This window comes from Lissotriton helveticus, chromosome 2_2, assembly GCF_964261635.1.
Source record: "Lissotriton helveticus chromosome 2_2, aLisHel1.1, whole genome shotgun sequence".
In the NCBI taxonomy this organism is placed as follows: domain Eukaryota; kingdom Metazoa; phylum Chordata; class Amphibia; order Caudata; family Salamandridae; genus Lissotriton; species Lissotriton helveticus.
Window position 1 is genome coordinate 174,854,748 of NC_136060.1, and position 144,179 is coordinate 174,998,926.

Below are 144,179 nucleotides of genomic sequence, written 5' to 3' on the forward strand. Positions count from 1 at the left end.
CAATTTTTGTTATTTAAGTGTGTGAGGAAATGGGAGCCCTTCCTCGATCTGATAACTAAACCCCTGGATCGTGCGTTATATCTAAAACTGCGATATGGGACGCTTCCAGTGCATGAGTTCACGGCGAGGTGGTTAAACCCTGGTGCCCCCCAGCGTGTATGCCCAGGTTGTGTGGCACCAAAGGAGTCTGTGGCCCATTTGTTTTTTGCTTGCCCAGCTTATAAAGGAGCACGGAATCTTTGGCTGAAACCAGTCTGCAGGGAACTCGGGTTGAGGTGCCACAATCAGGCACTTCGTGTTCTCTCTACGGACAGTTCATCTTCCATCATGATTTGTGGGGTTGCAAAATTCTTGGGTAGTGTGTGGTTGACGCGCTCCAGATTATTGAAACTGCGTCCGGGGGTTTTAACGGTCTAATGCTGAATGCGTTGGTAGTAAATTGAGTCTGCTGTGCATCCTCTTTTAGTGTTTTAATAATTTTATGGAGATTTGATAAATGTAATATGTACTGTATTTCTTTTATGGTGATTAATTTGCCGAATAAAGAGTATGATAATGTAATAAACTTTAATGTTGCTCATGTATAATAGAAACTCAGGCCACCAAAAGAGTGCACATTACCACTGGTTTTTCTCTTACTTCACTATTGACATTGTTGTCAGATTGGGAAGAAGAATGAATGTTTCTGATTTTGTGTCTGAAAACTATCACTTAAAAAATACTTCTCAATTCACTGATATAATCTGATGTACTAAAATGAAACAGTTCTGGATGTTAATGAAATACACTTTGGAATTTTGAACAGACTTTATCATACTTTTACACTTTTACTACAATATGTCTTTAAAAATGAAGGTATTTCTAAAGTTAAGCAGGGCGGTACACCCTAGTTACTGCCTTTCTTTAGTTGCAGGTAACCTTTAAATAAATGCTTGCCTGTTCATTTAATTTTTTTTATATTAGTGCTGACTCGAGTAAACAGCAGCCCAGTGCTGCTGTTTACAAGGGGGGACACATTAAGATCAGGAGGGCCGCAAGTGGCCCCCAGGCCGTACTTTGAGTATCTCTGGCCCAACAGGACACAGTGATGATGCTGCACCCAACCACCAGGCCCCTCCTATGGATGCCCCCTCCCCCTCCTCGTTCAACAAACTAGCAGGCTTTTTAAAGAAATTCTCTAGTGAAAGGTATTGTGTTGCAGAATGAACAACTTTTTGTGCAATGACTGGAGAAAAGGAGGGTAAAGGGCACCTTGTTCCTACATTACACATGAGAGGAGATTTACACGCCTTCAGAATCTACTCTTCATGAGAAATGATTACGAGAACAACAAACTGCTGGCCGCCCACTTCAACCTGCAAAACCACCCGGATTATGAAGGGTTTATTAGGAAACACGGTGAACAAAAAGACAGTGAACCTTTAGGGAACCTCCATGCACGGCTGCACAATCTTGCAAGTACCTGCATGGAGGACCAAAACAAAGAAGTCCATCTGGGTCCACAGTGCCAGACTGTCCTTCCGTCATTTTCCCGGGGGACTAGACCCACTGGAGGCCGGTTTTGAAAGACCAGGGTTGTTGTTGGTGCCTCTGTGACTTTCCCCAACTTACGGAGGTTAATTACATCAGCTACAGTGGGGCTTTGGGAGAGAGAAGGGGCGAGAAAGAGACAATAGAGAATGGAGAGAAGGCTAGAGGAAAGCAGGCCTGGTTTGAGTATTTTTGCCATGGCTGCTTTTGGTTCTCCAGTCCGGCCCTGGCCCAAATCATGTTGAGGTCCAGACCGTCAATAGTGAGACAGCTCATTCTAATGGAACCATGATTGAGTCTTGAAACATTGTAATCCTAGTACACGTTCACAGTTTGTTGCATGTTAAAGCCTCCAGGATTTAATCATCTCTAGAACACATTACTCCCTCAAAGGTTTTCACCATGATTAATTGTATAATGCGCCTCACAGACACATACCCACAAAGTGAAACTGACCAAAAGCCCTTCTCATCCCCACCACCTCCTGTTTTAGTTATGTCTTGTGGACACATTCTATGGGTCACAGCCGAGTAGAGACTCCAGCGGGTTTTATTTAATAATATTTACTATGCATGATTGTTTTCAGTTGTTGGCTCCATGTGGGCACCGTGGAGCACGCAGACCCAAGCGTAATCCGGTGAGCTTCCCGACACAGTCTAAGAGGGTGCAGCTCACGGCAACAAAGTAGGAATACCCGCAGGCGTAGGCTAGCGGCAAGCATCACCAGAGCTACAGAGAACCTGCGGGGGACGCTGAAATAAACAAGATTCCATCAAGGCCAGATGGGCCATAGCTGGCACCAGGCGTTTCCCCAATGGGCTAAAGTGGTGGGGGCCGTTTTTGTTACTGGGGGCCGATTTTGCAGCAGTCCTGCAATATTGGCCCCCTGTAACAAAAAAACAGCTGGTCCGTTAGAAATGCCAGGGCTTGTTTGTGTTCCAAGTCCGGCCCTGGATTCCAGTGGAAGCTGCAATACTTCCGTCATGTTGGCTGTATGGAGCGCCAGAGAACAAGGCCGTCGGTAAGGGTCCCCGAAGTTGCAAAGTGCCTGTGGGGGATTCCAAGAGCACCAGCAAAACAATTGAGAGCCACGGGGTGGCCCGTTGTACATTGGCCATTAGGAGAGTTGATCGGCATGGTGCTTAAGACCATAGACTCTCATTTAATAAATTAAGGGCTGAATAGTAGCGTCTGTTTATTTCTGGCCAATTTAAAGACTAATGGGCAACATCTGTGCTTGAAGTCTTAAGGTCTTAGACTCATACTCTGAAGATTAAGGGGCTGATTTTAGGCGCCTATGTTGATTCTAGCTATGTTGAAGAATTATGAAAACCATTCCTAACTAGTCTTCAGGTCTTACTGGGGCGTATCCAGTTAAAGGAAGGGTGCTGGATTTTTTTGATTGTTTGGGAGCAAACCATCTGGATCAATGGGTACTCAGTTTAGTCAAGAGAGGATATGTGATTGAGTGGGTCAAGAGGCCTCCAAACTTAGGTACCATCTCTACATCCATCCCTAAAGAGCTGGTAAAAAGAAATTCTTTGTAGTATGGGGTTCAGGCTCTTCTGGAAACAAGGGCAATTGTGGAAGTTCCACAGGCAAAAAAGGGCAAGGGACTCTACTCCATTCTTTTTCTGGTGCAGTAGGCCAATAGAGCATATTGGCCAGTACTCAGCCTAAGCAGAGCGAATATCTAGGTAAAACACATCCCTTTCAAGATGCTCTCCTTGCAATGGGTTATTCCTTTGGTATCAAAAAACTTCCTTGCCACAATAGACCCACAGGATATCTATTTTCACTTCCCTATTTACAGTCAAAGGTTACTGAACTTCACAGTAGGTTCTCTACGTTTCTAGTTTTACCTACTGCCTTTTGGCCTAATGTCGGCACCCAAGGTTTTTACCAAAGTCCTGGCATCACTGGTGGGCATGCTGTGTCAGGAGGGTACTGCCATTCTACTCTACCTGGAAAACTGTCTGGTATTCTTGTCATTCCGAGAGACCCCAGAGGTTCAGGTCACAAGGGTGTGTCAGTACTGGAACATTATGGGTTTCTGGTGAACGTTTCTGGTGAAGCTGAATAAATCTCATCTGATGCCACCTCAGGACCAGACTTTAATTGGCACAAGATTTGTAACAAACATTTGATTCAGCTGAGCTGAGTGTGAGCGATGCAGGGTGTGTCCGGCGGACTTCCTACACGTAGCTTGGACTTGCCTGTTAATTGCTAAGTTCTGGGAAAAGGTGTTTCAGACACTGAGCGACATTGTAGAGGCGCCGCTGCACCCTGACTCTATTGTCGCACTGCTGGGGTATGCTAAGAGAATTAAGAAGGGACTTAGGCGATTAGTGGAAATGAGTAGGCTTATTGCTAAGCCCGGGATAGCTATGCGTTGGGCGAGAGGTCCTCCCTCTACAATGCAGGAGTGGTCGCGCGACATGTTGTATTGCAATACGCAGTCAGAACTGGATAGTAAATTGCTTCCCCCTCGCAGCTGACCTAAGAACTTCTGGGGTTGTGCCAAAGGTACCTTGTTCGCCATAAGTTGGCAGGGTATGCTCAGACGTGAGTCCCTTGCTCACTTTGCCACTGAATTCAAGCAAGCCGGGTTGAAGACGACTGAAATGCCAGAAACCGGTCCTCGCAAGCTTGTTTCCGGTCCAGGGAAGGCATGGCTTGGCAGTTCGGGCTGGACTGTTCCCATGAGGCACAGGGTCAGACTGATTTGCATATGGCCATGTCTGAACTGGGGTGGCAGAGTGGGCTAAAGAACGGTGATGGATTAAACCCAGATCTGTTGACTGGGTGTGAGTGTTTGATTGGTTCAGATGCTCCTTCCATCACCACCCCCTTTTGTACCAAACGTACCATGTTGGGCAGGTGTTTCAGAGCGCAAGTCCGCTTTCCTCTGCAGTGGTAGATCCAGGGCAATGCTAGCTATTCTAATTAAAGTGATGTGGATATTAGTGAAAGTTCTATTTGACCTACCTAGAAAATGAACTGTATTGAAGGTGATCGGAGCTGTTTTTGTAATAAGCACTGTCAATTCCTGCTGTGACCACTGGTTGTTATAACAAGGTTTGCATTTTTTATTTTTACAAGTGCACTTTAGTATGTGGATGCTTAGAGACATTGGCTTTGTAAGTGTTGGAAATTAATACTTATTTGCAAGGCAAGACATGTTTTTTCTTACTGTGCAACTTAGGAAATAAAATTTAAAAAAAGATATGCTCCCTTCTAATTAACTCTTTTTCCAATCTATGAATACTCCCTCATGACCTATATTTCTTTTATCTGATTCAACACAAATTCAACATGGGCTGAACATAGAGTTAGACAATAACAAAAAACATAAACATATTCATGAACCTTAACATTATTTATTTATTTTCTTTGTTTTATCAACATTATTGTTATACTCTCTTTTGCTAATTCTTCATAAAACATTAATATTGTAGACATATACACATAACTTTACAATATTATATCATTTTCATGTGTCAACATCATAAACCCCTAGGTAAAGAGACAACAAGAATCATTCCAACAAACTCTCATACATACATACCTCTCCTACTACACTCATACCATATTCATAGCTACATATATCTGGGAAGTGGGAGACGTAGGGTTGTTTTTAGTCTCCGCGACCATTTAAAGCAACTGCATATATCAGGATCTGAAAAGCATTGGTCGACGCGTTTCGGTGGCTTGTAGAATGGATGAACACCACCTTCCTCAGGACCTGCCAGATATCAGACCGATATCGCTACACCCAGGGGAACTACCAATATTTCTCCATCAATAGATATTTTAAATTGAAATAACTACCCTTATTGTGCGGTCCTCATGTGATCATTTAAATAGAATCTCTGTATCCTATGTCCGGAAAAAAGGGTACGCAATGTATGAAATGAGCTCATTTGATACTTGAGTACCAGTTTTTCAGTTTCGAGACTCTAAGGATTTTGTGTTGGCGAAGGAAGCTTTGTTGGAATCAGTTTAAGGCATTCGGACGCACATTTTAACCAAAGATGTTGCCTTTATGGAGTGGCGAAAATATAAGCACATAGGATACAGAGATTCTATTTAAATGATCACATGAGGACCGCATTTTTGCGACAACACACTTGCATTTATATCTTTCACGATATGCAGCGTAGATTTTTTTTTTAGAGAGTGGTAATATTATTGTAAAATTAGCAAAAGAGAGTATAAAAATAATTTTGATAAAACAAAGAAAATGAATAAATAAAGTTAAGATTCATAAATATGTTTCTATTTTTTGTTATTGTCTAACTCTATGTTTAGCCCATGTTGAGTTTGTGTTGAATCAGATAAAAGAAATATAGGTCATGAGGGAGTATTCTTAGATTGTATTGTTGTCCCTCCCCTCTTATTCCTGACCTTCAAAGTCTTTTCCTAGAGGGGGTCCCCTTATCTTGCATAGCATCAACTCCTTTTCCTCCTCCCCTCCACAAGTGGATGTGCCCTTGTCACCCCTTCCCAAAGGAGACGCGGTGCAAGTCAAAAGACACACAACTTGAACACTACCTGACCCCTTGCATCACTGGGGACATTGCACTGAGACTTGAATTGCGCCTTGAGCTAATATGTTTACTTTTGTCTAGATTGTAAATCTCTCGCAGGCCGCCTGTTGTGAAGCGCTCTGATACCTTCGGGTCTGGCTAGCGCTATAGAAAACTCCTAAAATAAAACATAAATAAATGTTTGCATCAGCTAAAGACTGTCCTGTCTAACAGTACTATTGGCTTTAAATTACTGTAACCTGTAGACAGAGTGTAAAGACACACAAGAATCACTGGCAAGTTACGAAAAGGATCAACAGTGAAAGAAAACAACATTTGCAAAGTACAGTATTGGTACACCAGTGTTGGCACTGAGATATCCTTAGCGTATGAATCTGGATTAACAGTAGCAGGATTGTTTGGAAGCCCTATAGGCGGATCTTTCAGTAGATTCAATTACATTGAAATAAATCATACAGAACAGTTTTACACAGTGAGTTCTGGTTCTTGCTGTAACAAAAGGATCTTAGCAGGATCCCAGACATTTTTTGGGCAAGCAGTAGGGTGAATGACAGCAGTGTAATTCTCCATCAGTTCATTGCAATAGGTCAAGTTTTTAAGCCTTGATGTTTAATCTGGTGGTCTGGTGCTCATCCAGTGTATCATCACACACCTCTTGGCCAGCAGACTACCAGGGACACAAATTCACAATTTTTTTTAATGTGTGGCTTCTATATGTCCCATGAGAGCCAGGGGTGGACTAGCTGTACCGGGCCCCGGGCGTATCCCCGGTGGGCTTCCAGGGTGGAGGTTGGTTTTGGGGGCCTGATGGGGCTGTTTTTGTTACCGGGGGTCGCAACAGTCGTGTCCGCCACAGTCATGTCCGGTTAACCGGACACGACTGTGGCGGTTAATGGCTGACTAACGCGCCAACACCCCCGCAGACGGATTTACTCCTCCAGTATCAAATTTCTGAACCGGCACCCCGGTGGTCAATGACCTAGAGGCTCCAGACTTGCCGGACCTCGGTACCCTCCACGCCGCCTCTTACTCACGGCGCCCTCTCGTTTATATTGCCCATCCTGGCGTGCTCCTTCACCCGAACCGTAGTCTCACCCACCCGGACTTCTTTTCCCAGCCTCCTACGCCGGATTTACTCGTGCTTGCAATTGCGGACACAGGATCGTGTCCTATTAAGCCTCCAGCCCACCCACCCCCAGATGTTACACGCCGCGCCTTCCCTGAACCAGCCCACGCCCTCCACTGACCCTTAGCACCTCCTTAACAGCAGCCCCGTCCTGAAGATGATCCTGATTCAATAGGATCGAAACGTCGTCATCTCCTCAGCGCTACTGACGGCGCCATAACTCTGTGTCGTTCATACTAAATTACTCAATCGTTCCTCATGCCATCATTGTAAATTATTTCACCATGAACCACACAGTTTCTTGTATATATTTTCATTGAAAATTTTTGTCACCTTGCGCCTGCCGCTGTTTTCACAATATCACTTGCGTCGCCACGTAAATGTAAATGTGTGTATACTTGTAAAGCGCACTGCCGCCCCATCTCGGGGCATCCTGGCGCTGTATACCACTGTGGAACCCATCCTGGCTTTCCCTGTGAGATGCCCCCCCGCCCCCAGGGCACCCCCAAGGTGAAGCCAGGCATTCCAGCGCTGTTGGGGCCGTTGTGGCGATTAAGCCAGCTATTGCCCAGAGTTTTAGAGTGGGACCCATGATTAGAGTAGGCACCGAGGCGAGAATTATCGAGTCCGCGGACATTGAGCCCAAGACCCTGCCGCGTCAGGAATTGAACCCTGGTCCCGGCCTGACCTCTGCTTCAGGGTCTGCCGCTTCTAACCAGTGAGCCACACTTCTCCATGTATATGTGTCACAAGCACATTTGTGCACCAGTAAAATTTGGGCTGCCATATGCATTCTATGCCTACAGTGCTGTTACAACTGTATCGTTTTTATCCTTGAGCCTAAATATATGATGCCATATGCACATTTGAAAAAATTGTTGCGAGTCTCCCTCCTTCCTTCCTCATATTGTAGTTTACATACTGGTTGATGTATGCTCGCAGCTGTCTTTGTCTGCCGTGACTCTGCTCTTCTCATTGCCCGCATCTCCGTGAGGAAAGGAGATAAGCTGCATAGTTTTTGACCGCGTTGGAGGCAGTTAGACAGGGGCCGGGACTGCGAGACCCAGGGTTCTGCGCGTGAAGACCGGAGCGCACCTGGAGTCTCTTCCCGCCCCTGCTCCGCCCTGCTAGTTTGGCTGCCTGCTCTCTGCTGATTCGCTGCCTCCACTATTTACAGCTCGCGGCCCCCGCTCCGCGGGTGCCGCTCGCAGCTGTCTTTGTCTGCCGTGACTCTGCTCTTCTCATTGCCCGCATCTCCGTGAGGAAAGGAGATAAGCTGCATAGTTTTTGACCGCGTTGGAGGCAGTTAGACAGGGGCCGGGACTGCGAGACCCAGGGTTCTGCGCGTGAAGACCGGAGCGCACCTGGAGTCTCTTCCCGCCCCTGCTCCGCCCTGCTAGTTTGGCTGCCTGCTCTCTGCTGATTCGCTGCCTCCACTATTTACAGCTCGCGGCCCCCGCTCCGCGGGAGCCGCTCGCAGCTGTCTTTGTCTGCCGTGACTCTGCTCTTCTCATTGCCCGCATCTCCGTGAGGAAAGGAGATAAGCTGCATAGTTTTTGACCGCGTTGGAGGCAGTTAGACAGGGGCCGGGACTGCGAGACCCAGGGTTCTGCGCGTGAAGACCGGAGCGCACCTGGAGTCTCTTCCCGCCCCTTGCTCCTCCTATTAAGTATACTCACTCCACGCTAAGCGGGACGCGTGCGGGACGCCGGGCTAAGCCCGGGCAAAGGGCGGGCCCTCTGTGGCCCTCAGTGGCCGAGGTAGGCTGGGCTGGGCCCGGTTATTTTCATCGCTTGATTGCTGTTATTTGATTCAAGTGTTATTTTACATCCTCTATTGGACAGTACGCCTGACTGTCGGCGGAAGGAATCATTCATCTAAATTGACTGGCTGCTTCCTCGGTCTTTATTCTCGGGCAGCCTTTGTTGCATCTCCAGGACTGGTTTTTATGATTGGTTTTATTATTGTGGTATATTGTATTATTCTTGTGTTCTCTCACCCGGAGGAAAATATTCGTTAAAATATCAATTTGTGGACAAATCTTGTGTATAAAGATGTTTAAGAAATTGCGTTCGAGAAGGGAAGTGGGCGGTTTGCCTAGTACAAATAATGAAATTAAGCGCTTGAGAAATAAATCGGTAAACAATCCCCCCCTTAAGGGTCAATGCCATTTGTATGAGCTGTGGGATTTGCCCTCCCCGAAGAACGCTAATTTATCCTCTAAAAAAGCCCCATGCGCTCTGGCCCATGAGGTCCATATGCAACCTTTCACACACCTACCGCTCTCCGGTTTTCAGCTCGCACCACAACAACCGGTGCCAGTGGTGTTCTCTTTCCCTGTTCTCCCTGAAGGGAATGGGGAAAACAAAAACACTACTTTAACACAGGAGAGGGAATCTTCAAATCTTCCATCTATACCTCGAACCCCGCTGAAGGATAGGTTGGAGGGGGATTTGTCTGCCCTATGTATTGATCATGAACTTTGTGGCCGGTATGTAGATATAGCGAAAATGCAGCCACCGGCCCCTACTAAATCCCCAGGGGGAGCTACCCCATCTGGGTTAATGTTGTATAGTAGTACCCCCTCTTTGAATGATCAGGATATGTCCGATTTGTTAGTTGCTTCGGGGACCCCGGGCCTTAATCTATCTGGCATCTGTCGTCCGTCTGAGGCATGTGAAAAACCAATTTCTGAATCCATGATTGCCTTGGAACAACTATTAGCCTCTATTTTATCTCTTTTGGGGAAATTTGTTGGCAATTCGGACTGCATTTTGGAATCCGTTACCCAAATACTGAAGTCATTGTTACAAAAGCCATTGGATTTGAGGAGTGTACCCCCCACGTCTGATTGTAGTCGGCCAAGGGGGGGAACTAATGTGACTTCAGTGGATTCTGACACGAAAGCTGGGACATCGGTTTTGATACCACATACTGCAGTTCTTCCCTTAACTGCAGTGCCAAACTGTATAAATAACTCAGTTCTTGAGATAATGGAGGAAGATAAATCCATATCTGACCCTAAAGTGGTTCAGGACCTTTTTCCCATCTTCGTGTCTGAAAATAAAAAAGAATTTATCGATGATAAAGATGAGGTAAAGGCAAAAAATGGGAAATCTAGAAAAAATGGGAAATCTAGAACCAATAAGGGGAATAAAAGGAAACCAACTCGTAAATATAGGAAGAAAAGGCAGCGTCGGATAATTTTTCAAAATTCTGTGTCTGCACTGGAGAATGAAGTGATTGATCTGGAGCCTTCTTCTATATCTGGAAAGGTAGTTATGGATATTGAACGGAACCTACCCATTAGTACTTTTTTTAGGGTAGAAAGTGAACTGTGTCCCCCAACGATTTTGGAATCTATTCCACAAAGGGTGGGCTCTCCTACCGGTCTTTCTCTTCCATTAGCGACTGGAGTTTCAATTCAAAATCCATCTGGGTCCCTTAACCCCTTGGCTCCCCCTTTCCGTGTAGTACCTGAGAATGGAGATCGCTATCTTCCGGATCATCATTTAACTACTTTAAATGCCCCAGTAGAAACGTTAGTGTTGGACTTTTTACCTTTATTCGACGTTGACTTGCCCTTAAACAGAGCTTGGCTACTTAAGCGTTTTAGTGAGATTGATAGTCTCCAGCACATCCAAACTAGGGATATTGAGTTAGTCTCCCTGTTTGGTGAAGTCAAGGTAACGAGTATAAGGGTGAAATTTTATTCCCCTATTATTGTGAATTTGATACTACAGCAAGCTGAGAACTTCCAGCGTATAGGAATTGATATTCTCCCGATCTTTAACCGTGGTAATACAAATCCGTCTCTTAGGGAGGTGTCCAGAAGGGAGGACCAAAATGGGGTAGCCTCTCCTCTTAGAGACCTGAAGATTTGGGTATCCAAGGGAAAACGCTCGGTTTCACAAGTGAAGCCACTCCCGCTGACTTTGAACTCCTCTCTGGTAGAGGACAATAATCGGTGGAACTGGCTGCATAGTGCCTTATCTACTAAATCTAAAGATGATCCAAGATTGTTTCAGCATCTTTAACACCCCTTTAAATATTATTTCCTGGAACGCCGCAGGGATTCACAGTAGCCCAGAGAAGTTTGAGTTTTTATCTTCTCTAGGAGCGAATGTGATTTGTTTACAGGAAACGTGGTGCATTGATACGCTGAAGGTTTCGAAGGATTATTATGTCCTGGAAGTTCCTGCCGTACCCTCTAAGAAAGGTCACGCTAGGGGAGGAATCGCTTGCCTACTATCTAATAAATTGCAATGGAAATTCTCCCATTACATGGATTCAAGTAAACTTTTCCACGCTATCACCATCGACAATTTGTTTAATAACGGGATAAAGTCCCCTATTGTAATTGTGAATATCTATATTCCTCCGGAAGAGTGTTTTAATGTGATTTTAAACCAGGTATTTCGATATATTGATTTAATTAAAAATGTTCCGTCCCCTCCAGACATCTTGTTGGTTGGAGACTTGAATTGCAAAATCTCCAATGTTAGCCTGGATCTTTTTAGGAATAAACTTAAAGAAGAGGCGTACTTTATCCCGCAAGCACTCTTCCCGGATAAGTCAGTGACAAACAAAAGAGGGAAGATTTTGTTAAATGAATTAGCGGCCGTCGATGGACTTATATTAAATGGGAGATTTCCATCTGATGTGCCTGCAAAATTTACTCACAAGTCTCCGTTTGGGTCCTCTATCTTAGATTATGCTATCGCAGACTATGGTTTGTATCCTTTTATTCAGGATCTTAAAATAATATGTACTCCTCTGAGCGATCATAGTATACTGTTTGTTACTATTTCCTTAAAGCCTCAGACAATCGCACCTTGGTCTTTTAATGGCAGTGATGCCGCTTTTCACGCCTCTTCGGGAAGGTGCTATTGGAATCCCACAGCCATTAATGGGGTACAGGATTTTTTAGCCGATACCCTATTAGTCTTAAATGAGTGGCATGGGAATGAAATAGCATATTTTGAAGAATTTGTGCGTAATATTATTTTATATGCTAAAAAAACTTTTCGACCTAGAAATAGAGTTGCGGTGTCGAGCACACTGCGTAGTCTAAATAAGGAAATAAACAAACTGGTTCGCGAACAATATCTTGATAGAGTCACGGAACGTGGAAAAGAAATATCAAGGTTAAAGAGAAAGAGAAGTAGACTTCAGTTAAAATTAAAAAAAGTAAGGGAGGACAATGTATGGATTAATTTGAGGGAATCTGTTGTCCATGGCAGGATCAGAGATTTTTGGACGATAATTGGTAAGGGGTGTGGTTCTAGACTAGCCCCCGCCCCTATCCCCATAGCGGAAGAGGTATGGATTTCCTATATTCGGGACCTTTACGCAGGGAATGGGATTTTAAGTGATGATATTGCCACCGGTGTTAACTCAGGCAATGAGATCGCCATTAATTTTACTTGCGTGGGCCTTACTATCTACCCCGCGGAGAAAGAAATTGAGTTAGCTATAAAAAGTATGCGGGTTTCCGGGGCAATGGGACCCGATGAACTTCCTATGACGGTCCTGAAGTCGGATCCTGTAAGGTGGAGTAAAATCCTGTTTCCCCTGTTTAAAGTATGTTTTATGACAAAAAAGGTACCTGCCTCTTGGAGGGGAAGTATCTTGGTCCCTATCTTTAAGAAGGGAGCTAGGGATAGCCCCAGTAATTATCGTTTGATTGCTCTCCTCGACTCCATCGGAAAGGTGTTTGCGAAATGTCTTCTAAAATCCCTTTCCGGTTGGGTAGAGGAGAATAATATTTTGCCATTAGAACAGACTGGTTTCCGTAGGGACCACGGTACGTTAGACAACCTTACTGTTCTTCATGTGGTTACAGATAAGTATGTTCAGGTGAGAGGTGGGGTGGTATATGCTGCCTTTATTGATTTCTCCACAGCGTTCGACAAAGTGGATCGTGGAACGCTGTGGAGAAAATTGGCAGCGCTTGGTCTTCCATCCCATCTGTTGGAGTTGGTGCAGGCTCTACACACAGAGACCTGGTGTAGGGTGTTGATGGGGGGCGAAAGGGGGTTATCGGATTTAATTCCATCTTTGAATGGCCTTAAACAAGGCTGTCTGCTGGCCCCCCTCTTGTTCTCCCTGTATACGGCTGACTTACCCGCTGCCGTGTCCTCTAGAGAGGGCATCGCCCCGGTGGTTGGGGGGACCCCTATATCTTGCCTGATGTACGCCGATGATGTCCTTGTCTTTGATCTAACCCCCAAAGGACTCGCAAATCGGCTCACTGCCCTTCATACTTTTGCTGTGGCTCATCATATGAAGATTAATATTACTAAAAGTAAAGTTATGTGTATAGCTGGTATGAAGAGGTGCCGTTCTGTTGATTTTGGTTGGTTTATTGGGGGCCAAAAACTTGAGGTTGTAAAGTCCTATACTTTTTTGGGGAAAATTATTACAGCTAACTTGAGTGAGAAGCTCCACATAGAGCATTGTACACGTAAAGCTATTGCCCATGGCAAAGGTTTAAATTCCTTATACCACGCAACGGGGAAACGGCACTTTCCGATTTTATTGGAAGTGTACAGATCTAAAATCCCCGCTACAATTTTGTATGGTATTGAACTTATAGAAGTGAAAAAGTGGGACTTTTGCCATAAGATTGAGGGGAAACTTTTAAGATCTCTCTCTTCCCTAAACACTGCGTGCTCTACGGCCGCCTGTAGGCTTGAATTTGGCCTCAGGAGCAGTTGGGTACAGGGACTATTGGCCCTTGTTAGATGGGTGTCCTGCCTTGCAAGAGCAGAGGTAGGGACAATGAGAGCACTCCTCAAAAGTGAATTATTGGGTAATTTCAATGAGTTTTCTCAACTTGTCCGTAATTTTAGAAAAGCTGTATCCCTTTTAAAATGAGATGAAACTGCTTTGTTTTTGTATTCTCCTTTACAGTTAAAACTTGTTTTAAAAGCAGCTTCATGGGACTTATGTTTCCAGACGGATAAAAAAACAATTAGTGAAAAAAGGAAGGTTGATCCTTTTCTGGACCCTCTCCTTGATTCCTATCTGTGTAAACTTCCACAACCCTATGTAATATGGAACCTACCGCATGGTATCCGCAGATTCTGGTTTCTTTTACGCTACGATTTATTACCCTTAAACCGATTGTTATCTTAATGGTATGGCTCCTCTCCCTTGTGTAATTTTTGTAAAGTAAATATCCAGGACTGTATGCATGTGTTGCTGATCTGCCCTGCGCTTCGTAAATTGCGCTGTAGATGGTTAAAAATTATCTGTCTGTATCTTGGCATTGTCACTTTGAACGATTTTCTGTCTGCACTTTATTGCCCTCCCAATGAAATGTTCTGCTTCCATATTTTTAACTTTTTTAAAGGGTTCTTAGCTATTTATTAATATGTTTCTGGAGATGCATTTTGACTGTCCGACTCTTGTAGTTTTGTCTTATATGTCAGTGTCGTATTAACCTGAGGATGTTTAAAGGATATAATTTTTATTGCTTTTTTGTGTAATGTAATTGTAGTGTGTTAAATTTTGTATATTTTATGTGGCCCTCTTTGGAGAGCCAAAATCATAATAAAATAATTGAAATTACTGGTTGAACTGACTCCCCTTATGATACCAATTGAGATATTGTTGTTTCTTATTATGGGGGGGGGTGAAAAGGCAGCTAAATCCCCATATTGAGCTTGGCGTTGCTAAGATTACGGGTGCGCGCTGAGACGGAGACTTCCATCGGCTAGGGCAGCGGGAGATCTGCGCTCTGTTTATGAGTGGCTGCACGGTGCACCGGAGGATAGCCCACGGCGGGATACTGCAGTGGCGACAGCCAAAGGGGGAGCGAGCTGGAGTGGCGGGATCACCCGAATCTCCCAGTGCTGTCATACGCTCCCTAGTTGGCAGCTGTATAACACGAAGGGAAGACATGGGGCCGGAGGAGGCCGAGAGCAGGCCCAGGCGGAGCAGCGGGAAGGTGCTGCTTGCGGAAGAGACTACTGGCCACTGGGACGCGCACCTCACGCCCAGAACCACAACATTGGGCAGTGAGATAGCGGCGACCGTTGTGAAGTGGCACTGAGGACAGAGGCTGATGGATGACTGAGCGGCTGGGATGTGATCCGAAGCGCAGAGCCGCAGCGAAACTCTGCAGGGGCGGCGATCCTGAGGGAGAAGACTGGGGAGGCGAGGAAATCGCCGGAGCCTTCCTGCGTTGCTTTGCCCTCCCAAGATGGTGGCTGAGTGCCACGGAGCGGAGACCTGACGCCGGCGGAGGTAAGAAGCAAGCAGAGGTGGTGCAGTGAGGAGGTTGCTGGTCGCTGGAGTGACTGTTGGCTGGCTGTTGAGACATGTGCTTCATGCTTGGACTCACAACATTGCGAGGTGAGGTAGTAACTGGACCGGTCCCGCTGCGCAGCGACAGATGTGAGGTGGCACTGAGGACAGAGGCTAGCTGGCGGCTGGAGGAAGAGGGACTGCTGAATTGCACTGAGTGCTGGATGGGGAATGCGCGGACGGCGTGGGACTGATTAGTGCACACCGGCGACTTCTCTGAGGCTCATTACTACTGTACAAAAATTATGTAAAATTATGTAAAAAACAGGAGGCTGGATTTGTGTAACAGAGAGGGAGTAACCACAAAAGCTATGCTAAGGTACTGCATCATCTGCTAGTTGACGGAGTTGGGCACGGCGGGGTGAAGAGGCAACAGACCCTTAACACAGCTCCTGGGCCTCCATAATTACCTGTGGGCTTGACGAGCTACGCGTCCCGCAGACAGTCTGGAGAACCAATAATTCCTTCATTCCCACCTACATCCATGGGGCGGCTCCAGGTCACCCCTGATCCTATCGCAGCGGAACTGCGCATTTTGTTGAAATTGTTCACGTGCAAGCCACTCACGATGGGGATAGTATCCAGAAAGAAGGGGTTTGCAGTCCTGCGCGTAGAGGGAGCGGAGCAACATACCGATGATGTCGAAGATGTGCCAGTGAGGCGGACGGAAAGTGCTCCTGGGGACCCTACCCTAGCCGACATTATGCAGGCCATCACCTCATCAAGAGAAGCACTGGAGACAAAGATAGACTCAATAGGAGCAGATCTTACCCTGCTAAAAGATGACCATCGTAAACTTGAAGAGAGAGTGACCCTCAATGAGAAAGCAATTGAGGAAGTCCCGGAGGCGGTTTCTACATTACAGCACACTCTGAAAACTGTGGAAACCACGATCTGTTGGAACTGAGGGCAGAGGACAGTGAGGGGCGCTCCCGTAGGAATACCCTGTGTATATTGGGGGTTCCGGAATGAGAAAAGGGGGCTGAGCTTACGATTCCTGGAGGCTTTGCTTAAGGCGGAGGTGGCCCCGGAGGGTCTTTCCCCCTTCTATGCGCTTGAAAGCGCCCACAGAGTCCCAACTCTGCCGCCCAAGTCTGGAGCCCCTCCCTGCCTTTTGGTGGTGAGGCTGCTTCACTATCGTGATCGAGACCATATACTGCAACGAGCACAGGAGAAACAGGATTTGCAGATCGGAAATAGTAAAGTGATGATCTTCCCGGATTTCACTAGGGAGGTGCAACACCAGCGAGCTTCCTTCCTGGCCATCAAGCAGAAACTACGCCATCTGCAACTCCCCTATGCCACGTTATTCCCGGCACACCTCCGAGTGATTGATATCTCAGAGATGCATTTCTTTACTACCCCACATGACGCATGGGAATGTCTAGAGGCCCAACGGAATGCTGGAACTCGTACCTCATCACCAGGCTCGTCTCCTCTGCCTCTTCGGAGAGCTCTTTCACCGAAGGGGTGGAGACTGGAGCAGGACAGAGCTGTGAAAGCGGTGGCAGAGATTAGCCATGGATACACTAGCCCGAACAGGAATATCAGTGAACATGCAATGGACGGATCTGAGGGCTCACGGTCGAGCAGCGTGCATGGGGAATCGGATGCTGAACTCCCGGACATTACCCCTCAAACTGCGGACGGTATAACCTAAAGCTCGCACATCAGGTAGTATGAAAAAGGAATTCCTGCTGCTGGGAGATGACTTTTGCTAAGACCTGCGCCTAATGATGGCATCCTGGGGGTACTGCCGTAGAAGCTGGGGCAACCACCTGAAGTAAGAGAGTGGCGGAGGCCTGGGGGAGATCTGGGTCCCACAGTGGCAGTGTACACCCGGCAACCTTTTGTGTATAACTGTTCATGTAAATTAGTTTGGATTGGAACTTGTTTGTTTGTACCTGTCCTGGGGAGGGGGAGTTGGGGAGTTTTTATTTTTGAGGGGATTTGGTTTGGGTCTAGGCATGTCGCTATGGGGGGACTACTTCAAGATAGGACAAAGCTGGCACAATGGGACCCGCCATAGATTTTAAATGTATCTCTTGGAATGTTAGGGGGATGCACACCATGATCCGGTGACATAAAATACATACATACCTGATTAGGAGAGGGGTACAGATTGCCCTATTGCAGGAAACCCATTTATCGCAGAAAGAAGGGGTTGCATTGCAGCAACATTGGAGGGGGCAGGTATTTTATACTACATACTCGGCCATTGCCAGGGGGACTTTATTTATTTATTTATTTAGTGTGTTTTGTTATAGCGCGCAGATACCCCAACAGGGTGTCCCGGCGCTCCTGTGCGATGTTATGCTGAAATAGAAGTATATTTAAAGAGGGGGTGGTTAACAGAAAAGGTAAGTTTTTAAAGCCTTCCGAAAGGTCTTTGGTCTGGGTGCAAGCAGGAGTCCCTTTTCAGTGTGTTAGACAAATAATAGACCCAGAGGGCAGATTCGTGGTGGTGTCAGGGAGATTGGACGGACTGGATATAGCGATAGGGAGTATCTATGCCCCTAAAGTAGATCAACCTGCATTTTTAGGGCAACTCTCACAGACACTAGCATCTGTATTAAAGGGATCAGTGCTGTTGGGGGGGACTTTAACAGTATTACTCATGTCAGTTTAGACTGATCCCAGCCGCTGCTTCCTGACGCTCCAACACACAGAATTGCTGAGGCTAGACGAGACTGGCAGTGCCACTGGGGGTTGATGGAGACCTGGAGAGCCCAACACTTGGGGGAGAGGGATTATTCCTACTCTTGCCTTACACGAGATACACGTTTGCTTAGACTCAATCCTGTGCTTCCCGGGGTCAGTCTGAGTGAATACTTGGCTAGGACGATTTCTGATCACAATCCCCTGCTGGTGTCCTTGGACTGGGTACAGATTAGACCTACAATCCCTAGCTGGCGTTTAAGACTGGAAGCATTGGAGGATCAGGTGTTTCGGGCCACGAGAAGCACTGCTATTGAGGATTATCTCCTCGCTAATGCCAATACAGCGACAAGCCCACTCATTGAATGGGATGCTTTTAAAACCGTTATTAGGGACCATTGCATTGGAGAAGTGGTGGGGGTGAGGAAGGTTCTCCTGCATGAAGTACAAAGCGCGGCACAGCGACTTAGGGAGGTAGAGAAAGATAGACCGGAGAGGGTGGATAGACAAGCTGATCACCTTGCAGCCAGAGAAATACTGGAGACACAAGTAGAAAAGTTGCGTTGTTTCCATTATAGGCCATATATGGCTCGGGCCCATGCTGAGGTAGATAAGTCTGGAGCGTTGCTGGCTTGGCTGTCCAACCCAGCACGCAAAGGGACGATGATACTGGAAATGCGGGGGCGAGACGACGAGGTCTATTATAGCGGGCAGGATATTAATCTCCAGTTTTTGGAATATTATACCACCCTGTACCAGAGTAGGCTCGACCCAGCAGTGCTAGAGGAGGTGGGATTTCTAGAGGATGTAGAACTTCCTCAGATTGATGCTGAAGCTGCAGAGGTCCTAGGTGGAGAAGTCGAAATTGGGGAGGTACGGGGCTCTATCAAACACATGGCCAGGAATAAGACACCAGGGACTGATGGGCTCCCAATTGAGTTTTATTCAACATACGGAGACATATTGGCTCCCCAATTGGTGGCCCTGTATAATAGTGTGAAACGGCTATCTACCCGCTTCAATGAGGGAAGCGGTAATCCTTCCGCTTTTAAAGCCTCACAAACCAGCTTGGGACCACACTGCGTATCGGCCCCTCACCATGCTCAACTTGGACTATAAGATCTGAAGTCACATATTAGCAAACCGACTGCTGGTCCTCATGTCGACGCTCGTACATGTGGACAGGCGGGCTTTATTCGGTCCAGGAATACAGCAATGACTATACGTAGACTTCTACGAATATTGGACGCGAACACGTACAACAAAGAGGAGGCATGCATTTTATCAGTCGATATTGAGAAAACTTTTGATAGCCTCGAGTGGCCGTATCTTTTTAGAGTCCTGAGAGCGTCTGGTTGGGAGAAGGTTTCGTAGCTTGGGCGGCAATCCTATATAAGAATTCTCCTGCTAGAGTTAGAATGGGAGGGCTGATTTTGGATGCCTGCTCGGTGGGAAGGGGAACGAGACAAGCTTGCCCGTTATCTCCCCTCTTGTTCGCGCTGGCTGTGGAACCTTTGGCCGTGCACAATAGATCAGGCCGCCACTATCAGGGATTAGAAGTGATGGAAAGCTCCAATTTATAGCGCTATATGCAGACGATCTCTTGATGTTTCTAGCTAACTCTGGGGATGCTTTACGAAAGCCAAAGATCTGCTGGGTATACTGGGGAGAGTTGCAGGACTTAAGGTAAACTGGAATAAGACGTGCCTTTTCCCTGCTCTCGCGGAGAGGGTTGTTCCACTAGAAACAGAAGACATGTTGTGGGAAAACAGATGCCTGAGTTATCTAGGGTGTTAAAATATATCACAACCCTGCAGATTTACTAGAAGGCAACCTAGGGCGAGCGATACGAAGCACCAAAAGTAATTTTGAGTTCTGGGGGACCCTCTCGCTGTCAGTGGCAGGCAGGGTGGCACTATTAAAGATGGTCACGCTGCCTAGATTGCTCTATTATTTCGGATCGCTACCACTCTGGAGCCCGCACAGACTTTTTGCCCAACTCAACACACTGATCACAGGGTTTCTGTGGGGCACTGGAAGGCGGAGAGTAGCGCTTACCACCATGAAGAGGCCCAGGGCAGAGGAGGGATTTGTGGTGCCAGATTCTGAAGCCTATTACCATGCAGCTCAATTGCAGTGGTTCACGAAGTGGATGGCGGGACGCATCCGGAACGCAGAGGACCCTGGAGGCTCGGATCCGGGTTTGCAGTTCCTATCCCGTGTGTTGTTGCGCCTCCCCTTGAGGGATGGGGCAGCTCCTTCGGATCTACGGGCAGTGCGCCGGTGTTGGAATCAGTCCTTTGGTCGGTCGCAGATAAGATCCCCTTATGTGCCAGAGATTCCGTTGTTGATCTGCGAGGCACTGCCCCATGGTGCACATCGAGGTAGCGCTCTAGCGCGGTGAGGGGCGGAACACTTAAAAAGACTGGGAGGTTGTGGGCCCGGGCGATTTCCTGAGGTGGTGGCAGTTCCTTGGGGGTTGCTTTGGAGTTAGGCAGACTGCGAGGATTTCCTCCTCTGCCTCTACCAATCCCAGCAAGCCAATTTGGATAATTTTAAATAGCTGCATTTATTTCACTTGTATTTTTAAAATCATTTATACCTTTTGCAGTGCCTTGCTTCGCTCACTGTATTTTTCCTGTGTGCTCTACTGACATCGCTCCCCAGTCCCGATCCACCGCGGCTGTGTGCCGTTTGCAGTGGCGGGCAGGGGTAGGCGCCATATTGGATGAGGCCCGGATCCCTGGTGCACATCGAGGTAGCGCTCTAGCGCGGGGAGGGGCGGAACACTTAAAAAGACTGGGAGGTTGTGGGCCCGGGCAATTTCCTGAGGTGGTGGCAGCTCCTTGGGGGTTGCTTTGGAGATAGGCAGACTGCGAGTATTTCCTCCTCTGCCGCTACCGATCCCAGCAAGCCAATTTAGATAATTTTAAATACCTGCATTTATTTCACTTGTATTTTTAAAATCATTTATACCTTTTGCAGTGCCTTGCTTCGCTCACTGTATTTTTCCTGTGTGCTCTACTGACATCGCTCCCCAGTCCCGATCCACCTGCGGCTGTGTGCCGTTTGCAGTGGCGGGCAGGGGTAGGCGCCATATTGGGTAAGGCCCGGATCCCTGGTGCACATCGAGGTAGCGCTCTAGCGCGGGAGGGGCGGAACACTTAAAAAGACTGGGAGGTTGTGGGCCCGGGCGATTTCCTGAGGTGGTGGCAGCTCCTTGGGGGTTGCTTTGGAGTTAGGCAGACTGCGAGGATTTCCTCCTCTGCCTCTACCGATCCCAGCAAGCCAATTTGGATAATTTTAAATAGCTGCATTTATTTCACTTGTATTTTTAAAATTATTTATACCTTTTGCAGTGCCTTGCTTCACTCACTGTATTTTTCCTGTGTGCTCTACTGACATCGCTCCCCAGTCCCGATCCACCGCGGCTGTGTGCCGTTTGCAGTGGCGGGCAGGGGTAGGCGCCATATTGGGTGAGGCCCGGATCCCTGGTGCACATCGAGGTAGCGCTCTAGCGCGGGGAGCGGCGGAACACTTAAAAAGCTATTGTCACCCGGAAGCGCAGCAGACGTGCGCAGCGGGCGCGCCGTCTGCGCGCCGAAGGAGCGCAAAAGGAGGGCCCGTCTGTGCCCGTCCGTGCCTCGGACGGGCCCAGGGCCAGCCATTCTGCCCGGTATCTCCCCCGTAGGAGGGTGGCTGGTAGGGTCAGATATTCTCGCAGTGACCTACTGAAGCTCAATCTGGTAGCTGGAGGGGGTCTCTGGACTCGGGCGGGGCGGGACTGTACTGCCGGGAAGTGTACAAACTGTGGTTTTCTGCCCCAGCCTAATCTACCCACACGAACATGCAGTGGATCAGGTTCTACTGTGATTAAGGCAGGGTTAATTAATGCTAGATCCATGGTAAAACATGCGGCTGATATTTTTGAAACACTCACTGACGGACAGCTTGAGCTCCTCTTCATCACTGAGACATGGCTTACTAACACCTGTGCTCCAATCATGGAACTCGCTGTCCCTAGAGGTTTTAAGATTGCTAGAGTTGACCGCATCACCGGCAGAGGGTGCGGGCTAGCAGTAATCTATAGGGAGAGGTGGCACTTCTCCACTGAGCAGTCCGATGAAGTGGCTGATGGAGAAGTACTCCATTTCTCTCTTACTATTAATCCCCATTTTACCCTGGGAGGATCACTGATTTACAGGCCTCCAGGCTATGCTAGGCACTTTATTGATGTGTTGGAGGAGTGTATAGTGCCACGGGCCCTGAGCTTTCCGAAATTCCTTCTGGTAGGCGACCTCAATATTCATGTTGATGTCTCCGACTCTACTGAAGCCCGCCGCTTGGGGGAAATTTTCGATCTGGCTCAACTCAAACAGTGGGTGTATTTTCCGACCCATGATGGTGGTCACCTTTTGGACCTAGTCTGCTCTAACTTTCCCATCAAGGCATTAAGTTCAGAAAGAGTGACATGGTCCGATCACGAGCTTATCAGGTTTTCATGGGAGGTGGAGGACGCAGGCAGAACGGCTTGCGCCTTGCCCCTGAGCCACCCCCAGAAGATCAATTTGGTTTCGTTCGGCCAGGCCCTATCTAGAGCCCACCCGACGCTTGCCCTTGAGGTAGGCGAGGCAGTTTGTGGCTTTAATGGGTGGGTGCAGCAGGCGGCTGATGCTTCTACAAAACATAACACCATGGCAAGGCTCCGTCGCACCCCCTCTCAACCCTGGTTCTCCCCCGAATTGAGGGTGCTGAAACTGGGGTGTAAAAAGTTGGAGCGAGCGCGGAGACACAAGTATAGTCCGGAGACAAAGGCCGCCCTGCGTACAGCCCAAAAGGACTAATATACCGCTATTAGGACAGCAAAAGGCAGCTACTATGCAGGGAGAATTGCCAGAGCGAATAATAATAGTAGTGAGATTTTCTTTATTGTAAAGAGCTTTCTATCCCCTGTTGCTGACACAGCCACAATCCCTTCCTCCATTCAATGGTGCGAGGAATTGTCTGTTTTTTTCATTAATAAAATAGCAAAGATTCAGAAGGACCTACTCTCTGCTTTGCCAGAAGCCAGCACAGCGGCAGGTTCCCCCCCTATGCTATGTCACTGTGGCACCCAGCAGTTCACGGACTTTTCTGTGGCTGCTGAATGCGATATATTGACACTTCTTCAGTCCTTAAAATCTGGCTCAACCTCAGACCCCTGCCCTGCTCGGGTACTTTCAGAAGTAGCCAGTACTGTATGCAGTGAGGTCACCCAGATTGTGAATCTTTCTTTATCCTCAGCAACTGTTCCTGCAGGCTGGAAGCAGGCAAAGCTTCTGCCGCTCTTAAAAAAACCAGGGCTGGATGTTGCTGTTCCAGGGAATTATCGTCCTATATCCCTTCTGCCGGCATTGGCAAAAATCTGTGAGAAAGTGGCTTTTCGCCAACTCGAGAACTTCGTGGAGACCTCCAACGCCCTGCATCCAGCTCAATCGGGATTCAGGGCGGCCTACAGTACTGCGACAGCTCTGGTTGAAATGACGGAGGCAATCCGGGAGTGTTTGACGGTGGCGGCAGAGCGGTCTTGATTCTTCTGGACCTCTCTGCCGCGTTTGACACCGTTCCGTATGAGCTCCTTCTCGCCAGGCTGTCTGAGATCGGCATTGGTGGCTGTGCCCTGGCCTGGCTAACATCATTCCTATTGGATAGGACGCAACAGGTCTGGATGCCGCCCCATGCCTCAGAGCCTAAGCCACTTCTCAATGGGGTCCCTCAGGGCTCCACTCTTAGTCACTTACTGTTCAATGTTTACATCACTCCCCTGGTTTACCTGGCGGAACAGTACGGGGCTAAGATAATTGATTATGCCGATGACACACAATTGCTGTTTACCTGGCCGGACGATCATCTGGATACCACGGCAGTCCAGCTCTGTTTGTCCTCAGTCTTTCGCTGGTTGACTATGGCCCAGCTGAAATGCAATGAGGACAAATCCGAGGTCCTCTTCTACGGCTCTTTTTCCTCCAGCTTTAAAGACACGCTGTGGCCCCCGAACATTTCCAGCCCTAAGGTGATGGGTGGTCCTGCTAAAAATCTTGGTATATGGTTTGGGGAAGATTTAAGATTTGAGACCACATAAGGAAACTCTCAGGGACCTGCTTTGCTACCCTGAGAGCGCTGCGAAGATTCTTCCCACTGTTCCCCAGAGAAGCAAAAGAGACTGTTGCCCGAGCTCTCATTTTATCGAGACTGGATTACACGAACGCTTTGTTCAGCGGTATCCCTGCTTATCTGGTCAAACGCTTACAGGTCATCCAGAACGCCGCTGTCCGTCTCTTGTTTAATGTTCCGAGATTTAAGAGCGTCCGCTCCCACATGTGCAGCCTTCACTGGCTGCCAGTGGCACAGCGCATTCTATTCAAATCCTTAGTGCCCTCTTTTAGAGCAACTCACGATCAAGGGCCAGCCTACTTGAAGAAACGGTTTACCTTTTATGCCCCTCCACGTTGCCTTAGATCGTCCTCCCTGTACAAGATGACTCTTCCTCGCTTTAAGCGGACTAGATTAGGGGGTCAGTCGATAGCCGTGGTGGTTGCCAGGGCATGGAATGCCCTTCCCCTTCACCTGCGCTCCATTCAGTGCGTGGGTCAGTTTAAGAAGAGTATCAAAACTCATCTGTTTGTCGGTGTGGCATAAGCTGGTCCCCTCGCTGTCTTTTTCTGACTTTCTCCATCGCGCCAGGATACTCCCAAGTAATAGAGCGCGCTATAAAATGGTTTATACATACATACATACATACATTAGCTACGAACATGGGGGGAGGCGGGGATCTCTACTATCGGAGATTTATATGAGGACAATACCTTGCTCCCTTTTTAATGATCTATTAGAGCGGTACGACCTCCCAAGAGGGGATTTCCTTCTACATGCTACCCTGACAGCAGCTATCCGGAAACATTGGCGGGAGGGGCTGGCGGAACCTCAGACCTCCCTAGTTTGTCAGTATATAGTGATAGCTGCTGGAACGATTAAGGCGGTCACTTGCCTCTACCGACACCTCATGCAGGAAACACGACGAACCCAGACAGCCTTACGTCTCAAATGGGAATTGGACTTAGGTGAGACCATCGACGAGAAATCATGGGGAGAACTGGTGGAAAGGGCTTGGAAAAGTTCTAGAAATGCGCGCTTGCAGTTGATTCACTTCTTTGTCCTCCACAGAGCGTACCTTACCCCGCGTAAGATTAATGAATATTTTGGGGCCCGATCCACCTGCCCGAGGTGTAACCTGGAAGCTGCAGTGTTTTTACACATGTTTTGGGACTGCCCACTTCTGGGAGAGTTCTGGAGAGGGGTGACGACTAGTTTAGTGGACATGACGGAGCGTGACATAGCGCTGATGCCAGGGTGTTGCCTCCTACACTGGTTCCCTCACACTGCCAGGAAAAAGGTCACTAGCAAATTTATAGACCTGGGGTTGGTGTTGGCCAAAAGGGAACTTACTAGACACTGGAAGGCGGAAAATGCCCCTAGCGTGCTGAGATGGACGAGGGAGCTTATAAGGTGGACCGACTGCGAAGGGATCTTGCGACTGCAAATGGCACAAAAACTGAGAGCGAAAAGACATTGGAGGCGGCGAGGACATGGGTGGCATTAGAGGAGGTATTGAAACAGCACAATGACGACAACGTTATATCCCCTGATGGTGCAGACCCTGTTGTGGGGGATTGAGCGCTTGATTTACTGGCCGACCCGGACTGATGCCCGAGGGCTCTGGCTGCCCAGTGGAGCTCCTGTTCAGTGTGGCCCCACGGTGGAAATACATTACCTGGAATAGCATGCCCGGTGCGCTACTGGACTGATTAGCATTGGCATGCAGGGAATCTGGTGAATAAGCGACATGCCTGGGAGGCGGGGAGGGTGGATATTTGGAGGGAGGAGGGTTTTTTTTCTTTTTTGGTTTGTTAGGGGGTAATTGTGGAGAAGAATACTGAGATGATACATACCTAATAAGTGCAGTACCGAGCACTACAGGACTGCATAACTTAGGCTGCATTAGGTGAATCACCATTTCCTTGCACTGGATCAGGACTAATGCCTCCTTGCGGAAAGACAGCCTGAGATTAGTACGTGTAACTATAGTAGGATGTACACTGGAATTAGACTGTAATTACAGTATTACCTCTGCGATGCTATTGACTGTTTTATCACAAATTAATAAAAATCTGTTTACAAAAAAATAGTTGTCATAGCCACTGGTAGTCTATAATACAGCATGACTGTCAATGGAGTGTTGCCAGGGCCATCTTTAGCCATGGTGGCGCCCGGTGCGACAATCACTATTGGCGCCCCCACGTCCCTTGAACGCCTCCTCGGATTCTCTCACTACCACCGGACAAAAGTGTCCCTCATCTCTCCTATCATAAGATATTGCTAAGCACAGCGCCCCCCTGAGGTCACAGTGACCCCCTCCACAGGACAGCGCCCAGTGGGTCCGCACCAGTCGCACTGCCCTAAAGCCTGAGTGTTGCCATGCTTAGCCTTACAATATTGCAGTTTCATGCAGACCCAGTTTGGAAAAAAATCACCCAGAACTTCAATACTTAACTGCTTTTAAAATATGGCTATGCGTTTTTTAAAATGTAGGCGGGAGGAGTGGGTTATACACTATATTCACTAGAGGAAAGTGCGTAAATCCAGCCCCAATCCTTCTTGCTCTTTCCCTCAAAACTCAGCTAGTTATTCCTAGCACATGGTCCCTCAGTGAGGTTGGTTCTTTACATAGAGAACGACTTAGGTAGTGTTTGTTTCATCATCACTTGCTTAAGGAAGGGGTGTGAGGACTGAACCAGTACTACGCTTGATGTGCTTGCATAGAAATGGGTCTGGTACTGACAAGCCCCCCTTTGCCTTTGGTTGTATCCGGACTTCTCATTTAATGCATGGCTGTTTAACACCCCATATTAACCCCATTAACACCCGTCTAAGTCGATAAAAACATTTGTTAGGTTTGCAGATTGAAACATTATTAAATAGGTATAAACATTCAGCAGGACTGACCCAGCAACGGTATGGCGAGCACTATCCAATGTTCATCTTGCACTCTGAGGCTCTTCGGAGGTACCCCAGTGTGTCATCTCAGTAGCTCTGTTGTATCCTTGTTTACGTGTACCCCCAGGTATTTAACCCCTTCTACCCTCCATATAAGTGGCTATTCCCCTTTAAATTACTTAGGCATAGATTCATCAAGGTAAAATCCGCTCGCAAAGGGGCAGATTCTCAGAATCTGCCCCTTTGCGACCGGTATCATCCCAAATGCAAAAATCACAAATTAAGAAATCACAAAATTGCGATTACTTGCATTTAAGGAATCTCAAATTGAGATTCCTTAAATGCAATGCATTAAAGTTTAAAAAATAGCGATTTCGCTAATAGGGCTCGCAAATTACCATGAAGTTGAACTTCATGGTAATTTGCAAAAACTTTGAAAATGCACTAAAGTGCATTTTTCAAAGTTTCATGTTGCGCACACACATGCCCTAAGGGCATGTGTGTGTGTAACATATGTGCACAGAGCAATTTCAGGGGTGCAACAGGGTGTCCTTTGGACACCCCTGCACCCTTGAAATCGCATTCTCAATTTGCGATTCGCTAATTGCGCTTCACAAATTGAGAATGTCTTCCCATTCATTCCTATGGGCCTCTAGGCCCATAGGAATGAAGGAATTAAGGAATTTTAAGAAATCGCTATTTTTTTTAGTGATTTCTTCATGCATTGCATTTTGCTATTCCTTAATAGCAAATCGTTATTTTTCGCTATTAAGGAATAGCAAAATGGGTTCTTGATGCATCTGGGGGATAGTGTTCCCCATAACCGGGAATCATTCTGATTTATCCCAGCTAATCTGTAAACTAGAATATCCACACAAAAAAATTATATATTGGATGATTGGGGAGATGTTAACTTCCGGTTTTTGGTCGTACAGTATAATGTCATCAGCAAGGAATCATATCAAAAGAGGTTCCCACGGACACAGACTGGTTTAAGAGTGAAATTCTCGAATCAGGCAAGTCAGGGGCTCGATAGCCAAGGCAAAAATTAGGTGTGGCAAAGGACAACCATAGTGAGCGCCCTTGTTAATGGGCACCAAAGGCCTCGTTTAGATCTCGGCGGATGGCTTACTCCATCACAGCGGTGACGGATATCCCGTCCGCTGAAAAAAAAATCCCATAGAATAAAATGGGATTTATATTTCGTGGATGGGATATCCGTCACCGTTGAGAAGGAGTAACCCTTCTGCAGAGATCTAAACTAGGCCCTGAATCTGAGTAAAGATTGCTAACTGCCACCCACCCGGGCTGTGGGACCTGCATACAAGACATTTACCAATTCAAAGAAATACTTGCCAAGACCCATACGCCTTAGCACTTCCTGCATGAGCAGTCATTTCAGCACATAAAAATCCTTTTCAGCATCAATATGGAAAAGCTGCTGCCAGTAAATGTTGTTTTACCTGGTACAGGATGGCCATTAATGCATTAAGAGATCTTGACCCATGAATTATAAACCCAGATTGTTAGACTGTCAATAGCTGTTTTAACATCTTCATTCCTAAGGGGAAAATTAAGAAGTACACGCATCCCTCCCTCCCTGAACGCAGGGAAGTGTAACATTATTTAAGTATTCTTCTATTTCACAGGAGGCATAACTAGATCGGGAAGAGGATATACGCTCATAGTTTTGCCTGAAGTAGTGTTGACTATCCGTTGGGGATATTGCAATTTAATTCATCGCCTGTGGTGATACCCAACACTTCTGTATCACAATTCCGAGCTCTTGGAGCCCATGCTAATACTTTACCTGGTCATTGCCCTTCACCAAATGCGGTGGCGCGAACATGTCTGCCTAGGTATACTACAGCCCAATCGGTGGCCTCCCTAAATTCTCTCAGGATAGCTAGTATTTGAATTAATATAGTATTATCTCCATTCAAATCGTATTTATTTTCAAGATGTCTAGGCTCCTCCTCTGACATTCCTAGCTGTGTACCCAACAATCTAAGGATTCCTGCCCCTTTGGAAATGCATATACCTCAGGTGCACACTTTAAGCGCTTCCCATACTGTTTCTCTTTCAGATAGTGAATACTCATTTAAGTTAAAATATTCTAAAGTACAGGACTTGATCTCATACCAGATGACCAGATCTAGCATTTCAATCCCTTTTAATTTCCTGTATTTAGGGCCATATGTATCAAGCCTTTTCACTGTTTGCAAACGGGCCGATTCTCAGAATCTGCCCTTTTGCGAATGAGAAAAACCCTTTGGGGATGTATCATCCCAAAAGGCCATAGCAAAATAGAGAATCGCAAAATTTGCAATTCTCTATTTTGCGAATGCAATTAAGGAATTGCAAATTGCTATTCCTTAAATTAAATTCTGGAAGCACCATGAATGTGCTATTCAGCCTTAAGGAATCGCAAATTACCACCAACTTCAAGTTGGTGGTAAGTTGCCATTTTCTAGAAAAAAAACTTTTTTGCTTTTCTCAAAGTGCCATATGGCACACGTACATGCCCTGAGGGCATGTAGGTGCGCAACATGTGCATACTAGCATATTTCAGGGGTGCAACAGGGTGTCCTTTTGGCACCCTTGAAATTGGATTTGCAAATTGCGATTACCTATTACCTCTAGGCCCAAAGGAATGAACGGGAAGCTATTCCTTAATTGCGATTCGCAATTTGCGAGTCACAATGCAGGAATATGTAGGACTCGCACATTTTGTTGCAAATCCTACATACGTTGCATTTTGTGATTCTCAAATTGCGAATCACTAAAAATCACAATTTGAGAATCGCAAAACTCTTTTTTGATACATATGCCCCTTAATCCTCTGTGGAGGGGAAGGAAGGGGAAATAGCTAACAAAAGCATCACTGCTGAATAGTATGATAAAGTTCTAGGCTATTAGAAGTTGTGAAGCCAGCCATAAATCAATACAGGAAATTAGGTAATGTACTGACCAGTAATAGTATTCATTCGCCTCAGGTTGTAGTGTTCTTCGTGCATCTACTAGATGGTACAATTGCATAATGTGGGATGCAGTTTCACTTGGTTTGTGGGTGGTCTACTGAGTTCAAATGACCTGTCCTATCATACTTCGCAGTTAGCAATTGTTTGATGTTTCCACACCAAAGCATTGCTACGCCCACAAACCTTTAACATTTGAGCATGACATCATCAAAAAATGTTGCTGTGTCAATATTGGGGGTCATATAAATGTATCCAAATAATCGGCATTGAGACAATCTGCCAACAATTATCACTAATCACCCCAATGAGTCCCACACCCATTCCTGTAAAATGAAGTTTGTAGTTTTCGATGTAAGAGTTGCCACCCCTCTGGAATACATACAATACAAGGGAAACTATTTGTGCGGGCCCCATGTGGATGCAAAAGTGGATTGTGCTCTTGGTGATATGTTCATCTCCTGAAGTAGGGCCACATCAATTTATTATCAATCTATATAAGCAAGAACTTGACGGGCTTTGCAGGTATTGTCAATCCCACGCATATTCCAACTAATTTTTTCCAGTGTTAAATACATTAACCGCATGCGCGCTAGCGGTTTTCCCGCTGCGCGCTGCGATTTAAAAAAACCTGCGTTACGTGACGAGCTCAGCTCGTCATCCGCGTAGCGCAGGTTACGCCCATGACGAGCTCAGCTCGTCATTAGCGTAGAAGGGGTTAGGAGATCTGCTATTTACGACCCTTTAAGCCAAAAAGCATGTAGTGTTGTGTGTGTATACACATACTATACAATTTGCAAAATGCTTTCTTAGGGCCAGATGTATGCCCGTTTTTACGGTCCAAATATGAAATTGGCCCGTTTGCGACTGCAAAAAAGGGTCCTGGCATGTATAAATTAACCCTGGGCGTAGTGTGCGTAGTGGGGCTCCGCGGAGCTACGCGAAGTGGGCACGGAACTAGGCCCACCCGCGCACTCCGCGTAGCCCCACTACGCGCCGCCCGCCTCCCTCCCGCCCTCCCTAAATACTTAAATAAAAGGATAGAAAGCTTTTAAAAACACTTACCTTGTCTGCCGCGTCCCCGGGGCTCCCTCTCGCCGTCCCGCGATTCGCGCCGCCACCGATTCAGATACTAATGCGCATGCGCGGCCGCCCGGGCATGCGCATTAGTATCTGAAATGGCGGCGTGAATCGCGGGACGGCGAGAGGGAGCCCCGGGGACGCGGCAGACAAGGTAAGTGTTTTTAAAAGCTTACTATCCTTTTATTTAAGTATTTAGGGAGGGCGGGAGGGAGGCGGGTGGCGGCCGGCTACGCACCATCTGCGGAGCGCGCGTAGTGCCGCCTGGCTACGCCCGCTACGCAAAATGCGTAGGAGACGGCACTACGTGCACTCCGTGCACGGAGCGTAGCTGGCCGCCCACCCTTAGTACAAATGCAAATTGGAGATTTGACCCTCGCTATTAGGAAGGGGTTAGGGTCCCCTTTGTGACCCTCGCCCAAAGGGGCCCCCGTTTGTGAATGGATGCAAAAATATGTTTTAAGAGAAGCCAGTGGTCCATTGGACCACTGCCTAGCCTTAAAATAACGAAACAGAAACATTTAATGTTTCTTTTTTTAAATGCATCCTGTTTTTCTGTAAGGAAAATGGGCTGCATTAACAACAAAAATTGCTTTGCTTTAGAAGGAGTCACCGATATGGTGGTCTACCCCAGCAGGCCATCATCCCTGGGAGTGCTAGCCATTCCTAATGGGGTCTCAAATTGCACATGCATCATGAATATTAATGAGACTTGCAATTTGTAACCCCATTAGGAATTGCAAACAGTGTCTGAGACACTGTTGTACATTCTAATTTGCGAGTCGCAAATTGCAAGTCGCAAAACGACGCAATTTGTGATTCGCAAATTGGTAGGTTCATACATGTGGCCCTTGGTGTCATACCAATACAAAGGCGAACAGAATTCAGAAACCCAAAACAACCCAATACCCACCCCTTTTCCAAGCCAACCACAATTGGAAGCAAATATAACCCTCCCAAACCTAAAAGAAAAAGATAACTATACAGTGACCCACATCATCTCCGCAATTGCGCTTCACACTTGGTGTTACCTAAGAGCACGCATCTGACCCTGGGCAATTTATATAACCCATCACCTTAATGAAGATTTACCCATTTACCAAAACATCAAACAAATAACAATTGCACACAGTAGCATATCAGAATGCATCTAGAGAGCGTAACTATCAGATGTAGTTTCTCAATTTTAATCCAGTATTGTTGACATGACAAGCAGCTAATACAACCACATTGCCTTATTAGCACTTAGAAAACTTAGAAATTGTGCGCTCATTCTGAAGACCAAATATATCTCATTAAACTGATCTGGGTGCAGAAAACTATATGGCAGGAAAGATGTGGAATACATCCAACCGTGTCACTCCGGCCAGCAGCTGCATTTCTCTGCAGCTGGATGGATCCTGGACTACTAGAGCCAGACTTCATTCCTCCTCTGGGTTTCAGACACATTTCGATACATTCCAGCGCTAGCTCCAGTTGAAGGTAAAATGTACTTTTCTGTTGGGCTCATTTCTCAATTTGGCCAGATACAACATCGAATACTTGATGGGTTTCTTCCTTAGCAACTTCTTGAGCTCTAGAAATGACTCTGGCCTCTTGCACAGCAGGGGTAGAGTTAGGATAGAGATTTGGACCAGCTCTGTTCAGATAAAGAACCGCGTCCCATGCCATGTAATTGAACAGGTGCCCCAGGTGCGTGTCAGTGGCCCAATAGTGAGCAGAACTCTGGATGCTGTGGGCGAGGAGGCAAACACAAGGAGATGATGGACGGAGCGCTGAAACTTTTTAGACACTCACCCACTGGAGGAAGGCATCAACGATACTCCTGCGATCATGGGGTAAGTCTTCCTGATTCCAACGGCGGTCTTGGGTGCCCCTAGGTTCGCGTGGTCTTCTCCCGCTGGTCACAACTCGCTACACTGCTCGGGTGTGTGCTGCTCCAGCATACACTGCTCCAGAGTGACAGCCCGTATCTTCACCACAGCTTCATCCTGGCATACGATGGTCGCAAATAGTGCACTCCGGGAAAAGGCCAGTTCAGGTTGCAACACTGCATGGGGGCAATGATCCTCTTCCTTGTCACAGCGCTGCACCAAGGATCTGGCCCTTATCTTCACTGTGGTTCCACCTGGCATACTGGGATTAGGAACAGCAAACTTAAGACAGCCCCTTTATGGCACAACACGGCACAAGTGAAGGCCTATTTCTTGTTACAGAGCTTATCTTCTCTGCAGTCCCCACCTGGTATATATATGAAGTTTATGACAGCAGCACTCATGCTGCTGATCGGTGCCATGGTCCTCAAACTTCACTGCAGCCCGCACCTAGCATATGGGGGACCAAAACAAGAGCACTCAGTCTGACAGCCCAATCAGTGCAATGGTTCTTAACACGGACCCATAATCTCACACTCAAGGATCTTCTCGACTGGATTCCTACTGGACCTCACTCCCTCCAGGTGTTCTCTTCCTCCTCACAGAGTCCTCTGGTCTCAGCAGGCATTTAGATGCTGGTGCTCCTGGCTCCAGGGCAAGTGGTCTTGAGTTTCCTCGGTAATGTCCCCTCATTCACTAGGGAGACTAGCAGGCAATAGTCTCCAGCCCAGTCACAAGAGGCAGAAATCATGCTGAGCTTCTACACGCTGATGTACAGCTCCAGTTCGACATATTATGAGAGGTTGAAGCTCCCCTTTTTATAATCCATTTCCAGAAACAGATGTGGTTTCGTTTTTGAGTCTCTAAACTTCTTGATGTAGAGGTTGCCCCCTTTGAAGTGCCCACTCCTCTTTCCTCTCCTTTATTTAGGAAGGAGTCTGTCACAGCCGGGGCAACTCCAAACTTGATGCTCCGCATACAGGCGACAGGAGTGACTAGAGGATTCCACCTGGCTGTCACCCTCACTGATATTTGTCTATCAAGGTCCACAGATCTATTCTTTATGATTCTCATGTCAGCCCTAACTGCTTCCTGAAATGTCTTAAATGCAATAGTCCAGCACACTTAAATCAAATCGTAGTTTGACAGAAAATAACTTAATAAAGTTGTAAACATTTATCATTCATATATCAGAATCAAATAATGGCAATTCCAGCAGAAGTTGTATCTCCAAATCCTTTATTAATTATCTTGGCTACGGTCTTTTAACATGTTGGAAGAGAAAAAAAGAAAAAAGTCATTAATAAAGGATTTGGAGATACAACTTCTGCTGGAAATGCCATTATTTGATTCTGATATATGAATGATAAATGTTTACATCTTTATTAAGTTATTTTCTGTCAAACTACGATTTGATTTAAGTGTGCTGGACTATTACATTTAAGGAATTTTGGTATACTTTGTATTTTAGGAGATTTAGCGGTTTTGAATCTCCAGTCCCTAGCACCTTGTGTACCTAGATTACGGTTACTCCACTAAGGATAGGTGCAGTCTATTGTTGCCTCAATTCCGTTTCCATTTCTATTGTTGCTTCCTGAAATGTACCCAATCCCCACTGACCAGTGGCCTTTTCAGAGTTAAAGAACCATTTTGAAGTATGGAAGATTGTCTGGCTCTCTCTTCCTCCAGCGTATGTATCCCAACCAGCTCTACAAAATGCAGGCAATCCACAGCTCTGCCTGGGATGGTTCTTCCACAAGCCTCTACAAGGCCCTGGGGTTCCAAAATGCCCTCCATATGCTTTGCCATGCACAGGCACAGGCATACATACACTACAGCACACACACACACACACAATCACACATGCACTGCACAGCAATAAATATTAATGTGATGTGGGCCAAAGATAAGGTAAGTTACACAGCAGCAGAACTTTACATGAGTGGGCCAGTAGGCTTCAGTCAAGTGACACAGGTAAAAAGGTCTGCTCACTTTACTGATGATTGTCAGAAAAACGGTATGCTGCCACCACTGCACATGAACTACTTAACTCTGGGTAAGGGCAGTAGTCCTTTACCACTACCAGGGTAATGCTTTGCACATACTCCCGGTCTAAGTAGATGCACAATCAGTGAAACAGGCCTAAGTCGTGGCACACATGCATGATCTGTGTTCGCCCATGAAGAAACATCGGTACCAAGGCTACAGATAGTGCAGCAGAGGCTGAGGTGCACGTCTGTTACCATGCAGGAATTTTCCATCCCAACAGAGGGCAAGCGGAGCAGCACTGGAAAAACGCTCCACCAAGGGTAGCCACACTTAGGTCGGTTCCAATAGAGAGTCCGGTACAGCGATGGGTGTTAGATGGCCGGCTATGGGTTTCGTCCAGCATAGGCCATTATTTTATTTATTTATTTATTTATAACACTTATAAAGCGCGCTAATACCAACCGGTGTCTTGGCGCTGAAGTGGTAACTCATTAAGATTGAGATTCCCGGGCTAGAGGGTAAAGAGCCATGTTTTTAGGTTTTTTCTGAATGCTAATAGATTGGTGTTTAGTTTGAGGGTCATGGGGAGGGAGTTCCATGCCTTTGCTGCTCCCCTAACAAAGCTCCTGCCCCCCCCAGCGTGCCTTCCTGGTCCGAGCTGTTTTAATCAGTCCCATACTGGCAGACCTCAGTTGTCTCCCAGGTCTGTACCATTGGAAATGATCCTGAAGAAACACCGGGCCGAGACCATGCAGTGCCTTGAAGACAATGCAGAGGGCTTTAAACAAAATCTCTTCCGCATCGGGAGCCAATGCAACTTCTCCAGTTCCTTAGTAACTGATGAAAACTTGCGCAAGCCCCCAATAAGGCGGGCTGCCGCGTTTTGTAGGACCTGAAGTTTGTTCAACAACCCCTGTTGGGCCTTCAAGAAAAAGGCTGTTACAATAGTCGAGGCGCGAAAGAACGAGTGCCGTCACCACCGTCTTTCTGCTTCCCTCCGCTAAGAAGGGGAGAACCTTCCTAATAGTTTTCAAAATCCAATGTATGGAGTAAGTCAATGCCTTGACTTGGGGTTTGAAGGAGAGTTGGTTGTCTATAATGACTCCAAGATTCTTCACCTTTGGAGCCGGAGATGGCGGAGATCTCATGTATATAGGCCACCACTTGGAGCTCCAAAGGTTTGTGTTTGACCCAAAGATAAGCACCTCGGTCTTGGAGGAATTCAGTTTTAAACAGCTTTTTGCCATCCAGGAACTGACTGCCACCCCCAGCTCTTTCCCCGGAAGCACCGAGACCACAATCTGGGTGTCGTCTGCGTAAGATGTTAACTCGAACCCAAAGGATCGGATCACCGGGGCAAGAGAGGATACGTAGATGTTAAATAAAGTGGGGCTAAGGGAGGATCCCTGAGGGACCCCCCCGGGGAGTTCGAAAGGTCTTGATTCAAAGTCACCCATAGCCACCACTTGTACCCGGTCTTTCAGGAAGGCCTTCAGAATGTTGAGTGCTTGCCCCTGGATCCTGCAGCCCTCCAATCGGTCCACCAGCATAGCGTGGTGAACCGTATCGAAGGCCGCTGACAGATCCAGAAGTATCAGCACTGCTTGGCCCCCATCGTCGAGCACCTCCCGGACCTCCTCTGTGGACTTGATCAGAGCGGTCTCAGGTCTCATTATGATGCACAGCTCTATAGCACCCTCAATGTGAATGATAGATAAACAGACCAATGGATGAAGTGGGGTGACCCAAAGCCCATATGTATTTATATATAAATGTATTTTTATTTATGATTTTTTTTATATACAAAAGACTGGTGAGAGAGCTGTGTATATGCCAGACCTAAAAAAATATCTGTGAGCTACATTCACACATGGCAAGAGGATTTCAGAATGTATGCAAACATGTACACTGTGGTACACACGTGTGCAACAACTGCTCACTGAACACAGAGGTTCATGTTGCCATCATTGGTGAGCTGAAAGAACATGTTGGGGGTCAAAAGAGTATCAGGTATCAGGTTCAGCCGTGATCAGCACGCCAATTTAAAATGGATGAGAAAACATAGACTCATGTGCATGTTAAAGTCTGCTAATGAATTAAATGCCACATTTTCTGTATCAAACCCAGCATTCCTATACAGTACCGCTCTACACACTGCAAGAAATGTTGTTTGTTATCATATTTCACATGGACTGAGGCGGGCGGAGCCGGGAGCCGAGCGGACGCTGATCGTCTCGGCTCCCGGTCCACGAGATGCTCTGACCCGGCCCTGGGCAGATGCAGCCCTTCATTTTGCCCGCTCTTTTTTCCAGCACGAAGCGGAGAGAGTGGGGCAGGTGCGGAGCAGAAGCGATCGCTCCGAGGTTGGCAGACAGGCTCGATCTCCTGAGGTGAAGGAGGAGAGGGTGGAGGTGCTCAAGATGGCGGGCGGCACTGCGCCGTGGACTCCGCTGACTGCGGCCGCCGCTGGGAGGTAGGATTGCGTCCTGCGCTACCCCGGCTGGTCGAGACTCTCGCCGCAGCAGCTGGCATAATTTCCTCTACCTTCACTTCGGTGGAGACCCCCACCGAGGGAATCCTTCCAGCGCCTGCCTGACTCTAAGATGGCGGCCGGAGGCGACTTTTGGATGGCGATCGCCGCTTCCACTGGCTCGCCCCAACTTCTCCCCGGCCTCCTGCTAATCCGGCCCTCTCTTGGATTTTTGGCCTGCCTCCCGACCTGCTGCCAGTTTGGGGCCACTGCCAGTGCCGTAATGCCCTGGGGCCCTGCAACACGGGCCGGATCTCCAGACCACTCACCCTCCCCCTCGCCCCCACAGGGCACCAGTGTTCTGAATGGACTCCACACTGCTTGCGGGTGAATCCACACACAACCCACCGGCAGCCGTGCAGCGCCCCATGGCCAACGCGTGACCGTACCAACAGCGTCAACATGGCCTTCACCACCTGGCGCACTCTCTCCCCCACCGAGACGGCTGACTGCAAGCTCTCCAAGATGGTGTCGCGCCTGCGGCTGGCCTCCAGCTTCATCTCCCACCTTCACTCCTGGACTTCTTGACTTTTTGCTTTGTCCTGACCATCACTTTGCTGCTGTTTTCGGTCAGTTTCGATGGACTCTAGCCCTCCTCCCATTCCCTCGTCCATCAACCCTTTTCCCCGTGGATGATCCTCAAATGTTCCCTCCCTTTTCCGCTTCCCCTTCTCTCCATACCCTTGCATCCCTCCCACCCTCCCTTTGTTCTGTGACTGCATCCACACTTATGGAACTCTGCTCTTTGACTTATTGTAATAACTCTAATCAATGGTATTTGCTTTAGACCTTGCACCATATACCTTGCCTATGTGACTCTTTAGTATATCCAGTCTTATCCCCTCCCTATGTATATAGAGATAACTCTAATCACTAGTGTATGCAGTAGACCTTTGTACTCTCTACCATTCCTATGTGTCCATTAGAGTATATCCGGTCTTATCCCTTCCTATGTATATAGAGATAACTCTAATGACTAGTCTCCTATGTGACTTTTAGAGTATTTCCATGTGTATCCCTTCCCTATGTATATAGAGATAACTCTAATCACCAGGACATGCAGTAGTCCGCTTTGCTCTCTTCCATTCCTATGTGACTTTTAGAGTATATCCAGTCTTACCCCTTCCCTATGTATATAGAGATAACTCTAATCACTAGTTTATGCAGGAGTCCGCTGTGCTCTCTACCATTCCTCTGTGACTCTTAGAGTATATCCATGTGTATCCCCTCCCTAAGTAGATAGAGATATCTCTAGTATATGCCTAGAGTTTATCCATTTGTATCTCCTCCTTGTGTGACTCTATCTCTTGTACATTTGCAATTTTTTCTGTTTGTACCTTTTTTTGTAACACATGTAATCCTAAATCCGTATGTTTTCAACTGGTTCTTATGTAAGTCAAAAATTTGCAAATCTGTTTTTCCGAATGTAACCATCAGTCCTTATGGTTGAAACTGGGTCCTATGTAAAGCGCTCTGACACCTTCGGGTAAAGTTCGCGCTATATAAAATCGCATAAATAAATAAATGGACATTGCAAGGGTCGCTCTGAGTCAGTTATTTCTCGAGTGTCCCAGCAGAACTGTCTGCAGGTTGCCTGGTTTCCTGCTGCAGAATTAAGACCTGCACTCCTGAGGACAGCAGAGACCCCCAGAGCAGTGGAGCACCTGCCCGCCAATCAATCACCCTTTCAGCAATGCGATGACAGCGAGGATGAGAAACGGCAACAACCTGGAAAACATTAGACAAATCGCTCATCTTTTTTTCCACCGTTGGCAGTTGCCGCAAAAAGTTCGTTAAACACAATTGGAGCCTGTTTCTAATCTCTGCTGACAGCTGAAATAGCCGGCAGAAGAGATGTAGGGCAGGTGTCGGGGGTCCTGCGAGTGTCAGACCGACTACGCAGCAGTAAAACTGATGTTAAGCTGCAGATTTAGCTGTGCTTAGGCACGCCTTAAAACACGACGAACGGCCTTGGAGAATCACGGCTCGGGTTTACCCAGTATTTTCTATGAACGGATGATTATTTTTTCAGGCACAGGCAGCATCATGGGTCAAATTTATTGAGGTGTTTTCAGTTGTAAATATAATTTTACGGACCAAAATACCTCTGTTTTACGTCTGCCAGGAATTAACTAATGGTTTCCTGGCAGGCGCAAACGCTTTTATTACTGCAGATTTCTCTGTCACTAGTACAGAGAAATCCACAGTAGTAAATCACACAATAAGGGGTGGGTAATGGGAGGGACAAGGCATGGTTAGCCATGTAAATTTGAGAAATCTCACAAACTACCTACCACCTTCGTGAGAATTCCCAAGCTTCAATCCAAAAAATCAATCAAACATTTATAGAGCGCTGCAAATCACCCGTGAGGGTCTCGAGGCGCTGGAGCTGTTTGCTGCTGTGTGGAGGTTTAACCATTCAAACATCCAGGACTTTAGTTCTCTTCTGAATTATTGGAGCGACTGTGCGGTCCTGAGGTGCAGGGGGAGGTTGTTCGAGCCTTGGCTGCCAGGTGCAAGAAGGAGCATCCTTCGCTGTTGGCTTGACGGATCCGTGGGGTGTCTGCGAAGGAGAGGGAAGCTGATCGAAGACGTCTTCGGTTGGTGGGGGGTCAGGCATTTGTTGATGTGAATGTGGGATACTTGTAAAGCGCACTGTTACTCTACCCGAGTGTCCTGGCGCTGTAGACCGCTGGGGAACCCGTCCTGGTTTTCCCTGTGAGATGGTCCCTTTCTGGGTATCTCCAGGGTGAAACCAGGCATCCCCGGCGTCTGTGGGGGGCCGTTGTAGAGATGAGGCAAGCTTAATGCCCAGAGTTACCGAGTGTGTTCCCTGGTTAGAGTAGGCACTGAGGCGAGAATTATCGAGTCCGTTGACCCTGGTCCAAGACCCTGCCGCGTCGGGAATTGAACCCTGGTCCCGGGCCGTCCTCTGCTTACAGGTCTGCTGCCTCTAACCAGTGAGCCACACCTCTCCTGTTGATGTATGCTGGTCTTTCATTGTACAGGGCCTTGTAGGCTCAGGTCAGCATCTTAAACTGGCATCTCTTCTGAATTGGGAGCCACTGTAGTTTCTTGAGATGTGGTGTGGGTCCTTCTGCGGAGGTCGAGTATGAGTCTTGCTGCTGAGTTCTGTATTGTCTGGAGTTTCTTCAAGAAGCATGTAGTGATTCCTACGTACAGCGTGTTTACGCAGTCCAGTCTGCTGCTGAAGAGGGCCTGCGTAACAGTCCTACGGGTGTTTGCTGGGAGCCACCTGAAGATCTTGTGAAGCATCCAAAGGGTGAGGAAGCAGGCGAATGAGACCGCGTTGACTTGCTTCTCCATGGATAGCTTGCTTTCCAAGATGATCCTGAGGTTGCAGACGTGGTCTGTTGGGGCAGGGGGGTGCCAAGCTCACAGGCCACCATGCGTCAGCCCATGGTGAGGTGTTGTTCCCAAAGACTAGGACATCCTTTTTTTCAGTTTTGTGTTTGAGACAGTTATCCTTCATGTAGTCTGCGACGTTCATCATGTATTTGTGGAAATTAGCTTTAGTGGTGGAGGGATCTTCGATCGGACTATTTGCCACCTTGGAAATGGAGACTTACTTCAGCCAAGGACTGAATTAACTCCCCTTCAAGAATGTTGAGGGGTACAGATCACCTTCAGATTTGGGGAGGGCATAAGGGAATAGATTTCTCCACATGAATAAATGTTATTCCCCAGTAAAACAAAAAGAAGAAATAAAACAGCGTGTGTTTGCACTGTTGGTTGCATTCCATTGGTGCGTAATTCAACTCTTTGTAGAATTTTGGACAGTGTGAATTGGAGCGTGGGTAAGAAATCACATGATATTTCCAGTTTTATTGTTGAAAAACTGCACCTCTTCAAGCTTTCCAAGCACAATACTGAGACTGTATGTGCATTACAATTAGTAGCAAAAACGCGCCCATATATTAGCAAACTTTTACGGGTGCAGATTTACTACATTCTTTGTGAATTGGCCCCTATGTCTTTATTGTATTCAAAGTTGGCCATGTCTCAAAGTAAAGCTCTGACTTTCTTATTCTTATTCTAAGCATCATGCTAACTGAGGTGTTGTGTGCAGCAGTGGGAAATTTGTAAAAAATCCAAGTGCTAGTGCTCTCGTCAGGAGGCAGCTTGCACCAGCACATTTCTCCTGTAATGCAGCATCAAACAGAGGCAACTACTAACTTAGAAGTGGGGGGAGTATGTGGCCTAATAGCCAGAGCTGCCATCTTCGGAGTTGTGGAACCAGGTTTGAGTCTTGGAATCGGCTCATCATACTGTGAATCAGGGCAAATCACTTAATGTCAATTCGTACCAAAAATGAGCATAGCACTGGTGTTGATGATTAAGTGCCGGTGCTGAGCACCAGAAATCACTGGCTCAAATTAAGCACTGGTGTGCAGGCCATGTTTGCACCCAGTTTGGTACCCATGGGAACATGCTGTGCTGAGTCTTCAATGTTTGCATGCACAGGTTGTACATGGAGGAAATTGCACAGGTAGAACAGTGCACAAACGGAAATACTGTGCGGTTAAACCAGTCGCAAAGAATGTTTTCCCAAATTATCACCACTGTACAAGGCAAAACTTGTAAATGGGCCCAAAAACGGCCAAAATCTATACCAATAAAATAAGCGAGGGCTAGACAGAGGAGGAAACGGATTCTACCCTCACGTCATGGTCAAACTGGAAGCAAATGTACAAAAGGAAGAATATCCTTTTGACAATTTGGGGGAAATTTGAGGCATCTGGTGCATTATAAAATACACTGGGGCAGTAACTTTGGTCAAAAGAGGGCAGGATTTATATGCATGTGGTTGCAGGGTAGAAAAATCTCCGCTAGTGGCCAATTGTATTTTAATTGCATTTATATAGCACTTACTACCCCTGACGAGGCGTCAAAGTACTTTTTCGGCGAGTAGCACACTAAAATGTGCTTTCTAAATCCCATTGGGCTAAGAGCATTGGTCAAAATTGAAAGAATAATCCACATTCACCTCAAGCATCAGCATCATCATCATTCTAAGGCCTTTTTGCTTTTCCAGTTTCCACACTGCTATCCAGGATGTAAAGCAATATTTTTAAGTCACCATTCACAATGCGCCTCGGAATGTAAAGGACTAGTACCATGCCAGTAATTAGCAATGCTTCCTGCTAAGCCTCAGCAAATAAAGTCCAACTGCCTCTACAGTATCCTCAGCTGTCCACACATGTAAAGCATCAGTCCATATTGTCTGCGTGCATTAACATGTAAAGTTGCATCGACAAGCCAGTATTATACATTGACGTCCCAAGCACTAGTATAAAAAGTACCAATGCAAATCCAATGTACACAGTAACCAATAGGTGCAACCCTTGTTGGCAAATACGTTTCCAAATTATCCCCTGACATTTAAAATTCAGTAGCCATACCAGTATCCAGAGACACTTATACCAAGAATGTAAAGGAACACTATCAAGCGGTTATTTACGTTGGCTTCCAGGGTTTAATGTGTTAGAACTGGGGGTCTCTTATTGGCAGAAGTAAGTACCTTTGACCAAATAGGGACCCTTGCTTCTAGTCAGGGTAAGGGGGTACAATTCTAAAATAACCCCTGCGCACCCCCTTTGTAGTTTGGCACGAGCAGACAGGCTTATCTCAGAGGCAGTGTGTAAAGCATTTGTGAACACATACAGTAATACACTGAAAACACTACAAATGGACACCACACCAGTTTAGAAAAAGAAGTAATCTTCACTAGACTTAACACAAGACCAAATGACAAAAATCCACAATACTGTAATCAAAAATAGACTTTCAATTGGTAGCAATAGCTCAGTTCAATGTAGATTCCTGACAGAGACCTGGTTTAATGACTCCTCCGCACCGACATCGCCATAGCCATCCCAGACGGCTACAAGATCACCCGCAGAGACCGCACCAACGGAGTCGGGGGAGGAATCGCCATCGTCCACAAGAACAGCATCAGGGTCTCCACTAGCACCGACAACGCTCTCAGCACCGCCGAACACATGCATTTCCAGATCCACACAGACCCTAACTCGACCCTCAGAGGCACCCTCGTCAACCGCCCCCCAGACCCTGCCCCCAGTTCAGCGACTCCATCGCCGATTTGATCCGCACGCACGCTCTGACCTCCACCGCCTACATCCTCCTCGGAGACATGAATTTTCACCTTGAGAACAACAACGACAACAACTCCACAACCCTGATCGATAACCTGGCCAACCTCGGACTGAAACAACTCATCACAACGCCCACCCACTCCGCCGGCCACACGCTCGACCCCGTCTTCTCAAGCCTGCACATCTCCGTCAGCCACACCACTGAACTCCTCTGGACGGACCACCGCTGCATCCACTTCGCCTTCCAGAAACTCACCACACACCACCGCACCCAACAGATCCCCCGCCGCTGCTGGAGCAAAATCACCGAAGATCAACTACACGCAAACCTTGCTCTCAGCCCACCCACCGAACCCTCCAACACCGACGACGCTGCCCACAGCCTCAGACGCTGGATTTAGGACTGCGCCAACACCCTCGCCCCGCTGAAGAAACCCCCTCGCAGAGACACCAACAAGAGGGCCTGCTGGTTCACCCAGAACTCCTAGCCTCCAAGCAAGCCTGCCGGAAACTAGAGAAGAAATGACACAGTGAACAAACTCTGGACAGCCACGCAGCACACAAGGACGCCATCCGCAACCACCACCACCTCATCAGGGTGGCCAAGAGGACCTCCTTCAAAGACCACCTTGACAACAACACACACAATAGCAATTAGCTCTTCAACATCGTGAAGGAACTCTCCAACCCCACCTCCAACACCAACAACATCCCGCCGTCGCAAGCCCTGTGTGACTCCCTCGCCACCTTCTTCCACCACAAGATAGCTGACATCCACAACAGCTTCAAGACCCAGACAGCCCCAACAGACAGCAACACAACAGACCCTCCGCACACCATCAACCACAACCCCCTGCTAGCCTGGGCCAGCATGAGCATCGATGGCACCATCAAGACCATGCGCACAATCCACTCCGGCTCTCCGTCAGACCCATCTCCGCACCACGTCTTCAACAGAGCAAGCAGCTCCATTGCACCCCACCTGTGCAACGTCATCAATCTCTCCCTCGAGACCGCGACCTTCCCAGAGATCTGGAGACACGCCAAGATCAACGCCCTAATCAAAAAACCTAAGGCAGACCCAAGAGACCTCAAGAACTTCCGGACCATCTCTCTGCTCCCCTTCCCGGCCAAGGTCATCGCGAAAACTGTCAACAGACAGCTAACCCAATACCTCAAAGAAAACAGAATCCTGGACCCTTCCCAGTCAGGCTTCCACAGCAACAACAGCACAGAGACTGCCCTAATCGCCGCCACCGACATCAGGACCCTGCTGGACAACGGCAAGACCGCAGCACTCATCCTCCTAGACCTCTCTGCTGCCTCCGGCACCATCTGCCACCGCACACTACGCGCACGCCTCCACGCCACAGGGATCCGAGACAAGGCTCTGGTTTGGACCACCTCCTACCTCTCTGGCAGAAACCAGAGCGTCCGCCTCCCTAATTTCTTTCCAAAGCCTCCGAGATTATCTGCGGCGTACCCCAGGGATTCTCCCTCAGCCCGACGCTGTTCAACATTTACATGGCCCCGCTCGCACACGTAGCCCGACAGCACGACCTCAATATAATCTCCTATGCCGACGACACTCAGCTGATCCTCTCCCTCACCAAGGACCCCATCACCGCCACAGCCAACCTCCACGAAGGAATGAAGGCCGTCGCCGACTGGATGAAGACCAGCCATCTGAAGCTGAACTCGGACAAGACGGAGGTCCTCATCTTCGGCTCCAACCCTTCAGCCTGGGATGACTCCTGGTGGCCGACGGCACTGGGGGCAGCCCCGACACCAACCAACCATGCACGCAACCTGGGAATCATCCTCAACTCAACGCTCTCAATGACCAAGCACGTCAACGCCGTCTCCTCCTTCTGCTTCAACACCCTCTGCATGCTCCGCAAGATCTACAGATGGATCCCGACAGATATAAGAAAGACAGTCACCCAGGTCCTCGTCAGCAGCAGACTCGACTACGGAAACGCCCTCTATGCGGAAGCCCCAACCAAGCTCATCAAACGACTACAACGCATTCAAAACGCCTCGGCACGACTGATCCTCGACGTACCACGCCACAGCCACATCACCCCCACTTGAGAAACCTACACTGGCTCCACGTCAACAAGTGGATATCCTTCAAGCTCCTCACCCGCGCACACAAGGCACTCCACAAGACCAGCTCAGCCTACCTCAACAGACGGCTCTCCTTCTACATCCCCAACTGCCAGCTACGCTCCGCCGACCTCTCACTCGCCACCATCCCGCGCATCCAAAGAACAACCACCGGTGGGAGATCCTTCTTCCACCTCACCGCCAAGACATGGAACACCCTCCCACTGAGCCTTCGACAGACCCAAGACCTGCTGACCTTCAGGAGGATACTCAAGACCTGGCTGTTCGATCAGTAGTGCCCCCCCCCCAGCGCCTTGAGACCCTCGCGGGTATGTAGTGCGCTTTACAAATGATTGAAATGAAAAAATGAAATGATAGATGGTAAATGCGACACTTTAATCTCAAAGTACCTTGGATGCGTCACACAATACAAACAAAAGGGTCGCAGGGAAGGTGATGCGTTGGTTCCTTGCTTCGGGGGAGGTGATGCGTTGGTTCCTTACCGGAGAGGAGGTGATGCGTCGGTTTCTTACTGTGATCCACTGCGATGCGACAAGATGGCGCCTCGATGCGATGATCCGGTGCGATGCGAGAAAATGGCATCTAGATGCGATGTGACAACGTTGGATGCGATGCGTGCATGCCTGACAGCCGTGCGGCGAACTCGGTAACTTCTGAGCTGCGACAGGCCCTGCGACACTCTTCTCCGGTGAGGCGACGGCGACATCTGCGGCAGCGGCCCGCTTCTCCGGTGATGCAACTCGCTTCATCAATGATGCCATGGCGAACAGCTGCAGCGGTGGCACGCTTCTTCAGCGATGCGACAGCAACTGCTGCGGCGGCGACACGTTTCTCATAATTGCGTCACGCTTCCAGCTCTCAGCGACTCGCAGTCTTCTCAGGGGGCCCAAACAACAGCAGGCACCTCTCTGCAGGCAGAATTCCACAGCAATGGAATTCAGGGGAGCTGGTGGCGAAGTCTTGTATCCCTGAGACTTCAGGCAGGAGGCAAATTCGGTTCAAGCCCTTGGAGATTCTTCTTCAAGATTGCAAAAGTACACACAAAGTTCCTTTTCTCCTTTCCTTGGCAAATAAAGTAACCACTGCAGGCCAACCCCAACAGCACAGCACAGGGGCAGTCTCCTCCTTGCAGCTTCCTTGGTTCTTCTCCTTGGCAAAGGGTTGTCTTGATTCCGAGAAATGATCTAAAGTTCTGGGGTCTGGGTCCCCTTTTTTATACACCAAAATCCTTTGTCTCTGAAGGCAGAGAGTGTCTGTACCTAGTCCAAACCAGTTCTGTCAGTCCTGGAGCACTTTGTTTACAGGACACACCACAGGAGGTGGAGCCAGCATTGTGGAAGGCAGGCACAGCCCTATTCAGGTCCAGGTGCTACTCCTCCCACCATTCTACATGCAGACAGGTCGATTCAGCCACGTGCTGACTTACCCTGTCTCCTAGAGCCACCCCAGCCCCTGTCACTCACAAACCAGACAAGGAATACACAACCTAGCAGAGGCAAGCTTGGATGGATAGGCAAGAAAATACCTACCTTCTAAAAGTGGTATTTTCAAACACAGAATGTTAAAACCAACTTCACTAAAAGATGTATTTTATCATGTTGAGTCCAGGCATACTAAACTCGAATTTCTACCTAGTCTCCTGAGTCAGTTAGGATTATAAGATGTTATAATCAAACTGCCCATTCTGGCATATGGTAACAGGTAACCTTGCAATAGTGAAAAACGAAATTGGCTGTAATTCACTATCAGGACATGCTACACACATCATGGCATGTCCTACCTTTTATATACAATGCTCCCTGCCCTTGGGCCTACCTTAGGGGTTACTAATATGTAGAAAAGGAAAGGTTTAGGGACTTGCAAGTGGGTGCACTTGCCAAGTCGACATGGCAGCCCCAGGCTGCACACAGGCTCTGCAATCGCAGGCCTGAGTCACATTTTACAAGCTGCTTCTGTGGGTGGCACAACCAGTGCTGCAAGCTCACTAGTGATACAAAAGGGGATGATGGACGGAGCGTTTGTACAAATCAAACACTCACCCCCAGTCAACTGATCTGGGTTTAATCTATCACCATTCTTTAGTTCACTCAGCCACCCCAGTTCAGACATGGCTATATGCAAATCAGTCTGACCCTGTGCCTTCTGGGAACAGTCCAGCCCGAACTGCCAAGCCATGTCTTCCCTGGACCAGAAACAAGCATCCTGGGACCGGTTTCGGATTCATAATCCTCATCAGCCAGGCTATCTTGAATCCAGTGGCCAAGTGAACAAGGGACTCACGTCTGAGCATACCCTGCCACACTTAGGGCGAACAAAGCGATACAAAAGGGGATGATGGACGGAGCGTTTGTACAAATCAAACACTCATCCCCAGTCAACTGATCTGGGTTTAATCCATCACCATTCTTTAGTTCACTCAGCCACCCCAGTTCAGACATGGCTATATGCAAATCAGTCTGACCCTGTGCCTTCTGGGAACAGTCCAGCCCGAACTGCCAAGCCATGTCTTCCCTGGACCGGAAACAAGCATCCTGGGACCGGTTTCGGATTCATAATCCTCATCAGCCAGGCTATCTTGAATCCAGTGGCCAAGTAAACAAGGGACACTAGCAGCATTTTATTTACAGGCCCTAGGCACACATGGTGCACTGTACTAGGGTCTGACAAGTAAATCAAATAGCCAATCATGGAGTCACTAATCCATTACAAATATTTACAATAGAAAGCATATGCACTTTAGCACTGATCAGCAGTGGTAAAGTGCCCAGAGTCATAAAATCACCAACACAACCCCCTTCCAGCCAAACATCACGGTAGACCAATCCCTTCTTTGGACGATAGAACATGGACCCTGGCCCACAACAGCAGGGGCATATTCCAGTTCTACGCCAATCTAAACCAATTTGGATACCTCTGTCCATACTCTCGGGGCCCACCAAGCTAACCCACGGGGAACCCTTCTCCTCACCTGTGGACACCATCTGTGCAGCACCTAACCTTCGCTTGCTCACTGGTGTGTCCCAACAGACAGACAGTACCCACATGGCCAACACAGTGGGGTGGCCCAGTCCACCCCCAGGGTGCAAATCCTGCCGCCCTCCCAGGGGCAACTCTGCCCACGAGGAGAGCAAGCCACAGTGGCCACCGACAGCTGTCAGTGATGAGAACAAGGCCCCAGGCCTTTCATGGTTCTCCAACCTCTGTGGTGTCAGAGAATGGGGAGCAGTAGCCCCAGGTGCCTGGCACCCTTGGTCCACTCTCCTGACACTGACCCACCAGCCTCTGGCCTGTACCCGGTGGCTGGACAGGAGACTGGGGTGGGCTTTTCCCACACCTGCTCCTCCTCCTCCTCCTAGGGGCTCTGTACCCTCCCACCTGGAATGGTACCCCCTTCCAGAATTGTCAGGGCCCTGTGGCAGGTTTTCTGCACAATTTGCTCACCAGTTCAGGGGTAATATCCTGCAACTGGGATCCCAGCCTAGGGTCTGTACCCTTAGACTGGGCAGAGGTCAGGAGTAAGGCTGCCCTCTTCCCGCCCCCCTTACTGAGGCCCTGCACCCTCCCATCTGGAGTGGTGCCCCCAGAAGACAATCCGTTAGGAACGCTGATTACAGTTGTCCTTCCCTCCAGGTCAGGCAACACCTAAACCTGGCTTCCCAATCCAGGGACCAACCCCTGTGGTTGAACGATTGCCCGGCGAACCAGTACTTCCTGGGGAGCACATATGCCCTCCCCAGGGGTGACACATAACTCATGTGTCGTGTGACAGTCTGCCTGGTGCAGATCTCCCGACTCCTGTCCATCTTACAGTGCGTGAAATTCCCCCAGGACAGATTTGGTGTCACCATGGTCACTCTTTGGTGACTCAGCCATTCTGGCTGGCCCCTGACCCACTGGTTCTTCCACTGGGGACTCTTTCCCCCTCTCACCCCCCACTCTGGACTTCTGCACCCTCACCTTAGGAGTGGCACTGCCAGACACTAGAACTGATAGAGATCCACTCCCAGCTCACCTAACACGGGGAGATCCCCCTCAACGGACAGTCCATCAGGACATACTAGGCCCTCTACCTGGTGTTCCCTTAAGGAACCATCCAGGTCCTGAGACTGAGGTTGGGGCACTTCGGGACACATCCAAGTCTCACTCCTTCTCCTTGGAGACAGGACGTGAGGCCCTACAACCCTCCCACTACACAGGGACCTCCTGGGCTACTCTTAACCTCTCCCACCACTCTGGGCTGGAAGATACCTGAGCCACTCCTCTTAGGGTCACTCCCCAATGCCTCTTCAGACCCTCTGGAATCTACCAAAAGGTCTGCCTCCCAGGTGAGCTCCCTGGGGTCAGAGAACTCACACTCCAACAGGTGTTGGCATAGCTCTGGAAAACAGGGACTTACAATATGCTCTCCCACAATTGAATCACTTAGCCCCCCACAGCTGTTAACCAAACTATCCTTCCCCTCACCATCCTGTGCCTTACACACATTCTCCACACCCCTCTCCTGAGATTGGCAAGACAGCATCTGACTGTCTCTATCACTCAACCAACAGTCTTCTGGGTGATCTCCACACTCACACATCAGGATTTCAACCATGGGGGAACCCCTCTCCCTGTACCTCTGATCTAAAGTCAGAAGAGTGTCCCGCCCACCACTAGGACCATGAACCCCTGCATCAGTTTCCCAATTTACCTCAAGGACACTGCACACCACTGGAGCTACCTCATATCCTTGAACCCTTTGGTGTATGTTAACCCCCTCCTTCAAGTCAGGCGCCACATCTCTGGGTGTATGTACTGCTCCCTCAGCACTAGATAACTCAATTTTGCTGCCACCATCTGAGCTGGACTCCACCTCCAACCCAGCCAAGCTCACTTCCCGAGCTACACAAATCTCTACTTCTTGGGTTAAGGCCCTCTTGGCCTCAGCCCTCTCGAGCTCCTCATCAAGCTCTCTCAGCCTCTGCTCAGAAGCCAGCCATCTTTTTCTGTTTGTTCCTCACTTTCAGAAATGTTCTCCTCCTCAGACTCAACTGGTAGTGTTGACCCCCAGCGGGGTAACTCATAATGAAATAGGGTGCCTCTAGATCCTCCCTAGACCTTATCCTCACAGGCAGCCTCCGTTCCTGGCAGAACACACGTAGCTCCTCCATTGTGTAGATGAACATGTGCCAGAAGTTAAGTTCCATTTTGCAACAACTAACCAGAGTCCTAGTATAAAAAATACTTCCTGCTCTATAGAGACATAGCGAAATTCAACAGATCCATGCACCTCCGAGAAGCCCACTACAAGATACTGTACAACTGGTACCTATACCAAATACACTCTATATATCAGAATGATAATATACTTCATGACCACCTTTGAGAAACACACTGTGATAAACAATTCACATTGTTACACGAAAAACAGTTTGGAAATATCAGACATGTTTATATAAGCAACCTAAAATAAAATAAGATTGTTTAGTTGCATGTGTATTGAGCATGAGTATAGCCTGTTCTTGCCCATTGACTAATCTTTCACGGAATAACCTCGAAATGTTTTTCCCACTGGGTGCACTGTCAGTCACATGGGGATGACAAGATACACTGTAGCACGAGTGCACATATATTTGTCGGCCATCTTGAAGGAAGAAGAATACTTAGGCTGAGAGCACCAGTTAGTGACCTGACTTCTTCCTTGCTGATCAGCAAGCATGCATGGGTACCAATAAATACATTTCATTCAGTTTCTGAGCACAATGTTGTGTCTGGTGAGTTTATTTAATTTGCTCCTGGGAGGGTGCAAATTATTTCCCTAACAGACAGCGTCCACCCTGGGTACTGTCGTTTGGGGGCTCCCAATCTGGGTATAGGCTAATGAGGTGCCTACCTCATGGCTGCTTCCAGGTCTGGCTAGGTCCATAATACAAGCAACTCCAATGACCATTCTCCTGGGGAAAAACTCTGTAGCTCTCCAGGCTAATTCAGCCATGTCTCCATCAGATACAGGGGGTAGCCAGACAGTAGCCCTACTCTCCATGCAAAGCCCTTGCTTTCATGCTATGGCAGTGTCTGGCAATGCCACCAATTGGGTCTGAAGGCCTGCCCTTGCTGAGCCCTCTCATTCCATGTCTGCCTGTGTGGTGCTTCTAATTTTTCTGGGCAGACATCATGCTATGTAATTTGAATGACATATAAGGTCCACTCACCGATGTAAAGAACCCAACCTCTCCTCTGCGTGGAACAAATTCAACTAATGGTGGTACCTTCTAGTCTGCCGCCTTACTTTCCATGGACAGACCTGTAGAGTGGCGGTTTTACCGTTTGGGCGGTGGGGCGTTGCCCCACTAATAATTTGTGGGCAATTTAATTTACAAGAGTTAGTTGTAGTTGAGTCAGTTGTCGATCACACGCACCTTCGATCAATTATATTATAAAGCGACAAGCGCTCCGTCGCGCTGCAGCGTCACGTCATAACATCACGTGACCAGGCCTGCACTCTCACTGTGTCAACTACTACGGTTGGGCCTGGCCTGGCACAGTGCGCACTGCGCATGTTGGGTTTGACCAGCTGCCCTTTCTGCATCTAGCAACCCTGTGTGATTTTAAAAGCAAGCATGGGTGAGTACGGGGTTTGCGCACCTCCACGGACCCCAATAGTTCGGAAATGAGCGGCGTTTTTTTCGTGCTCAATCCAATCCTGACGCTGCTCTCTTCAGAGAGCAGCTCTCCTTTGAAGAGAGCAGCGTCATGATTGGCTCTGCAGCATGTATTGCGGTTGGCAGTCTAGTTTGTCTTGACTTGCACCGCGGGGGTGGGAGCATCCAAAGTGGGGCAATGCCCAATCACTGTAATGGCTTAGTGTTAAGCCATTACATGATTGGACATTGCTGCCTGCTGGGCAAATCGGGCCAGCCAGTCACCTCCTCCTCTCTGCACGAGACTAGAGCACGTGCAGACAATCGACTAGAGTGAGTGACAGAGATTGTTCGAGATTCGAGAAGACTGTCTACTACTACTGTCACTGAGTGACTGTCGACCACACACGTAACGACAACGACTAACGACTCGTAGAGAAGAGTGACTGTTAGCACAAGGTCGGTGTGTAAACTTAACTATTCCTTCAATCCCCCGTTGTGTTTTGTGCACTGACTAGCCTAGGGCAGTATTTAGGGCAGTATTGGGTCCGTCCAGACTCCAGAGGCGGGCGGGGGGAGGTTTACAAGCAGAGGACACTCAGGTGTCTGAAGATTATTGGGAGCGTGAGATATTCAGATCGGTAATACTTATGTGGTGGTTCATGACTTTCTATATGTCAGGAGCGTGCATTGTGATTTGTCTGAGCTCCACGGTAGTCGAGTACATTGGTGACTCTGTCAATAGATGGATGTGCTCAGGAAAAAGGATTATTGGTGTGACTACGAGCTTGTAAAAATGTGTATTTGCTCCCTCCTGTCTGAAGTTCGACAAGGAGTAATTAGGCAGAGCTCAGAGCCTCATTGTCTTGCTCACTGTAGTTCATCTAGAAGTCTTGTTTTTCTGTTCTCATTGTTGCCCACTGACAGTGGGCAACAATGAGAACAGAAAAACACACTGATAGCATTAGCAGGGGGAAGACTGGCCTTTAACCCAATCTGGTTATTTTCTTGTCCCACCCCCTGCCTGATAGGCTTTTCCGCTCGGTCATTTTCCTGGTTTATGGTTGGTCCTCCGCTAGTTTTGAGCTGCTTCATCGCATCTCTTCCCAGTCACCCTTATTGGCATATCTAAAGGTAAAGGCCCAGACGAAGTTTAAATTACATTTTGGGGAATTTAGTGTCATGCTTTTGACCACAAGCTAGTCATGTAAGAAGAGGTTGGCTTATTATCAGTTTGAGATGTCGTAGGAAGTCTGACATTTATAGAGACTGCTGCATGGCCAGGCCACATTAAGCTTGACTTCGTGATTAGGCTTCTTTTATTAGCTGCAGAAAACCTAATGTGGACATGGATTTTAAAAGATTGTGAGCTACTTGATTGGTGGAATCATCAAGATGGAAATTAAGACTTCCTGGAAGTAAAAAAATGTTCTTTTTGTAGAAGGAAAAGTTATTACTAAATTCTGTTTTTGGACCCAGACGACAATATATGAATGCAGCAGAGAAGGAGATGGTTGGATTGATTTTAAGACTAAATAACATTCCCTCAAAGCATGAGAATTTATCTTGTAAAATGGGGCAGGAGAAAATTGACATTTAAACGATTGTGACCGCCTCCTGTTGTCTTAATAGCAGTCACATCTAGCAATATAAAAATCAGTAGTAATGACAGCTGCTTTGTCATGGCCTGAAAACTCACACAGCCATGTCTCTGGACGAAAGAGTATGTTTGACGTATGAGAGTTAATGAATTCAAATATTTCAAATGTATGTTTAAGTAAATAAATACCTTACGTTGATGATATAGAGGCTTGCATATAACAGGCGTGATATGCAATAAAAATGCTTTGCAAAAGGTAAAGCTTGGGTCTATTAATTGTTGAATTAGAAAAAGGCGGAGCTTGAAAGTTACAGCAGCATTTCATATAAGCTAGAGACTAGTTTCTTGTAAGTACCCATGTGTCGATGTGTGACACATGGGGTACTTACAAGAAACTAATCTGAGGCTTTTATCAAACGCTCATGAACAGCCTATACTCAAACATAGCATATTTTTGGGCATCTGTTGTCTGGATCGATTCCGAAGCAGATATCTTACATTCCAATTCCAAGATTCACTAAGATCTTGCATTCATTCGACTCATACCTTAACAAATAAGACAATGATTGTGCAATGGTGGTGGGTAGAAATGTCTGCACATCTTGACTCTGAAGTCACAGGATGAATCTATTTTATGTATGATCCGAGGCCTGGGGTTCTTTCTTTATATGACACCACTTTATTAATGTAATAACTGCACTTTCACAATTGCTTTATTAACCTTCCTGCTTTCTCAAATTTGCTTAAAAATGCACCATTTGTCCACTCTTTTTTCAAAATTTTCTTGGGGGGAAATCCCCCCGAACCCTCCTTAGGGGGTTTGGGCTCGCTTGCTCCGCTCGCTCGCTACAGTGCAGAACGATTATCATTTTACGCCTCACCACTTTCAAATGTCACCAGCCGCCACTGAGACCTGATAAGAAGCAAAGCTGCCTCACCTTCCAGCACTTTTACCATTTGAGAGCAGGGGGCCTCCCCAATTACTGGGTGTGCAAATATTTTACTCTGGGAGCTCAGGAATAAGAAGCTGCTGAGGTGGGCAGGTCTACAAATTTTCAGGAATTTATCATGCTCCCACTATTGAAGAAGATCTGCTCACATTCCAATTCAGAGTCTCAATGGGAGTATTTACAATAGAAAAATGTAAAAATCTGTGAAACACTGCTTAAACCAGCCATAGTTTTCCCTAGCTACTCCTAGAGAAGCAAGCTCATAATCGGAAGGTGAGAAGCAAATTTATCCCCCAAAGTACATACGTTTCAAGTTTGGTCACATGTCTGTAAGCACTAACAGTTGCCTAGTCTGAGTTAATTAAAATAAGAGAGAACTACCTTCAAATAATTGCAGATATGTAAGCAGTTATGGCTATTCAAGCTCTTCATAGCATCATGCTTTGGGAGGAAAGATGCATAGGCGACTCAACTTCAGATAAGAACGCTTCCTGGACACAATGTTAGGATGCACAAGCAAACGTAGCTGAACCAGGTTCTGGTTACCCTAATGCCTCATATGAGAAAATACAATTCTATGTTTTTACACTATCCTATTAGTATTCATACTGCACACTAGGCCTCCTGTACTTCTCTTCAATTGTAACTCCACTTCTGAGCAGAACTGCTACATCTTCAATGTGAAGAGGCTACCGCTTATTGGCACCGCTGCCATACTTTTATGGATAGTACTGACAGTTCTTTCCAGGCTGCCACACTTTAGATGGGACAGGAACATCACTACTCAGAAGGGTTGTTATATGTTTAATAGATCTGTATCAATTCTATCATGCTTATGAAAAAGTGCTAACTCTCTTTTCTCAGCAGTGCTGTCATACTGTACTGTGACACTGCAGTTGTCAATCATCAAGGATACTAAACTTTTATTGGACATTATCAACATTTCTTAGCAGGGATACTATTCTTTTGTTGGACATTGTCAACATTTCTTAGCAGGGATACTGTACTTTTATTGGACATTGTCAACATTTCTCAGCAGGGATACTATACTTTTATTGGACATTACCATCATTTCTCGGCAAGGCTGCTATACTTTTATTGGACATTGTCAACATTTCTCAGCAGGGCTGCTATACTTTTATTGGACATTGTCAACATTTCTCAGCAGGGCTGCTATACTTTTATTGGACATTGTCAACATTTCTCAGCATGGTTCTTTAGTTCTATTGGACATTGTCAACATTTCTCAGCAGGGCTGCTATACTTTTATTGGACATTGTCAACATTTCTCAGCAGGGATACTATACTTTTGTTGGACATTATCAACATTTCTCAGCAGGGCTGCTATACTTGTATTGGTCAAAGTCAACATTTCTCAGCAAGCCTGCTATTCCTTTATTGGACATAGTCAACATTTCTCAGCAGGCTGCTATACGTGTATTGAACATTGCTAACATTTCTTAGCAGGGATACTATACTTTTATTGGACATTATCAACATTTCTCAGCAGGGCTTTTATACTTTTATTGGACATAGTCAACATTTCTTAGCAGGGATACTATACTTTCATTGGACATTATCAACATTTCTCAGCAGGGCTGCTATACTTTTATTGGACATAGTCAACATTTCTCAGCAAGGCTGCTATACCTTTATTGGACATTGTCAACATTTCCTGGGAATGCACTAATGCTTCCGAGAAGCATTGTTATAATTGTTCTGGCTAGTAGTGACATTTCTAAGGAAGGCTGCTACACTCTGAATGAGATAGGAACAGTCCCATAAGGACTGCTAACATACTATTAGATCGTCCCAACACTTCTCAGCATGGCAGTTACTCCTTTAACTAGCCAATAATAATCCTATCAACAAGATTGCCATACTTTTATTGGACAGTGCCAATTTTCTTCTCAGCAGAGTTGTTATACTTCAAATATGACAATGCATAGGGGCTACCCCAAAAAACATGAAAATATGGGGGAAGTGGGCAAAATATCGGGCATTATCATCACACCAGGGACCACCAGGTACGCAACACTGAAGACAGAAATACACGCCACTGCTATAAATGTCAAGGCTATACTGAGAATTCTAAACGGGCTGTTAAATTCTCAAAGGAACACAAACTGCACTTCTTAGAAGTTCCATTGGATTGGATAGCACCAGCACTTCTGAGTACATCTATTACCTTTAGTGGACCAGAAGTAAAACTTCTTAGCAAGGCTGCCACACTTTTATTGCACACTGAAACTCTCTTTCCTCAGCAAAGATGTTGTACTACAATGTGACTTTACAAGCACTTCTCAGCAGGGGTGCCATAATGTTATTTGACACTTCTCAGCAAGCCTGGCCAATATTTAATGGAGCAATCCCAAATGTCTGTGTAAGGGTGCCTCTTTTACTGGGAAGTACCAACTCCTATCAACATGGCTGCCATTCTTTTAGTGAAATAGTGGCAGCAGTTCTCAGTGAAATAGTGGCAGCAGTTCTCAGCAGCGTTCTCCTAGCTGCACTTCTAACTCCAACAGTTCTCATCCGGGCTGCTATACATGTATATGAAAGAATGCACATCCTGTGCAAGTAGTGAACGCTGGAGGCTCTTTGATAACCCTTGGATGCTGGAGGTTCCTAGGCTTACTCCTGTAAGGCTCGTAGAGAGCTCAGTGATTACACAGCCCTTGTGCCAGATCAGCTCGTCCTTTCAAGTAAGCTTGGTAAGATGTTTGAATGGGTCACCATAACTTTATGTACAAATTCACCATGCTGAGTTCTGTGACAAAACGCTATACAAACGGATGACTCTTGTCATTATTGTTACTCCAAATTTGATAAGGTTCAAAGAGACGAGAAAACTCCTTGGTCTTAATTTAGTCCTCACCCCACAAATGTAAAAGATAAAAAAGCTCCATGGAAAGGAACTTCACAAGCAGTAATTAAAACAACTTCAGTACTGCTGCACAGTTTGGTGTGAGTTAGACACCGAAGCATGATGGCCTAGAAATTGGTAACTTTAATAACATTTAAAAACTTTAAAACTCGAGCTATTACAATACTATTCATATCACAGGAAATGGTGTGGTTTATGTTTTCGTTACAAGATAAACAGCCTCTGTCCTGCAAATGCTGCGGAGGAGTTAAAGACTTGGCACCTGCATTGAGTGTTTCTGGCTTCAAGCCATCCACCACTGAGGAGGTGCAATCAGTTTGGTAAGATAAACACAAATAACTCTCGGAGTCTATGTGTTTTTTTGTTCGTCAAAGTTATAGGAATGCATGAGGCTGATGCTAAATCATGAATCAGTGAATAAATTAATCACATCTTGCCTTCCTTTTATAGCGATGGTTCAGATTGTCCAGAGGCTCTTGCATTCAAAAGAGCTGATGGCTGCCTCAAAGGTTGCCAATAGAGGGGATTTTCCAGGTTGGTTTGTACAAGGCATTTCTAGATTCTCTACAAATTCGTGCAAATACAACGATTATCTCCATGCCTGAACTCCCCTTACTAGTTTCCATGTTCCTAATCATCAGCGATAACAGCTGCTTTTTTATTTGTTGGGTGAAAGTATTTCTTCTATCATGCTTTATCAATGGTTGGTCACAAAACCAGGAGGAAAATGAGGAATAACTAAAGTGTGTGGACTGGAAATACTGATCTCTGCACTGACGCCCCATTTCTATGTGGACTCAGGGTCACCAATGCCAATTAACTGGTAAGCTGCCCCGTACATCTGGTATAGGTAACTCTGGTGGGGTGGTGATACTGGCTGATTTTCTAGGGTAGGCCAGAGGAGGCCTTAAGCATGCTGAGTGCTCTTATGGAGATGACTTTCACCCAGGGGTGTAAGTCATGCCGTGGTAGCCCCCGCGCTACATGGGAACCGCCACACTTTAGAGGGTCTATTCAATTCATGAGATAGGGGAGTGTCAGTGGTCCCTCACAACCTTCTGAAAAGAGGGCCCATCAGTTTGTACTACACCACTGTGTACACAAGGTTGCATTAAGCAGAGCAGCTGATGACATCTCTGTGGTGTGGAGAGGGAGTGACCAGGGTCCTATTAGAAATAGGGCACAAATGTCCTGGTTTGCGTTACATCTTTAACTGGGTGCACAGAGCACAGACCGGGTCAGTGCGCGCTATGACAACAAATGCACTATTCACAGTGCAGGTGCGAACCTTGGCCTGCTATGGGAATAGCACTTTAGTGAAAAGAAAACTAGCACGTTGCAGCCACCGGTCCACCGGTCCACCTCTCAACCGGATCCTTTTCAAAGGGTGTAGAGATCCCCTTGCAGGTAGGTGCAGTGAACAACAGCACCCACCTCCAGGTCGATACCCCTTACTACACTCACAAGGGGTGCTCTCCAGGGTGCACACAGGCTGTGCCATCTCAATCTGCGTCCTGACAGACTTTTGACATCGCGGGGCAGATTTACAAGCCCCTTGCGCCACTGTCGCGTCACTTTTAACATGGGAAAAGTGACGCAAAAGTGGCGCACGGGGCTTGTAAATCCGCCCCTGCATCTGTAATACAGCGCAAGAACAATGGATTCCCTCATTTACATGAGGCCACAACTCCATGCAGATGAGGGCACGTGCCATTGAGACCACAGCATAATTCATGTTACAGGAGGGGTTGTGCAAGCAGCTACTTCTGTAATATCATAATGCCCTGGTGCATCAAAAACTGAGCACAAATGCTTGTTGGGACCCTGGGCCACTATGTGTAACACTGCCCTTGGAGTCTTAAAGTGCCATATTTTAGTGCAGGGCCACCAACCTTTTGGAAACTGTTCTGGCACTGTGAACAAGGGCCTCGGATCCCACTTTTTAAATGTTTTAGTGAGAGATGATTTACTTTTACACAGCAAACTGGTCAGGAGGATAAAGCCATATTCTTAATATTTAAATCATCGCCTTGAAAGCTTTTAAATCCTCTAGCAGATTCATTAAGTGTTTTTGTGGTCTTTCTTAAAGCTTCCAGAAAAAAATTAACAAGCATTGAAAATGCAAAATTCTTGCCTTTGATTAAGTTAAAGCCATTTGCTTTGCTAATGGCATTGTATAACTGTTTATGGCTGGGCCGTTGTGCTGTAAAGCATGCCACGCCCGGCATTCACGGGCCGGGCATTCTCCACTAGTTTAGCCTCGATGTTTGGGAATCTGACCCTCCTGTTCGTAGTTTGAGGCAATGGCCCAGTGGGGTCTCTGGGGTGTGAGGAGGCTGTATGGTTTTTAGCCCAGGGAGTTACACTAATTTGCACGGTTTCGGCGATATCATGAAAGTGGGCGCAGAGAACTGCATTTCTTCTGAAGGGGACATAGGTCTACGAATCAGCCTCTATCTGTACCCGGATGGGATCCGAGCTGGCGCAGCTATTGATGCTCGTGTTGACTGAGCGGGGGATGGGGTGTGGGGGGAGGGGGATAATTTTGCCGGCGCAGTATGCATTAAACTGCTATGCGCAAAATCCATAACAAGCATATATTCAATGGATAGGTCTGAACCCCTCAGTTAAACTCAAATTCTCCTACACATATCTGGCAGCAGAAGCACAACATAGGCACTTCTGCTCACAGCGGCATTGGTAGTGGTTTCGTAGCACTACGAAAACTTGGGGGGTGTCACAGTGAGGGGACTTGCCAGAACTCAACCACGTGACATGTAGGCTGTGTCCCAGTTTTGGTATAACCAGATGTCTCGATAAATGATGGTAGAAGTGTTATTTGTGTCGTGATGTCCCCAGCAGGCGGTGACTGACCTGCCCGTAGTGCAGCCTCCTAGGTCGGGGCACTGGGGCACTTTATTTCACAAACCAGCAAGATTTCATGGCAGCCGCTAGTTTTCCCTAAAAATGCTGCAATTTACTTAAGTGTTACTTTTGAAAATGTATCTGGTGACTGAATGAATGGATATGGAAAACCCTGCCGTAAGTGAATATGAAATGCTGAAGACGTGGGTTTACACAAATTGGTGGTACCGACGGCTTGAATCTAAAACTAGGCAGTTCAAGATGGGTGTGGGCAGTGGGAGTCATTAGTGGAGGTACGGTTGGCGTGGCCTAAGGCTAGAATGGTCGTCAGCGAAGCTGATGACCTGGGTTTGAGTTTCGGTGGGAGCGCTCAGCATTGTGCAATCGCGTAATTCCACATTTTGTGTCCTTCTGTAACACATTGAATGCTCATGCAAAGTGCGCCAATACCCTCATTGTTAATCGGTTTTTGGAGGTAGTAATTTGACGGTGTTGATAGTGAAGTAATCACAATGTCACACCGTGATATGGTTGAAGACCCTTTGTTGGGTCCCACAATCGTACAAGTGGCACAGCTTGGTTGCCATGACAATACAAAGCTATTGGCACAGGATAGCATCTGTCCACTGTCTGTATGTACGCATGCATGTTTAGCTTTGGCTGAATGGCGAGAGGAGCCATCTTTGTTCATCCGTACGCATGCATGTTTAGCTTTGGCTGAAACAATCGCAAAAGGCACTCGCATGGCGGGAGCAGCGCATGCGCACTGCTAACGCCAGGCGAGACCTAAAAAGGGATGCAATCCATTTGTCTCCTCACACAGTTATTTGTAATTTATCTTGTGGGTCCGTAAATACCAATAGATAGAAAGCACAGGGTTCCTGGATGTAGATTAACATTCTTTCTAGGAAGGGGTCAGACACACATATAATTAGAGATTTCTTTGATGTACGTACTGCCTCCTCCATCCACTATGATGATGGTTGTTTGGTCTGGAGGAAAATGTAGTCATTAATTAAAACATTTGCAATGTCATCCACAAATGGTGCATCGAAATGCACCCCAGAGTAATTGAGTGTGGCTGAGATTAATTCAAGTAGTTCATTTATTGCTATTTATTCTTAGTGAGTAATGCTAGTTTGGACAAGAATGCCAATGCATGGATCCAGTAGCTTGTTGTGCCATAGGCCTCAAGCCACACTGAGACGGACTCACTGTCAGAAAGCACTAACCTTGTAATCTGGACCCTTTCACATGTCTCAGCACCCACTGCCCGCCCTACACTGAATAATATGTTTGTTAATAATAGACTCGGCGAAAGAGGCATGGGATAAGATAGAAAACAGGCCCTGGTGTCACCACTCTGCCTGGTCCCAAGCTGGGCACTAGCATTAACCAGAGGAGTTCTGAGATCTAAAGATAAGAGGAAGTCTCCTGAATGTATCAATCTTGCCACAGCACCTGATTTCTAATATTGTAAATTATATACCTGTAAACAATCTCCGTGTTTCCAATTCTCTAAGCTATGATGAAACGTGTCTTCAGAGAGATGAAACCTAATGACCCCCTCTATGAAATAAATGCAAAGAGTATTCAGATTTATCAGGCGTTTCTCAATACAGACAACAACCTTCTGGACTATAGGAGCAAGCTCTGAGATTCGATTTATGATCAATGTGACAGGCTCCTAAACTGAAACGTGATGAATGTACAGTAGCATTCGAGAATTCACCTGACAACAAACAATAACTTCCCACCCCATATCAATGTTTTTTATACCATATGAATATCAAAAGAAAGATGATCAAAGTCTGTTACGAGATGAATATCCTTTCCACTTCTTACATAGAAATGAACAAGATGCAAACTATATCGGTTCATAATCCAGAAAAGGATGACTCATGAAATTGAGTGTGGATGTAAAATCCATGGACCGCTAAATCATAGGGCTTGCAACCACTAAATGGCTTTTTAGTATATACTAAACCCATTTTGCTATTTGGTAAGTGGTTTCAGAACCGCAAAATGGGTTTAGAAAAGCATATCAAATCACAATTTAGGGACGGTGCGTTTAGGGATTCCTTTCCAAACTGCAAGTTGGAATGGAATGTATCAATGGTTTATTAAAGCAATTCCAGGTCCAAACCCTGCATAGGTTATTGACTCTTCAACTGAGGTGGTAACCCATTTGAAAAAGAGAAGAGGTCCACTTGGGACCCCTTGTTCTTTGTGAAATGAGAACACTTTTATTGGGAGTGGACCACTGCCAATTCTTAAAGAAACTTAAAAAAAAATACTTTATTTAATGCAGTCACAAGAATGGTGGTGTAAGGACTGCAGCTAGCCACTATACATGTGATGGCATCCCTTCTGTATGCAACACATTTATTAAACAGTGATGAGGTGGGCTGAGCTACGACTGACTCCTATTAGTGCATAGGTTGGTTTGCAAAATCAGAATTCATTTGCAAAAAAAGTTGGTGCACAATTTGCGACCATTTTTTGAGAATCAGTTCTTAGTACAAGTGGCCCTGAGTTCAAACACACAAGTAACATCCTAGAATAGTTCTCTGTATCCAGTCAGACTTTCATCGATTTAAAGGATAACAATAGTCTGCAAAGTTTCAAAAACTTTGTCAGCAAGGTCCCAGCTGTAGCACTTATGTATCTAGGTTGCCTATCAAGGACGCTCTGGACCACGAGAAATATATACTGTGGAACTTGAAAATGTCCGCAAGTCTTGTGAAAATCCTGTGGCGTCACAGGACATGCAGTTTCCTTAACTGAAGTCATGCATCACGCATAGCGCGTGCACAATGACTTGAAACCTCTCACCAGCACTTGGTGTACAGTGCAAGCCTTTTCTTTTTCTGAATGTGGATACCATGAAGCAGTTTGAAGTACCACGCTTTTGCATAAGTCGAGTGAGAATAGCTGAGTGTTGGCCACAGATCATAGCACTCAAACACCACTTCATCTGACCCCACTCACGCTGTGCCTCACTAATGAGGCCCAACAAGAATGAAACATGCCATGGCTGTTCATGCTGGACTGTCCCTTTTGAGTCTGGGCTAAGTAAGGCTAATTTGCATCGGGCGGCTCATCCGTTATGGCAGAGGAGTGTCGCCCCAATGCTTTCTCACAGTGCGAGAAGCCAAAACATAAAATGGTAATAACTCTTAGTTATTACAATTTTGTGTTTACTTTGAAGATGGGCAGGTGGGCAGGGCTGCTCTGCTCTCTGAGCAGGGCAGGGGTACGTGACGTGGTTGGCCACTCCTGAGTGCGCAAAGACTATTTGGTCGGCTCCCTCAGGCCCCACAAACCAGTCATGCGCACTTAGTCTTTCATGCACACCCCGTATCACGGCGTTCCAGACCTATCACAACGCTGGATGCAGCGTTGTGATTGGCTTAGGGGAGGAAACCTGTCTGTCTACTTTCTGTTCCTGCAGGAGGCAGGAGAGCAGGAGCAGTGAAGACGTGCGACCAGGCGGTGTAGGTTTCTAATTTTTTTTAATTATGCCCCCTGCGCGACTTGCCCCGTGCCAGCCCCCCACCCGCGAGCCATGCCGGCCGCTACTGATTTGCATATGTTTGTCCCTATCTGTAGAGGTGCCGCAAGTGAAGAAACTACTGGACTTGAATTATCAGGTAGTGAGAGCATTCCATAGTTCACTATAGGCCTGATTCACAAAGGCCTCTGCATCCATGGCGGAGTAAGAGGGGGCTCTAGGCTGGTGCGAGCGGTGCCACCTAACAGGGTGCTGACTTCGGATGGGGGCGCTGTGTTTGCAAGTATATTAGGTTTTAAAAAACCCTGCTGCCTCGTTTCTGGCCTCCAGCAATTTTCAGACAACAATAAAAACGTCAAGATTACTACAGTGATTAATGTCTCTCCAGTAGAGAGATCGGAGTTTCATCTGGTGGAAGTTTTGACTCATCATAAAGTAGCGCAGAGGGTCAATATGCCTGCTGCAAATAACCTGCACCATGCAGATTACAAAGTGTATATAGTATAAATAGGTCAGTGGGTTACTGCTTTTGTCAGAGATATCATGTTATTCATTGCACTAATACATAGAAATGAAGAAGTCCACGGTCCAAATATATTCTATGACCTATACACATACTGCTATACAATTGTATAACACCCTGACTACTGATGATTATGAGAGATTTTTGTTGACCCGCTCGATATTTAATATTTCACATAGAAGCCTGAGCTTTCCAACTCCTAATGACTGGTCAAGAATATTAAGCAAATGTCCTTGTGACGACGTCTCGACCCAATCAACACTGCATGTAATGTTTTTTTGCAAATTTTATTCTAACCCCAGAAAAATGTGGATTATTCCAGTTTTAAAAAGATCAGGCCTGAGACAATGTCAACTAGTGTTTCATTTTTTGCAGTCGCTAGAAAATGAATTTATTATAGCCTCTGTAACTGCATTTTTAAAACATGTTTTTAAATACCGCAAATCTATTTTGTAAAGTTTTTAATATGGTTTTTAAACTTTGTAGGAACTGGTATTTTTAACTCTAGCGACTTAAGTAATGAACTTTTATGGTCAACTTTATCAGTTACTGAATAAAGTATCTTTGAATTGAATACTTGCAGTGTGTAAGTGAAACTCCTAATATAGAACAGTGAGCTATTAACTGCTATCAAAGAGCTACATGCAACTTACAAGGCATATATTAGAGAGTTATGATATTTACCCCTGTTTCTCCTTATCCCAAGTTTGCAAAAAGGGGTCATTTGGGCAGAAATCAATTCTTATTATGAAAGAGAATCCCCAACCATGGTGTTACATTTTAAATTCTGAGTTCATGCTTCTCCAGACCAAGCACTCAAACTATACTGCTTGTCAATTTGGATGACCTGACTCCTACACCTTGTAGTCCTCTGTACTATACTATACTATACTATACTATGTGGACCTGTTGAGCGCAAGCGAATCATCCCCGAAGGGATCTCTCAGCGCTGTGAAGGAAAGATGAGGGGGACACAGCCAGCTAAACAGCCATGTTTTCAACAATTTTTTAAACCAGGGTAGTTCATTACAAGCCCTAATATTTACTGGTAATTTATTCCAATGTCTCGGGGCCAGATGACAAAAGGCTCTACCGCCTCTGTGGTACGTAACATTTCCTATACACCGATTTACACACATATGATAGATTGTCTCTGTGTAATGAGGGTGGATGTAAAGTGCTCTGGCACCCTACACTGGCACAAGTAGCGCTATTAAACTAATTAAATGCATCTGAGAGAGAGTGGGTATGGAGAACTCAGGGGCACTGTTAAAAGGGTGGTAGTGAGGGAATCCGTGATGGAGGTGGTCATTGGGGGCCGTCAACAAACATTGTCGCACTGGGCATCACCGGCACTAGCCCTGGGCGGTGTCACCGCCGTCGTGGGGGAGTCCTCGCACTCGGGCGGAATCTCCATAATGAGGATTCTTACTGCTGAGGTTCCGCCCCCAGTGCAGATACTCCACCAGGAGTGCAGAGGCCTTTTGTGAATCAGGCCCTTGATGTACATCTCCACAAATGTAATCCTCACTATTTAGGTGATAACCACAGATGATGTTCTGAAAGCATCAATAAAACCACACATTGTTGCATAGAATGTGTGACAGACTGGTGGAGGCGTATGTTACAAAGTATCTTCAGGTTTTTATTTATTGTTTTAAAAAAATATAAAACAGACGGTAACAGCATTTATTTATTTATTTATTTATTTGCAGGTTTGTACCGCGCTAGATTCGACTCCCGGAGGAGTATCTCCGCGCCTTTAAGCATCTACAGCATATGTTTGGGGAAGAGCCAGTTTAGCAGTCGTTCTAGTGTTGGAATAAGAAGGTCTTTAGCAGTTTTCTAAATGGGAGATGTTCTACAAATAGCCTGAGGGACTTTGGGAGACTGTTCCATAGGGAGGGTCCTGCTACAGATAGTGCTTTGGTTCCATGTCTGGCTTTTTTTGCTCTAGGTACACAGAGGAGGCCTTGCTCGCTCGACCTAAGTGTCCGGAAAGGTACATAGGGAACGAACTTTGTAGTCAGGTATGCTGGACCCAGCCCGTTAAGGCTTTTGTGTATTGTGCAGCATACTTTGAACTTGGCCCTTTGTTTGACTGATAACCAGTGCAATTTTGTCAGCAGTCGTTTGGAGGGCGTACGAGGGGGGGCGTTCAGAACCAGGCGAGCTGCCGTGTTCTGAACCACCTGGAGTCTTGTCGTGACTCCCTCGTTAGCAGACAGGAGCAGGCCATTACAATAATCTACTCGACTCAGGACCAGAGCCTGTACCAACGTTCTTCTAGTTGCATCCGGTAGTAAGGGAAAGATTTTACGTAACATGCCAATGACATGAAAGCAGGCTCCCACCACCTGGTTGCCATGCTGTTTAAGTGTAAGTTCGTGATCTAGTCGGACTCCCAGATTCTTAACTATTTGTTTAGGCTCGGGTACTGGGCCCAGGTCTTGTGGCCACCAGTCCGGAGTCCAGAGGAGTTTAGCTTCACCAAACAGCATGACTTCTGTCTTTCCGACGTTGCATTGCAGGTAGTTAGACGACATCCAGTGTGCCACTGCTTTCATGCCCTGGGAGAAGGAGTTTCTAACCTCGGTGGTAAGGGATTTAAAGGGAAAGAGGAGTTGAGTGTCATCCGCGTAGGATACCGGGATGAATCCATAAGTTCTCATGATGTTAGCCAGGGGTGCCACATAGATGTTAAAGAGCGTAGGGCTCAAACATGAGCCCTGTGGCACCCCTTTGGAAATGTCAACCTCCTCTGACTGATACGCACCCATTGTCACTCTCTGGGTGCGGTTTGTTAGAAAACTCCTCAACCATGCCAGTGCTTCGTGCTTCAGGCCGATGTTAGCTAGCCTTGCAGTCAGGATGGAATGTGACACGGTGTCGAATGCGGCAGACAGATCCAACAGCACCAGGACAACGGAGTGGCCTTTATCCTGGTACATGTGTAGATCATCTGCGACTGACATCAGGGCGGTCTCGGTACTGTGTTTAGGCCTGAAGCCAGATTGTGAATAGTCTAGCCCTCCTGCAGATTCGATGTATTTAGATAGCATGACTGATCATATTGAGTTCCATAGTACAGGGTCAGATGAGGAATTAGATACCTTGAAGGTGGGGTGGGTGAAGCACCCAATAATGACCATCTTATGCATCTGCTATCATAGAGAGTAATAATACTTGACCTTGTTGGATTTGGAAGAAGAAATAACACTAACGCTCATTCATTCCCACTTAAACATAACATAACATGTACATTTGAAAAGCGCAATCACCCGAAGGTCTCAAGGCGCTGAATAACAGATGTATATTGTTACCCAACTCAATGGTACTCATTTTATCGACCTCAGATGGATGAAAGGCTGAGTGGACCTGTCGGAATTAGAACCAGTGACCATGAGGTCGAACACAGGCCCCTACGATGGATTAGTCCACTGCGCCACCAGACCCGGCACTTCCACATAAATCTTGAATCAAGATCCTTGCTGGTGCAGTAATAGTGTACAATGTTCATAATGGGACGTATGGTTTTCTATACATTCACTGTGCTTAATGATCTCTGTCAGTCAGTCTCTCTACTTTTGTGCCTGTAATTGTGTAGGCTTAGCAAAAACTACAAAGAATCCAATGTGGTAACTGTCTAGGAAAAACATTGCTCGACTTGACAACCCGGAATTGATGTTCACACAAGATTATCTTATAAGCAAATATGGCAGATAATATTTGTCTTGTACTGCAAATGAATTGCTCCCTTCACCCTTATTGTTGCCTTCATGCATATGACACACAACTAAGCGATGCTGCGCCATCTTCAGCTGCCTGCATTTGCTACCTGCCCTGCCATAGCAATTGTGTGGCATTCCAAGAGATGGCACTAGCTATAGATCAATGTTTTTTTTATTGAATTATAGTAAAACACAGAATGCAACAGAGGGTCGCCAAAAGCAGCTTGTGAATACCTAAATGTTTGTTGAGCAGTAATTTTAATATAAATTGCACTTCATAGCACTTTTCAGCCATTTCCAACTGCTGTACATAACCAAGTTAAATGGTACTCAATTTACCATGGAAGGCTGAGTTTGCCACGCAGCGATTCGAACCTGTGATCATCAGATCACTGCATATGTCAGTGGTGAGCCTTACCTTACTAAGCCACCTCACTTTAAAAAAATGAACAGTCAGGCCATATGGCCATCTGATCCAGTCTTGTTTATAGTAAAACGACCTTAATAACAATCATTTTGATTTATAATGCGAGGTAAATCCATTGTACTTGTTTAACCCAATTAGCAATGATCAATTTGTATTTAATTATGCGCAGTAAATGGAGTCTGCTTAACAACCCATTCCCCTCCCCCAGGCTAGTGCTGTGACCTCCCATATGAGACAAATACAGCTGGTTCTGTAAGCACATGCACAAAAGTTATGCTTTCAGCTTCAGGGACAAAGGATAGATAGCCTACCCTATATCAAGGCTTCGTGAGAGCATTTTTACTGAAATAAAACAAATTCCGGTCATGGAAGCGGGAAAAAGACACGGAGATGAAGGCGAAGGAGAGAGCTGGAGAAAGAGAAATAAATAAATAGAGGTAGAGCGAAAGAAAGCGAGAGAGAAAAGCAAATGAAGACGGAAGAGATGGAGGGATGAGAGAGAGCGGGAGAGAGATGATGGCAGGAGAAGAAGGCGGGAGAGAGTGCGGTAGACAGAGTGAGGTGAAGGGATTGGGGAATCGGACTGGCGCGTTAATGGAGAGGCAAAAAAAAGACAGAGAGGGCGGAGCGAGTGAGTGGGCGAGGAGAGAGGTGCGAGCATGTGTTTGCTGGCCCAATAGTGGTGCGTGCGTGTGTGCGTGTGTGCGTGCGCAGTGTGCTTTTTTTTGGGGCACATACTCGTGCTTGTGGTGCGCTCCTGCTCACTCCCGCAAGGTGGATGCCGCCACAAGCACGAGTATGTGCTTCGAAAAATAGCTGAACGACGGCTAAAGGTCTCCTTTGCAGCGTATGCACGCTGCATAGGTGAGACCTGAAAATATAGTGCAGAGGTGCTAGATAAATGTCCAAGGAAGGACCTTCTATAGGTGTGTTTGAGAAAAATTAAAGGAATCTGGGAGAATTGGTCATATTTATTCGAGCTAGTTCAAGCAGCTGGCGTCGCAGACCACTTGGGGCCTACTTACAAGTGGTCTATGTCAGATGCAATAATTATCACCGCTTATAAGAGCCACCACCTCGGTGTTCAGAGCTTACCGGGTGTGATAATCATTGCTTGTTTGGACTTTTTGGGGAATAACTTTCAGATTCTGGTGCTTACCACACCAAAACCCGATTGTCCTGATAAAAACAAGTGTTTGCGCAGAGATCACAATTTAATGGAACGCTTGTACTCAGATTAATTACTTTCACCTCCACTGACTGAGGGCGTCAATTGCATTTATACAATATAATAGAGAAAAATAAGTGGATATTTAATCCCTAGGTAATTAATCATGAGTAGGGCTATTTAAATTAGTTATTAATATTTATTTAATCACTTCCTGTGAAATTTATCCCAAAACTTAAGCCAAAAACTGGAGGACCAGTCACAAATAGTAACGTACCATCTAGATAAAGACAAACTAAAGCACAGAGTATAAATTTAAGATGAGAAAACTAATTCAATTGCATTGACACAGAATAATGACGGTTCCTCCTGTGTAAATAGAAGGGTTCAGGTACTACTTCATCTGGTCCTATTCTGGCAACAGCAAACTATATGGGATAAAGTACCTCCTGCCATACATTATAAGGATATTGCAAGTCACCAAGGAGTTCTGTGACTATATAGAGGAACGAGGCGAAGGTCAAATTCCTTTATAAGATCATGGAACGTCGAGGTGACTAGCAACATCTATATAGTGTATGCTGGGGGTACTTTATTCTTTTTAATACATGGCCACACCATCCTCCTTCCCACAAACCGCTTAGATCCTTGATGTGTTGCTCTTTTAGATGGGATGTTTGCAGACCTGAAGATTTAAAGCAGATTATGTAGCAAAAACTTAAACGTACCAACAATAATTTAGTTACTTGTCAGAAAAAGATAGTGCCAATACTCTATAGAAGTGTTTCCCAAACTGTGGGTTCTGACCCAGTGGTAGGTCGCCAAATGATTTTTGGTGAATCAGGAAAGTCTCAACAATAAATAAGCATCCCTTTAAATTCTGAGCTTATCTTTCACATTTGGTGCTTCAAAGTCAACGGTCAAATGCCAAACTTTATATCTTCTGACACATTTCTTCTTATGGGATTCGTGTTTACTTTTCTTTCTTGGACTGCAAAGTGAGAGGAGTTTTTAAAGCTAATTATGTGACAATCTTGTTGGAGGATAGGAAAGTGTGGTGTCATTTTCTTTCAATGCACAACAAAATGTAGATGCAAATAAACAGTATTTATTCCTCAGTTAGGAAAAGCAAAAATTAACCACATTTTTTTGTAATTCTGAAGAGAACTGGTAACAGGGGGCCAAATTATCAAGAAGGGGCTATACATTATCGCCGCTTTTATCGGCAGGAAACTGTCGCTAAAGCGGCGATAATGGGCTTGATAATATGCCCTTGTGAATTCCCATACAAGCCCAGGTCCACACCAGAACCTGGGCTTGTATATGGAAATTCACAAGGGCATATTATCAAGCCCATTATCGCCGCTTTAGTTTCCTGTCGATAAAAGAGGCGATAATATGGCCCTGAGATTTTAGAAGGAACAAAAGAAAACAACACATTTTACTTTGTGATACACTAATGATAAACATTCACAGAAACCCGAATTCCACACATTATTACTTGTGCGTAATATGGTTTTATAAGTAAACCAGTATGTCTTCGCAAAGTTAGTGGCCACTTTAATATAAAATATGCTGCCTGTAAATGACAGGGCGTTACCACACAATGCTTTAAATACATTAAAAAAATCTCCCCTCCTCATGCCCATTAAAGTTAGGTGGGTTGCAAATGTTTTCTGTTCTAAAAAGTGGGTTGTGGTTCTAAAACGTTTGGGAACCACTGCTCTGTAGGCACCTCTGGAACTATTCAAATCAATGAGGAGAATTAGAATTGTGTCACAACACTGTCCAAGATAACGTATGTGTCTAAACGTAAATCTCAGATACTGAGAACCCTATAGTAAAAGAAGCAAATGAGTCTACTTTGGAGGGCACAGATATTATACTAAAGTAACAAGGTGACTGGCCAAGTCCCCAGTGGCCAATCACTCACGACATCTCCACATCAATGTTGTGTCAATCAAAATGAAATTGTGCTTCTATGAATTAGGAGCATTACTGAACAAAGATACATAGTACTAAATGGGTTCCAATTTGTCGGCAACCGAGTGTTAGCAGAGTATTTCAAGTGTGCCTCCTATTGGGCAGCATGGCCTTGTACACATTGGCTTGCTTGGATGTTATGGTCTGATCGTAGAGGCTGGGCACTGCAGTGAATCTTTAGTCCAGGCACCTACCAATGGAGGAAGCATGGAGGTTGCGCTTGTTAAGTGGTGGGGTGTCGGGGTTCCATGCTATGTCCTTCTGCTGGCAGTTTGGCTGAGGTTGCTTCCTGGCCAGAAGAAAGAAAGGTGATGGCCTGCTGATGCAGGTGCTCCTTTGCTTGATCAGTAGGAATACTGACCCTGTTGCTATAGGATGGTGGTGATGGGCGCTGAGAAAATGTCTGGTTTTAATCATCTCCGCTAAAGGAATTCAAATGGATGCTGACCCCAGTCAGTGAGTGAAGGAGGTACACAGTTTCCTGGGCTAACATTTACAGGCGGTTTATAAACCAATTTTCAGCTCTGGTCGCTCCTATCACTAGATTATTGAAAAAAAGGGCACGCTTCGACTGCGATGTGCAGGCAGAAAATGCTTTGCAGGCCCTAAAAGAACAGTTTGTCACAGCTCCCATGTTTAGGCATACTGATATAACATGATCTTTCGTGTGGAAGTAGACTCTTCAGGAATAGCGGGGGGGGTGGTGTTCTGTCACAACCTCATCAAACCACTAAGTAACCACATCCAGTCACCTACTACTCACGAAAACTCAGTCATGCTGATGCCAATTACACAGTGGTAGATATGGAACTTTTAGCTATTATATCTGCTTTGGATGAATGGCGTCATTACCTGCTAGGGGCATAACATACGGTGACAATAATGACTGATCATCGTAACCTACAGTTTCTCAAATCGGCTCGGCTTTGTCTGCCTGGCACCTGAGATGGACAGTCTTTTTCTGACTATAAGTTTACCATTACTTTTCGACCCGGAAAGCAAAACGGGAAGGCAAATGCCCTTTCCCGTTATGGTTATGAACATTTTGAACATTCTCAGGACCCACTACAGATAATACCTGTTGACAAAGTGGAAGGGCTTATAATCATCCCAGACTTTTTAAGCATGGTTCTACAAGAACAAAGCACAAAAGAAAGCACAGTATTAGAACAACATGCTACTCTGGAAAAAGATTGATTGCACTAAGTAAATGGGGGTCTATATGTTCCCTCACTAAGATCACAAGAACATGCCTTAGATCAGAGTCATTCAAGTAAATTGACTGGTCATCCAGTGGTGAAGAGAACCTTAGACCTTTTATGGAGACAATTCTGGTGGCCCACCCTGGTTAAAGATTCTTAACAATAAGTGGAACACTGTGCAGTGTGTGCTCAAGGTAAAATTGGGAAAGCAGCCCCTACAGGATCTCTTATGCTTCTATGTGTTCCCCCACGGCCATGGCATACTGTATCATTAGATTTTATAGGACAACTACCATGCAGCCTTGAAGGTTTCAATATGGTTTTGGTAACCGTTGGTCACTTAACAAAGATGGCGTATTTCACCCCGATGAAAAGCCTTCCAACTGCTAAGAGGCTATGGAGGTATTTACACAGGCTACCATTTGGTTACATGAGGTCCCCTCTATTTTTATTTCCAACGACAATGACTCACAGTTTATCTCTTACGTCTGGAGAACATTATGTGATCTGATGGGCATAGAGGTACGGTTGTCGTCAAGCAATCCCTCTCAAACTGACGGACAAACGGAGAGTGAACCAGAGTCTGAAAAAATACATTAGGTGCCAAACCTTACAAAATAACACCAATTGGGGAGACTATTTATGGAAATCTGAATTCGCATATAATAATTCCACAAATGAATCACTGGGTTTCCCCCCTTTTTAGTGTACTTATGGATATCATCAGAAGATGATGAATAGTGATATATAACTACCCCAGATAGTACCTGCTGCACAAAACTTTGAGGAACACATTAGCTTTACATTGCCGAACATCGAAAGAAGCCACGCAGTCCCACTCTTGCTGTAAGTTGAGGGTGCGGGTCTGTTCCCTGTGCCATCTCTGACACCGCAGTAGGTCATAGCCTTTTGAGAGGTCATGCTGCATATTTTTGGTCTTATTCTGGCTCCCCTTTGCACACCTTTGGATACCACAGGAGACTCCTGTAGTGTTACCACCTGTGCACCCCACCTTGGGTTCCGCACCGACTACAGTGCTGACTTCCATTGTGGCTTCAAGATCTATGCCAGACCATTCTTTGTTGATGCCAGTTTTTACATCACTTGTGCAAAAGGAGGATACTCTTCCGACTCCAGTATCTGACTCCAAGCAGAATCTATTTCAATCCCGGCTGAGGTCGCACTCCGACTCCCCTTGGGCACACCAGGTACACATTTACACCAAACGCTCCATCTACCATGTAGCCGCCCTTAGATTCTCCACAAGCTATTCAGTTCCGACTCTGACTAAATGTCATCGTCACTAGGAGAGGACAAAGGAGAGGATTGGATGAGGCCAATAGGACCATTATGGTGATGTCACTTTATATTTAGATATATAAAAGGCCAATGAGCTTGATACTTCCCCTGATACAGGTTTGATTCCCCCCCACCCTTGGACCGCCAACAGCAGACGTTGCTGCAGTCCTGGATCTACAACTTCCTTCTGCTGAGGTTAAAATAAATGTACTTACTGAAGTACATCAGCCGAGGCCACCTTCTTTGGAGCCTTTCCTACTATTCAAGCAAGCCCTAACAGATACTCTTATGAGCACTTTGGCTAAAATGTGCTCATGCCCAAAAGTGAACAGGCAGGTGGCTAGACGCCACAGACTGTCACCGGGAGACCCTCATTTTCTTACACAGCAGCCTACTCCTGAAAGTTTGGTGGTCCAAGCTTTCACCATTATGGTGAATCCTAATATATTCCTGATAGAGCGCGCGAGGTCACCCAACCAATAATTTCGCCGCTTCCGGCTTCGGGCCCATATATTTCAATTCACCATATACATTGACCGGGTGACTTCACGGGCTGCTACCAATTTGTGTGAATTTCCCTACTGTTATTCCTCAGCGTACCCGACTTACCATCCACCGACACGGGTACCTATGACCACAATGGATCAGGGAGCTAGCTGTAAAGGAAAGGCAGCAAAATACAATTCAAATTGACCTTCAATACCTTTGTAAAATGACCACGGACAACTGGAAGTTTTAAAGTCTTTATCTAAAGTTCGTTCTCAGTAAGCATTAGATTTACAAGGATAAGACAATCGATAATCAAGATAATGAAAAGTACATAACTATAGAGAAATAAAGTCAGGGTAATCATGGAAATGCTAATATGGGATGCAACAGGAAACGCTATGCATTTAGGGCAAAAGTTCTTTGGACAGTTTAAGAAAGGCCGTTCTAGACCATATCAGGAAATGACAAACTGCAATGCAAAATATGATTTCTAACAGGTAGGGTAACATGGGAAACGTTATGGAAATATGCAATGACTTTACGTTTCAATAATTTGCGGCAAAGCATGGAAAAATCCACATGTGCAAAGGTGTGTCTTTATTGAAGCAAAAGACAGAAAATTAGAAAGGTGCAAGTATGAAAGATTTCAGAGCAATATTTACCTAGACTGGTGTGAAAACCAAACCCTGGCCACGGGTCAGTTAAGGACAGGAAACCCTCAAGGAAGGATACCCCTCAATGGACAGCAGGTGCAGAATGGACACCCAGGACAAGACAGGAAACCCTCAGATTAGGAATCAGGACAGGACCTCAGGACAGGACAGGAAACCCTCAGGACAGGACCAGCACCCGCAGTTCGGAAGCAACGCCTGCGCTCCACCCTCTCTGCAGCTATCGATCAAGACCCCGATTGGGTCAGCGAACTCCCAGCAAAGTGCTCCGCCAGCACTTTAAGGTTTAGTAAAACCTTAGTCTATGGTCAAATTTCGGACAGAGTACTCCGCAGTGCTCTGTATCTTCAGTCACCTATTGAGTGCGTTGGGTCAGTGACAGGTCAGCTAAACCAGACAAGTCGGACAATTTCCCTAGGTGAACCCAGGGTAGATATACAGTTTGGGGACGGTGTACCACCCCCCAATGTTGCAAAGTGTCAGAATCCCTCAATTTGGATTGGTCCTAAGATAGGATTTGGGTAACACACCAATCAGAACACACTATTTCGATGCCTACTTTGCATCTCTGGGTACCGCCTAGCGAGATTGGGGTTCTCCTGAGAAAGTCCAGGGAAATACAATGACAAATTAACATTGTTTCAGAATAGGGACACATGACTCCGTCCTGCTGAGTTCGCAGGTCAGTTCTCAGGAGCATCTTGCCCATCCCTGCCAGCTGGCTGAGTTCCACCAGCCAAGGTTGACTTCTCCCCAGACAGACGGTCCTGTGCAGAAAGGACCTCCAAGATGGCTTTCGGCTCAGTCAGACCCCCATTTCCCGCGGTACATAAAAAGTAAGCGAGAACAAATTAATACATAGAAATAACATTATGAAAACACATCATTGGTTTTGTACTTTCAACTTATCACCAAAAATTATACTTATGCAGTCTAAATGTTAGCTACATATACACAGGCACAAGAGCAATGGCACGAGCAGTACCACGTTATTGCCAAAACTATGTATTACGCATGCGCAACTATTTCCCTCCAAACCTGCAAACACGTCAGGACACGTGAGTGTGACTGACGCATGCGCAGAAGCTATTTCAAAGCAGCGGCCATTTTATTGACTCGAATTAATCGTATTAGAAATACACATGTGCAAGCTTCATTTACCTCGTTTAAACATGAAATAAAGGTTAGTAAGACGTACAACTTATTACTTGGTTACACATGAGCGAGGTTCATGACTACAGCAAGTCGCAAATGCGAAGCTTTGCTTCATCAATCCCATCTTTGATGATATTTACTATCATCACAAAATAAATGGAACCAGATGCCAACTTATCACACCTTATACAGCTCTATCTCTTCCAGCAAGCTATTCAGCTTTTCTCTCTCATTTTTGGTAGGGTGAGAATTCTTCACCCTTTTGTATATCTGATTATTCATTTCCTCTAATTCAAGTTCATCCACACTTCGTTTCACTCCTCTCGCATTCACTTGATGCTTTCGGGTGTGCTTACGGCATTTGCAACAGACAAATATGAAGAATAGGATAAGACCTATAATTCCAATTGGCATCAGTACCTTAAACAATAAGCTTTTACCTAAGCTAGCAAACCAATGACCTACATTTGAGAGACCATCTACCAGTCTCTTCCAGGCACTGTCAACCTCGAGTGGTTTGAGTTCCCTTTCCAAATTAGTAATGTTTTTCACGTATCTTTTGAGCTGTACACTTTTGTCCGGAATATAAGTGCAACAATGTTGCGCCTTCAACATCCGGCAGACTCCGCCCTCTTTTGCTAATAAGGTGTCAAGAGCAAGTCTGTTCTGCAAAACCATTGATCTGATCGCAACCATTTCGGTATTGACCAGCAGAAATCCATGAGCTGTGTCAGTAGACAACACATCCACTATAGTGGACAATTTGCAAATTCTGTGAGTGTTCAGAACCACTCCCACTCCAGGTATCAGTGCACTGAAAATACTACCCATTATTTCACCTATGCTTTCTCTTTTACTACGCACTAAGCCATTAGTATTTTCACTGCTTCCAGCAACTTTGTTCACATGGTATATTTTCGGGAAGACAATGCCAAAGTAGCAGCTTCCATACCAGTGATCCGGCAATTTGAAATAAGCCTTGTCCCCACAAATATAATAAATTCCAGGAAACACAGGCTCTGACCCATTTTTGAAACCCCAACCTCCAATTACCTTGTAATTATGTTCGCATTCACTGGAACCAATGAAAATGTTATTATAGTAGCTAGTCTTCTCGCGGTGAAGACATAGCTTTCCTTTCTTTTCAAAATCCAGCAACAGAGCAGGACCCGCTCCACCATTTGAGGTGCCTTCCATGTTCTCAGCCCATTTTGGCCTTTTCTGAGTTTCGTCATCTGCCTTTCTTTTTATTTTTATTCTCCTTTTCTCTGCCATGTTCAGGAACATCTTTTCCTGCTCACGCAAAGAACAGGTCAAGTTATCTCTGTGTGCGTCACCTATGTCTATATTACCTATAGTCAGAAAGTATTCGCCCATATAGCGAGTAACGTCACTTTTAGTATGTACAGGATTCAAGTTCCCACGTATAGGGAGTTCAGAAAAAATCACGTCATTGTTTGAGTAATAGTACTGTAACGGTCCTCTTTTGTAAAATAAGCTAGCTAAAATGCTACAGGAAATTCCATATGTTAGGGGCAGGTGATGGTATGTCACGCCTTCAGCTACAGAGGTAGGTAGCTTCATGCAGACATAGCAATCTTCAATTTCCATAGTCTCTACATAGTGTATTAACAAGTTTGCGAAAACATTTAAATGCGTTTTATTCTTAACTCCATGATAATGTAGTCCTCCCTCATCTGATGCTTCTAGGTCTCGTTTGGTTTGTCTGAGTGCTCTTTCATGTATTGCTACACTTTGTGTTGTTAGTTCTTCAGTCTCAGTATTTACAATCTCAGTAGGGTCAATATTAGTATTTTTGCTCACCGCAAAAGGAATGAAAACTGTTAGTCCTATCCAGAGTAATATCAGTATAACTATACTACATACACATACCTTGCAGCATGTTTTGCAACGACTGCAACTAGGTCTACCATTCACGTTTGAATCAGACATTTTGGCTCAGAAGAAGTTTCTCGACCCCTCTTTGTGTCTTTACACCAGTAGCTTACTTTGTGCAAATTCACGGTGGCTCGTCTTCTTCTTCGGCAGAGTACTCAGCGACTGGTTCTCCGTCGCTCTCGTCAGTTATATCAAGATCTTCAAATTCTTCTAAAACGAGCGTCCATTCAGGAGACTTGTACTTTTTGTTTTGTCTTTTTATTCGATCACTCCTCCTCTTGGAGGTATCTTCTGGTTGTTCTGCTATGCGAGCACTTCTTCTTTCTTCTGCACGTTTTTCTTCTACTGTTTTTATTCTCAGTCTCAATTTCTTTATGTATCCAGGCTCAATGTGCTTTCTTTTCTTAAGTCTTTTAGTTGGCACCGAGACTTCGTTTTCTTCTCTTGCCCTTTTGTTTTCATTAGTTTGTGGCAATTCTGTTTCAGTTTCTTCCCCTTCTATCTGACTAGTTCCAGGGCTAGCATCTATTTCTTCTGCCTGGTTACTAATCTGGCCTTGTTCAGGACAGTTTTGCGTTTGTTTTTGAAAAGTCTCTGTTTCTGTTTCCTGAACACGTTCTTCTAATCCTATCTGATCCTGTTCAAGCACTTCGATCTCTTGATTTTCTTCTGCTCGAACTATTACGCTATGTCTAGTCTGTCCCTTCTCGACATCAGGAGTCAGTGGGGGAGTATCAATCACTTGTTCTATCCCTGTCTGACCTTCTCCTTCCTCAGTTTTGATGTGAATCTCAAGATCCTGAGGTTCTTCGCCTGTGCCTTGCTTTTCCTCTCTAGTCCACTCTCTACCTTCACAAAGTCGCTCTCTTGTTCGAATGGGGTCTTCGGTGAGATCAATCAATGGTATCCACTCCTCTGGCCATATGCTCGGCAGCTCGTCTTCAGCTACTTCTGGCTCAGTTTCTTGGACCCCTTCAGCAGGCTGGACTCTGGGTAGTTCGTCATCAACTATTCCTGGGCCAACGTCTGCTGATCCTGCAGCTTGACTGGTACTGGGCTGTACGTCGTCAGCTACTTCTGGTCTGGCTCCTGCAGAGTCCTCTGCTGGACGCCCTTCTTCTTCAGGCCCTTCGTCTGGTAATACCTTCTGGGTGTGGCTGGCGTGTATCCAATGTGGAACCCCTGCACACTTTACTGCTGTGGTTGTTACCAGGATCACCTGACGCTTTTCTCCCCACCTTGGCTCCAGGCAGCTCTTCCGAGTATGCTTCTTTATCTTGACCCAGTCCCCCGGGACCAGTTTGTGGAGAGGAGTCGTTGGATTGAGGATGGCGTCTTCTCCGATCTGGCGAGAGATAGAACGCACTTGGTCACCTAATCTCTTGCAGTATTCAAGCACCAAATCATCAGTAATACTCAACAGTTTGCTTCCTGGTACCCATGCTTGTCTCATCACTCTTCCCATCAGGATTTCATGGGGACTTAGGCCTGTCTTGCGGTCTGGAACACTTCGGAGTCCCATCAGGACCAGGGCCAGGGCCTTCACCCAGGTCATGCCAGATGCATCACACAGTTTTGCTAGTCTGTTTTTGATAATTCCATTTATTTGTTCCACTATTCCAGAAGCCTCTGGATGGTACGCACAGTGAAGCTTTTGTGTGATTCCAAAGGCCTTACAGAGTTCGTCGATTACATCATTCTGAAAATGTCGGCCTCTATCTGATTCAATAGTGACTGGAACCCCGAACCTAGGTATCAGTTCTTTCAGTAAACACTTAGCTACTGTCAGTGCGTCATTTTGGGGAGTAGGGAAAGCTTCCACCCACTTCGAAAATAGGCAGACCATGACAAGGACATATCGCTTCCCTTCACAACGTGGCATGGTGATGAAATCAACTTGTATTCTCACAAAGGGACCCCCTGACCTCCCAATTTTTCCCAGTTCCACCGAAGTTCTTTTGCCAGCGTTCATTCTTTGACATGGCAGGCACCTCTGGCAGAGGGACTCTGCTACTTTCCTGAACTTTTTACTGTACCAAGTCTGTTGGAACACTAGAATCATGGCATCCCTACCAATGTGTGATCCTTCATGTATCAATCTCGCCATTATGCCAAGTAAGTGTCTAGGTAACACAGGCATACCAGTTGGGCCCAAGATGACACCATCCACACGTCTTGGTCTACACCCGTCTTCCTTTCACTTCTCTCTCTCTTGCCAAGGTGCCGCCTGCTGCCACTCTTTCACTTCATCCCATGTAGGCACCTCTTCAAACACTTGAAGTTGGCAGCTGGTTCCGGGCCCCCCCTCGTTTTGGATTTATGATATATCGATCTCTGGCGCACCATTGGGCCACTCAATCAGCAAAATCATTTCCCAGTGATACAGTGTCCAAGCCCTTTTTATGAGCAACACATTTTACCACTGCCAGTTCCTTTGGTAACTGGATTGCCTCTAAAAGGTCTTGAACAACCTTTCCATTTCGAATAGGGGTACCTGATGAAGTCAGGAACTCCCTCTGTAGCCACAACTGGCCAAAGTCATGCACAACTCCATAACAGTACTGACTGTCAGTATACACTGTTATGCTTAAGTTTTTCCCAATTTTGCAAGCTTTTATCATAGCAATCAATTCGGCTACTTGTGCAGACTTTACGTCAAATAGATAACCTGCTTCTTCAATTTTGGTTTAGGAGACTACCGCATAGGCGGCACTCAGGCCTCCATGCTCATGTCTTAGACATGAACCATCCACAAATAATTCTAAGTCATGTTTAGGCAAAGGTGTTTCTTTAATGTCTGGGCGTGGTTTGGTGCTGAATTCTGTTAAATCAATACAATTATGCTCATCATCCACCCCATCTTTCATGTCCATTGGATCGGGGAGCAAAGTGGCGGGGTTCAGAATACTGCACCTGACAATGTTTACATTTGCAGCACCCACAAGAATCCTCTCGTATTTAGTCAGCCGACTAGGGGTGAGGTACTGAGTTTTCGTTCTGGTCAGTAAAATTACCACTCCATGTGGAACATACACAGTTACAGGATGTCCCATGACAATGGACTCACTCTGCTCTAAACCTGCGCAGGTAGCAGCTACTGCTTTCAGACATCCTGGTAATCCAGCAGCCACTGGATCCAGGGTGGCAGAGAAATATGCCACAGGCCTTCTGGTTGTGCCATGTTCTTGTGTTAGGACTGACAACGCGCAATTATCGCGAGTGTCACAGAATAGGGCAAATTCCTTAGAATAGTCTGGCATTCCCAACGCAGGGGCTGTACACAGACAATCCCGTAGTTTTGTGAAGGCTGTTAAGCTTTCATCACCCCATTGTACCACATCCGGTGTTCCTCTCTTGGTCATTTTTATCAAGGGCCTAGCTAGGACTGCAAATCCCAGAATCCATTGCCTGCAGTATCCTATCACTCCCAGGAACATTCTGATCTCTTTCTGAGTACGAGGTAACTGCATCTTTTGAATTATTCTCACTCTTTCTGACGTTACCTTTCTGACGCCTTTCTCTATCTGGTGCCCCAGATATTTCACTGAATTTGTACAGAACTGTAATTTCTCAGGGGCCACTTTATGTCCCTTCTCACTCAGGTGATTCAGTAGGGCAATGGTGTCAATCACACAATCCCTATGACTTTTAGACGACACCAAGAGGTCGTCAATGTATTGCACTAGGACAGAGTTTCCAGGTAAGACCAAAGTTTCCAAACATTTTTTCAAGATCTGATTAAAGATAGAGGGGCTCTCTGTGTACCCTTGGGGGACCCTGTTCCAGACATACACGTGACCATTGAAGGCAAATGAGAAAAGAAATTTGCTATCCGGATGCAAGGGAATGGAAAAGAATGCATGACACAGGTCTATCACAGTGAACCACTCAGCATCCCAGGGAATCTGATACAGAATCACTGCTGGGTTCGGGACAATAGGGCAGCAGGGGACCACTATCTTGTTTACTTTTCGTAGGTCCTGCACTACTCTGTACTTGCCACTAGGCTTCTTGATGCCCATAATCGGTGAGTTACATGGGCTACTCAATACTTCCTGTATGATGTTTCCTTCTAGCAATTTCTGTATTTCCAGGGTAACACCTGCTCTCACTTCTGCATTCATTCTGTAGGGTTTAGTATTGGGGTATACTGTATTGTCCTTGATTGCTATCTGTATGGGGTCCACGTTTTTCATTAACCCTACATCTTTCCCAGTAAAGTCCCATACTTCTGGCTTCACTGCTTCTTGGAGTTCTTTGGGCAAATCCTGCATAGTCATTCGTTTAATCTCTGACTCAGGTCTGATTAGCATTAATTTATAGATGCCATCTTCATCTGGGGTCTGAATTTCAACTCCCTTTGGTGTGCAAAAGATGGTACAGTTCATTTTGCACAGCAAATCACGTCCCAGTAAGTTCACTGGACTGGTGTCACAAACGACAAATCTATGCATTTCCTTAAAGTTTCCAATTGATATCTCCATTGGTTTGGTAACAGGAGTACTAATCAATTGATTAGATACACCCACTACTTGGATGGCTTCTCCCGAGAGGGGTAGGTTTGGAACGTCCACTGTTCTCACAGTAGAACGGGTAGCACCAGTGTCCAACAGAAAAGTGACATCATTTCCGTCAACCTTTCCTTCAATGTATGGTCCGGACTGGTCTACCGGCAAGGAGGCGCCAAGTACGCACTCCTCGTCCTCCCCTCTCAGGCCCCGTCAGTACTGGTCATCACAAAGGAAGGTATCATTTAACAAATACTGCGAAGTTGCTGCATTTCTGTTCTCATTGCTTTCCCAGACTTCTACCTCATCACCCTCTGTGGATTTTCCCTTATACACTTGCTTTGGAGCTCGGGGCACCTGAATCGTTTTTACCTGTGGTTGAGTCTTTCTTGGTCTTTCTTTCTGCGTCTGTGGAGTTAAATCAGGTGTTTTGGGGTTATCGTCAGGCAAATAAGGACACTCGTTTCGCCAGTGTCCAATTTCTCCGCACTGGTGACAGGGAAATTTCTTCATAGCCTCTTCTCTGCTCATTTTGGGCCGGGGCTTACCTCCTCCCCCACCCCCAGGACCTTGGTTCTGAGTGTTTTTGGCCATGTTACTCAATTGTTTTTCCTGCTGTTCTGCGAGCTTCACTTGAGCCCACATAACCTTCTCCTTGAGAGCCTTTTTCTTTTCTGCCATCTCGTCCTCACAGTATTTTGCATACCGTAGGACCTCGTCTACCTTTTTGGTATGCCAACAGATTTTATTATCCTTTATCCACTGACAAATTTCGGGTCTTAAACCGTTTACAAACCTGTAAATTAAATGCGTCATATCCTTCATCTCGATGTTATCTATACCACTGTAGGTTTTAAACACCTGCAACAGCCTTTCATAATAGGAGTGTACTGTCTCGTCTCTTTCCTGCGTCGTTCTATCTATCCTGGTCCAATCAGTTTCCTTTGCGGGCACCTTATTTTTCAAATGCTGAATTACTTGTTCATATTTTTTCATCACTTCAATCGACGGCTCCCCTGTGTTAGAGTCCCTCGGGTACTCCTCACTAGGCCAGGCTATGGCTATTTTACAATATACAACAAAGCAGACCAGGTCAAGCGATGGTGTGTAACTATACCAGTGACTAAGAAACAGGTTGGATGCATACGTGCATCAGTGCTGTTGGTGGTTATTGGCAACAAGAAGCTAGAAAGAATCCCATCAGACCACCCTTTATGGTGGAGTTTACGTCACGTGGGACTCACTGATCATACCATACCACATCTGGCCATGTAGTGCTGTTGTGGAAATCGATGTCAGTAATCTAGCCATGATGTTTGCCATCAAGTGGACCAAATAATGTGCAGTGCTCAAGTGATAAAGGTGAAGTAAAATTGACTACCCTGGCTCTGACAGAATGTACATTCGGAAACCAGAGTGTCAAAAATTAAAAACGCCTGGTAGGTAATCTACCCTGTGGCGCTATGCAGAACGGTCGACATGTTTCAGCCTAAGGGACACTATCCCGGCTTTCTTCAGGACCATAGGTATAAGATGGCTACTGCAGCTATAACCACAAGTGATGTGTTGGGTAAAAGACAATAAATTTACTAGTAAATTGATACATATCTACCAGCAATTCAAACGTTTTGGGCGTCCACTGGTGGGAGAAGTTTGTCTTCTTCCTGTCAACAAACAAAAATAATTGTACAACAGCACTGACCTTCAAATACACAGCCACCTGGATACAGAGAGACCGCATATAAGGAACACATCTGCATGAATACTTTATATTCCGCATATATATAATGAAGCATAATAGCCTAATCACCCCGAGGCATTTCCTCAAAGTGATACTCACCCAGCCTTGTGTGGGTGACGACCTCACCTCACCCGGCAACCGCTCGGGAGTATGAGGCCTCGCTCTGCGGTGTAGAAAAAGAACACAGTAAGTACACAACTTTACGGTGCCCAAGCCAATCGCTCTACACACTAAACCTAACAAACGTGTGATAAGTACCCCTCTGCCAAACCAAAGTCCTCATAACCCATCACTGGACACATGTTAGAAATCGCATATATTGCGAAATGCCTCATGTCCCGAAACTTAATGTAGACATAAAGGAGTGTCTATGACCATTCTCTTTGTTGATATATCATTTACTTTTCCAAACAGTTAAATGGACATCAAACCACTACATCTCAATCATCTGCTGTTTGTAGGAGAAGTTAGAGCTAGCCTCAAGGAGACCAAAACGGCTACCCTGAAGCGTGAGCTTCTAAGTGTGCAATGGAATGTGGATCAAAAAGTCCCCTTAGACTGCCCAACCAAGCATAGAGCTCGGACCACTAGAGCTCCATATAATCTTGTATTTTAGGTGCCGGTTATCTGATCTTCTGTACCCAGGAGGGTTCCATGTTCAAATATCGTTAACAAAAATATCGTCTGATAAAAATATCGTCACTAAAACATCGTTTACATAAATATCGTCATCCTATACTTAAACTATAATTTACACAAATATCGATATTTTTTTATCGACAACCCTAATATCGTTCACACTAATATCGACTACTTAAATATCGACTACTACATTATCGACTTTATTTTACATAACATTACCTTTGACATATATATCGACTATACTAACATCGACGACCTATGTGCTCTAAAAATATACAAAAAATATCGACGTTTTGTTTAGAACTCGAAATGCACTATTCTTGAATTCACTCATTTTTTTGATTTTTTTTTACAAAACTATGAACACATATTATTTTTTGGTTTTCATATTACTTATTTGTAACATAAAATATTAATATAGCGATTTTTTTTTTACTTTTACTGATACTATATTACACTCCGATGGCCTAAATATGATAAACATTTCTTTATTTTCAACATATAAACGATTTAAATATTACACAAAAATGTAACTTATAACACATTTTCATATATTCTTTTACAAACAAACAGTGAAACAACATAGTATAACAAAAATAACGGTTTTCCCATACCAAATAACGTTCTCAACCAATGAATTTGAATTTTCACTAATTGAACCAATCAAAAAGTACCATTAATTAACTCACTAATATAAATACAATGACACACTTAACGTAATTTACCATTTTTGGCCCAACCTTGGAGAAAAACGGTTACCTTGCTGAGAGAAGAGAATACAAACCAACGACTACAACTACAATACATCACACTACACTTCAAGTAAGTTAAATACCATTTTTTCTTCGAAGTTACTATAAGTAGATAAAGTCCCTATTTTTAAAACTGTTGATCTTTAGAGTGAAAACTAAACATGTTGAACTTATCAACAACGACAATACAGTTAGATGTAAAAACATTTATAAACTACCTTATCCATGTCTATTTAGATAGCTGATAAAAATTATTTAAACTTGCTAAGTAAATGTACAATGTAAATAATATGTATCCAACTATTATCATCCAAATACTACAAGTAACACAATGATAATTTTTTCCACAGACTCTACAAAATTATTTACCTATCTACAACTACACTACCAACATCCTCTACTACATCAAGTAAGTATAGTCAGTATATCTATAACAATTCAGAAAGTAAAATGATACACCTATTACACTAAAGTATTTCTTTCTATTATTCTTTAACACTACTACAGAACGTAAAAGGGAGACAATTCTGATAAAGAAATAAGAATAAAAGGTTTACCAGTGAAGCCACATAGTAAGTATATGGTTACACTTTTGCCTAGTCTTATACACACCTCTAAAATGGTGTTCAATGTTCTAAAAAAGACATATATATATTTCCACAGATCTACCTTAGACATGGCAACTGGAGCTACTTTCATTACTTCGCAAAAAGGAAAACTAATGCTGAGCTACATGGGTTACACCTACACCCAAGAAAGAGTGAAAGCTAATAAGACCCATTGGAAATGTAGTAAATATTACTCAAATGCATGCTATGGTAGAGCAACAACTGTTGATAACAATGTGGTAAATGTACATGAGCATAACCACCCACCAAATGTAACTGAAGTGGAAGTGAGAGAAGCACTAGAAACATTGAAAGATGCTAGTACAGGATCACAAGAAACAAGCACTAGCATTTTGAAAAATGTTTTAAGCAAAGTGCCTGAACATGTAACAGGACAGCTACCTTCTATTCCCAACTTAAAGAGATTAATTGCTAAAACTAAACGTGCTTCTGATCCAACTCCACCAGCACCAGAAAGTTTTCAGGATATAAAAATATATCCAGAATATACCATTACACATAATGAGGATAAATTCTTAATGTATGACAACAACAGTCATGACAAAAGAATTTTACTTTTTGCTACTAATAGTAATTTGCAAAAGCTTAAATCATGTGAAACATGGATGATGGACGGGACTTTTAAAGTTTGTCCCAAACCTTTCTATCAACTTTACACCATTCATGGGGAATACCAAGATACAAATATACCTCTAATTTATACTCTGCTGCCAAACAAAACAAATACTACCTACGTTGAATTTTTAACAACGATCAAAGAATTAACTGATAATTACTATCCTCAAAGAATTGTAATTGACTTTGAAATGGCCATGATTCAAGCTATCCTTAAAATATATCCCCATACCTCCATACAAGGTTGTTATTATCACTACAACCAAAGCATATGGAGGCACTTACAAAAATCAACTTTAAGCATTGAATATTGTACAAACAGTAACTTTGCTTATCAAATAAAGAAGTTGATAGCATTAGCATATGTACCAACAACAGAAGTAGCTAACTACTACAATTTATTAATTGACAGCCCTTTCTACCGCACCAATGAAAAAAAGCTAACTCCCTTCTTAGACTACTTTGAAGATACATGGGTTGGAAGATTACATCGTTCAGGCCACCGTAGACAACCTAAATTTCAAATTCCATGGTGGAATGTCTATGCTAGTACAATAGCCCAGAAAGCTAAAACTAATAACGCAGTTGAAGGATGGCATAATGCCTTCCAAGCGACTTTAGGAAGAAGTCAACCAACACTTCACAAACTGATCCAAAGCATTAAAAAAGAGCAAAGCTACCAAGAACTCAGAATAGAGCAATCACTTTCAAAAATTGGCCCTAAACTAAGTAAGCAAACATTAAACATGTACGAATATCTCCAGCAAAAAACTAGAATGTACCCAAGTATAGAAGGTCTAGCATACTTAGATCTAATAGCTAAATCAATCCTTTAAATATAAATTCCCAAAAAGTGAGCAAAGGACAATTAAAGATAATATGTAGTTAAATATCGTAATATTATGTCATGTAAAATGATCAATAATATATTTTTACAAGACATAATAATATAACATTTAACTAAACAGTAGACTATACCACAATGCAACACAAAAGTAAATATCACTTTTAGTTACGGTTCTGCTGCTGTAGAATATGTTCCATGGTGATAATTTCCACAGGAATAATACCAAAAGCTATCCATATCCAATATCGAAAAATCCCAACAAAATGCACAAAATACAACTGTTTGATAATACTCCCGTTGCAATCCTCTCGAATTAGAAACCATAAAAAAGTAGATAAATCTTCACGAGTAAAAAAAGTAGAGACCCCGAAAATGCAGTACATTTTCAAAAATATGTACCTGCTTAAAAAAAAAAACGTCACAGTCCATCTGCTCACCAAAACGAACACCTGTAAATTATCGAAAAAATAACAAACCTCAAAACATTGGAAATACGCATAGCCTACACATAGCATATAACACATAAAAACAATCTGAATTCATCCATTAATACAACAGTAAACGTTACTTTTGTTCGAACTACCTCACAAAGTACGCTCTCCATAACGACGCAAAATAACACATAATTCGCACATAATATGTAAAGTACTACACATATCTACACGTACACACTACAACTATCACTAAACTTAAGTTAAATATCTTTAAAAGCAAAGTGAAACAAACTTACCTTCACCAACAAGAAACAGCTCCCAACCGCGAGCTTCCGTTTTCTACAATGACCCAAACAACGATGTTGATAGAATAAAAAGTGAAGTTCCAAAAAGTAAAATGTCTGCATAATAAAAACTAAAATAGGACAAAATAGCCTTTAACAAAAAAATAAACAGTATTAAATAGCATAATATATGCAATATGTATTAATAATTTTTTTTTTCTTCTTAAAAAACATATGAATATTGTAAAAGAGACATTAATATGTTTAAAAGAGTTATGTATTAATTCTTTTTTATCAAAAAATGTATTTCATTGTTAAATATTTTTCTCAGATATTACAAAATGTAAATTTATGTTATGTACATATCTTGATAAAAAAAATGCAATAATAAATATGTAATATATTAAATTTTAATAATAATTATTAAAATTTAATATAAAAATTTATGTATAACACAAATAGTATTTATGTAAAAAAATGCTATATAATTTGTGACCAAAAATTATGTTAAATGTTTTTTGAAAAATAGTAATATCTTTGCAATACCAAATTAAACTCTCAATAAAAATTTTTTTTAAAAAAATTGTTTCTTAATTTTCACTTGTCATATTAATGTAAAAATGTTATAAAAATGTTTTTAAAGTATATTTATGAAATGAATATTACTACATAACATATATGATTCTTATTAAAAATAATAAATAAATACTGCTGAATTAATAATAATAATAATTCTGCTGGACAGTAAACCATAATAAATTACTATTCTAACTCCAATTCAACATAACTCAGGGAAAGTCCAGGATAATAAACCATAAAAAAGTACTATTCTAACTCCAAACATAACTTAACTCAGGGAATGTGCTAGATAGTAAGCCATAATAAATTACTATTCTAACTCCAATCCAACATAAGTCAGAAAAAGTGCTGGATAATAAACCATACTAAATTACTATTCTAACTCCAATCCAACATAAGTCAGGGAAAGTGCTGGATAATAAACCATAATAATTTACTATTCTAACTCCAATCCAACATAAGTCAGGGAAAGTGCTGGATAATAAACCATAATAATTTACTATTCTAACTCCAATCCAACATAAGTCAGGGAAAGTGCTGGATAATAAACCATAATAATTTACTATTCTAACTCCAATCCAACATAACTCAGGGAAAGTGCTGGATAGTAAAGCATAATAAATTACCATTCTAACTCCAATCCAACATAAGTCAGGGAAAGTGCTGGATAGTAAAGCATAATAAATTACTATTCTAACTCCAATCCAACATAAGTCAGAAAAAGTGCTGGATAATAAACCATACTAAATTACTATTCTAACTCCAATCCAACATAAGTCAGGGAAAGTGCTGGATAATAAACCATAATAATTTACTATTCTAACTCCAATCCAACATAATTCAGGGAAAGTGCTGGATAATAAACCATAATAGTTTACTATTCTAACTCCAATCCAACATAAGTCAGGGAAAGTGCTGGATAATAAAGCATAATAAATTACTATTCTAACTCCAATCCAACATAAGTCAGGGAAAGTGCTGGATAGTAAACCATACTAAATTACTATTCTAACTCCAATCCAACATAAGTCAGGGAAAGTGCTGGATAATAAACCATAATAATTAACTATTCTAACTCCAACCCAACATAAGTCAGAAAAAGTGCTGGATAATAAACCATAATAATTTACTATTCTAACTCCAATCCAACATAAGTCAGGGAAAGTGCTGGATAGTAAACCATAATAAATTACTATTCTAACTCCAATCCAACATAAGTCAGAGAAAGTGCTGGATAGTAAAGCATAATAAATTACTATTCTAACTCCAATCCAACATAAGTCAGGGAAAGTGCTGGATAGTAAAGCATAATAAATTACTATTCTAACTCCAATCCAACATAAGTCAGGGAAAGTGCTGGATAGTAAACCATACTAAATTACTATTCTAACTCCAATCCAACATAAGTCAGGGAAAGTGCTGGATAATAAACCATAATAATTTACTATTCTAACTCCAACCCAACATAAGTCAGAAAAAGTGCTGGATAATAAACCATAATAATTTACTATTCTAACTCCAATCCAACATAAGTCAGGGAAAGTGCTGGATAGTAAACCATAATAAATTACTATTCTAACTCCAATCCAACATAAGTCAGGGAAAGTGCTGGATAGTAAAGCATAATAAATTACTATTCTAACTCCAATCCAACATAAGTCAGGGAAAGTGCTGGATAGTAAAGCATAATAAATTACTATTCTAACTCCAATCCAACATAAGTCAAAGAAAGTGCTGGATAATAAACCATACTAAATTACTATTCTAACTCCAATCCAACATAAGTCAGGGAAAGTGCTGGATAGTAAACCATAATAATATACTATTCTAACTGCAATCCAACATAATTCAGGGAAAGTGCTGGATAATAAACAATATACATATTACAATTAAAATTTCGTGACAATTTCAATTTTTGATTTGTAAATTTCGAATTCTGATTACATTTCTAATTTGTTCTTAATTTTGGATTTTTTTAATACATATTATCTAATTTACTACCCACCCTTATCCCCTATTATACTAATAACCCGCTACTAAAATATTAATATGAAATTTTTCACTATCATTACAAAAATAATTTCATTTAAATTTCTAAATTTTATTGTTAAATTTCTATTTCTAATTTATTTTCGATTTTATTATTATTTATCTTTTTTTAATTAATTTTCAAATTAATACCCACCCTTAGCCCCTATAATACCAATAACCCGCTACTAAAATTTTAAATATGATTTATTAATTAATAATTACAAATAAAATTTCGTGAAAATTTCTATTTAGAAATTTTAAATTTCGAATTCTGATTAAATTCATAATTTGTTCATATTTTATATTAAATTTTAAATTACTACCCACCCTTATCCCCTATAATACCAATAACCCGCTACTAAAATTTTAAATATGATTTATTAATTAATAATTACAAATAAAATTTCGTGAAAATTTCTATTTAGAAATTTTAAATTTCGAATTCTGATTAAATTCATAATTTGTTCATATTTTATATTAAATTTTAAATTACTACCCACCCTTATCCCCTATAATACCAATAACCCGCTACTAAAATTTTAAATATGATTTATTAATTAATAATTACAAATAAAATTTCGGGAAAATTTCTATTTTAACAAATCTTTTGTAACAAATATTTTTTTATAATTATTATTATTAAAAGTATTTTTCTAAATTTTTTTACAAAATAATAATTTTTTTTTTTTTTTTTACCCATTATATTTTTTTGGCGATATTATGTACAACGATTTTTTAGTCAACGATATTCTATTCATCGATATTTTTGTTTGACGATATTTATGTCATTCTAACAAAACGATATTTTTTACAACGATATTTACTACGACGATATTTTTTTTTTTCGATATTCTTACCACGATATTAATGCTACTCGATATTTTCCCGTCGATATTCTATCTTAATACCCCCAGGAGAGCAAGGCATGGAGACACTCACCTGTCCGTCGGTGCCCCGGTGTATGAGCCAAGCGGAAGAGGAGGTATCGATAGGGACGCCCCAAACATTTAAATAACCTCCTAAAGGTGGCGTGTAACATGGAAAAAATGGAAAAAACGCGGTAAGATACACTGCTCCGTCGCGCATGCGCAGGCGGTAGTGCCGCGCCAACAGTGGATTCCCCTTGTTGTCCACACTGCATTGTGCAGTGAAGAAAAGACAGGTATCTATCATCAAACTCGAAGGTAAATGCAAAGATCAGCCCCCTAAAAGAGGGCTGCCCTGTATTATTATTCAGAGTAAACTGGGAGCTCGAGCGCATGACCGGCGCGGGAGACATTGCTCCCTTGGGCATGCGCCCGGCGGTCCAAAATGCACTCAGCCAGCAGTCTACAAAGCAGTATTGCAAATGTAAATGCACAACGCTGGCGTGTATCTCCAGATGGGAGAGCCGCCACTGTACCGAAGAGCAGCTACCCTCATTGTAATGTTACAACAGGAAAACTACTAAATTGAGAATATGCTCTCATCACAAAAATATCCGCACTGGGTAGGTTGAAAATTCATTATCATTGAGTTGTGGATGTAAACAGTCAGCATACTGTTTGTATTAGAATGCACATTCACATACTCCTAGAGCAAAAAGACCAGAATAAGTCTGTGGCTAATATTATGAAATTAGAGACATCAGTGGTCTGAAAAGCATTTACGCTAACAGCAGTCACTGGATGCTGGAAAGTGACTTAACTTTAAACAAAAACATCATAATCACAAGTAAAATGTCATGGGATTGAAAAATGTGAAGTTGTTATCTTGGAAGTGTCAATGAGGGAGGGGTATGGAGCAGGCTAAGTTGGCAGAAAGGGGGACACACACAATTAAGTTAGGTGAGCTATAAAGGTGCGAATAACCAATGATTGCACCTATTGTCAATAGACCCGCAACTAAAAAGTTGCTCTCAATACTTAAAAAACAAAATGTGTGTGGAGGGTCAAGGGGAATGTTTAACGGCCTGTCTGCTAATTCCCCTACTATCAGAGTACACAATATACAACAAAGCAGACCAGGTCAAGCGATGGTGTGTAACTATACCAGTGACTAAGAAACAGGTTGGATGCATACGTGCATCAGTGCTGTTGGTGGTTATTGGCAACAAGAAGCTAGAAAGAATCCCATCAGACCACCCTTTATGGTGGAGTTTACGTCACGTGGGACTCACTGATCATACCATACCACATCTGGCCATGTAGTGCTGTTGTGGAAATCGATGTCAGTAATCTAGCCATGATGTTTGCCATCAAGTGGACCAAATAATGTGCAGTGCTCAAGTGATAAAGGTGAAGTAAAATTGACTACCCTGGCTCTGACAGAATGTACATTCGGAAACCAGAGTGTCAAAAATTAAAAACGCCTGGTAGGTAATCTACCCTGTGGCGCTATGCAGAACGGTCGACATGTTTCAGCCTAAGGGACACTATCCCGGCTTTCTTCAGGACCATAGGTATAAGATGGCTACTGCAGCTATAACCACAAGTGATGTGTTGGGTAAAAGACAATAAATTTACTAGTAAATTGATACATATCTACCAGCAATTCAAACGTTTTGGGCGTCCACTGGTGGGAGAAGTTTGTCTTCTTCCTGTCAACAAACAAAAATAATTGTACAACAGCACTGACCTTCAAATACACAGCCACCTGGATACAGAGAGACCGCATATAAGGAACACATCTGCATGAATACTTTATATTCCGCATATATATAATGAAGCATAATAGCCTAATCACCCCGAGGCATTTCCTCAAAGTGATACTCACCCAGCCTTGTGTGGGTGACGACCTCACCTCACCCGGCAACCGCTCGGGAGTATGAGGCCCCGCTCTGCGGTGTAGAAAAAGAACACAGTAAGTACACAACTTTACGGTGCCCAAGCCAATCGCTCTACACACTAAACCTAACAAACGTGTGATAAGTACCCCTCTGCCAAACCAAAGTCCTCATAACCCATCACTGGACACATGTTAGAAATCGCATATATTGCGAAATGCCTCATGTCCCGAGACTTAATGTAGACATACAGGAGTGTCTATGACCATTCTCTTTGTTGATATATCATTTACTTTTCCAAACAGTTAAATGGACATCAAACCACTACATCTCAATCATCTGCTGTTTGTAGGAGAAGTTAGAGCTAGCCTCAAGGAGACCAAAACGGCTACCCTGAAGCGTGAGCTTCTAAGTGTGCAATGGAATGTGGATCAAAAAGTCCCCTTAGACTGCCCAACCAAGCATAGAGCTCGGACCACTAGAGCTCCATATAATCTTGTATTTTAGGTGCCGGTTATCTGATCTTCTGTACCCAGGAGAGCAAGGCATGGAGACACTCACCTGTCCGTCGGTGCCCCGGTGTATGAGCCAAGCGGAAGAGGAGGTATCGATAGGGACGCCCCAAACATTTAAATAACCTCCTAAAGGTGGCGTGTAACATGGAAAAAATGGAAAAAACGCGATAAGATACACTGCTCCGTCGCGCATGCGCAGGCGGTAGTGCCGCGCCAACAGTGGATTCCCCTTGTTGTCCACACTGCATTGTGCAGTGAAGAAAAGACAGGTATCTATCATCAAACTCGAAGGTAAATGCAAAGATCAGCCCCCTAAAAGAGGGCTGCCCTGTATTATTATTCAGAGTAAACTGGGAGCTCGAGCGCATGACCGGCGCGGGAGACACTGCTCCCTTGGGCATGCGCCCGGCGGTCCAAAATGCACTCAGCCAGCAGTCTACAAAGCAGTATTGCAAATGTAAATGCACAACGCTGGCGTGTATCTCCAGATGGGAGAGCCGCCACTGTACCGAAGAGCAGCTACCCTCATTGTAATGTTACAACAGGAAAACTACTAAATTGAGAATATGCTCTCATCACAAAAATATCCGCACTGGGTAGGTTGAAAATTCATTATCATTGAGTTGTGGATGTAAACAGTCAGCATACTGTTTGTATTAGAATGCACATTCACATACTCCTAGAGCAAAAAGACCAGAATAAGTCTGTGGCTAATATTATGAAATTAGAGACATCAGTGGTCTGAAAAGCATTTACGCTAACAGCAGTCACTGGATGCTGGAAAGTGACTTAACTTTAAACAAAAACATCATAATCACAAGTAAAATGTCATGGGATTGAAAAATGTGAAGTTGTTATCTTGGAAGTGTCAATGAGGGAGGGGTATGGAGCAGGCTAAGTAGGCAGAAAGGGGGACACACACAATTAAGTTAGGTGAGCTATAAAGGTGCGAATAACCAATGATTGCACCTATTGTCAATAGACCCGCAACTAAAAAGTTGCTCTCAATACTTAAAAAACAAAATGTGTGTGGGGGGTCAAGGGGAATGTTTAACGACCTGTCTGCTAATTCCCCTACTATCAGAGTACACAATATACAACAAAGCAGACCAGGTCAAGCGATGGTGTGTAACTATACCAGTGACTAAGAAACAGGTTGGATGCATACGTGCATCAGTGCTGTTGGTGGTTATTGGCAACAAGAAGCTAGAAAGAATCCCATCAGACCACCCTTTATGGTGGAGTTTACGTCACGTGGGACTCACTGATCATACCATACCACATCTGGCCATGTAGTGCTGTTGTGGAAATCGATGTCAGTAATCTAGCCATGATGTTTGCCATCAAGTGGACCAAATAATGTGCAGTGCTCAAGTGATAAAGGTGAAGTAAAATTGACTACCCTGGCTCTGACAGAATGTACATTCGGAAACCAGAGTGTCAAAAATTAAAAACGCCTGGTAGGTAATCTACCCTGTGGCGCTATGCAGAACGGTCGACATGTTTCAGCCTAAGGGACACTATCCCGGCTTTCTTCAGGACCATAGGTATAAGATGGCTAGTGCAGCTATAACCACAAGTGATGTGTTGGGTAAAAGACAATAAATTTACTAGTAAATTGATACATATCTACCAGCAATTCAAACGTTTTGGGCGTCCACTGGTGGGAGAAGTTTGTCTTCTTCCTGTCAACAAACAAAAATAATTGTACAACAGCACTGACCTTCAAATACACAGCCACCTGGATACAGAGAGACCGCATATAAGGAACACATCTGCATGAATACTTTATATTCCGCATATATATAATGAAGCATAATAGCCTAATCACCCCGAGGCATTTCCTCAAAGTGATACTCACCCAGCCTTGTGTGGGTGACGACCTCACCTCACCCGGCAACCGCTCGGGAGTATGAGGCCCCGCTCTGCAGTGTAGAAAAAGAACACAGTAAGTACACAACTTTACGGTGCCCAAGCCAATCGCTCTACACACTAAACCTAACAAACGTGTGATAAGTACCCCTCTGCCAAACCAAAGTCCTCATAACCCATCACTGGACACATGTTAGAAATCGCATATATTGCGAAATGCCTCATGTCCCGAGACTTAATGTAGACATAAAGGAGTGTCTATGACCATTCTCTTTGTTGATATATCATTTACTTTTCCAAACAGTTAAATGGACATCAAACCACTACATCTCAATCATCTGCTGTTTGTAGGAGAAGTTAGAGCTAGCCTCAAGGAGACCAAAACGGCTACCCTGAAGCGTGAGCTTCTAAGTGTGCAATGGAATGTGGATCAAAAAGTCCCCTTAGACTGCCCAACCAAGCATAGAGCTCGGACCACTAGAGCTCCATATAATCTTGTATTTTAGGTGCCGGTTATCTGATCTTCTGTACCCAGGAGAGCAAGGCATGGAGACACTCACCTGTCCGTCGGTGCCCCGGTGTATGAGCCAAGCGGAAGAGGAGGTATCGATAGGGACGCCCCAAACATTTAAATAACCTCCTAAAGGTGGCGTGTAACATGGAAAAAATGGAAAAAACGCGATAAGATACACTGCTCCGTCGCGCATGCGCAGGCGGTAGTGCCGCGCCAACAGTGGATTCCCCTTGTTGTCCACACTGCATTGTGCAGTGAAGAAAAGACAGGTATCTATCATCAAACTCGAAGGTAAATGCAAAGATCAGCCCCCTAAAAGAGGGCTGCCCTGTATTATTATTCAGTCAGAGTAAACTGGGAGCTCGAGCGCATGACCGGCGCGGGAGACGCTGCTCCCTTGGGCATGCGCCCGGCGGTCCAAAATGCACTCAGCCAGCAGTCTACAAAGCAGTATTGCAAATGTAAATGCACAACGCTGGCGTGTATCTCCAGATGGGAGAGCCGCCACTGTGCCGAAGAGCAGCTACCCTCATTGTAATGTTGCAACAGGAAAACTACTAAATTGAGAATATGCTCTCATCACAAAAATATCCGCATTGGGTAGGTTGAAAATTCATTATCATTGAGTTGTGGATGTAAACAGTCAGCATACTGTTTGTATTAGAATGCACATTCACATACTCCTAGAGCAAAAAGACCAGAATAAGTCTGTGGCTAATATTATGAAATTAGAGACATCAGTGGTCTGAAAAGCATTTACGCTAACAGCATTGTTTAAAGTTAAGTCACTTTCCAGCATCCAGTGACTGCTGTTAGCGTAAATGCTTTTCAGACCACTGATGTCTCTAATTTCATAATATTAGCCACAGACTTATTCTGGTCTTTTTGCTCTAGGAGTATGTGAATGTGCATTCTAATACAAACAGTATGCTGACTGTTTACATCCACAACTCAATGATAATGAATTTTCAACCTACCCAGTGCGGATATTTTTGTGATGAGAGCATATTCTCAATTTAGTAGTTTTCCTGTTGTAACATTACAATGAGGGTAGCTGCTCTTCGGTACAGTGGCGGCTCTCCCATCTGGAGATACACGCCAGCGTTGTGCATTTACATTTGCAATACTGCTTTGTAGACTGCTGGCTGAGTGCATTTTGGACCGCCGGGCGCATGCCCAAGGGAGCAGTGTCTCCCGCGCCGGTCATGCGCTCGAGCTCCCAGTTTACTCTGAATAATAATACAGGGCAGCCCTCTTTTAGGGGGCTGATCTTTGCATTTACCTTCGAGTTTGATGATAGATACCTGTCTTTTCTTCACTGCACAATGCAGTGTGGACAACAAGGGGAATCCACTGTTGGCGCGGCACTACCGCCTGCGCATGCGCGACGGAGCAGTGTATCTTATCGCGTTTTTTCCATTTTTTCCATGTTACACGCCCCTTTAGGAGGTTATTTAAATGTTTGGGGCGTCCCTATCGATACCTCCTCTTCCGCTTGGCTCATACACCGGGGCACCGACGGACAGGTGAGTGTCTCCATGCCTTGCTCTCCTGGGTACAGAAGATCAGATAACCGGCACCTAAAATACAAGATTATATGGAGCTCTAGTGGTCCGAGCTCTATGCTTGGTTGGGGAGTCTAAGGGGACTTTTTGATCCACATTCCATTGCACACTTAGAAGCTCACGCTTCAGGGTAGCCGTTTTGGTCTCCTTGAGGCTAGCTCTAACTTCTCCTACAAACAGCAGATGATTGAGATGTAGTGGTTTGATGTCCATTTAACTGTTTGGAAAAGTAAATGATATATCAACAAAGAGAATGGTCATAGACACTCCTTTATGTCTACATTAAGTCTCGGGACATGAGGCATTTCGCAATATATGCGATTTCTAACATGTGTCCAGTGATGGGTTATGAGGACTTTGGTTTGGCAGAGGGGTACTTATCACACGTTTGTTAGGTTTAGTGTGTAGAGCGATTGGCTTGGGCACCGTAAAGTTGTGTACTTACTGTGTTCTTTTTCTACACCGCAGAGCGGGGCCTCATACTCCCGAGCGGTTGCCGGGTGAGGTGAGGTCGTCACCCACACAAGGCTGGGTGAGTATCACTTTGAGGAAATGCCTCGGGGTAATTAGGCTATTATGCTTCATTATATATATGCAGAATATAAAGGATTCATGCAGATGTGTTCCTTATATGCGGTCTCTCTGTATCCAGGTGGCTGTGTATTTGAAGGTCAGTGCTGTTGTACAATTATTTTTGTTTGTTGACAGGAAGAAGACAAACTTCTCCCACCAGTGGACGCCCAAAACGTTTGAATTGCTGGTAGATATGTATCAATTTACTAGTAAATTTATTGTCTTTTACCCAACACATCACTTGTGGTTATAGCTGCAGTAGCCATCTTATACCTATGGTCCTGAAGAAAGCCGGGATAGTGTCCCTTAGGCTGAAACATGTCGACCGTTCTGCATAGCGCCACAGGGTAGATTACCTACCAGGCGTTTTTAATTTTTGACACTCTGGTTTCCGAATGTACATTCTGTCAGAGCCAGAGTAGTCAATTTTACTTCACCTTTATCACTTGAGCACTGCACATTATTTGGTCCACTTGATGGCAAACATCATGGCTAGATTACTGACATCGATTTCCACAACAGCACTACATGGCCAGATGTGGTATGGTATGATCAGTGAGTCCCACGTGACGTAAACTCCACCATAAAGGGTGGTCTGATGGGATTCTTTCTAGCTTCTTGTTGCCAATAACCACCAACAGCACTGATGCACGTATGCATCCAACCTGTTTCTTAGTCACTGGTATAGTTACACACCATCGCTTGACCTGGTCTGCTTTGTTGTATATTGTGTACTCTGATAGTAGGGGAATTAGCAGACAGGTCGTTAAACATTCCCCTTGACCCCCCACACACATTTTGTTTTTTAAGTATTGAGAGCAACTTTTTAGTTGCGGGTCTATTGACAATAGGTGCAATCATTGGTTATTCGCACCTTTATAGCTCACCTAACTTAATTGTGTGTGTCCCCCTTTCTGCCTACTTAGCCTGCTCCATACCCCTCCTTCATTGACACTTCCAAGATAACAACTTCACATTTTTCAATCCCATGACATTTTACTTGTGATTATGATGTTTTTGTTTAAAGTTAAGTCACTTTCCAGCATCCAGTGACTGCTGTTAGAGTAAATGCTTTTCAGACCACTGATGTCTCTAATTTCATAATATTAGCCACAGACTTATTCTGGTCTTTTTGCTCTAGGAGTATGTGAATGTGCATTCTAATACAAACAGTATGCTGACTGTTTACATCCACAACTCAATGATAATGAATTTTCAACCTACCCAGTGCGGATATTTTTGTGATGAGAGCATATTCTCAATTTAGTAGTTTTCCTGTTGTAACATTACAATGAGGGTAGCTGCTCTTCGGTACAGTGGCGGCTCTCCCATCTGGAGATACACGCCAGCGTTGTGCATTTACATTTGCAATACTGCTTTGTAGACTGCTGGCTGAGTGCATTTTGGACCGCCGGGCGCATGCCCAAGGGAGCAGTGTCTCCCGCGCCGGTCATGCGCTCGAGCTCCCAGTTTACTCTGAATAATAATACAGGGCAGCCCTCTTTTAGGGGGCTGATCTTTGCATTTACCTTCGAGTTTGATGATAGATACCTGTCTTTTCTTCACTGCACAATGCAGTGTGGACAACAAGGGGAATCCACTGTTGGCGCGGCACTACCGCCTGCGCATGCGCGACGGAGCAGTGTATCTTATCGCGTTTTTTCCATTTTTTCCATGTTACACGCCACCTTTAGGAGGTTATTTAAATGTTTGGGGCGTCCCTATCGATACCTCCTCTTCCGCTTGGCTCATACACCGGGGCACCGACGGACAGGTGAGTGTCTCCATGCCTTGCTCTCCTGGGTACAGAAGATCAGATAACCGGCACCTAAAATACAAGATTATATGGAGCTCTAGTGGTCCGAGCTCTATGCTTGGTTGGGCAGTCTAAGGGGACTTTTTGATCCACATTCCATTGCACACTTAGAAGCTCACGCTTCAGGGTAGCCGTTTTGGTCTCCTTGAGGCGAGCTCTAACTTCTCCTACAAACAGCAGATGATTGAGATGTAGTGGTTTGATGTCCATTTAACTGTTTGGAAAAGTAAATGATATATCAACAAAGAGAATGGTCATAGACACTCCTTTATGTCTACATTAAGTCTCGGGACATGAGGCATTTCGCAATATATGCGATTTCTAACATGTGTCCAGTGATGGGTTATGAGGACTTTGGTTTGGCAGAGGGGTACTTATCACACGTTTGTTAGGTTTAGTGTGTAGAGCGATTGGCTTGGGCACCGTAAAGTTGTGTACTTACTGTGTTCTTTTTCTACACCGCAAAGCGGGGCCTCATACTCCCGAGCGGTTGCCGGGTGAGGTGAGGTCGTCACCCACACAAGGCTGGGTGAGTATCACTTTGAGGAAATGCCTCGGGGTGATTAGGCTATTATGCTTCATTATATATATGCGGAATATAAAGTATTCATGCAGATGTGTTCCTTATATGCGGTCTCTCTGTATCCAGGTGGCTGTGTATTTGAAGGTCAGTGCTGTTGTACAATTATTTTTGTTTGTTGACAGGAAGAAGACAAACTTCTCCCACCAGTGGACGCCCAAAACGTTTGAATTGCTGGTAGATATGTATCAATTTACTAGTAAATTTATTGTCTTTTACCCAACACATCACTTGTGGTTATAGCTGCAGTAGCCATCTTATACCTATGGTCCTGAAGAAAGCCGGGATAGTGTCCCTTAGGCTGAAACATGTCGACCGTTCTGCATAGCGCCACAGGGTAGATTACCTACCAGGCGTTTTTAATTTTTGACACTCTGGTTTCCGAATGTACATTCTGTCAGAGCCAGGGTAGTCAATTTTACTTCACCTTTATCACTTGAGCACTGCACATTATTTGGTCCACTTGATGGCAAACATCATGGCTAGATTACTGACATCGATTTCCACAACAGCACTACATGGCCAGATGTGGTATGGTATGATCAGTGAGTCCCACGTGACGTAAACTCCACCATAAAGGGTGGTCTGATGGGATTCTTTCTAGCTTCTTGTTGCCAATAACCACCAACAGCACTGATGCACGTATGCATCCAACCTGTTTCTTAGTCACTGGTATAGTTACACACCATCGCTTGACCTGGTCTGCTTTGTTGTATATTGTGTACTCTGATAGTAGGGGAATTAGCAGACAGGTCATTAAACATTCCCCTTGACCCCCCACACACATTTTGTTTTTTAAGTATGGCTATTTTACACTCGGTCCATAGATCTACCGGGACCACAATATCGAAAAATCCATCCAGGTCTTTCCACAGGCATTTTTGCACCTTTACAAACCTTTCCACCTGCCGGTACCAGTCAACTGGCTTTTCGCGCAATTTCGGGAAATCGTTAGTAAAGGACACAATATCCTGTCTGGACCATGGAACGTGCACATACCTCCCACCTGGTACTTCACGCATGGGGCATAACTGTTCGGGCTTGTCTACTTCTCTCAAAGCGAACTCAGGGGTCGCTTGTCTGGATCGAGCCTCATCTTTCTTTCGTGCCCACCTGCTTTTCCATTTTTCCACGTCTCCCCATTTTTGCAAAATTGCTAGCAACTCTTTAATCTGCAACTTTTTTCCTGACACATTCAAGTTCTCTATATCTTTGTCTGAGAATTCAGCTCTGTAGGGTTTTTGCAAGGGCTTGGACCTTGAAATATCTACCCCCATACTAGCTGCAGTGTCTGTCAGCTTTTCGTGGAGCACTCTGGTACTTCTGGTAAGGCTTTTACACATAAACAGCAACTCTTCTTCAGAGTAGGTATTTAATCTGTCTAATCCCACATTTCCTGCCATTAATTCCTCTATTTCTACCCTCAGTTTGTAGAGGTCTAAAGGTTTCGTTTGCGGAGTCTGTTTTTCTAATTCACGACTCCAATTTTCAATTTCCTCCGGAGTTACCAGAGAGACACTCCTAGTACCTGACGTTGATTCTAATTTAATTTCTTTCGCATTAAAAGGATTATGCCTCTTCTGCATTCCCTTCCCGGTCTGTTTGTTTGGCAGGTCCAAGAACACAACTTCGGACTCGCACTCACTGGACTGATCGTCTATCAGTAGGGGCTCCTGTCTTGGTGGGGCCATGATTGGGTTAATAACTGGAGGGTTTGGACTTCCCTGATTATTCCCATATAACGGAACCACTGGTCCAATTGTTACCGGAATAGTCAAAGCCTCAGGACTGTTTTTTAACTGGGAGATTTTCTGAATTATTTCTGTTCTCTGTCTAGCTAGGACCTCTTGCTCCCTTTCATCTAGTACTCTTCCTAATGTTCGGTCAGGTATTATCTGTGGGGTCAGGTGAGGGGTAAAGCTCGGGGCAGTAGGATGCGTTTCACTTGGTCCTCCACCATAATTTGGTTTTGGGAACAAAGTTCCCGTGCCAAATGACCTGCGCTCTTCCTCATATGGAGGCTGTAAAAAGGGCATTCCTGAACTTAATGGTTTTTCTTCGTTTTCATAAAGAGGTCTGGGGAAAAAGACTCTCTTGCTGGAATATTTTTCCTCCGGGCTCACGGGCACTCTAGGATATATATCTCTTACCTCCGCGGGTCCGGGATTCTCAAAATAGGGCGGTATCTGACAACCTCCCCCCCTACTTAGGGATCTGTCCTCCTCCTTAATAGATGGACGCTGGGGATTTTCTCCTGTACTGGAAGGTCGGGCTCCCTCATTATAAGGGGGCGGACTTCTCGTAAAGATGTCATCTAATAATTCATCGTCTGACTCCCCAAGAGCTCCCCAATGCTTACACTTTTCTGTCTTTTTCTCTTCCCCCGAAGGGGTACATGCTGGCATCATGGGAAACAGACCCTCAACAATCATGCTCTGTCTCCACTGTTTCATCTTTTTATCCCTGGTCTCTTGTTTCAGCCTTGGGTACCACTTGGTCAGACCTTTGTCCATTCGGGGTTTCTCTCTTTCGAAAGCCTCAATCTCCCATTCCTCTAATGCCTCATACTGCGTTAGTCTCGGTCTGGGATGCAATTCATTCATTCAGGTTCTTAAATTAAATAAAATCCTACCATTGAAGGTACCGTCTAACGGAAAGGCCAATATTCCGTCATCTTTTGTGTACTTTACCCAATTTTCCAACCACACACAGGTATTGTACCCTCGATCAAACATCATGAAAGAGGCGGGAGTATTGGGTGGTGGGACAATAACGCCCTCTCTTGATTTAATCGGTTTGTCCGTTTTGAAGTAATTCTTTACCTTATTTACAAGAGACATTTTTCTCTTTGTTCCGTACATAATATCGTATCTATTGGCTTTCCACTGATCCCTTTCAAACCCTTGGCTTCCTGGGTCGGGTCTAGTCTCTGGACAATACGAGTGCCACATACGATTTCTACGCTTAACTTTGTTTACAACGTTACCTCCAATCAGAACGCGCCTTGCAATTCCGTGCGACCAATGAGGTGCACGCGTTCAAATAGTTTCGACCAATGGGTGCGCGGCCCCTTCGTGAGACAGTTCTCACTCTTCGGCGCTCACCCCTCCTTCACAATTCCAGCCCCGCTACCCGCCCGCTGTTTCTACCAATCCCAGCGCGGCACGGAGTGACGTCAGAGACGCTTCGCGACTGACTCCCTCCCTTCACAAGGTAACGGAAACTTTCTTTCTTTCTAAAGTGCTAGTGCTTGGTTATTTTACAATGAATACACATTCGCCACAGTGCTCAAGTGTCTAGACAGAGAAAGAGTTATTTTACTGCAAGTAAACTACTTCCATTTACTTTTCATACGCTGCGGGTAGATCTCTTCCGCCTACCCTTCACTCTAGCATCAGTGAACCTGTTACTTCCCTAAACTCATCCACTTCTCTGGGATATATCCGAGTCTAAGGTTTTCCAGCGGACCCCTCTGCTTTCACCCAAGCTCCGATGAACCTGCTACTCTTCCGATGTGACCCTTACTAGGTTACGCCACTATTGGAATTTTGCCAATGAACCTCGTTACTGACATTTATTCACACACGTATTCAGAAAAACCCTAGTTAGTGCTTCCCGGTTGTACCTAACCTGCACCTAACTTTCCTTGAGCCTGCGACCTCAAGGCAAATGGATTCTATTCACCACTTTGCCATTCAATTCCCCGGGGAGTTCGGACAACATTGAACGAGACGGTTTACAAATGATGGATTAATACATATAACAATATAAGAACAAGAATAACAATGATAAAACAATTCATAAATTTCAAAGCAGCGTATTCTCAAGAGAATGATCAGGTCCCTCGGAATGGCCGCTCTTGTAGCAGCATTAATATACTAGCAGCTACCGACTTGACTAGACTAACTAGTCCTACCTAACCTTTAACTAGTCCCTAACCATACCTCTGCTACCAGAAAAACTGATAGAGCGCGCGAGGTCACCCAACCAATAATTTCGCCGCTTCCGGCTTCGGGCCCATATATTTCAATTCACCATATACATTGACCGGGTGACTTCACGGGCTGCTACCAATTTGTGTGAATTTCCCTACTGTTATTCCTCAGCGTACCCGACTTACCATCCACCGACACGGGTACCTATGACCACAATGGATCAGGGAGCTAGCTGTAAAGGAAAGGCAGCAAAATACAATTCAAATTGACCTTCAATACCTTTGTAAAATGACCACGGACAACTGGAAGTTTTAAAGTCTTTATCTAAAGTTCGTTCTCAGTAAGCATTAGATTTACAAGGATAAGACAATCGATAATCAAGATAATGAAAAGTACATAACTATAGAGAAATAAAGTCAGGGTAATCATGGAAATGCTAATATGGGATGCAACAGGAAACGCTATGCATTTAGGGCAAAAGTTCTTTGGACAGTTTAAGAAAGGCCGTTCTAGACCATATCAGGAAATGACAAACTGCAATGCAAAATATGATTTCTAACAGGTAGGGTAACATGGGAAACGTTATGGAAATATGCAATGACTTTACGTTTCAATAATTTGCGGCAAAGCATGGAAAAATCAACATGTGCACAGGTGTGTCTTTATTGAAGCAAAAGACAGAAAATTAGAAAGGTGCAAGTATGAAAGATTTCAGAGCAATATTTACCTAGACTGGTGTGAAAACCAAACCCTGGCCACGGGTCAGTTAAGGACAGGAAACCCTCAAGGAAGGATACCCCTCAATGGACAGCAGGTGCAGAATGGACACCCAGGACAAGACAGGAAACCCTCAGATTAGGAATCAGGACAGGACCTCAGGACAGGACAGGAAACCCTCAGGACAGGACCAGCACCCGCAGTTCGGAAGCAACGCCTGCGCTCCACCCTCTCTGCAGCTATCGATCAAGACCCCGATTGGGTCAGCGAACTCCCAGCAAAGTGCTCCGCCAGCACTTTAAGGTTTAGTAAAACCTTAGTCTATGGTCAAATTTCGGACAGAGTAGTCCGCAGTGCTCTGTATCTTCAGTCACCTATTGAGTGCGTTGGGTCAGTGACAGGTCAGCTAAACCAGACAAGTCGGACAATTTCCCTAGGTGAACCCAGGGTAGATATACAGTTTGGGGACGGTGTACCACCCCCCAATGTTGCAAAGTGTCAGAATCCCTCAATTTGGATTGGTCCTAAGATAGGATTTGGGTAACACACCAATCAGAACACACTATTTCGATGCCTACTTTGCATCTCTGGGTACCGCCTAGCAAGATTGGGGTTCTCCTGAGAAAGTCCAGGGAAATACAATGACAAATTAACATTGTTTCAGAATAGGGACACATGACTCCGTCCTGCTGAGTTCGCAGGTCAGTTCTCAGGAGCATCTTGCCCATCCCTGCCAGCTGGCTGAGTTCCACCAGCCAAGGTTGACTTCTCCCCAGACGGACGGTCCTGCGCAGAAAGGACCTCCAAGATGGCTTTCGGCTCAGTCAGACCCCCATTTCCCGCGGTACATAAAAAGTAAGCGAGAACAAATTAATACATAGAAATAACATTATGAAAACACATCATTGGTTTTGTACTTTCAACTTATCACCAAAAATTATACTTATGCAGTCTAAATGTTAGCTACATATACACAGGCACAAGAGCAATGGCACGAGCAGTACCACGTTATTGCCAAAACTATGTATTACGCATGCGCAACTATTTCCCTCCAAACCTGCAAACACGTCAGGACACGTGAGTGTGACTGACGCATGCGCAGAAGCTATTTCAAAGCAGCGGCCATTTTATTGACTCGAATTAATCGTATTAGAAATACACATGTGCAAGCTTCATTTACCTCGTTTAAACATGAAATAAAGGTTAGTAAGACGTACAACTTATTACTTGGTTACACATGAGCGAGGTTCATGACTACAGCAAGTCGCAAATGCGAAGCTTTGCTTCATCATTCCCAACAACCTCTCTACAACCACCCCACCCACCAGCAGGGGGATGAAAAAGATTGAAGCATTTGGGGAAATTCTTATTCTCTTTGCCAGCCTAGCCTTGAGCTCAGTCAATGTAAATTGCCTATTAGGCTGTTATACGGGCAACCTCTGGCACATGGGCAGGGATATATTGTATATAGTGATGTTACAAGAAACTCACCTCCTACAAAAGGATGCACAGCGACTTAGACCATACTGGTGCCCATCCCAATTCCACACTACATACGAAACGAAGTTGAGAGGGGTAGCTATACTGTTTTGTAGAGGCCTGAACTATGACATAGAGGCAAAACATCAGGACAGAAGGGTAGATATATGGGGGTACAACTGCATCTAAGGGACCTGCGCATTACGCTCTTTTCCCTCTGTGCGCCTAATGAGGGCAAGGAACACCTCTATGCTGAAGTAATGCCCATTGTAGTAGAATTCACCCAGGGCCACCTTCTTATCGGTGGCGACTTAAAAAACAAACCTTTATTTATTATTTTATCAAAAATATACAACAATGTGGTATAGTAAACGACGTGTCTCATGAATTTCGATAATAATAAAGGTACAGCCCATCAGCATATTATCACCAACTTAATGCAATACATAATGGTAGTGCCAGAGCAACAATAGACAGAGTGCATCAAAACACCAACATATTTCACTCAGTATGTACCGGGCTCCCACGTCTGACAAAGATGTATCACTCTCAAGGGATTCAGCACCAGATATACTCGATGTGTCCCCTAAAAATCTGTCATAAAGTGTCCCCCTTTCTTCCATATCAGCCTCCAATTTGTGGTCCGTGCACACACGGTGAAGGTGCAGCTCCTTGGCCCGTAACTACGCGGACACATCCCGAACCCATTGTTCCACCGCATGAGCCCTAACTCCCATCCAGGTAATGGCAACCCGCCTCTGGGCCAACACTAGAGCTAACTTTAAGAAACAGTAAGCCATCTGCACTTCTTGGGCCTGGCAATATTCCACAGTAAACAGTGCTGTGATGCCAGTTCACATGTCAGAGCTGTGGTCTTTCGCAATCTACCCACTACAATTGACCAGAAGGCTCCCACCGCAAATGCATAAAATCTGCATTTGCATATCTGCAGATGAGCACTTTGAACCATACCTATGCATATGTGCTGGGGTTATGTAAGTATGATGTAGAAAATTTAAGTGGATCAGCCGATAACAAGCATTGCTAGACACAGATTTCAGTGGCTTACATACCCTGGCCCACTCTATGTCCGACGTGGGAGCGTCCACATCTGCATCCCAGGTATGCCGCACCCGCAGCTGCCCGCAAACGCAGTCCGCCTGCAGTGCTTTATGCAGCAGGGAGATCAGATGGCATCCCAAACCCAACGTCAGCAGCACACCCAAATCAGCCAAGTCCGGCCGCGCGACAGGGAAGGATACCCATCTCTGCTTAGCTATCTAAGTCAACCCTGCATTCTGTAAAAATTACCCTGTACCCAGGACAAAGGATACTGTGTGTTCTTGAATGAAAGAAAGGTATCATTGGGGTGCAAATCCCCACCCAGTTCTAAACCTCTGTCATGCCACGTCTGAAATTACATGGCTCCCTCCACCTCTTGGAACAGAGCCAACACCCAAAATGGCAATTCTCTGTGAAAGGGGGCACTCTTAATCAGCACTGTAACCACCCTCTGCCAAATAGCAGCAGTCTGACGCACTATGTACGGAGCCCCAGTTGGCAAGTTTGAGCTCGCCATTAGCATCTATGGGAGCTTCATATTCTCCACCAACCCCACCAGCAATGTTCTTTCCCAGGTGCGCTCTCATGCCTGCAGTGTGCTGCATATTGCAGATGGGATGCATAATAAAATTCCAGGTTTGAGCTCCCAACCCCCTTTCCTGATATGCCCTCATCAGTGTTGTCCAAGGCACCCTACTCCTCTTCCCAGCCCATAGGAGCGAGGTGAGGAGCGTATTTAACCGTAAAAAAACTCCAGCTCCCAAGAAACACAACGAGTCCTGGATGGTGTATAAATATCGAGGCATCAGAACCATTTTTGACACCGCGATTCTGCCCATGAGAGACAAAGTCCATCACCCTCTCAACATTATAATGCAATTGCTTTTCCTTAGTATGCACCACCATCATTCCCAGGTAATGAAAACGATCTAGCTCCCATCTCAAACACAGCTCCTGGAGCAGCCCCCTGGGCATCTCCTCCAACGCTCCCGAAGGGGATAACAATGACTTCACTCTATTTAGACTTAGTCCGGACACACTACCAAAGTTTTCCAGCAGCCGCAGTAGTATCAGCAACGACTCTTTCGGAGCACGCAGATGGAACAGGCTATCACCAGCATAAAGTAACACCACTTGCCTGTTCCGCCCAAGTTCAATCACCCAGTCGTGCATTACAAATCTAACCTGAATAGCTAGGAGCGCTATCACCAAGGCAAATAGAAGGGGTGACAAGGCAGCCCTGTCTAGTGTCATCCTCGATGTAGCACTTAGCCAAACAATACTGACCCACACTGACCAGCGCGACTGGGTTAGTATGACAGCAGTCGTATCGAGGCCTGGAACCAAGGTCCAAACCCCATGACCTGCACGACTCCCAGGAGGTATCCACAGTCCATGTATCCAAGGCCTTCTCTATATCAATAGAAGCCAATGCCATCTCCTCACGGGCACCTTCCACCTCATGTAAGATGTGAGTCAACCTCCCCACATGCTTGTACTGTTGCGAAGGAGAAAGATTCACTGGTCAGGATGAACCAACCCACTCATTGCTGGACACAACTAATCAGCTAATAACTTACATATTATCATAACGTCAGTGTTGATCATCATGATAGGGCAGAATATCACCGAGTCAGAGCCGTCACCACCCTGTTTCGGCATCTTAAAGATGAGCCCTTCTCGCATTCTACAGAAGAGCTGCCCTGACTCCCCAGACTCCTCAAACAACTTTTGGGTCAACGCCGCCAAATATCCTTGATAAAACCCAATGGGGAACCTATTGCCCCCTTGTGCTTTAGTCTTTGGCAACATCTGTAAAGCCACCCGCAGCTCTTTCAGTGTGAACTTCGCCTCTAGTTCCCCCATCAAAACCTTTCACCCTGGGGACATCTTAAGGCACCAAATAAGCCTGCACAAAATCAGGTGTGCTTCGAATGCTACCACAATACACCCCCTCCAGATGTCGCTGAAAGGCTGCCACAACAACATTACATGTGGGTGCCACCACACCTGCCTCATTCTTTAGATGGAGTACTGGGGGAATACCAGTCTCCCTATGCAACATGCAAGCTAAAAGCTTAGCTGACTTATCCTCCTCACGGTGAAGGTGCTGCCAATACTGGGTGTGTATATATGCATCCAGCCTATCCCTTTCTCACTGATACTCCTCCACACCCGCATCTCTTCCGTCTATGCATCCAGACTAGGCACACCACGCCCTGCAACAACTCCAACTCTCTTTCCTCCAGATGCAGCTCCCTTTGCAGCTGCCTAGCCACCCCAATCATTAAGCCCATACACTGACTTCTCACGACTGCCTTCATGGCCTCCCACTCATTATGCTGGGAGCCCGTGGTGCCCCAGTTAGTTTCCAAGTATTCAGTGAGAGCATGCAATATTGTCTACCTGCCAACAGAACCATCGCCAAAACCGCACCCGCTCCTTCGACCCTCCCAGATCTAAGTCACAAAGAGCTGGTGAATGATCGGACAGAAACTGAGCCAAGTGTGACAACCTCAGCAGATCTTATGAGAGGGTCACCAGCCATCAAAAGCCTATCCAGTCTACTGTAGGTGTTATGTGTGGGTGAGTGTCAGGTATACACTCTATCAAACAGCCAATAAGCCCTTCAGGCATTCCAGAGCCCCAGGCTATTCATCACCTCTCACAGTGTTTGTCATTTGGAGGTTTGTGTCAAGCCTAGGGTGTAGTCTATCCGTTTCCCTGTCCAAGACACTTTTGTAGTCTCCCAACTACAATAATGGACCATCAAAGTCTGACTCCATTCCTTCTTGAATGTTGAAAAAGAACTCTGGAGCGTCCACGTAGAGGGCATATAAGTTAACTATGGATATAGGCATCTCATCCAGCTGGCCCTGAAGGACAACATAACCCTCTATGTGTACTCCATATATGTGAGCACAAATGCGATCCCCGGGGTCACCCAAATCAATACCACTTTAGAGTAGGTCTACTAGGAAGCATGATATACCTGGCCCTTCCATTTTTTCTGAACCCTCTGAATTAATGCTTCATTAAGGTGTGTTTCCTGGAGATGGGTGATTTTCACTTTGGCGATTTCAAGAAGGATAACACTCTGCACCGTTTAATGTATGTGCCCAATCCCCATACATTCCAGGTCAGTAACTTAAGGTCACCATGTCTACATGCACAACATCCATAGATAACAAACTGTTCCGCATTGCTGCCAGCGACCATACAGCCATGCTACAAACCCGGGGGGGTGTGGCTGAGGCGTGGGGGGGCACCAATGCCTGATGTGCCTTTCAATCACAATGATGTCAGAAAGACCTTGTGGTTTCAACTGATGTCGCACCCATCTCACTAGGAAGACTTCAGCAGATGTGCCTTCCACCCTCTCCAGGAAGCCCAGGAGATGAATGTTGCTACAGAGAAAGTGACCCTCCGCATCCTCCACCCTAGCAGCCAAGTCCCCGAGACTGTGGTCATTCTGGCCATTTGTTGCTTTAAAGCCGCCACCTCCCTCAGGAGTGTTTTAATGGTTCCCTCTGCAGTCGTCACTTTCTAGGCCACTTTGCATAAGTCTGTCCTGCGCAAATTAACATTGATAGACACAGTCTCAATCTTGTGTTCAGGGCAGTGCTTGACCCATGAATAGCTGTCAAAAGATCAGCTCGAGATAGCTCCCTCTCATACTCTGGCGATGCAACATTCAATTCCAACTCCTCCTGTCGAACCAATTGCTGGGAAGACTGCCCGGGGGACCGGGGGTATTATTTTGTGTAATGGTATTGGCAGCTATAGCTCGCGGCTGCCTGTCTTTACCCAACTGAAAGTCACCAACAGGATGAAAGGATGCTCTGGGCCCCCTACCCCTACAGGGCCAAAACACTTTCAACTTGCGCCAGAGGGTCATGCTCCTCAGTAGGCAGATTCAAGGAAGGGGGCCCGTCTAGTTTCCCCAGCACTCTTCATACAGGTCCAGATCTGAACCCCAGCACAAAACCTCCAGTATCAAATGCAGCAGCCACCAGGGACAGGAGGTCTCCAGGCCGCACTCTGCCTATGGGCCACCCGCTCCCGCGGAACTACAGCCGAGCCCCAGAACCAAGAGAGAATCCCAGTGCCTCCGCTACCTCCTATGGACAGCATGCCGGATTGTTAAACCAACCCGCTAAGTCTGATCTCCGGCCTGCTCCCCCTCGGGTCGCCCGCAGCTACTGTGGGCCAGTTCACATCTCCTCCGGTCACCCCATCTCTAGCCAGCTGGGTAAAAAGGGCTGCCCGGCCTCGTACTGACCACCAGTGGCTCAAGCCAGTCCTCTCCACCTCAATCCGACCCCTCCGTCTCTAATGCAAGGGGCCCTTCTCCTGCACCCAACAGGCTTACAGGGTGACCACGAGAAAGGCCAGGCTGTGGCTGCATCACACGAGCCCCAAACTCAGTTGTAGCTGCCACCACTATGGCTCAACCCACTCCTCCAATACACAGTACACAGGAGCAGCAGTCCGAGCTTTTCTTCAGCCACGACTATGTGGGTAGCAGGATTAGGCAAGATTATTGGCGGGCCTGCAGGAGCAACAGGTATCTATGTCCTGTCGGCCATCTTGCCAGGCCACACCCCCATCAGTGGAGACTTTAACACAATTTTGGACTTGGGGATAGAAAGGCCTACAGCACGGCCAACATGTCCCACTTCTCCCCACGGCCTACATGTCTCACGCCCCTCAATCCCTGCTACAGGTAATTGTGGATCTCGACCTGGTAGACTCTGGCGTTTTCAACATCCAGGTCAGTGGGACTACACATTCTTTTCCCATGTCCATAGAATGCATTCCCAGATAGCTTAGTTTCTGTTATCATGTGACCTGATACCGACCTGTCTTTCCACAGACACTGAACCTAAGATTTTATCAGGCCAAACAGCGGTCAGAGCTTAAGATGCTTTCCCCACAACCACTTGTTTCTATTCAGTGGCAGGTTAGCAAAGTGGCACTCCAGGGCCAGGTGGTATGGCAAAACATTTGGGATGCCATAACACATTACTTTAATTAGAACACTACACCTGAGGTCAGCTGTGACACAAACTGGCATACTCCTAAAGCGGTAATAAGGAGTGAGTTGATATCCCACATGGTAAAATTCAGACAACTGGGAAAGCAGAAAAACCCTGAAATTAAGCATCTTGAGGCCCAACACAAAATAGATACTGCTCTGAGGACAAATAGGATGTTCGGGGGAAGCTGAACACTTATTATTATAGGAGGCTGCAACAAAAACTCTAATACACTAAACAGAAGTACTATGAAAAGAGCGATAAGGCCGACAGGCGTTTGGTATACAAACGTAGGCAACTCTGCTCCTGAAACCATATTGGGGCAATAAAAGATGATGGGATGCGGGGTGACTCATACTAATATAGAGGACATCCTCACTGTCTTCACAGAATATTCGTTTTTTTTTATAATGTGTTTATTGGCATTTCAGAGAGTAGAACAAAAATAAGAGAAAAGAGAATCAACAAATCAAGGCATTGGCATATACATACATAACATAGAATCAAAGGCAAGTAGCATAACATGACACATATCCATTAACACATCAAGGAAGTAGACCACCCCAGCGTAGCAACAATACTTCAAAATAATCTAGTATGTGCCGTCATTCTACCCTTGAGCCACCCGCTCCGAATATTATAGTTCTATGAGCTGGAGGAAGACATCTCAGAGGAAGAGGTCTTAAAAGCAATAAAATGCCTTGCCAGAAGGCTCAGAGACCTGTCAGTTTCACAACATCTGTTTACAAAACATATTCAGGGTTACTGGCAGCTCTGTTAGTCAAGGTCTATAATCATATCCTCACCACAAATACAGTCATTCTTACCATGTTGGAGGCATGGCAGATGCTGATTGTGAAACCAGATAAGGACTTCTTGTATTGAACAATTGCTTTACTGAACAGTGATGTAAACATTTTCATGGCTATCATAGTTTCCAGGCTTAATGAGATCTGGTCAAAATTAATACCACAACAACAGAGTGGGTTTATAAAAGCTTGACATGCGAGGAACAACACTAAGCTTGCCACCTTCTTGATAGAAGGTTTTTCCTTATCTCAATGCGGAGAAGGCCTTCGATAGTCAACTGGTCTTTTATGGCTAATATCCTACAAATAACACCCTTAGGACCCAAGATGACTAAATGGATTAAAGTTCATTATAAGTTCCCAGAGACAAAGTTAAAGTAAACTGGAATTTTACCCCGATTTTACAGTTGACTAGAGACACACGACCGGGATGTCTTCTGTCGCCATCCATGTTTGCCCTTGCAATGGAACCTCTCATACAAAAAATACAAAATAACTAAGCAATACAAGGTATAACGGTGGACAACCAATTATTCAAGCTGTCCCTTTATGCAGAAGATATTCTCTGCTTCTTATTGAATCCCTCTACCTCCCTCCCTACCATTAAGGGGGAACTGGAATCTTTTTCTGCCGTAGCAGTATTTAGGTTGAACTTATCTAAATCTGAGGGAATAAGCATGGTGGGTCAGTACCAAGAGGCCCACACAGCATTGGTCCGGAGTGGCTTTACATGGTCTCCAAATCCCCTCAAATGTCTTGGGCTATTTCTTCTACAGAGATTAGCACGTTTATATAAAGCCAATATTCTCCCGATCCTACAAACATTGTTTAAGGATCTCTACAGGTGGGGTAAGCTGGAAATCAGATGGCTCGGGCATATGATAAGTGTAAAATTTAATTGTTTGCCCCCTCTCCTCTATATTTTATGATGCGTGCCAATCAGGATGCACAACTCGACAATTACTTTTATACCAAAAAACTGTTAGCATTTGTTTGGAGGAACCATTTCTCCAGAGTCCCACAGATTACGCTTCTAAAGCCAGGCTGGGGCTTCCAAGTGTATAAACGTATGTACAGGTGGCTCAGATACGCGCATGCTTGCCTGGAATCTTGTTGGCAATTCTCCTAGAATTCTGACATCAGGTTGTGAAGAAGACGGGATCAACGTCCTTCCCATCCCTGAAGACCCCTGTCATGCATAACCCAGGTTTTCACCAGGCCAACAGTACCTGGCTTTTAAAGCATGGGAGATGGAGTACCCACATGCTCAAGGGGAGATGTTTGTGGAGGGGACTCTGGTTACTACGGAGGAGCTGATGGAGAAATGGAACCTAGATCGGCGTGATCAGTATCAAATAATTTGGCTCCGACACTGGGCGGGCTCTAAGGAGGTGTCTTTACTGGCGGGATGGGACAAAACACCATTAGAGACATTTGTGGCAAAGAACATCATACAAAAAGGCATCACCTGGCTTCAATGTTCCCTATTGGATGTATACATGAAACCCAAACATACATACATCATGCAATGAGAGTAGGCCCTGGGAGGGAGATTGGAGAGGAAACCTGCATCGAAATCTGGCATAGGGCAGCGAAGGCCTCCATTAGTGTGTTTGAAAAGGAGAATTTGTATGAACTACCGATGAGATGATATCTGTCTCCCGCTCGGCTTCATGCCATTGCCAGGAGCTCAGAGCTTTACTGGAAGGGTTGTGGAGAAAGGGGCACTTTCACTCACATGTGGTGGTATTGTACCCTCCTACAGACATACTGGGGGCAGATTTTAACACATATTTGTCACATCACGGGTACCCCGCTGCCCCTTGATCCTCTTGTGAGACATTTAGATGACCCAGGTGATGACTCTATATTTCTGCTAACTAGTCCAGTGATCAAACTAATCTCACCACTCCTTTTGGCTGCTGAAATGTATTGAGCACATGTACGGAAACAACAAACAACTTCACCCTTACATCTCTGGTGGACCAAAATTTGGTTGATTCATGAAATGGAGAAACTTATGGCCAATATTCATGACACACAGGCAAAATTTAACAAAGTATGGAGAACATTTCAAAAGTACATGTCAAGAGATGGTGTGGGAGGCCTACAGGCTACTCATCCACCCGAATTGATTCACGCTGCCGGTCTCCACATCAGCACACCAGGGACCTGGGCACCACCACATAACATTGACTCATAATCAGCTACTTAACCAGAGTTGTGCTTGTTGGTGGCGGGGGGGGGGGCATGTGACTGATACAACAAACTTCTGCCTGGGGGGAAGGGAAATGATTCCCTGTTATCCTTGTTCCAACAGCTCACATCTGGCTATGTGCTAGGCAGGCATCACAATGTCAGCAGATCGCTAAAAAGTCACCAATATGGGGCCGCCCACTTCAGTAGGTACACACTCACCCTATAGCACATGGTTAAAATCCTGAGCCTCAATGTTTAAGGCCTCAATGCTCTAGTGAAATGACTGCCACTCCTCTCCTTGCTTAAGGATTCTAAATGCAATGTCTGTATTGTTCAAGGAACACTCCTCCTTAAGGTAGACTGGAAGCTTACATTCCAGTTGGTTCAACCGCCAGTACTTCTCCTCTGGGTTGGGGAAGAAGGCGGAGTAGTGGTGCTGCTGGCCACACTTTTTCCGTGGAGGGTGACCCAGACTCAAGCAGAGATACCAGGCAGACTCCTATCTCTACACATTGACCTGAAGTGATATACATTTACACTTGTAAATCTTTGTTTTCCCAATGACCACCAGCAAGCCTTCCTTAAAGACGTGGTGGGGCGGGTGCTAGCCACTCCAGATGTCTTTATGGGAGGTGATTTTAATCTTGTCACTGATGCATAGTTATATAGATCAACCCAAAGGGCTGAGCACTTTCATCAGCAAGCCGGCATTAGCTAACAGATGTGGGGTTGGTTGATGTATGACAATAGCGCAACCCGCTGGTAAAAAGCTATACATTTTTCTCCAGAGCACACCAGTCATATGCTAGAATGGACTTTTTCCTTACCTCCGCTGCGTTCAACTGCTGTGACCAGGGGGGTAGTTATTGGGGTGGCCACACTCTCTGACCATTCAGCTATAACCATTATATTCCATCTGCCAGGTCCTGCACCTCACAATCGTGCCTGGCATCTTAACCATAAACTTCTTGTGCATGAGGCCACAGTCACTGAAATAACAAATGGCATCTAAGACTTCCTGGCTACCAAAGATACGGTGGACACTCCCGTTGCATTGCTGTGGGACACTTTGAACGCAGTAATTCAAGGCCGCTTTATCGCCACAGCAGCTCTAATTAACAGAGACAGGAGGGACAGACGATCACAGCTAGAGGATGAGATGAGGGAATGTATGAGCTGCATAAGCGAACAGGTTCCCTTGAAGCATGACGTAAGCTTACGGCGGCCCATAAGCAACTCAAGGCCCTTGACATTGATAAAGCTGAATACGCACTCCTGCATATGAAGCAGAAATACTATTTTGGGGTCAATAAGGAGTGCCGAATACTGGCGCACAGACTTCGTGTCCAGGCCCTCCAACACAGAATACTGGAGATTGAGGACACTTAGGGCACTAGGGTTATGTTTGTAGTGTAGTTCCTATGTTCCCAATAGGCTGTGCGCATTGGAATAATATATCCTATAGATTAGACGTAGGACTGAGGTCGACTAGGTCTCTATCGAATATACTAAACTTAATAGTGAGTGCCAGCTAGTTCAGAGGTCCCTAGAAACTTTCTCGAATTCACAAGAGGGGATTACTTTCTGACAACCGCATAAACATGACAAATTCTTGTTTCCCAAGAATAAGAAATATATCTCTCAGAGTCGTAGAAACAATAGATAAGTATTTCACTCAGTCAATCGTGCATGCTTCGTTTCAACAGAGTTGTAGAGAAATAGAGAGATGGGCGTTTTCAATAAAAAGGTTTATTGAACAGTCTTCTTTCTCATACAAGAGAAGTGAACTGCTACAATCGTTAAGCAGACTGCAAAGTATAATGCGTACCACGAGAAAAGTAATATATAATAATACTGTAAAAGCATTGTATGGTTTCTAAGCCATATAAAAATACATACATAAATAACATTGACTAAAAATACTCAACTGGTGCTTCTAAATACGCCTACCCCAATGTACCTAACCTAAGTCTAGTACGCGGGTAGAAGTAAGTATTGTGTAGCATAGGTTTAGTTGTTTTTGCCAAGAATCTACCCAAGGTTTCTCTAGGTTCTAATCAGCTCCATACCTTAGTTTAGAATGAAGGAGGTCTGGTATCTCAGTCTCGGGATTCGATTTCCCATCACCCCGCACGGGGAGCTTAGAAACACTGCAGCTGGATTCTCGGTGAGAGAAGGGCAGCCTCTTGATCAGTGCGTCAGCTGGAGAGTCGGCTTCCTTCGGCACTTGCTGTAGCGAGCTGCGTTGAGCAAGTAGATAGTCGAACTGCTCCAAACCACTGTAGTTTGCCATAGCAAGTGAAGGTATATTTATACCTTGAAGGTGTTTAGGAAGGCCATGGTTTGACGTAAAGTCGGGCATATGAATGTCAGGAAAGAACCCCTAGGGAATAGTTGTTCTTTTCAAAGTACATGAGTTCTTGGACAAGCAAGCAAGGGGAACTTCCCTTACTGCCTTAAGCCGATTTTCCAAGAAATCGTTGGGACATTTGATATGGGTGGAAGTAGCCATGCCTATATTTGGGTCGCATAGTCTATGCCTAAATAAGGGATTGGTTTCTATGCCTATATAAGGGCAATGTGAACTGTACCTATATAGGGGCATGAATCGGGAAAATTCACTCGGAGCTCTAAATGCCACACAACACCCACTCCACTTTCTTATGTACAACATTACTAATTTCTAAACACATTAAAACATATCTAAACATGATGTGTTAAAAACCCACCCAAAATACATAAAAATGCATTGGTACTGGTTGTACACGAAAAGCATTTGTGCTGTAAGCATTTAAAGGAATGTTTCATTCAAAGCATATAGTTTGATATTTCGAAAATACTATCTGAATGAATAACGAAAATACATTTATGAAATGGCTCTTAATTACAGAAGAAAAAAGTCGAGGCCATTCCATGGCAGATTATAAAAACTGTATGAATGTGGACAAGGTCAAATATTGTCTCTTGGAAGTTATTTCAAAGAATTCTAGTTCTCTATGAATAGTTCTACTATGAGCAGATTACTTTGTGCCAAAAAATTTAAAATAATAGATTCAAATTTGGAAAAACAAAAGCTTGATCATAGAAAAAATAGACTTCTGAAGTTAGAAACTGGTTTGAAAAAATGAAGGTCGAATTCACAGTCTCTCGAACACTGCCAAATCAAAAGTCAGTGTTATTGTTTGGAGAAAACATCAAATCTACGTCTGAAAAGAATTTGTCTACCATTGTAGGTGAAAGTTGGATTACCTCGTTAAGAAGATTAATTGCACAAATATGCGAAGCATCGCCGTCAGCGTTGGTCGCATAGGCAATGTTCAAATTTGATACCTGTGTGCCGCTTTACTCTCGTACCTCACCGTCAGCATTTTGCGTCTGTGAGATCTCAATGAATGCGGTCATCAGAATTGGTAGCCGCTGGGGACAACACTGCGCATGGGCCTTTATCGGGTCCAGCAAAGCATCAACATCCGTTGGCATGACTGATGGGCGTGTCAGACAGATGTCTAGCGCGCATTCTTCTCCACATAGCAAGCATCGTAGAACAGGTAAGATGCAATCTTGCCAGATTGGTCTGAATGACATAAACCATTTGGTATTTAATTCTCTTAAACGAGTTAATACCAAAATTTGGACTTTGCGCTCACGACACGTCATCGCAAGAAGAGAGTTCCTCATGGTGAACTGGGTATCGCTGATGATTTGGCTTGCCATATCGGAGCAGAAGGAGCAAAAATAGTATCCCTGCTGCGAGTCCCAAAACGAGATGCAGTCCGCCAAACACAGAGGGCACGAAATTTGGAAAAATTCCTAGGACCGCATTAAAAGGTGCTAACAGTCCCGAAAAAATCGTCTTCAATACATGCACAATACCACTCGTATCAGACATGTTTAAGATACGACCTAACATTTCTGAGAAATGTACAGGGCAGTTTGTAGATAATAGGGTGCGTATCTCTGCAGAAGTCCTTGCGACTTGCAGATTATACGTTTCTTTGGCTGAGGTCAATAGCACAGTTTTTTGTAAAAGAATGGCTTTCATTCTGCTCAAAGTATCAATTCGTATAGATGAGATGTTCAGTGAAACCCATAACGGCGACTCCCCGGCTTGTCTTGGTTTTTGGAAACAATACTTGCATACAGCAAGTGACCCTGGCTGACACAGTTACGAGATAGGCTAAGCCTGGCAACATGCCACAGCAGCTGTGATCATTCAACATAATGTAACTTCCATTAGAAAGTTGCCTAAAAATTGGATCAATCACTGCAGCTGGTGAACCTTTCAGGTGGCAGGATAAATTGTTAGAGGAACCATCGCAGGCCCTGTGTAAGTTTATTCCCTGACATAGGAGAGAACCGCCTAGTGCGTTTGTACAATTATTGCCACTAAGAAACACTTCTTTACCCCCACTCCAACATCTGTGTGTATAAGGTAATTCCCAGGATGTTTTGATGTATTCTTTACCCGACCTTTCATATAGGCTTGCTGGTATACGTTTTAAGCAATACTGAAAATGGAAAATTGTAACAGGCAGAGTGATTGTACTGTGTATTATCCATTCAATGACTGGTTTTTCAGCGACTGTAATTGCCAATCTTTCCAGTTTTTCAATGCTCAGCACCGTATAGTCTGCTCCCCTCTGTGCCAATTTGATTTGTTTATCTGTGAGATTAAATTCAGAAAACAATGACGTTGTGTTGATTAAACGCCAAGGCACATAGCCTGAACGAAGGTTTTGAAACGTCCAGCCTAATAGCATTATAGAATGCAATTGCGACTGACCATGTTGCAACATGACCAAGTCATGTTCCATTATGTCTATGGCTGAGGATACTATGCTGTACAAAGAATATATCCTGGATGACAGAGTCGTTAACCCATTGTCAACTACAGAGAGAGATTTCTCTAAATTAATACGATCAATTTCTTGTATTTGTTCTGCAGTCTCTGCTTGTGTAATCTTCCACGCTTTATTATATAGAGCATAGATACTGGCATATATAAAACGTTTATGATGCGTTGTTTAGGTCCTTGTAAGAAGTCCCTCAGGTCAGCGCCATCTTTAAGTAAAGATAAGTGTTGTTTTACTTCCTTTAGAGTGGACTTGTGTAGCCATTCAAGGCACAGTTTCCCTACACTGTATGATGTTACTATCCCTGGATGCTGTCTTTGAACATATCTTGGATCTGGCCTAGTGAATCTGAACCCTTGTGTCTTATTCAGGAATTTATCTTGAGAGTTGTTTGTGTCTGTGGGTCAGATTAACCATTTTTTCCAAGCAGTATCTGTTCTGCTGTGAAGCAAAATAGTATGTACGTCGACCTCCCCCTCTGAAGTGTTACTGCTATCAGTCGTAAATGTAGGTATGGACAGATTGTTTAAATCTTTTATCTTGGCTAACCCAAGACAAGATGTCTGCTGAACAGTGTCATTCAAAAACATTATTTGCTCTGGGATGATGCAGGCTCTAAATAAAGCTTCTAATCCCTGCACCTGCCAGGCCTATGTGCCCCAGACCGTTTTTGTCTCAATGGTGTCTTTCCAAAAGTCAAAGCCTAATGTAGACAGCTGAGCATAAAAGGCCGCAGAATAAATTTGCTTTGTATTTGTCAACATACTTTTCATTCCTGTCTTATTAACATTTTTAAAGTAAAATGATTCTGGATTTGAAACATTATACCCTGAAACGTATGGACATTTGTCAAAAAATGTTTTTGAGCTACCCTTTGCTGGCGTAGGACAATGTTGCCATTGGTTATAAGTTAATACATTTCTAGGATTTGCAAATTTATGCAAGAAATGATGACCATAGTGATTATAACAATACATTTGTTCATAATCTGATGAAACTTCTAAGTATTCATGATTTGTAAACTTTGCAGACGTTTTTAAGTCTGACATCATATTATTAACAGTCTCGAAGTCCCAATCATGAGAAAAAGTACTCAGTTCTGTCCCAAGCTATACCACCTGGTATAGGAACGGCTCTGATGTTCACTGATTACAAGTCTCTTTGTTCACGATGAGATGATTTGTGTGGCTTGAGGAGTAAATTGATGTTCTTACTTGCTGTGTCCTTTTAACATATCTTCCATTTATCTGCATTCCGAAAGTAAATACAACCAAAGTAGAAGAAAAAGTACACCCAACACAATCCAAAGTTCAATCCATGGTGAAACCATATATGTCCTTTCCAGTTGATGAAAAAGTTCTGTTGCTTGTTCTTTAAAAGTTATTTTTACTGGCGTCCTTTCAGGTTCGCTGGGATCCTCGGAAAACAAATCAAAGTTAAAGAAATAGCCTGGGGCAGTTCTGTCAATTGTAGGGGTCGCTTCAGGATTCGATGTAGTCGCTGGAACGGCTTGATCACTTGTTACATTTGTATAGTCAATTGCTATTTCATTGTAGACAGGCGTTTCTTGACAAACTGTTATTTGGGTCTCAAGAGGTACAAATTCCATGGCTTTGTTGCATAGTCCTCCTTTTCGCACTGCAGATTCTTCAAAGGTGATGAGTCTTTCAGTTTGAATCTCTTGGATAGTAGCCAGATTAGGGCGTCTGCTACATCTTTGGAGTCCACTTGGCCGACTACTTATGATCGCCACATGATGTGGTTTGACCAGGTCGATGGACACGAACCTGTTCTCCTTTTTACAAGCAAGAGGCGGCAGTAATACTGTTCTTGATCCGTGGATGGCTAGGGCAGGTACTGGTTGTCTGTAAAAAGGCCCAAATTCCTTCTTGTCCGCGATCTTTTCTCTGACTAGATCCTCAATTTTTGGAATCCAGACAGGCCTTGCTGGGATGGTCGGTTTCTCTTCAGTGGTTGTTGGCTTCAGGAGTACGTTACTTTGTCTGGATCTTATTTCATTTAAGTCCTGCAAAACAGCCAAATGATCTTTGATATCAAAGGGTTTTTGTTCTACCACTGAAGTGTGACAATCGAGGTCCGGCACAATCATTCTAGTTCCAAAAAGGATTTCATATGGAGTGATACCCCCTAGAGAACTTCTTGGCAGATTGTTAAGACTACGTTGGACACTTGTTAGATGTTTGACCCACCCATCACTCGAGCCTAATACCCTAGCTGTTATAGATTGCTTTATATCCCGTTTTTTTCTCTCCACAACACCGATTTTCCCTCAGGATGGAAAGGACTAGAATACCGCAATGCATGGCCTCTTTGTAAGCTCAAGAGTTAAATGCAGGACCCTGGTCAGAATGTAGCGTGCCGACTGCGTATGTGCCGATAAAGACTCGCAAATCTTTTATAACAGTTCGGGCATCAGCAGAGTGCTGAGGCCAAATCCAAATGAATCATGTACACGAATCCACTGCGACCATGATATATTTATAGTTACCATCCCTTTGTAAGAGACCGCAGTGATCCAGGTAAACGCAAGCTAATGGTTTATCTGAAATTAACAGGGGCGTCTACAAAGGACGTTTCACAGTAGAGACTTTCATCTTTTGGCAGATTTCACATTCCAAAACATAGTTTCTGGTCTGTGTCCTCATGCGCGGCCACCAGTATTGCTGTTTTAATAATGACACTGTGGTGGAAACACCTGCGTGTGCAGAGGCAAGCCCTTCATGTGCTACTAAGATTAGTCCTAATCTATGTTCCATGTTTGGAATCACTCTATACCCCACTTCATGGATTCGAGCAAACAAAACATTATTTGCATCAGTTATGTGTGAGTATTTGAGTGGAAGGCCTTTTGGTATTGTTTTACCACTGTCTTTGCTTGTCGCATTTACTGCTAGCATTATTTCGCTGTCTATTTTTGTTTTTGAACGAGTGATGGCAGCTACGGAAGCCGTTTGCCCAGCTGCCTTCGCGGCTTCATCAGCCAATGAATTCCCTGCAACGTGAACGCTATCACGTTGATGGCTCAGTGTATGGATCACGTGAGATTTTTGTAGTTCTTGTCGTAACTGAACTACTTGTTCCCATAGCAACTTATGCTTAATTCTGCCACCTTTTACATCTTTGAAACCGTTTTCAATCCAGTTCTGCAAGTATTCATTGTAAGATCGAACGCAATAATATGAATAGCACACTATTAGGATGTCGGGCGGATTGCCTCCGCCAGGGTGGCGGTGGCCACCGCCACCCTGGCGGAGGCAATCTGCCCGACAACCACTCTCGATTTCCCCTCCGCCTGATTAGGATGGCGGAGGGGACCGCAGCGGTCGGAAACACCGCCCGCCTGTTTTCCGCCCCGGTCGCCTGGCGGCCGGGGCGGAGAAGTGATAACATGGTGGCGGTGTCTATCAGACACCGCCAGCCATATTAGAATAGGCATCCGACAATGCCTTTCTGTGGCGGCAATGCCGCCACGGAAAGGCAGGCGGACTTCACTCTGGGGGCCCCCTGCGGGCCCCCAGAGTGCAGCACAGTAGGGGGGTGCACACAGGGGGGTACCTATGGTACCCCCCTGCATTTGCATAATGAAAGCGGCAGGCACCGCGCGGTGCCTGCCGCTTTCGTCATGCAAATGCTGCAATGCATTTTCAGCATTGTGGCGGGCGGTGCAGAGTGCACCGCCTGCCACAATGATGGGAATACAGGATGCGCCCGCCACTGTGGCGGGCGCATCCTAATGCTGCCAACGGGACCCCCGCCCTCATGGCGGCCGGTCCCTAGTACCGTGAGGATGGCGGGCGGGCAAAGTCCGCCCGCCATCCTAATGGGGCCCTTAAGTGTGGGGAATTCGCAATCAGTATTTTCAAGCGCCGTCTTGAATGCTTGTAGTTCAGCTCGCTGAGCTGTACAATCTCCTGAAGATTGTGTTTTAGTGACCATTGGTCGGAATTTACCATCGCGCCAGTGACCTTAAACGATTGCGCACGCAACACTATAAGCTTGTTTACCCCCAATAGCGGGTTGTACTGATCCGTCAGTATAAATTATACATTCATACTGTTCTAGAGGCAGAATCTCAGCAGGCAGAGGATATTCTTGTTCATATTGTAGAAATTCTTGAGTTTTCAAATATGGTTCAAAAACGTATTCAATGTCTGTTGCAGCAAGAGAATTAACCCATTGTATCTATCTCGGATGTAAAGCCTTAGCATTTGGAATTCTCACTTTTGTCACTGCCTCTAAGGCAAGTACAGGAGTAACGACCATTATGCGCTTAACCTGTGCGAGGGTTCTCTCTTTTGCTACTGCAGTTTGAACTGCTGTCAGAATTTTTTCTGTAGAAGTGAATTTCATTTCTGCTTGTGTGTACCAATGTGATTTGTAAGCTATTGGTACTTTTTTCTCCCTCATTAACGGTTAAGTATGTGAATCCGCATCTTCCGGGAATGATTCGGATCACTAAGTTGCGTACATTTACGTGTGTTTGTAAATGTGTTGTTGCTAACATGTCTTTTTGGACTGAGCGCAAAATGTCTGTGTGTTTTTGAGTCCAATTAACTGTTTTAAAATCAGGTTTGATTAGTTCGTAGAGAGGTTTAACCCTTTCTGCGTAATTTGAATGTAAGTTCTTCCAAAATTTAGGAAACCTAGAATCGACTAAGTTTTTCAGCGTTTTTGGAGGTTGGAGCAGCGCACATTTCTCTAGAAAGTTTGCTGCCAGGGTTTGGTCTTCACTTGATAACTCATATCCTATAAAAAGGACGTTGAGGTGGGCAATACTCAATTTTTCTTAATTGAATTTATACCCTTCAGGGGCGAAGCCCAATATTATGGTGTTCACCCTGTTCGAGTGCCTATCCAAGTCATCTTCTGTTAGATAGATGTCATCGACATATGATAATGCCTCATCATCATAGGTTTGTAGTAACTCTGTTACTCTGGCTGAAAATAACCCAGGACTATTCTTGAATCATTGGGGTAAGACGACAGAATTGACGCTGTGTCCCCATAATTGAGAAAGCCGTCAAATATCTACTTTTTGGTGCAACGTTTTGGCAGAAGAAACCGTTAGAAATATCTAATGTGGTTTTATACTTTTTACGCACAATGTTATCCATTAGTGCTGCACTGTGTGCATGTTGTACTTCAAAAGTTATGCAACAAGAGTTTAAATGTCTGTAATCCAAAATTAGACGATATGCATTGTCTGGTTTGTAGACAGGAAACAAAGGATTGTTCATGGACGAGGTGCATGTTTTAATCACCCCTTGGTATTCAAGTTGATCTAATATCTCCCTGACCTGTTTTTTAGGCTTCTTGCTTAACTGGGTACTACCTTTGTGCAGTTGGTTGATTTTTTACCTGGATTTTATGTTGAGGAAAATCCTCATCCCATCCTACATGATTTTTATATAACGCAGGAGCGTGGGCTACTGCCCATTTCCTGGCATAGGTATATTTTTTATGAATTGGAATATGATTGGAGAAAGCTGGCATAATGATGTCTTCACCCTGTGGGCATTCCCTGACAAATTCCGGTGACTAGTCTTGTTCAGCTAGAAGAATGTCATAACCCTGAGAGAGCTTCTTCCAAAAGAGTGCTCTTATTTTTCTAGTTATGTCCCCCCACCATCCGGAGTGTTACTTCATATACCTTATGTGGGACACTAACACTGGTATCTGCAGTTTCAACTTGGATATACTCATTCAAGTCCACTGTCTCCAGATGATACTAGAAGTTCTTGCGAGCTATGGTGACTTCTGCTGCGCTGTCCAACATCGTTTGAGCCCACTCCCCGTTTTTGAGTTGTGTCCTCAAGATCCTCGGCATGTCTGATTTTTAGACCTGCTACCTTCTTTTTGGTGAATTGAGTTTTCTTATTTTTTAAACATGATGATCGTCTTTGGACTTTACGCGTTCTTCCTTTTGTTCTGATCTTCCTCTTCTTTCGGATTTCTGTGAGGAATTCTGAAAGGTACGAGAGGAACGTGTATCAGTATCTTGATATCTATCAGGTTTTCTCAAGTTATCTCTATTCCTGAGGTTATACCTCCTTTCAGAGGGCTCCTTTTGAGGAGACCTACCTTGTGATTGTGAACGCTTCTCTTTAGAAGTTTATTTAGTGTTCTCCCACTTCTTTTTGGGAGGAGTAGGAGCTTTTTTAATAGACCTTTAACTGTATAATTCTACTAATCTTTGTATATTACTTAGTAATTCATCGTCTGACATTGCTTCAATGTCAGGGTCAGGTCTGTAGTTGGCTAAAGCTAGCCATGTTGCTCCTGGTCTACCTAGTGGACCGAGCCTGGTAATGTGATGTGTATGTTTTAGGGTGCCTTTAAACCAGAGCGCATGCTCTTGGTATATTAGTGAAATTCCAACCTTATCGAAAGGAATGTATTCCTCTGGAGCTTCATCTTCTTTGTAGAAGTGAAACACTTTTGTTCTTGGACTTGCTTCAGGGAAGATTAACCACGAATAGAACACCTCTGTCTGATGATATACGTGTGCCTCAATCACAAAAACGACCCTACCACCTCTTGCTGATAGGCCATTTCGTATAAGTTTCATCGTAATGGCTTTCCTTAAAGTTTCTGGAATGCTTATAGCATCTGCGTTGGTCTCTTGGAGACCTGTAAAGTTTAAAACTTGTACGGCATTGCCGTCTGTAGCTTCACCGTTCTCGGTGTCGCTATCCGGCATTTTTGTTTAATGAAAGTTTGCAGAGCAAGTTTCAAGGAAACAAAGATAAGGTGCACAATATTTTGGAACACTGTATCCTTCAACATTGAAATAACCAAAAACTAATAAGCGAACAGGTTCCCTTGAAGCGTGACGTCAGCTTACGGCGGCCCATAAGCAACTCAAGGCCCTTGACATTGATAAAGCTGAATACGCACTCCTGCATATGAAGCAGAAATACTATGTTGGGGTCAATAAGGCGTGCCGGATACTGGCGCACAGACTTCGTGTCCAGGCCCTCCAACACAGAATACTGGAGATTGAGGACTCTCAGGGCACTGGGGTTATGTTTGTAGTGTAGTTCCTATATTACCAATAGGCTCTGTGCATTGGAATAATATATTCTATAGATTAGACGTAGGACTGAGGTCGACTAGGTCTCTATCGAATATACTAAACTTAATAGTGAGTGCCAGCTAGCTCAGAGGTCTCGAATTCACAAGAAGGGATTCGTTTCTGACAACCGCATAAACATGACAACTTTGTTTCTCAAGAATAAGAAATATATGTCTCAGAGTCGTAGAAACAATAGATAAGTATTTCACTCAGTCAATCGTGCATGCTTCGTTTCAACAGAGTTGTAGAGAAATAGAGAGACGGGCGTTTTCAATAAAAAGGTTTATTGAACAGTCTTCTTTCTCATACAAGAGAAGTGAACTGCTACAATCGTTAAGCAGACTGCAAAGTATAATGCGTACAGCGAGAATAGTATTATAAAATAATACTGTAAAAGCATTGTATGGTTTCTAAGCCGTATAAAAATACATACATAAATAACATTGACTAAAAATACTCAACTGGGGCTTCTAAATACGCCTACCCCAATGTACCTAACCTAAGTGTAGTACGCGGGAAGAAGTAAGTATTGTGTAGCATAGGTTTAGTTGTTTTTGCCAAGAATCTACCCAAGGTTTCTCTAGGTTCTAATCAGCTCCATACCTTAGTTTAGGATGAAGAAGGTCTGGTATCTCAGTCTCGGGACTCAATTTCCCAACACCCGCAAGTGGAGCTTGGAAACACTGGAGCTGGATTCTCAGCGAGAGAAGGGCAGCCTCTTGATCAGTGCGTCAGCTGGAGAGCCGGCTTCCTTCAGCACTTGCTGTAGCGAACTGCGTCGGGCAAGTAGATAGTCGAACTTCTCCGAACCACCGTAGTTTGCCATTGCAAGTAAATGTATATTTATGCCTTGAAGGTGTTTAGGAATGCCATGGTTTGACGTAAAGTCGGGCATATGAACGTCATAGGGTCTTTGCAAAGTACATGAGTTCTTGGACAAATCAATATTCAAGCAAGGGGAAGTTCCCTAACTGCTTAAGTCGAATTTCCAAGATATCGTTGTGACGTTTGGTACAGGTGGAAGTAGCCATGCCTGTATTTGGGTCGCATGGTCTATGCCTTAATAAGGGATTGATTTATATGCCTATATAAGGGCAATGTGAATTGTATCTATATAAGGGCATGAATCGGGAAAATCCACTCGGAGCTCTAAACGCCACACTACATGTTATGTTATTGGTTATTTATAGAGCACACGAATACCGGGTGGGTCTCTAGGTGCTAGACAAGTGCATAGCTTAGGACTTTGAATACGTCTACTATACATTATACACGGCTGAGGCCCTAGACTTGGGGAACGCTGAATCTTATTTGGCACAAGTTCCCCTGGCCCATCTTCCCCTAGCTGTCTCCTCCAAACTAGACAAGGACATCCAGCCCACTGATGTACTCATGGCCATACAGTGTCTACAGTTAGGCAAAGCGCCTGGTCAGGACGGTTAAACTCGGACTTCTATAAAACTTTCACACCTATCTTGGGACCTATTCTAGCCTGCTTACCTAACTCCTTTAGTAGTACAGGTACACTCACTGACAAGATGCAGCTGGCGTCCATCACAATCATCCCTAAACCTGGCAAGGATCCCGAATACTGCAGCTCATATCGCTCCATCTCATTGCTGAATGTGAATGTTAACATCTTCATAAGTATCTTGGCTATCTGCCTGGCTCCATATATGCAAGGACATGTGGACCCTCACCAAGCTGGGTTCATACTACAATGATAACACTAAGTGCCCTTGCCACCTCCTTAATAAAGCCCAGCGTTCTCGTATCCTGGACCTTCTACTATCTGTTTACACCGAAAAAGGCATTTGATCGGGTTCATTGACCATATCTTCAACTTGTGCGCACTAAAATGGGCCTTGGACCATGATTCTGCCAATGTATGTGGTGCAGTTATGCGTAACCTAGAGCAGTGGTCAGGGTCAGTGGGCTGATGTCGCGGCCTTTTGATATTACCAGGGGCACTTGCCAGGGCTGTCCCCATTACATTTTGCCCTCCATATGGAATACTTTGCCAAACGGGTATGCAGGAATGCTGACCTAGCAGGCATGAGAATGGGGGCAGGAGCATAAATTAGCACTGTATGCTGATGATGTTTTGATAGCGCTGGCAGAGGCCTCTTACTTCCTTGCTTCCCCTGATGTGAGAGATGGGGACCTTCGGAGGAGCCTCTGCTTTAGAATGTAACTTTCTGGAATCATATGCCCTCAACCTTACTCTCCCCAAAGCTGACAAGGCCCAATTAGTACGCTTTTTCCCCCTCACCTGGCCCGCTCAAGGTGTGGGATATTTGGGTCAGCAGATACTCCCGATGTTGGGCCGCACCACGGAAAGCAACTACGCAGCGCTTCTTGCTACTGCTCGATATGACCTTTCCTCATGGAAGATATGCACCCTTTCCTGGTTGGGGAGACTTGCAGCAGTCAAAATGACCGTCTTACCTAAGATTTATGTTATGCAAATGCTACTGTTGCTGCCCACCTTCACATATATTTTTGGCAAGCTACAACACCTTATAGATTACTTTGTGTGGGTGGGTAAGAAGGTGCGCATAGCGAAATGGCAGGCTTATTTAGCCCCATCGGAGGGTGGACTGGGCATTCCATACTTATTACAATACTATCAGGCAGCACAGCTCCGTTACATTGTGGAATGGTCCAGGGTGCATACGGAGAAACATTGGTGCTTCATAGATCAAGCTGTGGCTGGAATACACAGCTGGAAAATACAGTGGTTTCCTGACCCGCACTGACCTCTAGAGGTCTACATCTTCCAAGTGCCACAATGCCACAATGGGAGTCTAGGATACAGTACAAATCTTATGCAAACTATTGTCCTTTTTTTGGAGTTTTCTATTGCGCGAACTTGACCCAAAGGTATCAGAGCACTTTACATGAGCAGCAGTTGCGTTACAGATGGACACATTCATTTATGTTGGGCACGGGGAGATTAAGTGATTTGCTCAGAATCACAGGATGTTGAGTGTGCCTGCCGAGACTCGAGCCTGGTACCCCAGCTTCGAGGTCGACTGCGCTAGCCATGAAGCCACTTTCTCTCCACATCATCCATGCCCTTGACACCGTTTAGAGAAAATCCTGATTTCCATCTGGCAGTACAGGGGCCTAGCTTTGCACGGTGGCAAGCCGCAAACTGCAAAGGCTTGGTGACCTCTGTGATGTCGACGGGATTATGAAATTTGCACAACTCTAATCTAACTAAGGCCTCTCGTCCAGTTACCATTAGCAATATATTGCCCTTCGACACTGGCTTCAAGCTGCCCCTGAGCTCCTTCGTAAAATAGCTTCTCACCCATTCGGACGATAGGCGCAAACGCTCTGAAATATAAAGTCCCTACTGGTGCCCTCTAAAACACTGGTACAACACCTGGGCCTCTGATGTAGTGAATCAAGTAAGGAAATGATGCTCAGGATTGTACACTACTGGGACTATACGCTAGCTAAGGTAGCTAAGTGGAAGCAGGGTAGAGATGCTGGAGACACTGTGGACAAGCTGGCACACTTACACATTGTCTTTGGCACTGCTCCAAGAAACATCATTTCTGGACGCAAGTCTTGGCAGATGTCTATGAGATTTATGACACTAACATCCCTAGGTTCTCCCGCTATGTCCTCCTAGGACCTCTGAACTCCCTAATGTGTTCACTGAAATTGATAAGGGGATGGGCCATCATTCTGGTGCTTGACGCAGCCAAACAGGTCCTTCTCTCCCTTGGGGCACCGACTCAGCACTGACTTGCTTGGGTTGGCTGCACAAATTATAGGCTCTCCTAGGGAAGGAGAAATCAACAGCAGCCGTGGTCAACATGTTATTATAAACAATGGGGTATTCCCAAATGGTCCCTGGACCTGGGTATCGGTTATTATAAAGAAACAATGGTCCTGGACCAATTATTCAAGGAATAGTTAGATTAACAGAAATATCAACTTATTTGAGCTTACATTAATCAGCTCACAAACGTCTACAAATTGTGAAAATAATTAAAACAAACAGATGTGCAGAAAACCCCTAAGTATTATTACAATATATTTATTTAGTCATTTAAAGGAACAATCATTAGAGGGTCAAGAAGATAGGAGAATGTTCTACGGAACGTGTAAGAAAAAGTGCTCAAGTGTATATATAGGAGTCAAGAGAGCTCAAAGTGTGTAGAAAAGTAAAGGGCATATATTTACAAGACTGTACAAAACTGATATCCAATAAACAGTTAGATGCAACCTGGCCACATGTAAATTATTCATTTGAATTATATTTTCTAAAGTTGTAAGGAGAGTTTCCTTTAGGCTGTAAACAGCGGTAATGGAGAAGGGGAAATTGGTCCAGGTGCGGTAAGGGGTAGTGTCGATGTTTAGATCCGGCTTATCAGCAAACGAGGGACTTTAATACGTCTGCCATGCGGATCTTCCTCAGGACAAGGGGACAGGTGAAGTGACCCTCATCAATCTTGCAATGCTCAATTGGAGTCCAAAACCTGGTTATACCTATGCCTGAAAAGTGGCAAGGGCCAACTAAGGACAAATCCCATTATTCACTAGATATAATCCATGACGGTGGTGCCCAGGCCATCCATGGAACAAAATATTCCGGCCCGTATGTGTGGCGAGGGTTTGCTGAATGAATCAGGCAATCCGGGGCACAACATAATTATTTGACTGGAGACAATCTGATCGACGTCCAAACTCCATCGGGGTTTGGACTCCAATTGAGCATTGCAAGAATGATGAGGATCACTTCACCTGTCCCCTTGTCCTGAGGAAGATCCGCATGGTTGAGGTATTAAAGTCCCTCGGTTGCCGATAAGCCGGATCGAAACATCAACGCTACCCCACCACACCTGTTATGTTATAGATTATGTTATGTTATAGATTATTTGTATAGCGCCTATCACCGCCGGTCTCTAAGCGCTTAACAGAAGAACATAGCATAACTGTTACCCCGAGCCCTCAGCTGTCCCCCAATTAAGCCGGAGTCAGCTGGACCAATTTCCCCTTCCCCATTACCCCGGTTTACAGCCTTAAGGAAACACTCCTTACAACTTTAGAAAATATAATTCAAATGAATAATTTACATGTGGCCAGGTTGCATCTAACTGTTTATTGGATATCAGTTTTGTACAGTCTTGTAAATATATACCCTTTACTTTTCTACACACTTTGAGCTCTCTTGACTCCTACATATATACTTGAGCACTTTTTCTTACACGTTCCCTAGAACATTCCCCTACCTTCTTGACCCTCTAATGATTGTTCCTTTAAATGACTAAATAAATACATTGTAATCATATTTAGTGGTTTCCTGCACATCTGTTTGTTTTAATTATTTTCACGATTGATAGATGTTTGTGAGCTGATTAATGTAAGCTCAAATAAGTTGATATTTCTGTTAATGTAACTCTTCCTTGAATAATTGGTCCAGGACCATTGTTTCTTTATAATAAGTGGTGAACATGTTGTCACGCTTTGACAAAACTTGGGGGCCTTGCGTTCAATTCCTGTCCAATGAATTCAGGGAGCTGACTTGCCCAGCCTACTTAATAGTTCTTTGCCATACATGCTTTGAACACAACACTCACTGAGGTGCAGGGGAAAGCCTTCACTACTCATACCTTTTCTCAAGCGCTGGCCGCTTTACATCTTTTTCTGCTATGAGCTATTGAGGAATTCTGTTTCCTGTCCCACTTTTCTCCTTTCTTACCCCCTTAGCCTCCCTCCCTTTCCTTTTGCCTTTCCTACCTACCAACTTTCCCTGTTATTGCTGTTTCCCTATTGTTCCCCACAGGCCATTGGCTGTAGGTGGGATGAATGTTGTCTTGCCTATTCTTTTAAAAATCAATATAATAGATTTAAACATAAAAATAAAATTTCAAAAATCATAATAATTAAATTTGAATCAAACATATTGTAGAACATCTTGAACTATTGTAAACATTTAAGTAATATTTAAGATTAACAATAGTATTAAGTATTATATTTAAAGAGAATTTTAAAACAGGAATAAAACCAAATAAAATGTAGGCAATAAAAATAGTTTTAATAAAAGTAGAAGTGCAAATGAAAAGCAATTTAGAATATCTTTCTTTATAAAAAAAATGTACATTTAATATAATAAATCAGAAACTTTAAACATATAATACATTTTAAACATTTTTTTTAACATTTTCATTCCAGTTGATTTCAATTACAGATGTTGTCCTTTCTTAGTTTTTTCTTTCAGTTTGACGTTCCTGCTTGTGTATCATTTTATACAGTCTGTGGAGCATCATGGTGAAGATTACAAGCATGGAGGAACTGCGGTCAGGGAAGGTTGAGGAAAAGCCACATATAGGTTAGGCCGGTGCTTAGTTTGTAAAAAAAAGATAAGTGCCAGGGCCCTTGTCAGGAGGCCACTGCAGCTTGCCCCACCCATTCCGCCTGCCAGCGCTACAAATGACAGTACAAACACAATTACTAACCATCACATTCCTTCAAGTGCAGCAATTCAGACTATTCCAGGCCCTCAAAACTGTACTAGTTGATTCAATGCCTATTAGATTCCCAATGTTAGACTAATGTTCTGATTTGTTACCTTTGCCTCAAATTGTAAAGCATTCTGATATCCTTCGGGATCAAGTTTGCGCTATATAAAACTTTATAAATAAATATAAGAATGGCTTGGGTGGCAGGTATTAGTCATTTTTTATTTTTTTTGAATAATCAATAAACCACAGTTGTTTCACTCATCTCCAAACAATATTACCATGTGGCAGAGACTGTTAAAGTGGTGGTGTTGGCAATTAAGTGTGGGTGCCGATCACTGGAAACCACTGGCTCAAATTAAGCACTGGGTTAGGCACTTTATGATAGGGAGAGAGGAAGAGAGATAGGTAGATGTTAAACTATTTTTATAATTAAGTAATGTTAATTTTAAGTAATTTGACATTTCCACACTGGCTGTGTTGTTATATACACATCAGGTCGGTGTTGATTTTCACATTTTAAGTTTAAAAAGAAGGGTCATCAATTTGTAAATACTTCTTTCTTAGGATAAATAAAAAAAGAATAGCTTTTAAAAAAAAAGTTATGTTGTGGTTTTGTTACAGTGATTAAATTTTGACGAGGAAGTGCACAATCAAAAGTGACAACATCATATTTTTCTGGTGATTATGTTTTTAAAATTTAGTTTTGCTTATGGAAAACTATTCTTGTAAAAAGTTTTTAAAAAACTATTGGGTTGTTACAGATTTTGGTTGAGAATTCTTTAGGTACAAGGAATAATTGTAAAAAAGAATTTAGCGTTTTTTAGATTTGTTAAGCATTTATTCGGTGTTTGGACTTTGTTTATATTCACTGGACTACTGGATTAACAAAGATGGTTGGTGAGTGGATCGTAAAAAATATCACTAAGAGTTGCAAAAAGAAGACTTCTACGAACAGAACATTAAACAATTTTTTAGATTTTTATGAACAATTTTAAAAATACAAATGTAATCAAAATATTGTGTCTAAACAGGAGAGTAATGCATTACAAATTAGTAAAATCAATAGTGTACGATGTAATCAATGTTTTCCAGGTAGTCAGATCATTCCAACATAGAAAACTGTTGTATTTTGCCGAATAATCATTCAGACATATTTAACTTTTTTTGGACACTCCAGGATTGAGACTACCAATCAAATATTATCCTTGTCTCATTCCTGGAAAACTTTGTTCCTTTTTTAAGATTTCCAGGAACTGACAAAGGTTGGGTGTTGTTCAGCAATTGAACTGTTAAAGGAGTTATGCCAACGCTCAATGGCACTGTTTGATTTTGCACCTCCCTCTAAGTAGGTTGATTAGCAGTTCCACCATTCAATTGGTCAGCGTGGTTTCCTCCTGTGACCTGACCTGCTTAAATGGCCAATCTGTGCATCTTCAAAACGTTTTAAAAAGGGGTGCCAATGTTTCTTCATTTGGTAGAAAAAAATATTCTGATTGAATAATTGATATGTAAAAGTCATCCACACGATCAGAAGGCACAAAACAAAATGTTGTTAACTTTCTAAGTTCAAATTTAATTTTCTGTTTGATATGTAGGCCTCTGCTAAGGGTTTTTTAAAAATCTTTTTATCAATATGCCTGGGAATTGTTTTTTAAAAACATCCTCGAAATTGGGTATTCTGAGTAAAGTTTAACAATAGTGTTAATCATCTGTAATTTAACAACTATTCTTATTTTCCTAGAACTTTTGTTTATTATTTTTGATTTCACAACTGTTAAAAATTCAGAATGGGCTGAGAATATCTTGTCAGGGAGTAAACCATAAATAGGCCCCCCTTGAGGATGTCGTTGCCCCTTATGGGATAAAAATAGTGAGCTATGCGGACGACACGCAATTGGTCGTCTCACTATCTCACCTTGACAAACACCCAGATAACCTATTGAACTGCCTCCAGGACATTTACAACTGGATGAGCGAGTCCTCTCTGAAGCTCAACGGACCGAAAACTGAAATCATGCTCATGGGCAAGAAATGGACAACCATCCCCCTTTCGGTCTGGCCAGACGTTTTCGGTGAGGTGCCAACCCCGAAAAGGGAAATCAAGACACTGGGAGTCTGGCTGGAACCTGAGTTGACCATGAAGACCCAGGCAGCCAAAACAGCAGGAATCTGTTTTGGGCTCATGCGATCCATCCGCAAGATCCTTCCACTTCTTCCTCCCTTATCAAGGAAACTACTGGTTCAAGGTCTCATTCTTGCCCGGCTTGACTACAGCAACGCCGTTTACCTCGGGGCCCCTGAATCCACCTTGGCTAAACTCCAACGCACCCAAAATGCGGCGGCGCGGCTCATTATGTGCCTCCCCCCCAGAGCCTCGGCCAGACCTGCCCTCAAGGCCCTACACTGGCTTCCTGTGCGTCAGAGGGTAGAATTCAAGGCTCTGTGCACTGCCCATAAACTCATCAACGGTGTTGGCCCCGCTGTCCTGAAAGATATGGTCACCCCTTACAAAGCCCCCAGACTCCTGCGCTCGGACAACGAACGCTTGGCCACTGTCCCTAGATTCAGTAAGGTACGCACCGGTGGTCGACGCTTTTCGGTAAAAGCGTCCTCAGGATGGAACTCACTCCCCCGCAGCCTGCGTCTGGAATCCTGTTACCCCCTCTTCCGTAAAAGACTGAAAACTTTCCTTTTCCCCAAATAGTACCCCTCCCCATTCCCTCCGGTCTCCAATAATTTCACAGCGCGGGGATGCCTCCGGGTCACCAGGCGCTCTATAAATCGCTAAATAAATAAATAAATAAATAAAATAGGTGGGGTAGTAGTGTGTTTAGCATGTATTGTGTAAATGTGGATGAATGCATGTGGTGTGGATTTGAAGACACCATCCATCATCCACATTTCACAGTTTTTTAGAGTAACAGAGTTATGAAAGGTAACAAAGATTAGTATACACTTTTGAGTGTGTTGGTTGTCATAGATAAGAAAATATTCATGGTTAAAACTGTTAGTTTTGGGGGGAATGTTTATATCGGGTAGATGTGAGGAGTTGTTAATTGGGGATTACTCTCATGTTCTTGACACTGCACCATTCTTCTAAGATTAGGAATTGTGGGTATACTACTAGTAACTTGCATGGAGATGTTCTGCACTACCTCCTTCACTGTTGAACCACAGGGTTCTTTAGAGGTGATACCAAGAGCATTTATGTGTTGTACATTTTCTCTTACTTCCAACTCCGTTGAAGAGGCAGAGTGGTTATGTTGGTGTTTTCTTTCAACTAAGTCACCAAGTGTAATAACTCTGCCTTCGTAATGGGTAAAAAAGTAGTCCACATACCTCTAATGACCCCATGGCTCAGTAAGTCTTCCCTTACAATAAAGGGACGCACCATATGTGAGCTATTTTATCAGTTTATTTCCTCTTTTAGAACGAATGCATGCAGCTTGCCTTGTATTTTCCATGCTGTCAAACTGAACGATAAACAAAATAAAATGTGTTGAAAATATGTATTGAGTATGTTTTAAATAGTTTGCTTTATCCTGTGAATAGAATAAAACACCCAGCTAAATATTCATTAGTCGAAATAGAGTTTTAAAAAGTGTTACTTGCTGGATTTCTGTTGGATAAAATAACGTAAATGTAGTCATTTTCTGGTTATTAGATGGAAAAATAATTAACCATTTAATTTTGCAATAAAAGTCAGGAGAATTACCTTTTGTATAGGGAAACTGGTGTTTGATTGGCAAACTTGTTAGGATGTTTTTATACCAGTGTTATGTTGGTTTTCCTAGAGGATTCGGTTGTTGGTTTCCTAAAATGACTAAAGATTAAATGTTAATACATTTTAAAAATAGTTAAAATATTCTCTCTAATCCTGTTAAAAACAATTATATTCTACATTCAAAATACTGTTTGCATTAAATAAATGTTTTTTAAATTCTGGCTTAAAATAGACAATATTGAAAATTATTCGCGTGTATTGAACTGGAAAAAAATGGTTCGTAATTTTTGTAAGCATTTTGTGATATGGATTATATGCTGGTTTAGAGTTTTGATTTTCGGATGTGAATGTCGATTTCTTGTCAAGCTTGAGTTTGATAATGTTTTGCTTGAGGAAATGCTGAGGAACAAAGAGAATAGTTATTGTCTTTGGTTACGTTTACCCTCTTACCAGTGTCCAGTACCGTCCCTGAGCTGATACAAGGCGAAATTGGGAATAGTAAATCTGGTCCTCTACCAGTGTGCAGCACCTTCCCCAGCTGGCACAGGGCAGATTTAGGAATTATAAATCTGCCACCCCAACCAGTGTCCAGCACCTTCAACGAGTTGCCACAGGATGGAGTTGGTAACAGTACATCTGTTCCCCAATCATGGTCTAACACTTTTCCTGAGTTGACACAGGGCGGATTTTGGAATAGTCAATCTGCCCGCCCTATCAGTGTCAAGTACTTTCCCCAAATTGGCAAAGGCAGTATTAGCAATAGTACGCTGAGAAAAGCATTTTGGCAGTTTTTGGGAAAGCACAAGAAAAAAATATTTAATTGTTAATAGAAATCCTTTCTGAAAATGTTTTTAATTTGAGTATTATGTTTTGTATGAAATTATGCTTATGTTCAGCGACTGTGAATAGGAAGACTGTCTAACAGTTGCTGCTGTTTGTTCAAGTGTATGTAGTCACCTGAATAACACACTGATTACAAAATAATGGAAGCCCGTATATAAACATTTTTTGGAGGTAAAACCAACATTTATTTTAAAATGTGCATCTGAAAGCTTGAATATGTGTACTTTAAAACATGACTAAACCTATAATTTAAGTAGTATACGAATTTTAAGGTTTTAGTCGTGACCTTCTTATGTGTAGTGATCCGCCATCTTGGTTGTGGCATTTGTACATTAAGTTAAAAATAGCTTTCGTTTAAAATTAAAATTGAATTATTGTTTTGCTTGTAAAAAAATGTGTTGTAAAGACGTGAATGGTGATAGTATGCGTGGTAAAGGTATGTGTGGCAACAACATGGAACAATACTATTTAGCATCGCAATTGCAATGGGTGGATTGCAGTGCTGCAACAGACTTACTCCGCCACAGATGGCTGCCCCCTGGTCCCTGGCACGCATCATTCGAACATTCCACGCATGCGCCAGGAGTAAAATGCCAGAACAAATACTCCTTCGAGTTGCACACAAAGTTTATCGGCAAAGCCTAAACATTACATGCACAGTACCCCATATGCACCGGTACTGCCACTGCAGGGTACCCCATGTAGGGGCGGCGCAGTGACTGCCACAGAGTTGATGGCCAGGCTGGCAGCTGGAGTGAAAAAGCTGGGAGACCTGTACCAGGAAGGGGCACTTTTACCATATGATGTCTTAGCGGACTTGAACGACCTACAACCTGGCCAGTTCTTACAATATCGCTGTTTCTTAACAGCCCTCAGGGATAAATGGGGCGACGTGAATACAGAAAAGCCCACACATCTAACCATACAAGACCTACACATTATGGGAAGGGGTAGACACCTCACTAAATGGTTTGTCAACTCACTGTGTCTCCACACGAAGGTGTCACTGGTATTTACTAGACAGCGGTGGGAGGATGACAGAGGACACCCCTTTGAGGACAAGGAGTGGATGGAAGTACTGAATAGTCCCATATATATCCCGCGTAACACGCGCTTCAGGCTCATCCAATATTACATAATCCAGAAGGCTTATTTCACCACAGAGAAAATGAACAAGTTCTATAATAGTACCCATGTGGCATGCCCCACATGTCAGCAACTAGATGCCGACTTGCTGCAGATGTTGTGGACCTGCCCATCACTGTGTGCCTACTGGCGCCAAGTTAGTGCCGCCCTAGCAGTATCCGCACCGCAACCTGGAGTGCACATGGGAGGAATGAATAGTCACTTCCTGCTTCCTAGATTTATTTAGGCATGCTAACAGCTAAACAACTGATCACAAAACGGTGAAAAAAGCCCAATCTACCTGCCCTGCTGTCTTGGAGACAATTGCTCGCGCTGTGGGTCAGGGCGGAGGGTGTAGCACTGCGAACTGAAGATATCCGTGGTCTACGCAAGGAGCTTATCCCAACACACTGGGAGGCCATATTACATGATTTTTAGGGGACACAATCAGGAAGCTCCTGTGCCCCCTCTCTATCCTCTCCTGGTGAACCTAATTGCTGATACTGTGGGTGGTGGCCTGAGATGCTGTGGCTCTAAGGGTGGACCACCGTGGGGTATAATTACCTAGATTGACATCTTCCCCCATTCCCTCTCCCCTCCCCCAAAACTGGAAGTCACGGACAACTCAGCACAATTATGGGGACCTCCCAACCCCTACCACAGTCTCTACACTTAAACAATTCTTAAAGGGCAGGCCCCATAGATAATCCCCCCGTACCCCAGCTGCACCCCACATTACCTTACAGCTACAAGAACGCCAAACTTACTCGTGAACTGTGGAAGGCATCCATAACATGCCAAGACTGGTGTACATACATGAAGGGTCAATGTTGAATTAGTTGAACATCACTAATTATACACAGCTACAGTGCATCCCTCACCCTAAGCCACAGCCTCGTTGGAAGAGACCAGTTAATTGATAAACATGCATACTATGCGTAGGAGAGTAGGATCTGCTTCCTATGGTTACCCCCACTTTTTGCTGTATTTCACTGTTTTTTTCGACTTTAGTCTGGCTGCGGCCCTGCTAATCAGGACCACAGCCTAGCTGATCTCTATCTAAATTGATACCATGTACTTTAGGTACATACCAGATTAGTTACTGGGTTACCCTTGTGAGTCCCTGTACATGGTACCTTAGGTACCCAGGGCATAGGTTCCCAGAGGCCTACCAGGGGCTGAAGCATGTATTATGCCACCCCTGGGAAGCCTTCCAAAATGGCACCACAGACCTGCACTTGCAGCCTGGGTAAGGTGGTGTAAGCACCCCTTACTTAGATATAGTATACCTATATCTACCTATTTATATATAAACACATAGTAACCTATAAGTCACTCCTATGGCAGGCCTTGACAATCCTGAAGGCAGAGTGCTTGGTTTTGTGTGAGAGGGTGCCCTAGCATGAGCTGAGCCCCTCTGCAGCTTTCAGAAATATCTCCTTATAGCTGTTCAATGATATAGCCATACCATATACTCTTAAGTGCATTATAATCCTCACAGTTAATGCTAACTTTGGTTTGGCTTTATCAAAACATGTCGTGTTTGGTCAAACACTTTAGAATACTACCCCCCGCCACCAGTTCTGGCGGCGGGGGTAGCATTCCACCCTTCTAGAGGGAGAAGACATGTACACACTGGTATACCCGGTTAAAGTTAAACAGAGCCCCAGCATCACAAAATGGATGCTGCTGCCGCAGACACAAGTCTGACCTCCTGCTGCTGGACGAAACTCCGGCAGGGGAGGCCTGGACAATAGGTTTCCTGTCCAGGGAGGTGCCAGCACCTCCCCAGACAGGCTTTAGTGTATAGGGGCAGGGTGGGTTGCATTCAGTGAATGCTTTTCAGACACTGCCTGGGGCACTCAAGGTGCTCCATGTGTTTCCCAGTTCAATTCGGTTGCTGGGGCACTCTGCCCCAGCTCTGGCGCAAAACTGGACAAAGGGTAAGGGATGTAACCACCCCCTCCTCAGGTCCTCCCATAGGTGGGACCCTAGAGTTAGCCCAACCCCTAAACTTGGTATAAGTATATGAACCCAGTCCCTAGGACTTTAGATTATCCTGGATGAAACACTTAAGAAGAAATCTTGGACCTTCGACATTTCATTCCGACTGAAAGACTGAAGAATCTCCCTTGGGGTCAAGGAGTGCCCCCCTGTTCAAACAGGCACCAAAGACGCATCTTGCCGGTCTGCATTTTCGAGGCTCCCGCCCGATCCCGAAGAATCTGTGAAACAGGACATGAACTTCCAGACATCTCTGAGGCTGACACGAGTCCCCAGCAAAGCTGAGACCTGTAGCTGACACGAGGGACATTGGACCGGAACTCCTGGACATCCTGCAATTTTGGAACTGCACCTACTTCCCGAAGTTTCCCGAAGTTGTGCATTGGGCTATTTGTTGCCCTTGCCCCGAGCACCTTTTGCACCGAAGCTGAGAGGCCTACACTCCACGAGTGTTCTGTGGGTCCATTTTCTTCACCGCAGTTCGAGGCTCCTTCGCGATCCCTAGTCCGTTGGCTAGTGGGTCCCCACGAAGGACAATCCTTTGTTTCTTGAGCTTTCCTGGTTGCTCCAGACGTGCTCTGAGTCCCTCAGACCTTGCTGATCTGCACCAAAGCCAATCTTGTCATCTTGCGTGGGTTGC